Below are 117584 nucleotides of genomic sequence, written 5' to 3'. Positions count from 1 at the left end.
CCCCACCACAAACAAACCAACCAAACAAGGAAAAAAAAAAAAAAAAAAACCTCAAGCAAACAAAAACCACACAAGAGAAAGACCCAAACACTTTCCTGTTTTGATTTGGGGTTATTTGTTTGTTGGGTTTGTGTTGGTTTTTTTTTTTTTTTTTTTTTTTAAACCAGATACCAAAAAGTGCCACACTACAGCTTGTTCTATGTGGCTAAGGGAGGAAGAAGTATTTAGACTAATTAATTGCAGCAGTAAGATATTAGAAATGCTGCTGTCATGTCTAAACCTGACATACTGCTGTACTGGTTGCTTTCACAAGAGCAGAGGCTCTCAGCCCAAACATCCATTGCTTCTGTAAAATGTTTGGATTTGAGACAAAGCCTTAAATGGGAACTGCTGAGACAAGTTAACTCCTGCAGCTTCCCCACAGGGCAAGCTGTCCCCAGATCCCATGCTGGAGTCACTGGTGGGAACTCAGCTGTGACCTGCTTGGTTCCTGCTGGGGATCACAGTACATCAGAGGTTGGAAGGGACCTCAAAGAGGTCATCAGGTCCAAGCCCCCTGCCAGAGCAGCATCACTTAGGGTAGTTTGCACAGGAATGCATCCAGGTGGGGTTGGTAAGGCTCCAGAGAAGGAGACTTCACAACCCCCCTGGGCAGCCTGCTCCAGGGCTCTGTCACCCTCACTGGAAAGAAGTTTCTCCTCCTGTTGAGCTGAAATCTTCTCTGTTCAAGTTTGAACCCATTGCTCCTTGGCTTATCACTGTGCACCACCCAAAAGAGCCTGGCCCCCTCCCCTTGACACCCACCCCTCAGATATTTATACACATTTGAGATCCCCTCTCAGTCTCCTCAAGATTAAACAGCCCCAGGGATCTCAGTCTCTCTTCACAGGAGAAATGTTCAAGTCCCCAAATCATCACAGGACCTTGTAGTCAATGGGAAAGGCAAAAACTCAGCCGAGGAGCCACCCTGCTCCCCAAAGGGACTTCATTTCCCCTTTGCACTCCAAGTTGCTGCTGGAAGCAGATCCAACACTACCCTCCAAAAGCAGAAGCAGGTCCTGCACCACACCATGATGCCAGGCAAGTTGTCCTCCAGCTCTTCATCAGCAGGGAGCAGGTGATGGACATTTATGCAACTGCAGCCCCCAGAGCAGGGGGGCAACTACAGAGTCCCACCGAGCAGCTCTGCAGAGGCTGATGGCTACCTGGGTACATCTCCAAGAGCCACTGCTGGGCAGAGCTCACTGTGGGCTCCTGCCTGGTGCTGCTCCCAAGGAAATCACACTCCTCACCCCACTACAGATGCAATACCAGCCTGAAAACAGAAAGACCTATTCATCTCCACAGTGGAAACCCCTCAGGATGTACCCTGGGGTGCAGAGGAGACTCTCCTGTACGTTGGCTGCACTTCCCCCTTTGGGAGCATTTTTGAGCAGCACAGACATGCACACATGGATGACAACAACATGCCCAGCACAGACACCCAGGGATACGGGCACATCCTGGGATGCAGCTGCTGGTAAAGCCACTTGGGCTGCTGCACACCAGCCACACTGATGCCCTAACTGGACTGGGGCAAATTTGCTCCAAGCAGCAAGCCCTGCTAACATATTCCAGCCTCTTCTGAGCATCTCCTGCATCAGAAGGAATGCTTGAACTGAGCTATGAGGAAATCCAGCTGCTTTAGGGCCCACAGGACATGGGTGTAACACAACTTAAAAGGTGAGACAGCAAAGAATGGGTGGAGAAGCAGTGCCAGTGCTTTGGGCTGTGGAAGAGAACCATAGTCTGGCAGTATTTCAGATCTAGAAATGCCCCTGAGGCCCACCCTGGAAGCTGTGGGTTAGCCAAGGATAAATGCCACCTGCTCTCTCCTAGCTCTTCAGATCACAGGGTGCAGATGGACCTGGTGCCTACAGGTGAGAGGAGCACACAGTCCTCAGAGCATGAGGCAGTTTGCTGGGTGCATCACCTTTCCTGCTGCCCTACCTGCTTTGTCAACCTGTTTCACAACATTAAAAATCAAGCAAGTGTGAGACCAAGGTGATAGCAACGCAAATGGAAGCAAGGCTCACCTTGCTCCTCTCCTCCTGAGCCCTTGGCTTCTGGCTGCCCTTCGGTTTCTCCTGTGGGCAAAGAAGAGCTGAGTCCATCCTGTGGAAAGATGTGTCCCTGCCCCTCTTCTGCCAGCACTGCCAAGAGGACCTGAGAGAAACCTGAACCAGCCACAGCAGCTAGGACAGAAACCTCACTGAGTTCTGACCTCTTGCCAGGTTAAGGCCAACATCATTATCAGCCAGGATCATCTTGAAGGAGGCCAGGAGATAAAGGAGTGGATAAAGGAGTGGCTTCCCTGGCCAAGTGCACTGGAAGAAGCTCACCACAATGGATGGTGAATAGGAGGAAGGTTTTCCTGCCCGGGAATTACTGAATCTGATGCTAACTTGCACAATGGGAGCCATCTTCCCACCAGAAGCTGGTTGGGATGGTGAGAGGTACCCTCAGCTGCCCAGAAACCTCCACCATCTGAGATGGGAGGCCCTCTCAACGCCTGCATGCCAGGGGAGGCACACACCAGTCCTTTCCTGCCCTGGCCCTGATTTTCACAGAGGAAACCCAGAGACAAGAGCAGGATGGGAGCCAGGCATGCCTCAGCAGGTCCCAGTGGGTCCCCACACCACACTGTGGCAGGTTCCAGCTCCAGTTTCCAGCAGTAAGGAGGTGGGGACACTTTCCTCTGTTGTATTTGTTCCTTAAATAAACCCATCCCCTAATCAAGGCACTGGGTGGAACAGGGCTGGGGCTCAGCACTGATGCTCTGACACCCAAGCAAAGCCTCTCAGCAATCTCAGAGGAGCCAAGGGGTAAGGTAGGGCAGAGCCACACACACTGTTCTGCAGGAGAAGGAACCACCCTGGGAGAGCAGAGGGGACTGGGTCCTTGCTTTGCTGCTGTCACTGCCCTCCCTGTAGACAGCAGGCACTGACAGAGACCAAGCTTTGCACCGACAGAAGAGACCAAGCTTTGCACCCAGCTTCAGCCCAGCAGAGTTCAATGTGCTTCTCTTCTAGCACCATCTCCAAAGGCACAGCTCATCTGCACATCCAAACATGCACAGAGACAGCAGCACAGGGTCCAGGATGGGGCTGGAACACGACCTCAGTGACCCCCTCAGACCTATGTGACTTCTCCTGCAGAGCAGGACTAGCTCTGGGCCTGGCTCAAAGCATCCAGACCCAGCAGTGCAGCTCATGGTGCTGGGACTTGACAGGGAGGAGCAGAGGGAAGTGTTCCAAGCCTCTCCAGAGCGACAGCCCACACAGCCCTTCCTGCAGCTCTTCTCTTAAGGAAATTCCACATGGGTCAGGCTGCCCTGTTCCAGGCAGAAGGGTCAAAGAGCAGGGCAGATGCAGCTCCTGAGGCTCAGCATGAGCCCAGGTGTGGCTGGTAAATGTGTCTCTATTCAAACCCACTCCTCGAAGAGGCTGACACCTCTGGGTTTCTGTCTGCAAAGCAGGGCCTGGGGAGCCAAGGCTGGTGCAGTTTCACATGTATGCAAAGCTCTGCAGCCTCAAACCTCGGCTGCTTCCCCAGCTCTTCCTCCTTTTACCCAGGGCTGTCAGGAGCAGATTTCCACCCTCACAGGCCACTGAAGCAGCTGGATCAGGTTTCACACTCTGTCCCCATGGCCAAGTGCTGTCTAAAAATTGCAGAGTCACTGAGCTGGGACAGAGTAAGGAAGACCCCAGACGAATCCTCTGGTCAGAGTGCTGTATGCACACCTGGCAGCTGGGACCAGCAGGAACAAGTTTCTCCAGCCCCAGAGGAGACTCTGCTTGCCTGGGCTTTAGCTGCACGTGTTGCAGTGGGGGCTGAGCTGCCTTCCAGCCCCCAGCATAAGTAGGTAATTAGATTACAAGTGCTTGGACAGACACTGCTGCCCGGGACACTAAAGGACAGGGAGGAACTGAGGACAACCTTTCTCACAAGGGCCGTGATACTGGAGGTCATCTACCTCATCTTCAATAGCAAAAAGAGAGAGAAAGGGAGAAAGCTTCTGCCAAACCTGACCTTGGAGCGGCTCTGCCTGGGTCTGTGCAGCAGCAAACAGCAGGAGAACATTGCCCCCGTCAGACTCTTTCCAGTATCACAGCCTTGGCTCACAGCAGGACAGCCCCAACCTCCCACCACAACGTCTGGGATCTGGTGCTGGGTTGTTCCACTTGTACAGGCTCTGACCAAGTCATCTTGCTCAGGCTGTAGTGCAGCAGTGCCAGAGTTGAAGGTCTCAGCAGCACTGGTGGACCAGAGCTAAAGAGTCTGTTCTTGTCCCATACCTTCATCTCCATTCCAGTCCAGGCCAAATATCTGGATCTGAGCCCAAACCCCAGTGTTGGGCCAGCAAGAGGAGCAGCACAGACCCAGAGGTGGCAGCCAAGACCACAGCTCATAGCGCAGCAGCAAAGCGATGAGGCAGGTCTCAGGTGGAGCCAGGAAGTCAGTCTGCTCATCAGGGCTAGGATCAGGTCCAGGAGCACCAGGCAGGTCCACAAGGATGAGGCAGGGCTGATGCATCATCAGCCAAAAAGATGATTAGCAGGTGATTAGGACCAAAGTCCCCAGGGTCAGGCACTGCCATGAACACACCAGAGCTCAGCACTCCTCCAAGCACAGCTCATGAAGAGCCTGAAGCCCTGGGCTGAGTTTAAATAAAGCACCTGGACCCATGGGGCCAGATGAACTAATCAGGACCAATAAAGGCCATTAGTGCTCTCAGGGCTCTGACATTTCTAGTGTCACATCCTGCAAAGCAAAGCTAGGGGATTGTCTCCATTCCTCTGCCACCTTGATGCAAGACCTGTGGAGCCCTCAGGCCTGGCAGACAGTGGAGTTGTTCCTGGCACTGCTCCATCCCTGCTGCTGCTCGGCTCTGCCTGTAGGTGGGTTTGGGTGACACAGGAGCAATTCTGAAGTGCAGATTTAGGATCTGGAGAGCAGAGCAGTAATATAGGTTGTCTTCCTAGTCCCAGATCAAGGTTGCCATCCCAGGATACCCAGATTGCCCACTCTGCAGTGCCAGCTAGGGTCTGTCTGATCCCAAACTGAGGGTCACAGCACTCACATGTGGTTCTTGTCCCCAGAAATGTTCCCTCAAACTCAGCTTGCAGACCAACAAGAGCAGTATCAAGGTGAGGAGCTACTGCACTCGATGCTATTAAAAGGAGAAATAGCAGGGAGGGAGAGAAAGGCAGGTGAAGGGGGGGAGAAGCAGAGCAGCCAGGTTCTCCTACCCATCTCCCCAGTGCCAGCTCCCAGTAGGGATGGTGCTGCTGGGACATACTGGGGGGCTGTCTGTCTGAAGAGAAAAGTGGTTGCATGCCCCTGGGCAGACTAGACACAGCCTCCTGCTCTGGCAAAAAATGTTTGAAGAGAAACCAATCTTCACTGTGGTGAGCTGGAAATTTTTTGGAGACACTTTAATTGATCTAATCCAGGGCTTGGACCCAATGAATATTCTATAGGATTTCCTGGAGCTCTTGTTTTGTTCAGTTCTTGGCTTTAAGGGCTGCAGAAGAAATTGAAAACAGACTCCTGGGAAGAAAACCGCCTCAGCTTTTAGACAGCTGTCTCTGGTGAGGTTGGCTTTGGTTCCAATCATTCCCCAGGCATGATGCAAGTCTGGCTATAAAAAGTTTCTCCCCAGTGGCAGCTGCTTAGCAGCAAAAGGTGAATATCCAGGAACGGTGCTGAGCAGAGAACGAACAGGCTCTGCCTGCAGCCAGCTGGGCTTGTCCACAGCTCCAGCGCCCGCGGGCGCAGCGTTACGGCAAACCATGCGGGCACCCAGCCAAGAGGCTTTGGGGTGGCACCACGGGGAGCAGGGCGGAAATGCTGGGGTGCAGGACAAGGGGTGCTGGGGTACAGTGCGGGAGCCGCTGGAGGGCAGTCGAGGAGTCCGGGACAAGGATGCTAAGGAAGATACGGGGGCCGGTGTGCAGCCCAGAGCCCGAGGAGCGCGGCCACGAGAGGGAGGCAGAGCCCGTGTGCTGCGGGGCCGGGGGCTGCTGCGGGGCCGGGGGCTGCTGCGGGACCACCACCGCCTGCCCCACCCAGACCGCAGCTCCAGCCCCACTGGAGCAGGAGCCTTGCGAGGCTATGGGCCCCGATTCAGCAGAACAGAACATGCGCTGTGGGATGTCAGCCAGCTCCGGTGGTCCCCAAGTGAGATCGCTGCCCACCACCCCGGGACCTTCGGTTCGTCTGCTGGCCGGGCTGGGGAAAAGAGGATGAGCATCTGCTCATGGCTCAAGCTATTTTTCTCTTCTGGTGCCAGCCCACATGCCAAGGCTGTGTCCCATTCCCCGTTCACACCAAAGACATCAGTTGTGAATGGTTTATCCTGCAGGTCAGCAGCAGGACTGAGCGGAGGGGAAAGCCTTGGGAAGTCCCCTGCAGTTCAGCTGCCATCTGTAAATCAGGGATAGTCCTCTCACTGTGCCTTCCAGAGGGCAGGGGAGGAGCTTGCAGGGATGAGCTGTCAGTCCCTATGGCTTATGTCCACCCTATGCTTCCAGTGCTTCCAGTTTGGTCCCGGTTAACACCATGATAGCTGATTAGCACCAGGTGGGGTCAGGAGCCTGTTCCCATCATGGGGCCCCAAAGGCATGGTTAGTGAGCCCCTGAGGATGAAACCCCATCAGCAGCAATGGCTTGTTGGCAGCTGGCATGATCCACCAGCCTGGGACATCGTCACCCCCTGGAAACACACCTGGCAGGGAAGAGGCAGCTGAAAAGCTGCAGCAGAGGTGTGTTGGCTACCAGGGGCCAGGGCCTGGGAAGCAGCTAGAGGAGAGAGAAGACTTAGGGGAGCTCCTCGTGGAGATGCTTTCAGAATCCCATCATGCTAGACTGAAGTGTGGGTTTCACAGTGACACACAGAAGAATTAGCTCTGTGGTGCAAATGTGGCCCAGACAGTGATTTGTGACAGCTCAGTGACATTTTAAACAGCAATTTTCCACCTAACCTAAGACTTTTGAAAGAAAACCTGAAGTCACCTCAGTAAACTACCACCCTAAGGAGAGGCACTCCTCACAAAAATCAGCCTTTGGGAGGATGCTGCACAGAGGGTGGCACCTGTGACACAGCAGAGCCGGTTCCTGGCACTGCCAGCGTGTCCTGCACGCTCCACCAGGTCATTGCCGGGCCAGAACTTGTCTGCCTCGTGGCTTTCCGAGAAGAAAACTGAGAGCCCAGGGCTGCCTGCCCTATTTACCGACTTGAGAAGGGAACGGGGAGGACAGAGGAATGCAAATGGGGCCGGACGACTCATTCATCCTCCCCGCGCCTGCTTTCGGCGCGATCCAGGCAGCCTTGCTACAGAGCAGTGCTCTGTGCGCTGCGCTCCACATGCCTGCCTCTCATCCTCTGCCAGCGCTCCCTCTCCCGAGGCACCTAGGGCTGAGCCTCTCATCAATCAGGCAGCAGCCTCCATCCAAGGCAGGCGCACCCCACCGTGCTCTGCTGAGGGAGGAGTTCTGAACCTTTCATCCTGCGCTGCCCCGGGCTGCAGTGCTGTCTCCTGAAGGAAAAGCAAGCTGCTGGTCAGACACTGTCTCCCTGGCCGGTTTCCTGCACCCCAGCATTTTCTTTTCCCCATACAGGGCAGGCAGTTGGCTACTGCAGCCTCATTCCTCAAGCTCTGGGTGCCCTGGTCTGGCTTAATGCCAACAAAGTGAGTTGAACCCATCAGAGGCTTCAGTGATGCCGTGACTGAGCGTGGCCATTGCTCTCTAATGATCTGGTAAGAAATGGGCAACAAAATGCTCCCAGTGCATTGGATGGAGGCTGGAAGGAGCCCTGGGAACAGGCACATGCAGGGAGTCATGGAGGGATGAGCTTCTGCCCAGCCACAGGCCTCTGGAGAAACATCTCCAGTGGGAGAAGTGGGCATGGGGGCATTTCCCCTGGGGTGCCTTTGATAGCACACAGACAGATCCAGCCCAGGTGGAAGCATAGCTCTGCCAGCCACAAGAGAAAGAGTTTTGTAACAAGCAGCAACGCTGCTTGGAGCTGACTTGCTGCACTGAGGCACTTAGGAAAGTCTGGAGAGTGACCAGAGCCAGGACATGGGGTGCAGAAGAGATGGCCACACTCCCAGAGACACTCAGAAAGTGGCCAGGGCTGCAGCAGCAGGATCAGCAGATGGCCCTACCGCAGCATAGAGCCTGGGGAGACAGCTGCCTAAGGTGGGGAGCTCACAGCCCCAAGTTCCCTGCACTGCACGAGAGGGCTTGATCAAACCCATCTGGCTTTGCTTTGCATGCTGCTGAGATCTCTTTTTGGTGGGTTTATTTTCACACAGATTCCCAGAACGCAGAGACAGGCAGAAAAGTGAGAGCTGAACGCAAACAGGAAAAAGGCAGGTTCCCTAGACTGCTATTTTTAACACTGCAAACAACATTACTGTCATTATATTTAGGGAAAAAAAAATTCAGAGCGTTTCCTGCCTCCCCTTTCAATACCTTCAGCTATTTCCTTGCAGATGTTTTCAGGGGCTGGGGCTCAGAGGCAGGAGAAGTAAGGTTGGGCTCTCACCCCACAGAGCAGCCCAGGGAGGGGAAGGTCCTGGGAGAGGAAAGCTGGCTTGAAGTAGGTGCTTATGGCCCTGTGTGGGGACAGAGAAGACAACCAGGCTGTGGAGGATGTGCCCAGGTCCAGGCAGAGGGTGCACATCACTGCAGAGCCTTCAAGCTGCCTGTCTATGAGTTGTAACTCCTTTGGTGCCATCAAAGGTGACATAAAGGTGAGTGTAATGTCACAGCACAGGTTTAGGGAGAGGAGGTGCAGCAGCCAAGGCTGGAGGCACAGCTCTGCCCTGCTGCAGAGACCTTGGGCTGAGCAAAGCATCCCTGGGCCACGCCGCTGGACAAGGGGCTGGTCTGCCACAGAGACTGTACCACTGGTCTCCTCTCTTGTCCAGCACCACCTCTGTGATGGGCATCATCCATGAGGCTGGTGAACAGCAGTAGAAGCAAGGTGAGATCCCAAAGCCAGGGTGGTTGATGTCCTTTGGAGTCACAGCCTCTGCACAGTCACTCCTCTGACAGGCAGGAGGGAATGTTCTGAGGTAGTTCTGGCTGCCATGCATGCTCTCTGTGCCACGTTTCTGACATTACCTCTGTCTGCCTTTGCTTTGCTCTGACCTTCCCCTTTGCTCTGACAGCTCTCGGGGACTGCGGTTTGCAAAGCGATTGTGTGGAGTTCTCACAGAAGCCACCCAGAGCATGTTTTCTGGGTGGCAGGCCAGCAGAATGGCTTCTTCTGCACAGGAGGCAGACCACATCTCAGCAGGACTGGGGGGATATAAAGAAATCAGGGGTGTGAATGTGGGCAGCTTCTGGTGGTGGAGAACACAGCCAACCACTGGGCAAACAGAGCTTGTGGCCCTAACCATGCTGTGCTAGATGTGGTTTCCAGCAAAATCACAGCACAGGGAGACCAGAATTTCTCCATATAGCCTGGGGAGCTCCTTACTCCAGGAAGGAGATGGAGATAATGTCAGAATAGTGGCATGAAAAGCATGCACAGCAGCCAAAAGCACCTCAAAACATCCCCTCCAGCCTGGACCATTACCAAGGGCTGAAGAGTATCCTGGCTGCTGCCCATGTGCCCACAGCTCTCCACACTCTAAGCTGCTGCTCTGGCAGTACCTGTGGGAGATGTTGTCCTTCACAGGGCTCAGCCAGAGCAGGGAGAGCAGAAGTCTGCCCTAGCCTCAGTGCCAGGGCTTCTGAGCTGCATTTCCCTTCCCGGAGTCGGGTCCCTGCTGCTTTGGGAGCTGCAAGCTCTGGCTGACTGCAAACCAGAGAAGGAAGTTTTGCCAGGACAGGCTGAGCTGCCATCCCTGGGCAACCAGGTGCAAACGGTCCCATTGGTCAGGCACTCCCCCTCTGCATTTCCCAATCCAAAGCCCTGCAGCAAGTAGAAATCCAACCACAAAGGATTTTGATTTGAAGGCTACCTGAGGATACCCTGCAATTCCCAGTACAGCCCAGCTTGTCCTGTCTGAGGGCAGGAAGCAATCCTGCTGCAGCTCTGCCATGAGCTGCTGGGCTTTGTCTCAGGGTGGAGGCAATGGCAGTGGGTGGGAGCCTTGCTCTGCTGACCCTGGGCAGGAGCGGTTGCTAATCTTTCCCTGGGGCTGCAGGGATCTGGGCTGAGCTCAAGGCACTTACGGCTCTCACAACACTGCCCTGCCCTGCCCGCCTCGCCGAGGTGTCTGCAGATGGCCCCAGGGGTCTTCAGCCATCTCAGCAGGGCAGGAATGCTCCCGGATGCTCGGCAAGATCGTCCGAACCCTCAAAGGGAGCTCACCAGCAGCTCCTTGGAGGAGCCATTCACAGTGGCGTGGTTGGAGCCAGGGAGGTGTCAGTCTCTGTGCCAGAAACAGAACTGGCCCAGTTATGCAAGTGGAAAAGGCTCCATGGTGAAAGGGACCAGCCCAGGAGGAGCAGAGGCTAATCCAGAGCCTGACACAGCCAAGTGAGTCACGAGTCATGGGCTGCCTATTTTATTTCTTTTTTCCTTTTTTTTTTTTTTTCCCCCATTTTTAAAGAATGTAATCATAAAACTTCAGTCAGAAAAGGAGAAACTTCTAGAAAAGTCTCCTTTCCCATGGCCAGGAGGACTGCAGGTGCACAGCCCCCTTGCAGTCAGGAAGCCAATGGACACCCATTAAAATAAGAGGCCAGGAGTTTCCCTGCAACTGCTACTCAAACATCTCTTGGGAGTGAGGTGGCTGCAACCCACAGCCTCCCTCTGCCAGGTAAAGACAGAGCTGCCACCACAGGACATGGAGACATCACCTTCTTTGGGGAGGGGGGGTGGGGGGGCTAGCTGCAGTTCAGAGCCTGCAGAGCAGCTCAGGTGAGAAAGTGAAGTACTTCCCACTCCATCTCCTCCTGCCCTGCCATGCCAGGGCACAGGGAGCTCCCAGCCAGGGGCTCTGCTCATCTTCTCCTCTCTGCCATTGTGTTTCTGGGGATGCACTCCTGAGAAGTCTGAGTGGTGGGAGACTTTCATGGAGAGGTTTTCCAGTCTCTCTGGGGAGCAGTGGAACAAAAATGAGACTGTCACAGTCCTTCTCCTGCCCATTCCTCATCATATCAGGGAAATTATCACTTTATGGGAGACCCTCATGGCCCAGGACACCATGCCCCAGCCTCTGCTCACTTTCTCAGGAGGAAATTCCTGCAGTCTCCAGATGGCACCAACTTTGCAGGGACCTGCTGCAGGGAATCCCCCAGGCTGTGTTTCCTCCTCTCTGCTTTTGTGGGTGCAGTTCTTCAAGACCTTCCTATGCTCTTGAGGAGAAAACGTCTCTCCCATGTAGACTGACACCAGGTTTGACACAGCTTGGGCTCAACCAGCATGAAGTCTGAGGACAACATCCCCTCCAGCTCTGTCCCTGTGGTACTTCAGGTGTCCAGCCCCCTTCCAGTGCCCATGCAGGAACCCTCTTGTCCAGGCTGTGCTGGGTGCCAGCCCCAAAATCCTCCCCACACCGTGGGCAGCAGCACAAGCCAGCAGGGCTGTAAAGGGCTGCTGTGAGACTGGAGCACGAAGGAAGCCCAGCCAAGCAGCCCTGTTGCTTTTCATTAGCCCCAGGACATGCCTGAGGCAGCCAGCTCCAGCTCCTTCCTGGGGGGAACTCTGGTTTCATGGCCACCAGTTTGCAATTAGCAAGCCCCAGCTGCCCCACCTCCCCCAGCAGCAGGTCAGCCTGCCCGAGGGCAGCCTGGCAGCAGGGCAAGCACGCAGCCAGCCAAGCACCTTGTACAAATCATCCTGCATAGCTCACATTCTCGGGCAGTTTATGAGTGTTTCAGCTCCTCTTATTGATCAGGGCTGGAGCCACAGTAATTACATTCATCAGAAATCATTTCCCCTGATTTGGAGTCATATTTAGAGCTGGTGCCCAGCTCCTCTGCTCACCCCTTGCCCCCAGAAGCTCTCTCTGCTGCCTGGCACATCCTTCCCAGGCAGCATGGCTGCTTGCAGAACCACAGTGAGACCCAGAGGTTTGTTGTTCTCCACTGGATCCCACACACCCCCCGAAAGTTTCAGCCCTGTCTTTATTGACTTGGCTGGGGCTGTGGACAAGAGAAGGTGGTTTATGTGAAGTGCATGCTTGGGAGATGTCTCTGGCATCGGGAAGGGGAAGAGGGGAGGGCTGAGGGTCTGGGACCCCTCTGCCCATAGAGGCATCGCTGGCCTCAGCCTTTCTAGTCTTGTTCAGGAGCTGGAGAGCAAGCCCAGCCCTCACCTTATTCCTTGGGCTGGAGGGAGGAAGTGGCATTCACTTTAAGCCTTTGGCTGGGGAGTAGCAGTAGGTCCCCTTCCCAACTGCTTTTGTGTAGTGACCAGTCACTGGGGTTGTGAACAAAGTGCTGGTGCAAGACAGCTGAACTGGCAGCCCCTCTGCCCTCCCCAGAGCAGCCAACCACACTGAGCCCTGCTAACGTGCCCCACGTCTACCCTGAAAGCCCCTTCCCTGCAGGAGACAGACTTCTAATCACCAAGGATGCTAACAAGTGCCTGCTGCACATGGTCTTTGGGAAGGTCCCAGCAACAACCAGGAGTTTGTAAGGAAGCTGTGAAGAGCATCCAGTTGGGAGATGCCAGCTGAGGAGGGTTAGGTTTGCCCTAGGTCACTGTCCCTTCCCAGCACTGTCCTGTCCCCACACTGTCACCCTCCCTTCCCTGCACACAGTTGCAGCATCTTGAACCCACCAGAGCCCTGAGCTGATCCTGCTGATGGGAAGCCAAGGCCAGCCCTGGGTGGGTGAAGAGCTGTGGCATTTGATCTGTGTCACCCAAACCTCTTCCAGCTACAGGCACACCACCAGTGGCTGCATGGGTGCAGCATTTCCATCATCAAAGCACTTCCCAGAGTCACAGGGCTGGAAGGAAACACAGACATCACCTAAGCTCTTCTCTAAAGCAGGGCTGGCTGCACACAAGGTGAGTTTGACCAGACCTAAAAAGCCTCACAGGCTGTCCCTTAGTGAATGCCCCAGTTTGCAGCCTATGTGATGCTGCGAGGGACATGGCAGCTGCTTGAGAACACACAGCACCCCTGAGCAAGACAGGAACTGGAGGAAAAACGCTGGTTTAGCCTGAAACCACAAGAAAAACAGAGATAGTAAAAAAAGAATGAGCAACATGATCAGGAGACCTCAGTTTGCCGTGCAGCTCCATGGAAAATACCAGGGGCCTGTCAGTAACCACAAAAGGCCAGGATCTGGGGTTTGTATCTTGTCTGAAAGACATAACTCCTAGTGAGATTTTCTTTTTCCCCCCAAAGAAGTTCATGTTTGGTGATGTACAATACCAAAAACAAACTCCCAGGGGGTCCCAATGTTTGATACGAGATGGTTTCTGACACTGTTTTCCAAATCTGAATGGCAAGCCTCAGCTGGCTGGAGTTTCCAGGCTCTGCTTGACAAAAGCCTTATTCATTGGCTTATCAGAATGTTTAATTCAGGGGGACAATTATGGATTGCTCTTGTCTGGACTGCAGGGGAAAATAAAAATAATCCCACAGAGTTGCTGCCCAGGGTTTGATGTCTGTTAAGAGAAAGTGTGGCCCTTTCACAACAGCTGATGCAGGGCTGTGCTGTGCTAATGAGAAGCCCTTCAGCCTGAGTGATGAGATCTTGGGCTAAGCAAGGCCTTTCTTGGTTGTGATAGTCCATCTGTTCCCCATGTAATCACTCAGCTCCTTCCTCTTGGCAGTGTCAGACTTTGAGACCAGGACCAGCACCGAGGCCCATTTGTCAGTGCTTCTTTCCAATGTCCTACTTAAAAATGCCTGGAAAATGGTGAAGGATCAGCTTCCCTATCCAAAAGTCCCTTTGTCCTTTGGAGAGAGCAATGCCTGGCCGATGCTCACCCCCTTGCTGGCCTTGCCATGGTGGCTGGGAGCTTGGAGGGGTCAGGTGGTCCCAGATGCAGCCCAAGTTTTCTGATGTAGTTGCCTGACCATCAGAATCTGGATGGCAGCCCTGAATTCTTTTCTGGCAAGTCACTTGGACAGGCACCAATGGTGAATACTTTCAGTCTTTCCTAGCCTGGGTCTGGGGTGGAAGCAGTGACCTCAAGATAAAAGATTGTTTGGCCCATCCCTCAGGGTGGTCAGTCCTCCCAGCCTGGCTCCACTCCCCAGTTAAGGTGTGAGAACCAGAGGGAATAAAAATGACCAGACAGGCATGGCAATGCCCATCACCACCTCCTCAGCTCTTGCTGTTTGAAACCAGAGCCAGATTCATTCTGGTAGGAAACAACTTTCCCATCCTGCCAAAAAATGAAGGTATTTCAAAGTTTCCCAAAGCTGGGGTGTTTCCAGGAGTCTCATGAAAAACAGCCAGCAGCCACCCCAAAGTGTCCAACATCTGAGGGAGACCTGAGACATCTCCTTTTTGGTCCAGGGCTCTTGGCTTTTCCAAGCTGTGTGCCATCTGTCCAGCTTTCCCACCAGTACTGTCCACCCTCCATGGACAGCTCTGCTCCCCTACAGCAGGGATGTGAGCCAGAAGTACCTAGAAGCAAAAGGAACATCCTCCCCACCAAGGTCTGGAGCTGGGCTCACCCTAAACCCATGAATTCACTGCTGATATGAACAGGAACAGGCCCAGCAAGGACACAGCACAGCTCAGGTTGTGCCCTGGCAGAAATGGACTTCCAGACCCTGGTCTGATTTCAGTCAGCTCTAGGGCCAGTGCTCAACACAGCACAAAGAACAGAAAAGTCTCAAGCAAAGGGAAGGGACAGAGGGAGATTGTGGTCAACAGCCACCACAGACAGATGAGATTTCAGCTGAGCAGGGTGCACAAGTGAGAGCTTTGCAGTGGTATTCAGCGTGGCACAGAGATTAAAACACCCAGCTGTCTGCAATGGGAACTGACAGGGAGAATTCCTGCATTCCTATAGAAACAGCAGAGCCTGCCAGCAGCTAACTCAAAGGAGATGTCTTCAGATCACTGTATCAACTATTTTCTTGCACAACTGACCACAAAAAAAAAAAAAAAAAAAAAAAAATTACCCCCCACCCCCCCCGAAAAAACCCTGACAGTAGCACCATGGAAACTGCAGAGCACAACACAGACTGAATCACCAGCTCTGAAACCCCACATGTGGTGCAGAGCACAGTTGGGGTGCATGCTCCAGAGGGGAAGGGCTGTAACTGAGTACTTCTAAAGGGAGCTGCTAATATGCTGCTCTGCTGTGGCCTCACAACCCCAAACCTGTGCAGGGGCTGTGGGGCTTTGCTGTGCTCTGCCTGCAGCCTCTGCACTGCCAGCACCTGGGGCCTGGAGATCCAGGAGAGGGGAGGCTCAAGCCTGTGTCACCCATGGAAAAGGCTCCTCAGGAAGGTGGAATCTAGGTGGAATTTATGGGGACTCCTTCATCTAGCTCCTTTGGGTACCCCCAAGCCCAGCAAGGTAGCAGCAGAGATTGTCAATGCCATCTGAAGTCTGGGCAGCTGGTTGGGTGTGCAATGATGGGTTTGGCCCCTGTCTGGCTGACTGAGCTCTTCTGGCTTCCTGGAGTTGTTATACCATCCTGGTGATGTCAAACCATCCTGGTGATGTCAGGCCATTGTGGTGACAGCACCTTACTGCACTGAAATCTCAGTGACATCAGGTATGGGGCAGGAGGGAAGCAACGTTGCTTTTGGTCCCAAGCTGAGGGAGAAGGCAAAGACACAAAGCTCTTGACACAAAGAGCTGAATCTGTACCCAGGAGAGGGCAGCTGTCAGGAGGACAATCACCAGTGGGCAGTCCTGAGCCCCAGTACCCTCAGGGGCACCCCACTGCCCCTGCAAGGCCTCATCCCTGGGGCTGTTGGCTGCTCCCCAGGCTGCTCCCAGAGGGCAATGAGAGGGTTTTACTTTCCTTACCAGCACTGTCACCTGATTTCCAACTGGGAAATGAAGCCATGCCCATTGGTAATGAGTCCCTAATAAACACAAGCCTGAAATGTTTACCTGAACTCCCCATCCCCCATGGCAAGGCAGGCTTGGTGCTTTGGTTTATCTAGAGCTGTCACTGACAGAGGCACCACAGTCATCTCCAGAACATCTGGGTGAGCTGCAGCACCCAAACTGGGGGGGCTGGTGGGAGGACACTGGCTCTGGGGAGCAGAGGAGAGAGAAGCAGCACAAGATGTGCCTCCAGCCTTCAATATAAAACCTTCTGGTTTGTGAGCACTGGTGGTAGGACCTGAACCCCTCTACCAGCAAGAATGGAGGAAAGCATGGTCCTCACACCTCCCCTGCCATGGGGAGGGCTGCCAGTGCAGACCTCTGGACCTACAAGCATGGCCTGGGTGATGCAGGGAGCTGGGGCTCCAACACAAGAAGTGGGAGCTCCAACACGAGAAGTGGGGGCTCCAACATGAGAAGTGGGGACTCCAACATGAGAAGTGGGGACTCCAACATGAGAAGTGGGGACTCCAGCACTGCCACAAGCTGCCATGTCCTCATTAGCAGATTGATTGCAGCTAACAAAGAAAAACTAAAGTGGAGAACTGGGGCAGTAATGGGAGAGTTCTGACTGCACTCTTCTCCCTGATGAGTTCTGCTTTCCCTGCTCCATGCCATGGCTTCCAGGCTGTGGCAAGCAGTGGAGATGAGGTTGGGAGTGAGTGAGGACCTGTTTTCCAAAGGCAAAAGCACCAGGAAGAAGAAGCCTGGAGGGAGGGATGGAGCATCACTCTTTGATGCATAATTTTGTTGCACACAATCCATGCTGTGCAACACAGGTCTCACCATACTGCCAGACACGGAGAGCTGGTGCACAGCTGCCAGGACCCATCCCTTGGGCCAGGGCAGGAACAGAAGGCCCAGCCAGAAGACCATGTCCTGTAGGCAAGGGAGGTACAGGAAAGGAATGGGGAGATCTGCAGGGCACCCCACATCCCTGTGTGAGACTCAAGGCCTTTCCTTGGAGCTCTGAACTCACAAATTCCTCTTCTTACATCTTTTGATAAGATCTAGGGGTGGGAACGTGGAGAAGGGATTCTGTTTCCTGAAGGTCTTGAGAGGTTTAGTTTTCTCTTTCCAAAGAGCCAGCCTAGAATGCCCAGCCCCAGGGGCTGTGAGGAAGGCTTGCAAAGGGCAGTAAAAAGCAGCAAAACATTGGAAGGCAAATCCTGAGCATCCACTTCTCTTCCCCCAAACTGGCTTTTAAATTCTTGTGATTGCTTAAGATGGTCATAATTTTTAAGGAGCTGACTTGGGGTTTATAGAGCCTGAAATCAGCACTGCTTCTGCAAGAGCCAGACTGCAGTCCTCTCTACATCATGTACCTGGGGCAATGCAACACAAAGTGCATCCAACCCCTGGCCTCAGCAGCCTCCCTGGGCAGCCATGGCCCTATGTAGGACGGGAATGTAGCATCATCACCACAGCAAATCCCTTTCCTGCTCTTATTGTGACAGGGGATACGAGAGGGAAGCACACCTGGGCTGTCTGGAGAGCTTGTCTGGCAAACTGCTGCATCTTGAGTTGCTTGCAATCAAAAGCAAGTCACACACTGTCCCCAGCAATGGATGGACAGGATCTTGCCCTTGACATCAGGGCTCTGTACAGCATGGACAGCTGGCCCCTCTTCTACAGCCTGCCATGCAACATGCTCAGCTTAAAATGCAGGGATGGGTCCCCTGCTCCTGCTCAATGTCCCAGAGCAGATGGTGTCAGGGCCAGCCCTGCCAAACCCAGAAGGAAACTGGCTTGTGTCTGGGCAGACCTTCATCAGTAGGAAGAGGCATAGACCTTCCTTCTGAGCTGCAGCTGGCAGCAAGGAGCAGGTTCAGCCCACCAGCCTGGCTCCCAGGAGGGAATCCCTTCCCTTCCCTTCCCTTCCCTTCCCTTCCCTTCCCTTCCCTTCCCTTCCCTTCCCTTCCCTTGCCTTCCCTTCCCTTCCCTTCCCTTCCCTTCCCTTCCCTTCCCTTCCCTTCCCTTCCCTTCCCTTCCCTTCCCTTCCCTTCCCTTCCCTTCCCTTCCCTTCCCTTCCCTTCCCTTCCCTTCCCTTCCCTGTCTCAGTGGACAGCACGTTCTCACCTTGAGCAGAGTGGGAATGGCAGCTGGAATGTGGGCTGGCAAAGAAAAGAAAAGAGAGGAAAGAAAACAAAAAAGAAAATCTTGAGGCTTGTCCAAACCTACTCATGTTTATATTGGAGCCTGTGAGTGACATCAGAGCAGGGAGAGTATAAACACCAGCCGGACCTGCTCGGGGTTTTAAAACCTGCGCACACGCCGCTGCCTGCGAACTGCCCGGGGGGAGATGTGCTGAACCGACAAGGGGAGAGCAGCATGAGGCTCCAGCTGGAGAAGCAGCTCCTCTTCCTCTCCCTTCTCTGTGTTTTCTGCAAGGTAAGAGGAATGCGGCCCTGGGGTGGCCTTAGCCTTGCTCAGGGAAGGTCCCGGCTCTTGTGAAGTTCGGTGCAGGGAGGACTGGGCTGTTCGGAGCCCGGGGGCTATCGCTGGCTTGGCACGGGGGCAGAGCTATGCCTGGGAGAGAGACACTTGCAACTAAGCAGCAAGGACTTCATCTCCATGAGCCGTGGCACGACTCCACGGAGCAGGCAGGCAGGAGTGACAGTGACACGCTCTGCTTGCTCTCCCTGTCCCTGCCGCTCTCCCGGCGCTGTGTCCCTGTGAGCGAGCAGCAGCCCGGCGGTAGCGGCTCCTGCACACTCTTTGGTCCCTGCCCAGGCTCCCGAGGCAGGCGTCCAAGCAGCGAGCACCAGCCCCGGCATTACTCAGCTCTCCCTCTCGCCGGGATGCTCGTACAAAGCCAACACTTCCAGCAGGGTTTGGGGGTTTGTATTGCCTTTTTTTCTTTTTTTCTTTTTTTTTTTTTTCCCCTCCTGAACCGTGTGTGAAAACAGTTGCCTGTGAAGAGAACAGGGAAGATGAAAAGTTTGGCCTATCTCAGCTCCAAGTTCTTGCGATTGCTACTTGAATCCCAAGGCAGATCTTCTGCATACAGGGACATGGTGGCAGTCTCATGCCTCTTTGAGTCCTTTCCCAGAGAGCTAGGACCAGAGAAGAGGCACACTGTCATCTAAAGACAAGTTAATTACAAGGAGCAGGGGGAAATGGATTAATGGAGTTGGTTTGGCTAAAACATTGATTTGTAATAGCAGCCTCCTGAAAGATGAAAAATGCCCTTGGCTGCCTGACTAAGCTGTAGCAGGGAAATTCCTCCTACCCCAAGCACTCATGAGTGCCTGGAGAATCACCAAGGGCCCTTGTGCCTCCAGCCCAAACCTGGCCACCGTGGCCAGTCCTTCAGTCCCTGCCTGCATCTCTCTCTGGTTTCTGTCCCACTTGCAATTCTGCTCATTGATAAAACCAGAACAAGGTCCAGATTGTCCAGCCCATTTTGGATTAATTTTATCTGCTGGCACTGCCATTTCTACAGGCTCATAAAGACCACCCAAACTGCTGTAAATGGGGAACAGATAGGACACCAGTACCTACCTTCTCTGACTGGTCCCATCAGCTCTGAAGTTACTGGAAGAAACTAAGAGAAAGAAAAGTGGTATCTGAAATGCACATGGTCCAGCTGAACCCACTGATCTCTCAGTAGCCTCAGCAGAGACACCAGAGTGTGGGACCAGCACAGGGCTGAATGTTTTGGTTGCACATTTGGTGAAGTGTTGCCTGTGCTGCACATGCTGGCCATGCAGCTGAGCTGCTGGAGAGCTGCTCAGAGCTGCTGTGTGAGGCTCACACATGAGCACGCACTGCCAGGCCACTACAGGCAAGGAATTCACTTCCAAACCACAGGGCCCAATCTCTTGGCTTCAGGGCCTCTGTGCAGCAGCCCTGTCAGGTACAACATGGCAGGAGCACAAGTGTGCAAGCAGAAGGAGCTGTGGGTACAACACCTCCCTGCCTGGGCCATCTATAGTGCACAGCCCTGCCACAGTGATTGCATGGTCTAACTGGGAGGGGAAATGTAGCTCCCAGTCCTCAAAAACATGTCCATATCAGGGCTCCTCACCCAGTGTCCCAGGCCAGGCAGAGGATGCTACACCAGGGACAGGCAAAGGCAGCTGGACCAGGGAGAATCAGAGAATCATAGAATTGTTTCAGCTGGAAAAGACCTCTAAGATCATGGAGTCCAACCTTGAACCTAACACCACCATGGTCACTAAACCACATCCCCAGTGCCATGTATGCACATCTTTTGAACACCTCCAGGGGTGGTGACTCCACCACCTCCCTGGGCATCCTGTTGATGGAGCACAGCAGTGAGGTTTGCCGGGCTTCAGCTCCCCCACTGCCCATGTGATGCCCTGTTTCTTGTCAGCAATGAGAGCTGTTTGTTCAGAGCAAGCTGCTGTGCCCTCACCATGTGCATTCAGCCCCTGCAAAGCCACATCTCCAGCTGGACACAACCTGCTGCCTTGGTGGCAGGCATGGGGCAGGCTGCTTTCTCTCTCTCCTTCCCATCTGCTTAGAGCAGTGTATGGCTGCCTTCAGGGCTGCCAGCCCTGTTGACTGACCAAAACTGCATGTGATGTTCACCTTGCAGATCCATCCTCCTCCTATGTAGTCAGAACAGTGATGTGTTTTAGTTCCCATCCTACAGAGTGCTGAGCATCCTTGACCCTCCCTGGCTTTCCACAGGCACCCATCACACTGTGCCCTAAGGTGATGGTAGCTTTCCAGGCTGCTTCACTGTATCCTCATGGATCTGCAGAGCCTCCCTCCCCCAGAAATCTGCCCCCATGACTGAGAGGAAGTTGCCTGGCTGTCCCAGTAGAATAACAGCCATTAGCCAAACCACAGCCTGTCTGGACTCAGTGATGGCTTTGCCTCCACAGGTGTGCGCCCAGCTGTGCCGCAGGCCATGCTACTGCCCCTGGGTGCCACCCCGCTGCCCCCGTGGGTCTCCCCTGGTCCTGGATGGTTGTGGCTGCTGTAAGATCTGTGCCCGGCGCCTGGGAGAACCCTGTGACTTCCTCAACGTCTGTGACCAGAGCCAGGGCCTCATCTGTGACTACAGCATGGCATCTGCAGGGACAGGAGCCACCTGCAACTGTGAGCATGGGGCTGCCCCTGGGATGCACCCTGTCCCCGAGCAGCTCCAGCCAGGGCCCTGGGCAGTGCCAGGCACCCTGCAGTGATTTCAGGGAAGTGGTTAAGGTTCAGAAGGAGTTGGGGTTTTTTTGAGGCTGGTGCACACAGTTTGGCAGTGGAGCTTTGCTGCAGCTCCAGCCAGCTCTCATCCCATTTACCAGCTGGGAGTTCAGGGTGGAGATGGATATGGAGGTGCCAGAGATGCCACAGTCACCCTGATGGGGCTGGCACCTCGGGGTCCTGCAGAGAAATTTCAGAGAAATGTTTTCTAGCCCAAACATCTGACCAGGCAGGGTCAGGACTAAGGGACAGTGGGTTTCTCACCAGCTGGTGAGCTGCTGCTTCAAAAAATATAGAAGGACTGGGAGAAGAGACAGGAAGAGAGGGAGGTTGGGTGAGGCATGTGCTACTGCAAACCCTTGTCTGCCCCACACACCTCTCAGTCACTTCTCTTGCTCCCTTGTTAATGAACCCCACCACACCAACCCCTTCACACCAGCCCCCTGGCTTTCCCCCACAGCCCCCTCTGCCATCCACATCTTTCTGTCACTTTGTCCCTAACGGGGTTCCTGCCGTTTGCAGTCGAAGACAGCGAGGAGGGCTGTGAGGTGAACGGCCGGGTCTATAGAGACGGGGAGGTTTTCCAGCCCAGCTGCAAACTGCAGTGCCGCTGCCTGGACGGGGGCTTCACCTGCGTCCCGCTCTGCCAGGAGGACGTCCGGCTGCCCACTCCCGACTGCCCCTACCCACGGCGCGTGGAGATCCCAGGCAAGTGCTGCCCCGAGTGGATCTGTGAAGCCCGGGACCAGCATCTCCGCCGGAATGCTGTGGCAGGTAAGATGCAGGACGTGCCTACACTGGTCTCTGGGGATGGTCCCTTCACCCCAGCTCATGAACATCACCAGGAGAAACCTCACTGCCCGTTTCTCTGCCGTGCAGGGCGCGCTGTGCAGCGCCTGCCTCCAAATACTGCTTTTCCCCTTATCTCTTTTCATCCAGCCCCCGGGGCAGCATCCTCGCTGCTGCCGTACCCCTGCCAGGACTGGAGCACAGAGTGGAGCGCCTGCTCCGTCACCTGTGGCATGGGCTTCTCCACCCGCGTCTCCAACCAGAACCGGTACTGCAGGCTGGAGACTCAGAGGCGGCTCTGCATGGCCAGACCCTGCCCGGCTCTGCCAGCAGCATTCCCAGCGGTAAGTGAGGTGAAGCTTGTGCTCCTGGGCAACTCGTGTGCCCATGAAAGGGAAATGCCAGCCAACACAAGTCCCGGTTACCTATGGGCACCCTATCACCCCTCCCCAGCCATGAGGTGACCACCTCTCAGGGACACAGAAACCATCTCCTGAAACTCATTCTCCACTCTGCCTTTCCAGAGAGGAAGAGAAGATCGTTTGTAGCCATGCCCACCTCAGCCACATCCCACTGCCAATGCCTCATCCTAGCAAAGAGTCTGGCACAAGTCCATGGCACTGTGGTTTCAGTGTGATGGAGGATGTGTTCCTTGGGAAACTGAGGAAGAACTGATGGACTTCAGCTGCAGAGGAGAGTGGAAATAGAGAACAGGATCCCTGTGTCACCCAGCACCTGCCTGCTCTGTGCACTCCGCTGCCTTGGGGTGGGGTTACTGGACAGCATCCCAGAATTTCTTAGGCTGAATGAAATGGAAAATGGAGAAATTCTGCCCCAAATGTGAGCCCAACCAGCCCCATTCAACCAGGAATCGGTCCTTCCCTGGATCGATGGGGCTTTAGGACAGGTGATGCTGCTCCTGCACCACATCACACAGGCAGTGTGGGGGGGCTGTGAGAGAAACCATCTGGAAAACCGATCCCCAGAGCGAACCCCCCAGCCCCGGTCCCTGGGGAAGGAGCAGGCACATCAGGCTGCACACCACAGGGCACCACCGTGCCAGGCTGAGCAGATCGACCGTGCACAGCCATCCCACGACACCCACCCTGCAATCCAGCAGCGACCTTGCTGGGCATGGGTAGAAGCATCCTCCTCGATGGCAGCTCTAATTCACCTTCTCTGCATGTCTCCAGAACAAACACGAACCCTGCCGCTCCTCATCCCAGGCAAGGCGCTGGCGGTTTGGCCGGGCTGGGGTGCGCAGCGGTGCCGACATTCCGCCCGCCGGCCAAGCAACGCCCGCCGGGGAGCCGGGAAACGGAGGAAAGGAAGCGCAAAGACGAGCCGGGCCGGCTCCCGACGGGCTGGAGCTGCTCCAGCGCTGTCGGCTCGGCAGAGCTGTTCCAGCTCCGTCTTTGCTTTCTCGCAGCGATGAGAAAAAAATCCTTCTGGTGACAGAAAAATGAGAGCCGAATGCCCTCTAACGGCCTGGCACACGGAACGCAGAGGGCTTACACAGCGTGCACAGGGACACGCATCCCGCGGCGGGACAAGGACCACGGGCAAGGAGCAGCGGTTTGAATTATGCGTGCAGGTGAGAGACAGTTCAGGTGTGCATTTGTGGAACAGCAAATAAAGATGTGCTCATCGAGGTGCGGGGCTTGCCTGGGTCCGTGGTAGCCCTGGGGAGAGCCCTGATGCTCAAGCGCAGTTTGGCTGCTGCAGGAAGGACCTGACCCAGGACCGGGTGCTTCGATTCGATCTGCTTAGAGTCATAAAAGGGAAAAAGAAAGGCATTGAAAACCATGATTACAGCATGTTATACATTAGAGAATGTTATATCCTGGATTAAGTGCTGCCCCTTCACTTTCACCCAGCTTTAAGCTCCATCTGCTCTGCTGATGGGACTGCCTCGGCCATAGAGGTGCCCAGGCTGTGCAGGACAGCATGCCATGGCACTAGCTGTAATACCACTGAGTCTACAGCCCCACAGACCAGGCTATACCTCTTCTTAGCCTCCCAAAAACTTCCCCTGTAACTCATCCCTCCTCCCACCACTCCCCCACTCTCTCCACCCAACCCAGATCAGGATTTCCCCAGCATCATTTCACCACCATCACCAGCTGACCGTCCTCCTGACCCAGGACAACACAATACTGGGTCAGATTTAGGGGTGCAGGAGTACCTTGCCAGGTGCATTTGGAGGGGCACTCCCCTCTCTTGCCCTGGGCAAAGCCTCCCCACAAGCAACAGAGAAGGCAGCAGGACCTGCTCCCCCAGCCCCTGTGAGTACTGATGAGGAAATGAAAGCCAAGGATGCTTTTCAGCTACCCGTTGGGAAAAGAATAATAAATTTCACTTAGGTTCTCCTGCTCCTCTAACTCTGCCTTAGTGAGGCCACATCTGGAGTACTGGGTCCAGTTCTGGGCTCCCCAGTTCAAGGTAGACAGGGAACTGCTGAAGAGAGCCCAGTGAAGGCTGCAAAGATGCTGAAGGGCCTGGAGCATCTCTGTGAGGAGGAAAGACTGAGCTCTGGGGCTGCTGAGCCTGGAGAAGAGCAGCCTGAGAGGGGATCTGAGCAATGCTCAACAAGAGCTAAAGAGTGGGAGGGCAAGAGGATGGGGCCAGACTTTTCTCAGTGGTACCCAGTGACAGGACAAGGGGCAATGAGCACAAACTGGAACCCAGGGGGTTCCATCTGAGCAGGAAGAGAAAATTCTTTGGTGTGAAGGTGCTGGAGCCCTGGAGCAGGTTGCCCAGAGAGGTTGTGGAGTCTCTTTCTCTGGAGAGATTCCAAACTTGCTTGGACATTGTGATCCTGGGCAACCTGTTGTGGTTGACCCTGCCCTAGCAGGTGAGTTGGACTGGATAACCCCCAGAGCTCCCTTCCAATCTCCACCACTCTGGGGTTCTGTGATTCACTGCTCATGCAGTAAAACATTGCTTACAAAGAGAATTATTTAGTGTGATCATCTGGTGCTCTGCCTGTGCACAAATCATTAATGCAGTTTGATTTGGGAGATGTGGTGAACCTCTGACAGGCAGCACAGCATGGAATGAACGTGGCCCCATCTGCAACTCTTGTTGGCTTTTTTTTTTTTTTAAACTCTGTGATGGCCATGCTGAAAAAGGGGTGACACAAGGTTCATGCAGACTTTCAAAGCACTATGTTCTTTGACTGACATGGGTAAGACACTCTCCAAGTACTGAAAATCCTGCTTTCAAGTTCCTTGTTTGAGCTCCTTAGGTGAGCTGTTGTCAAGGAGTGGTGCTGTGGTTCTTATCCTTCCCAAACCCTGCCCAGCCACCTCTGGGTAATGGATAAAAAAAAATAAAAAAAAAAATTAAAAGGCCACTTTTAAAACAACAACCTGCAATTCTCACCTCAAACAAGAAATGACTCAACACACCTCTGGTATAATTTCCTCTTTCCCCCCACCCTGTGAAATGTCATCGCTCCCTGATTCACTAAGCAGAAAACATCTAAATAATAAATGAATGAATCCAAATAAATCAAAGTTGTTTCTCCCGAAGAATAAAGGGAAATCAGCTCTTGCCATTTGATTGCCAGCCTCACAATATTTGCTGTTCTCCCTAAAGCTCTGCTACCCTGGAAACGTGGGGTTATTGAGGAACGTGTTTATTACAGCCTCTGGCGCTGGGCTTTGCCTTCTCTTGTGGGGCAGCAGGCAAAGAGTCTGCTCTCCACAGAGGATTATGGGCACCTGTAAAGAGCAAAACACCCCCAGCCCAGAAGACAACTCACCCCTGTCCTTGAGGCATACTGACACATCTGCACACACACGTGGCACGTGGTTTGACAACCCTTTTGCCAAACCAGTGGTGGGCAACAGATCACAGCTCGTTGCAGTGTGACCACACACAGCAGCTGATGGAGGAATTGTGGTAATCCAGGAGTACACAATAGGCACCAATTTTTTTTTTTTCCCAAGCCATTCCCATGATTGATGATTTTAAAAAGCATGGAGTTGCCTGAGAAAGGGCTGGATGAGCCTCTCCTCAGGGCTAAATGTCTTCAAATACAGCCTTGAGCATAAGAGCAATGCTCAGTAAAAATGTAGATCAAGGCCCTTTTATTTTTTTCTTTTAGAGAAGAGCCTTGAATTGGCTGCCTGAAAGCCCATCACAGAGGTTATGTGTCTGTTACCTGCAGGAGCTCTCCCAGCCCTGTGTCTTTGCGCTGCCCTGGATGTGCTGGCAGCAGCATTGCTGCCATGTGGCAGAGATGGGCACCACGGGGGAGCACCCCAACATGGGCTGCTTGGGTGGTAGCACCTCTATTGCAAGGGAAATCATGGGCCAGGGGAACAGCTTAAACACACAAAAGAGCAGCTGTGCTGCTGTGTTGTGTCTCCAACTGCTCCAGGGAGGAAGCGGTGTGGAAGGCACCAGCCAGCACCTGGGCATAGACAGTGCTCCCCATCCTGGCTCTGCTCCTCTCTTCCCATGGCATTCTCTTCATTTTGGGAATGGAGGAAGTTTTGCCTACACTGCTGAGAGCAGCTTGTGACCCTTCCCATGACTACAGCAGTCATGGGAACTTCTGGCCAGCTGTGGCCTCTGCCTGGGCTTCCCCAATGGCTGCTGCTGTAGGACATCTCATATTCCACTCATGTCACTGCATTTCTGCACCTCCATAAAGCTGCTCTGCAAGTGCCACCTCAACACCCAGCTGCAGGAGCAGGTGGAAAGCACAGAGGTGAAGGAGGCAGCAGCAGGGCAGCACGGAAGACTGCTTTCCTGAGGGGTGAACACCCACAGACCCCTTTCTCCAGAACCACAAACTCACCAGAGCAAGCCACAGAAAAGCCTTATCCTTAGCCCATGGACACAGCTTTTAAGCTTCACCTCTCTGAGCACAACTGTAGGAGCCAGATGTTATCATGTAGGCAGGAAATGACACATAGCCCTTGGTGCTATTTATCTGCTCCAGCAGGCACTTTCTGGGGTCAGTACACCGATGCTCACAACAAGCAGCCACCACCACCCCACGTCTCAGGCTTCCCTGTGCTGGCACTGCCCTGCCATGCTTGAGCACAAGCCAGCAGAGACATCCAGCTGCTTCTGAGGAGGGAAGGGCTATCAGGAGGGAGCTGGGGGTGTTTAGCCTGGAGAAGAGGAGGCTCAGGGGAGACCTTATTGCTGCCTACAGCTACCTGAGGGGTGGTTGTAGCCAGGTGGGGGTTGGTCTCTTCTCCCAGGCAACCAGCAACAGAACAAAAGGACACAGTCTCAAGCTGTGCAGGGGGAAGTTTAGGCTTGATCTTAGAAGTAAGTTCTTCCCAGAAAGAGAGAGTTACCATTGGAATGGGCTGCCCAGGGAGGTGGTGGGGCTAACGTCCCTGGAGGTGTTTAAGGGGAGCCTGGGTGAGGCGCTTAGTGCCATGGTCTGGTTGATTAGTTAGGGTTGGGTGGTTGGTTGGACTTGATGATCCTGGAGGTCTCTTCTAACCTGGTTGGTTCTGTGATTCTGAGTTAAAACATTTGAAAGGATGGCCTGGCAGGACTCACTCCCTCCTTCCCTGCTGGCAGATATCAGCAACTTCCCACCTGTTGCCCTAGATTAAGTTCCGGGAGTGCAGGTGGCCCTCATCCTTCCTGGACCCAGCCCTGCACCTGAAGCTCTTTTGCCAAGGTCATTTCCCTGAGGCTTTCCAGGGCAAACTTTCCTTCTGATTGCTTCTCTGTCTGCTCCTGGGTCAGAGATGAAGCTGCTCAGCACTGCACACAGGGGTTGGCTTCCCTTAGGGGTCTTCTCTGGGGCTGCTAGGTTTAGCTCTTGCCCCAGGCTCTCAATATCTGGGTGACATCCTCTGCAACAGGGATGGTAGGAGAGGGAGATCACAGCTTCATCTTGCCTCACACTGCCTCCCTTCATGGGTCAAAACTGCTCAGAGTGGGGCTGGGGGAGGACTTTTGTACATAAGGTTGGGTGTAGCAGTAGGCAGCAAGAGGGGGTTTGGTGCCATGTGCTGTAGGCAAGGTGAAGTGGACCAGCAGGGACTGGGGCTTGCTTCTGCCTGCACTGGGGACAAGCACTGGCCCAGTTCTGCCTGCTGGCACTGCCCATGCCACAGGGAAAGCTGCCATCTTACCCCTGCTCCTGGCATTTCTGGATGGACAGTGTGGTCTGAGCAGCAGGGCCAGCAGAAAGGCCATCAAGAGTGGAAGTGAAGGGGGCTCATGGAGTGGAGGCTTCCAGCTCCTGGTCTGGAGGGATGGGGGGGCTCACCCTGAATGAGGCAGAACAGAGGCTGAAAACTTTGGCCCTCATCATCAGACATCTCCCACCTGCACTGAGGCAGAACCCCTTTCCCACATTCCTGCTCTCCCCAGGCACACACAAAGCAGCCAAGGGCCTCCAGGTCGCTAGTGCCCGCCTCAAAATATCTCAAGCGGGCTGGAGCAGACGCTGAGGGAGCGGCGGAAGCCACCAGACACTGAGGCTCTGCTGAGGCAGCCTCACCACATCCTCCCATTGCTCCGGAAGAAAGCTCTGCACCCTAAACCCCATCCAGAAGAGGGGAGGTGAAGGCAGCTGCAGCCTGTGCCAGCGAACGCAGTAGAGCCAGCTCTGGGTGTGGCGCTGCCACCCCACCCCTGGCACCACTTCGCCAGCTACCAGCACCTTCTAGCACTGCCACGACCAGCACCAGCCCGGAAAGAGCCACCCAGCTGCAGGCAGGGCTGCCACGGTGCCCCATGGCCACGGAGACTCTGGCCCCGCAGCCTGGCAATGGCAGCGGGCCCCCGTGCCCTGTGGACGCCGCCTTCACCCAGCGCTTCTTGCCCACTGTCTACCTGGTGGTGATCCCCGTGGGGCTGGTGGGGAACGGGCTGGGGCTGTGGCACCTCTGCCTGGGGGCTCGGCGCGGCACCCGCCACCCCCTGGGGTTGCTGGTGGGCAACCTGGGCCTGGCCGACCTGCTGTACGTCAGCACGTTGCCCTTCCTCGTCAGCTACTACCTGCAGGGCAGAGTGTGGCTCTTCGGGCACGGCTGGTGCCAGGTCACCCGGGGGCTCTTCCACCTCAACCTCTACGCCAGCATCGTCTTCCTCACCGGCATCAGCGTCCACCGCTACCTGGGCATCGTGCACCCGCTGAAGGCGCGGGGCAGGTGCCAGGCGGTCACCTCCTCGGCGTGGCTCAGCGGTGTGCTCTGGCTGTGGGTGCTGGCGCAGGTGGCTCCAGACTTTGCCTTCAGCAAGATGGATGCCAAGGGGACACAGTGCCACGACACGACGGGAGATGAGGGCCTGGGCCTTTACCTGCCGTATGCCACCACTGTCACCGTGACCGGATTCATCATCCCCTTCCTCCTCATCCTCGGGTGCTACTGCCACGTGGTGCTGGTGCTCTGCAGGAACGACACCGTGGACCTCGGCCTCAGGAGGAGAAGCATCAGACTGGTGATTCTCGTCATGGTCCTCTTCTCCGTCTGCTTCCTCCCCTACCACATCTTCAGAAACCTCAACTTGTTGTCTCGGGGCTGGCAGCTGCAGGGGTCCTGCACGCAGGCTTCCAAGAACATCTACATCTCCTACCAGGTGACCCGGGGCCTGGCCAGCTTCAACAGTGCCCTTAACCCTCTGCTCTACCTGACGACCAGCCAGGACTGTGTGTCATGTGTGAGGACCATCCGTGAAACAGCCAGCCAGTCCCTTGGGCCTTCCTTCAGGAGGAAAACCTCTCACCAAGGGAATGAGAAGAAGATGAACATCATTATTCGTGAGGAAGAGGCTTCTGATGAGCTCTGAGGTACCCAAAGCCTCCTCCAAAGGCTGCATCACCTCAGTTTGTGCTTGGCCCCTTCTCAGGAGCAGCTCCCTCCACCTTGATTCCTGGTTTGCAGAGGAATGGTGACTGCAGCACCACTGGCTCCAATCCCACACAATGGATAGAGAAAACCATCAGAGAGCAAAGTTTTAGAGCAAAGCTACTCAACCCAAGCCTTTTGCCTACAGAATGCCTGGATGTGGAAAGAGATGAACACTGCATTTATTCCAGTCCTGAAGTGTTTCCTGGTCCAGCCTCCAGGGCAGTAGCCTGAGCTGGTTAACACCCCCCAAGCTCCCTGGCTGCTTGTGGAGCTCCTCAGGGAGTGAGGGATGGGGATGAAGGATGCCTTGTCCCCACCACTGCATCTCCTCTGCCCCACTGGACATATGTTCGAGACAGGATTCCCTCTTTCTGCTAAGGAGGGAGCACCAATAATGAAGCACCTGTCCCACAGGACAGCTGAAATGGTGAAATGCAGGGGGGAGGAAGTGCTGTGGAAATGGAAACGGCCCCCCCAAAAAATACCGGGTTTAAATAGGTGACTAAGCTGTGCCAGTTCCTGGGTTAGCTGTTCCCAGGTGCCTGGGCTGCTGCAGGATGTGTGCCCACCTCCTCTGCAGAAGGAAAAAAGGATATCAGCATTACTCACTCTCTTTGGGAAAAGCATGCAGCAGACACCACCAGACTGGCATTGCAGAGCTCCTGGAGGCTGGTGGTTGTTGGGTTTCTTTGCCAGGCATTCGAATGACTGCAGTAGCCCTGAACCGCTGCTGTCAGCAGGCAAATCCCAGGAGGGTTCTGAGATCTTCAGGTGGGTGGTTGCTTCTTACTCTTGCATCCAGCCTTGTGAGGGGATTAGTCTTGCCTGTTAAAAGTCAGACATGCAAAAGAAGAGAAGCAGTGCTGGTCTGAAGGCTGTGAAGGCAAGATGTGATGCTGAGGGCAGTCCATCTGTGGTCTTTGGTGGGGGCTGTGGGGATCTCTGCTTCGGGGTGGGGGGAGGGGGAGAAAGCGAGAGGGGTAGCAGAAGCTCCCATGCAGCATTTTGGGTTTTGCTCTTGGTGTTCCCCACTATGAGCAGCTTGAATGTTTCAGTCTTTGTGGAAGGAGTGACGTGATTTGTTATCAGCAGACCTCGCAGCTCTGCTGAAGGAAGAACCCTGAGTTAAAATCAGCTCGTTCTGGGAAAGTGCTGACCCACAGCCGTTGTGCTCTTTGGACCAGAGCCCAGTCCTTATCACAGTCATTTGTTCTTGCATGGACCCACCTCTGCCGCTGCTCAGAGGGAACCACGACTGCCTTCAGATGGAGTTAATATGTTTAAAGTGCGAATAAACACCAAATGCTTTCAGTCGGGAGCTCTCTGGCTTCTTTGATAGCTTCACAGGAGCACAGGGGCCAGCTGGCCCGCGGGGCTGTAGCAGGGGCCCGCCGCTGCCGGCCGCCGGGACAAGTTTCCCAGGGCTCTGCAATGGGGAACTGCCAGGAGAGCCTGGGTGGCGAGACTGCAGGCACCCAGCCAAGAGCAGTGCTGCGCCAGGCAGGCTCTGGGGTAGGTCCCCAGAGTCTGCTCAGCTCCCGGCAGGGGTCCAGAGAAGCCCCGAAACTTTCAGCTCCCACCTCACCCAGAGGAAGCCAGAAGGCAAAGCTTAAACTCCCAGATGAGCTGTTGGTCTATCTCTGCAGCAGGTGAGATCTTTGGGACGTTAGGAGCAGGTCTGGTCTCAGTTGCTCACACACACTCCTCAGATTTGGGCTTCTCCAGAGCTCTGAGCCCTCCTCCTCCTCCTTTCCTGAAAAATATCCGTGCCTCCACAAGCTGCCCAGATCTCTGTGTTCACACATGGATCCCATCCAAGATGCTGCAGCTCCCCACAGAACCACCCTCGACTCCCCACAGCCCTCGGGGTCTGCAGCACCCCATCACTCACACCTGCTTGGTGAGTGATGGATTGAAGTGAAGCATTCCTGCCCCCCGTGGAGGCAGCACTGTGTGGGAAGTGCCAGCAACCTCTGTTCTCACCCCTGCATCACTGTGCCCACCTCTGTCTTCTCCGGTGCCCCCTCATGTCATCGTTAATGATGATTTAAAGATCTGTATCCTGAGAAGCATCTTGCAGCCCCAGGGATGGCTGCAGCCATAAATCTGCTCATTTTTCTCTGTCCTGCAGCTGTCAAATCAGCAAAAGCCATTAAGGATCTGTGCACTGGTCTGATGCCCCTGAGATATTGGGGTGGGGTTTTGTAGCTCTTGCTTTGTAGGCCTTTTGCTTCTCAGATAATGCTGTGAATGGAAGGGCTGAGCTCCTTCCCTTTATTAGCTGGGTGAGTAATTAAGGGCCAGCTGCTGGCACATGAGCCATCAGTGGTGGAGCAGTAAAGCAGCTCTCCTTCCTCCAGCCCTCAACATGAAGGCAAAGAGCAGTCACTGACTCTGTGGGACATTGTTGGTGCACGGCCACTGCTGAGGACCTGCCCAAAAGATGTGGGCACTGCTGACTTCTCCAAGCCTCCCCAGTGCTCTTTATATCCTGGGACAGGAGAGGTGGGATTGTCCCTGAAGTAATCAGCATGGGAATACTCATGGCATGGGGAGAGGAGGATGTAAGGCATCTTTTGGCAGTGGGTGAGGGGATAGAGAAGGTGGGAGCTGCCGTATTCCCCATTTCCAGCTGTCAGCAGGACCATGCACAAGTATTTGCTGCTGGAAGAGGGAGAACAGTGCTGATGCTACATCCCAAACCAGGCGTCAGCCTTGATTCCTGCCTGGCACAGGCACAGGGAGAAGACCTGAGCAGAAGAGCTTCAGTAGTGCCTAAGTCAGCATCCACCTACCCAGGGGATAGTTTTGAGTGAGCTCCTTTCCCCTCTACTGCAGGGACTTTCAGCACTAGCAGGTTCCTTTACACAAGCTGCACATCCCATGGGCTGAGGTGGCTCTGCAGGAAGGAAGGAATAAATTCATTTCACTTCATTTGGGCTCCTGGCTTACAATGATCTGAATGTTCCTCTTCCCCTCCCTTGGCTATCTGTGCAGGAATTGAAGATGCCTAAAACCAGGCGAGAGGGATCCCACCTGTCCTGTCTGCTTTTCCCCCAGACTCTCTGGCACAGCACAGTGGAGCAAGGAACTTGTCTGCAATCTGACCTCAGTGCAGACTTTTAACTCCCTTACTCATGTTAGACCCAGCCAACAAACCAAACATGGTGGGAACTCTCCTGCTGACATTAATGGGATTGGGATGAAGCCTGGAAATCTGGCAGCTTTTCTTGCTTCATTAAATAAACCCCTCATGGTAGAGGATTTGTAGCAAACACAGTCAAGATCTGTTACGATAAAGAGAACTTCTGAGCTGACAGCTCTGGGAAGCCACTCAGGCAGCAACAGGCACAGGGACAGATGCACAGATGCACAGCCACCTTCTTTCCCTAAAATGCAAAACTGTTTTTCTTGGCATGGAAAATGCTCTGCGAGAAGAAAATACCACTGCAAGCAGCAGCAAAACGCAGAGGGCTCGAGTGCTTCATTCTTTGTTTCACTTTGCACAGGTTTCTGGAAGGAGGTTGTGTTGCCAGGGTCTTTGTGCTTCCAGAGGCCCCCAGCAAAGCAGCAGGGAGCAGGAGCGAGCTGGGAGTGCTGCAGGAGCTGCAGAGACTCCCTGAGTTCAGCAAAGTCATTGCCAGGCCCTGTTTATCAGCTGCTGGCTGCAGTGGTACAAGAAGTTAACCCACTGGAGCAGCAGGATTTGCCCCCACAGGTGCACACAGAGCTCAGGGTGGGTGATACACAGCCTGTGGCTGAAACAAGGCTCTGACCGAGCTGCCCACCTCACTTTGGGGGGTTGGTACAGCCAATACAGCCCAGCTGGCTAAGCAAGAGTGGGTTAAAAACGTGGATTTAGGCATTTGTCACCTTGACAGAGATTCACACAGCCTGGGAGAGTGGGAGCTGCTGCTTGCACAGGGGCTGGGGGTGCTGGGGACATCACTGTGGGACTGAGACAGTGCAAAGGATCAAAAGCCCAATCCAGCCCTGGGACACTGCACCATGGGGTCCCCATCATGCAGAAGTGGCATCTCCATAGCTCTAGAGCCCAGGCTGTGAAGAGCATGCAGTGGAACTGGAGGAGAAGCAGCATTAGCAGGAGGCTGTCACAGGTCTTGGCTCCTGATTCCTCCGGGCAGCAGGCAGAGGGACTTCGTGGTGCAGCTTTGGCAGTGCCAGGACAGGGGGGTGGGGGAAGGCTGCAGTGTGCACACCAAAGGGATGAGTCACTCGGGTCACAAACAAAAGGTCACAGCATCCTCACCTTCAGCAAGAGGCATTTATTTCTTCAGCAAAGCAATTCCATTGCTAAAGCACCCTCGGCTACAGGGCCAGCAGACCTGACAGGTTATCTTATTAACCAAGGACAAGCAAACAGGCTGGCACAAGAAGGGTAGGTGCAATTACTTCAGGTGACCCAGGGGAAAAAAAAATGGCAAATACTCCTGGGACTGGGTGCCACTGGTGAAGATGTTTCTAAAAGAGAAAAATGGGAGACTTTGCCTATGCTGTGCAGAGTGTGTTGGCATCTGGGAGACTAACAGCTTGTGAGGAAGAGCAAATCATGGAAATAGAATAACATTTAGCACGACTGTGTGAGGCCATCAGTCTAATATTATTCCTGCAGTGCATGCAGTTATAAATAGGAGCTACTGTGCAGCATGAGGCCCAGGCAGAGCCAGAGCTGGGGAATGCACTTGCAGCTCAGCCCTGAGCAGACTGCAGCTGTGAGCCGCATTTGTATGTGCCTCAAAGCAACTGCGGCTGCAGCCCGCGGACAGGAATCTGGCCTGGAGGGCTTGGTGAGCCCAGCCTTGTGCCATTCTTCAGACCATCCCTCTGAATATTCCCCAGCAGCAAGCCCTCTGTGCCCTTTGCTACCAGTCAGTGCTGCTCAAGGCAGGTGTCAGCACAGAGAGCGGGACAGTGAGAAACCCCCAGGAGCTGCTCCCTGCACCACGACCTGCACTGCCTTCTCAGCAGCCTGGGAGCAGATTATAGTTTGAATTCCACCAGACATCTCCACTCTGCCCTGACCAGGAGATGCTCAGGTCAGATCTGACTCCCTGAAGAGCCCTTCGTGCCAGGGCACAGCCCAGGCAGCATGAAATTCTTCTGCTTCTTTGGGCTGATGGGTACAAAGTTTACCCTAAGGAGCATCAGAAAGCTCCCAGGCTTCTCATTAGCACCACAGCTCCTCCTCAGAGAGGCTGCTTCCAGCCATGCAGAGGACACACAAGGACAGGAAACAAATTAACACTGTCCTGGTTGCCTTTGCTCTGATGCAGAAATGCTGCTGAGCAGAGGTGTGGGAAAACTGTCAGTCCCATTACCAGAGCCACTATCCCACTGTGCTGGGAGGTGGGGAAGAGCTCTGGCAGGTTGGCCCCAGGACCAGCTGCAGAACAGATACACCAACAGCACAAGGTGCACAGTGAAGGAGAGGGGCTCCAGGAGCTGTAAGGGAGAAGTCTGGGGTTTAACTCACCTGCCCACAGGGATGAGCAGGAGCCATCTCGCCATGGCTGGATTTTGTGACCACAGCTGGTGGAACCAGTCTCTGAGTGGGTGAGTGCCCCTTCTCCTCCCTGCCAGCTCTCAATTTTGCAGCTCCTCATCCCTAGATTCACTGCCAGTAGCTCTACCTAGCTCCATGGATGCAAACCCATCAGCATAGAAGGCGAGAGGGAGGTTTATTTTCCTTCCCTAGTGCCACATGGGTGAGGAACAGGGGGTGGCTTATGGATGAACCTGAGCAGCATCCTCTACCAGAGGCCTGGTGCATGAAGGAGTGATGGACTGCAGCACCTCAGATCCCAGACTGGGGGACAGCTCATAGCTCTTCCTACATAAAGGGGACCCTTGGTAAGAAATTCCCAAGCCAGAAGCCCCAAAATGGCCATGCCCTGAGTCTGTGGGCTGACCCTGTGTGGAGGTAGCTAGATGATCATCATCTCCTGTCACTGCTCAGCACCTCAGCTCCTACACCAAGAGAGAACTAAAAGGTAGGGAGTCATTTGAGCCCCCAGAGAAGCCTCCAGTTTGTTTCCTCATGTAGCTCAGGTGGTTTGCCTGCGTGCAGCTGAGCCTGGTGTTAATCTGATTCCCTGCAACTGACTGATTCGGTGTCCTGATGCCCAGAACAGCTGTGATTCCTGTGATGCCCTTTGCAGTGCCCCAGAGCAGGGCTGGAAAGGAGGTGCCAGGGCTGGGCAAACAGCTGGGCTGGGCACACACAGCTTTGCATTTGCAATTCGAGAGGATGTATCTCATGTCCCAGATTAATCCATGCAGAGAAAAGCCTGGAGAGAAGCAGCTGGAGAATCTTTGCATATAAACGAGACTTAGTAAAATCTGCAGTTTTGAGGTGGAGGAAGAAATATGTCCCCAGCAGGGTGTATTCACTGTGAGAGAAAACAAATATTTTCATTGTGTTATCTTCATTTCCCATCAGGAATCTGCTGTGCTCCAGGAATGGCACAGCTGGGAGAGCTTTTGCAGGGTAATTCACAGCTCCCTTGGCTGGGAAACCGCTTCTGGCCCCAAAGCTGGAGTCACGTCTGGGCACTGGAGTCTGGGGACTGGGACCAGCCCGTGGAGCACTACTAGCAGGGAAAGGAAATTACATCTTAGTGGAATCAAACACTGCATCAAAATGAGCTGGAGCCTGACTGGGAAGCTCAGTCAGCATCTCAGTGCCGGTTCCCTGAGTTTCAGAGACAGGACAGGAAAGGACATCTTAAGTTTTCCTGATAAATGCACTTTTCACCAGCTGAAGTGCTGGGGCCAATTTATTTCCTACTGAGGTATTTTTAGCATCAAAACAAACCATTTGCTGTAAACTGTCTGGCTGGGAAACAAAGCCCTGGGGTGGCAGACAAGGCTGTCACAGCTCCCACACCACCCTGGGTGCTGGCATGTCCGAATCTCACCCCTCTGGCCATGGTGCCTCAGCTCAGCAGTGGGAGGGACTTTTTAGGATATCAGGTAGTGACAGGACTAGGGGGAATGGAATAAAGCTGGAAGTGGGGAGATTCAGACTGGATGTGAGGAAGAAGTTCTTCACCGTGGTGAGAGCCTGGAATGGGTTGTCCAGGGAGGTGGTTGAGGCCCCATCCCTGGAGGTGTTTGCAGCCAGGCTGGATGAGGCTCTTGCCAGCCTGATCTAGTGTGAGGTGTCCCTGCCCATGGCAGGGGGCTTGGAACTGGATGAGCCTTGTGGTCCCTTCCAACCCTGACTGATTCTATGATTCTATGATTGGAGTCACCACCATTTCTCCATCAAGCAGCCCCAGGTAGACAGGTACACATGGCGCCAGAGCTGGGATCCAGAAGCTGGCCACAGCTGCCTCCTGCCCCAGCTGGCCTGGGGTGCCCTGCGGTGGGACCTGCTGTCCTGCAGGGCCCTGGGGACACAGTTAATGAAGGCAGATGCCTTTGCCACTGAAGCTACTTACAGAGCTCTCAGAAGTGCTGCAGAGCTCTCTGGGTGCTACATGGGTTACGATGTGCCACCCAGCATGCCAGAGCCCAGGGCTCACCATGGGCTGACTGACAAGAGCACTACAGTGCTTCAGGACCATTCCTGCACCTGCAGCAAGGGACTGCCTTGCAGGACAGGGGTGAAGCTGTCATCAGGGCGCCCTCTGAAAAAGCCTCACATATTTGTAATTCATTCCCAGACCCGTTCCCTGCTCCTGCCCTTGACCTTCCTGGCAGCCCTGTGGGCTGTGATGCAGGAAAGTCATTTATAGCACCACAGCATTGCTGCGGTGGGGGCAGAGGCATGCTCAGGATCAAGCCCTCCTCTCCACTTAGCCAAGGGTTTGATGTGGCTGTGTTTCCATGGTGAGTCTGAGGCTGTGGCAGCTCATCTCCAGATTAACCATCCCAGAGAGTGGGACCCTTCTCCAGACACATTCCCAAAGCATCTCTCCTTGGGGTCCAGTGAATCCTCACAGGGACAGCCCACCCAGCACCACCACAGAGCCTCCCACCTCTGAGCCCCAATCCTAACTGGTTGCCAGTTCTGGTTTAACAGGCTCTTAGTAAATATTTCCACAAATTATTAAGCAGGGGCATTATTAGCTTATCTTATTATTTTATTCATAAAGCCAAGATCCTCAAATCAAATAAATGAACCAACCAAAGCGGCTGAGATCAAGAACTTGCTAAAGCAGAGCGGCACTTTTCCCGTTTGGTTGTGGTCCAGGCACTTTATGGCAGGTACTTTGTGCCTGGCTGATGTTCAACTGACAACTTTCCAAGCAAATAAAAAACTTATTAGGCTGAAAATAGAGTTTGTGACCATAAGCTGTCGAGAGCACTGTCAGCATTCCCAGCCCAGGTCTGCTTCGTGTACGAGCACCAGCAGATTGGGCTGCTGGGGAGGATGTGGCTGTGCAGCCCCTTGAAGGATCTGCTTGGGGTAGGAAGGGCAATTGGGGAAGGCCAACAAGTGGGCTGTGGGGTATCAGGAGGAGGCACAGCTGAGGTTTAGCATGGCTGGTACTAGGCAAGATGGTTGAAGACAGTCATACATGGAGCTGTGTTCACCTGCCCTGGGGTTTGAAACCTCCAAGCCACATCCATGGTGACCATGTGGAGGGAAGCTGTATTTGCAACCAGTTTATACCCAACACTTTATTAACTCCCTTGCTGAGCTTCCAGACTACAACACAGCAAAGTGCCTGCAGCCGTCTGAGCTACAGAGAGTCAGTGAGGGAGGCAGCAGGGAAATCCCAGAGCTGAAAGCCATGAGGTTCCTGAGCCTCCAGCAGCCCCAAGCATGGCCTGCAGAACAGAGACAAGGTAGCCCTGGCTAGCAGAAGGGCATTTTACAGGAAGATTAATGGAGGAGATTCTGCTAAGTCCAGCCTGGATGTGATCAGGGACTCTGTCATCATCAGAAGAAGTCACCTTTATCCCTGGCATGGAAAGATGGGATGGGTCCTGATGCCTAGCTCCCAGTGCCACCTGCCCTGGGAGAGCCAAGCAGTGCCTGGAATCCCACTGTCATCTGGGCAGCTGCAGCTGGTATCTCAGCATCTAATCCTTTTCAGAAATGAACTAATCCATTGCTTTAAAAATACCCTGTGGCCCTGGGAGGCTGTAATCTGGGGTTTAAATGGCATTACAGCCACAGCAGGTGACGCTTCTGCTAAGGCAGGAGAAAAACATCAATTTGGTCTTAAAAAAACCACAGAGCAGCAGAGCACCCCAGGGATGGTCCTCAAGCCCCTGGAGAACTGGAGCACCTCAGAACTAAAACCCAGGGAGGGGGCTGATGCCTGTAAGAGCCCATCCTTGGTCATCAGCCACCCCTGGGTGGGCAGTGTGGTTGGTGCTGTGACTGCAGCTGGTACTGCACATCCTGCTGACACTGACCAGGGGACCAGGAGCTGTCTGTGCAACCCAAGGCAGCACCAATGCCTGAAGCAGCTTGAGCAAAGCTGGTGGGATGCTCCCATCACTCCCCTCTTCTACTGGGCTGTGGGATCACCCCACACAGACCCAGACTGCTGGGGAACCCACCCCTTGCTTAGCATCTTTCACCTGAGAGGGTTAAGCAGCTTTGCTTATTTCAATCCGTTAAAACTAGAAAAGCATTTTAATAAATTCCTTGCCAGCATGGAATTAGTAGATGTGAGCCAATTAAACAGATTAATTAGGCCCTGGTTTAAACACAGATGAGGCTTGACTTTGTTTATCACCCTGGGAAGGAAGCAGCTTTTCAAAGTTCACCTCCAAAGGACCAAACAAACAAGGCACATTGGCTCCCGGTCACAGGAACCTTACACAGAAAGACATCATCACCTCGACTTCTGTTTTATTTTTGCTCTCTCTCTGCCTCCCCATGCAATAAAAATGAGACATTTAATCTCATAACGCAGCTCCTCACTGGAAATCAATGATAAAGCACATTACCTGCTGGCCTGATCCTGCGGCTCCAGCCTGACCTTTCTCCAGTTGAGGGGGGGAGAAGGCAAAGGTTGAACTGAGGGAGCTTCCCAATGGAACGTGTGAGACTTCCCTCCTCCTGCTCTGGAGGGGCTGCCCTGCACCACAGTGATGTGACACAGTTGGTCTCACTCACGCCCCTGAGCCCCCTGCATGCAGGAAGCAGCAGTGTGTGAGCAGTAGGGACACAGAGCTAATGCCAGCACCATCTGAACTCAGGAGCCCTGTTCAGAACAGGCCTTTGTGTGTCACTGCTACATGCTCCTGGTTCCATCACTGCTGGATTTGTTACTGGGGGTGTTCCATTAGGAAAAGAATCCTGCTACCCTCATTCCTCTGGAGCAGCATTTATTCCACAGGAGCCTGTGAACTGCCAAAGCAAACCCCAAAAGGAGAAACTAGAGATGTCCCAAGCCCTGAGAGCGACCGGCAGCTGTTGCATTGTGCCTGTGCTGAATGAGAGCCTCTTCCAATGCTGCTCTACAAACAGCATCTCTTTTTCCAGAAAAAAGACTTGCCTGAGTCTCTGACACTCTCTGAATAGCAGAGAAAGTCTGTGCTGAGCAGAGACCTCTGACACAAGACACTGTCAGGTGAAGATTTCTTCTGGGGCCAGAAGAAGACCTTGGGGTCAAACAAGGTCAAGCCATCACAAGACCCAAAGAGAACAGAGCTAGCAGGATCCACTTCAAGGAAGCACTGAGAGCTTTTCATGCTGCAGGGCTGAAAGTGGCTCCCACTGCTCCAAACACCCCCAGGCATAGGCAGGGTGAGATCCTATGCATATATCTCCCATATCTCCTGCCTGTGCAAGCAGTGTTTTGAGAAGGCTGTGCTCTGTCACTTCTGCCCAAGCACTGCTGGCTGTCACTGCAGAGATGCTTTTGGAAACAAACTGAGGAGGATGTAGGAAGCCTGTGACCATCTAAGATGTTGCTGCTAAAGGGAACTGTGCAAGTACCTTGGGCCTATATTCACCTATGGCTAGAGAGTATCTCTCAGGGATTTGCATGTTTGAACCTGCACTGGCATGTTGGCCCAGCATCTGCACAGACCATCTGGCTTTGGGTAGTATGATAATGCTCCAAATATTACCTGGGGACCCCAAAATTTCACCTGTGGGACACTGGAATCCCCAAATCTCTCCTAAAAGATGCGACAGGCACATGGTGATGTGATCACCATAAGATCTCCTTCCTCTGTAATGGAACCAGCAGAAGCTCAGTTAGTAGCACTGTGTCCTGTCTCCAAGGGGGGATGTCATTGCTGAGCAGTGGAAAAAATTGTCAGCAGCTGCTTGGCAGCAGGTGAAGTCTATCTCCTCTAGCAGACAGCCCATACCTTGTTCTGGGTCTGGAGGTCTGACAGCATCCCAGGGCTGAAGTGACACCACAGAGAACATAAAGCAGACATTTTCCTCCAGCAAAGGCTTTGCAGAGTTATTTAGGAGGCTGCAAGTGCTACGGTGCTGAGCAGAAGCCCACTGACAGCTTGTGCTGCTGCTGCTGCTGGATGCTGGAGCCTCTGGTTTTTCTTCAATAACAACTCTCACTAATGGTGCTTGGAACAGAGGCTCAGCAGGGAGGAGGGAAGTGGCAAGTGTCCAGGGTGAAAAAGAGTTCACGCTTACAGCGAGCAAGGGCACTGTGTCCCCTGTGCTGGCCATGGAAGGGCAGAGGACAGGGTTGAAGGGGCTCCAGAGGGCATCAAGCCATCTCCTGCTCCACGAGAGTATTGGCTGTACCCAGAGCACTGCCAGCAGACATCTGGACATCTGCTCATCTTGTTTGTAAACTCCTCCAGGGATGGGGTTGCCACAATCTTCCCAAACCATTCTGGTGTTTTGCTTTCTTTAAGGTTAGGAAATTCTCCCTATGTCCAACTCAAGGCTCCATTGCTGCACTTAGAGCCCTGAACATCTTGTCTTGTGCAGAGAGAGATGAGCTGGGAGCAGAAGGATGCCAGCCTGCTTGCTGCCTTGTTTTCTTTTTCTGTTTCATTCCAAGTCAAAAGGAGAGCTTGTTTCTTGGAGACACCACCTCCTGCAGCACACAACTCCAAGAAGTATCTTTCTATATTTGAAAGTGAAATATGAGGGTTACAGAAAAGCTCAGGAAACCAGCAATGAGGAACAGTCTTGGTGGGCTCTGCCTCCTCCAAGGCTTCATTTTCCTGCTCATCTGAGCCCACCTGGGCTGTCCACAGCACATCAGTGTAGGGAGGTCCCATTCAATGCCCCCATGTGAGCACCAGGCTGGTGGCCTCATGTCCTCCCATGCCTGCAGCATCATGCCACAGAAGTCAGCAGAAACACAGAGCCTGGTGATTTTGTCCCTTTCTACTCTGCCAGAGCAGCACTGGACACAACAGGCCAGGCCACCTGCTCTGCTGACTGGCTAGATAAAGAACACCACACCACAGTGTGTTCCTCACTGCCCTGGGGCTGATGTGGCACTTCTGTGCCCAGAGCCCAGGGGAAGAGTGGGGTGAGGGCTGCCCACACAGGGATGGCACCATAGCGCTGGGGGAGCAGTGGCAGCACACACTCCCTGAAAGTCCCTGTTTTTGAGCAGGGCAGGCAGAGAGGGCACTGGCACACAAAGCTCCTCCAGCCAGGGAAGATGCAGCTGGTTGTACCTTTGAGGAGATGGATAGGGATCATTACTAATGTCACCAGCATGGGATGGAGCACAGCCTGGTGAGGGCTCACCTGCAGCCTGGGGCTGCCCGCTCCAGCCCGGGGCTGCCCAGCAGGGTGGGTGCAGGGTGTGCAGGTACTGATGCGAATGGGAGATGACACCGGTACCTATGGAAGCTGGTGTCCGGGGAGCCAGTGCCCGGTGCCCACAGGAGCCTGTCCCTAAAGAAAGCAGTATGCAGTGCCCGGGGATTCAGTGCCCGGAGCAGTCGGTGTCCCTGGACTCGGTGTGCGGTGCCGGCGGTGCGCGTAGGGGGCGGTGCGCGGTGCCCGGGACCCACTGCGCGCAGGGGGCGGTGCGCGGTGCCCGGGACTCGCTGCGCGTAGGGGGCGGTCCGCGGTGCCCGGGACCCGCTGCGCGTAGGGGGCGGTGCGCGGTGCCCGGGACTCGCTGCGCGCAGGGGGCGGTGCGCGGGGGCTGCGCGGCGGGGGGCGGTGGCGGGCGCGGGGCCATGCGGAGCCCAGGCTGAGGCGCCGGCGGCCGCCCCTCGCCATGAAGCGGCAGAACCTGCGCACGGCCGCGCTCATCCTCTGCATCTTCTCCTACCTGCTGGTGGGAGCCGCCGTCTTCGATGCGCTGGAGTCGGAGGCGGAGAGCGGCCGCAAGCGGCTGCTGGAGCAGAAGCGCGGGGAGCTGCGCAGGAAGTATCGCTTCTCCGCCGACGACTACCGGGAGCTGGAGCGCCTGGTGCTGCAGGCCGAACCGCACCGCGCCGGGCGCCAGTGGAAGTTCGCCGGCTCCTTCTACTTCGCCATCACGGTCATCACCACCATCGGTGAGTGCGGGCATCCGGGCTGCGTCCTGTGCCCCTCGGCTCCCACATTCCTCCGACCTCATAACCCGGCACCTCTCCACCCTCACGTTCATTACCACACCGTCTCCACATGCCTGTGACCCCCATATTCCGGCACCTCTCCCTCCCTGTATCCCTGTACCACCTCATGTCCCCATCCCTCCATCCTTCTATCCAGCACTTCTCCATCTCCACACCTCTTCATCTCAACTTCCCGCCATCCCCATACCTCTGCACCTCCAAACCCTTCCACACCTCCACCACCTCTGGGTGCTCTAACACAGCCCTGGGGAGAGGGTGGAGGGGGTGCTGCCTGCATAAGGAGAGGCAGATTTCACCCTTGCAAGGCTGGGATTTCCCTTCAGGCCGTTCCCCGGAGCTGACTCTGTGGGACCCCCAGTGCCCAGCAGTCGAGAGGTAATCCCTGGGCAGGCTGGGGAACACCAGGGGTGCTGTGATGGCCCATGCACATTGTCCCAGAGACGGCAGGACATGGAGCTTCTTGCAGGCATCTTTGTGGCAGAAGTTGATGGGAGTGCAGGAGGACAGAGGTGGGAGCCCTGCCTGCTCTCTGTGCAGTGATGTAGCCAGCAAGCCATGCTGATGAGCTGGGCAAGAACTGTTGGCTTCTTTGCCAGCTCAGAACTCTTGCTTGTTTGGCTGCTCGAGACCTGGCATTAGGGAGCCAGGACAGCCACCAGGCACTGAATCTGGCCCAACCTGGCCCAGCCTGCAGGGGAACCTGCAGAGACATGGGGGTCAGCTGGCCTGGCGGAAATGAGTGGCATTAAACCCCCATGTAGACACAGTTACCCAAACCAGAGCCCTGTGCCTTGGTCTGCCCACTTCAGTTCTGCAAGAGAATGAAAGCAAATCAAGTGAGGATTGCTTTAGTGCTAGGTGAGCTTGGCCACATGGGAGTTGAGCATTGTTTAATTAATGCACTTCTATTAATCCATGCACCCTGAGCATCCTGTGGGAGCAGACAGGCAAGGATCCTGGGCTCAGATCGTTGCTGGTGCTGGGATTTCAGTCTGCAGACATGGTTTGGAGGCAGGAACCCTAAGGCTGAACTTGCCCTTCCCCAGCCAACAGCTCCCCCCTCATCCATGGAACAGGGCTCAGCCTTACCAAGGGCCTTGGGATGGATGAGACACAGCTGGTAGCTGAAAGCATTATCCCTCAGGAGAAGGGCTGGTGGGATCAGCTGTGCTGCACTCCCAGGGGTTGAGAGGTGGCAGAGGGAGAGTTACCCCACAGGCCCTGCCCTGGGGGGCTCTGTGTGTCCCCACAAGATTTGAGGTTGGGTTTGTGCAGCTGGCAAGATCACATGGCCAGCAAACAGCGAAGGGCTCAGCACAAGGTTAGTGATGGGCCCCAGGAGGAGGGTAGGATGGATGGTTTCAGGGAGAATCTCAATCATCTCCTGACAATCTGCAGCTTCATTTCCATCATTGTTCTGGTGACAGGGACAAACAATTGCTGCTCTTATCACAGCCCCTGCTATAAAGAATTTCAGCCCAGGGGCCATATTTCCCAAAAGCTGGCACCTCAGGTCTCTTTCTGTCAGGCCCTGCTCCAGATCTGTTCTAAGGTTAATGTGGCTGCGTTTACTCTTTCTAATTCCCTTTGTCATTTCCAAAGCATCACTCAAAGGCTCTTTCAGCAGTCTCTCCGGGTACAACTACTGTTTTTCAGCTTACTGCTCTTGTGGATCATTGTATTTACCTCCTCACTGCTATCACTGGATTATCTGGCAGCCCAGCACTTGATAATTGCACTGGGTTGTTAAGCTTGGACCTGAATGGGGGTTTTTATGGCCACTGCACACCTGCTGTGTTCTGTGAAATGTGTCATTGTAGGCTTGAAGTTTAGCAGCTTTTGATTGTGTGGCTTTAGAAACAGAGCAATTAGAAACTGGTCCCTTCCTGCCCGATTGCACTTTGGAGCACGGCATGGTTGAGTGCAGCACTGTCCTCAGCCTCCCAGCCATGTCCCATTGCAGGAGTTTCCTGGAGCAGGAGCCTGTGACAACGTGGTTATCATCCTCTGGGCTTCCCGCTGCTGGGTACTAACAGCTTCCCTACAAAGTCCTGCAAATCCACTGGCAGCAGAGACAGATGGAAGCCAAGTCACAGCTGTGTACAAGACTGGGAAATAAATTAAAAAGAAAAATAATTAAAAAGGGGGTTTCACCCCATTTCTTTGTGAAAAATCCACAGGGTTACCTGGAAAAAGGGAACAGACAAATAGGTGTTTGCCACAGGCCACGCAAGGGCACAATTCTGCAGCCAGCTTCAGACAGGAAGTTTCTCACAGACATTGAAAAGCAAGGCCTGGATGCCCTTGGATGCTGTTACTCCCCATGCTGCCTGCCTCCCTGGCACCCAGTTCCTTACTCATCCACTTGGGTCAGAGGCCACCAGTGTCTGTTCGGTATCTGTAATGAAGTGAGGTGGGCGCAGAGTCACTGCGGAAGCCTGGCAGGTCCTGGAGAACACCTCATCCCCACTCATGGAGTAATTGTGTATGTCCCTGAGTCACAGCTCTGAAATGTGGGGCAAGGTGGGGAAATTAAATCACAGAAGGCATTCAAGAAGAACCATGTCCTCCCTGAGCTCCTTGTCCCTGGGACGAGGGCTGACAGGGCTGTACTGCTGTAAGTAATTCCCTGCATCTAAAACAGCACAGACCTTTTTCCCCAGTGGTCCAGCACTGCTTCATGGTCTGAGTAACACTGGAGCAAAGCTGAATTTGCTCTGCAGAAGTCCTCCCAGGCTTAGCTGCTCCTGTAGGAACTCGCCCTATAGCACAGGGGCCCTATAGCTCCTGCCCAACAGTCCAGGCAACAAGTGATCATACAGCCCAAAGGTGCATGTAGCGCCGGAGGGCTTGGGCTGGAGGGACCAGAATGGGTGCCAGGGGGAGGTGATGCAAAGGCAGTTTTGGTTAGGAGTAGCTGGGTGCATCACTTCCCACGGGGTGGCTTGTCACTGCTGGTTTGGGTGTGCCGTGGACCCCCTATCCTCCCTTGCTGTGGGGATCACTCAGTCCAGCCCTAGGGCTGTCAGGAGGGGACCTCCTCTCTTTAAAGACCAAATGAGGTTCTGCCCATGTGCAATGTGCCATCATCCCAAAGGATGTGTTACCCTGTGCCCTGTTATCATTGCCTGCAGATCTGTAACCAATTCATTCCCCATTTTCCCCTTATTCCACTGCTCCTCTTGATCCCAGGTCAGCCCAGTGAGACCCTGACACCTGCCTGTCCTCTTCCCTTGGCAGGCTATGGACACGCTGCTCCAGGCACAGATGCCGGCAAAGTTTTCTGCATGTTCTATGCCATCCTGGGCATCCCCCTGACGCTGGTCATGTTCCAGAGCCTGGGGGAGCGCATGAACACCGTTGTGAGGCTGCTGCTCCAGAAGATCAAGAAGTGTCTGGGCATGAGGACAACCAATGTCTCCATGGAAAACATGGTGCTGGTCGGCTTTCTGTCCTGCATGGGGACCTTGTGCATCGGCGCCGCAGCCTTCTCTTATTTTGAGGGCTGGACTTTCTTCCACGCCTATTACTACTGCTTCATCACCTTGACCACCATCGGCTTCGGAGACTTCGTGGCTCTGCAGAAGAACGAGGCGCTGCAGAAGAAGCCCCCGTACGTGGCCTTCAGCTTCATGTACATCCTGGTGGGGCTGACGGTCATCGGCGCCTTCCTCAACCTGGTGGTGCTGCGGTTCCTGACGATGAACTCGGAGGACGAGCGGCGGGACGCCGAGGAGCGAGCGTCGCTGAGGAGAGCCCGCGGCAACCTCCACCCCCGGCCCGCCGGGGACGGCCGGACCGCCAACGCCATTTTCCTGCCCACCGAGGACAGGACCAGCCAGATGAACCTCATCCCTCTGATCCTGGAGGAGCGGCAGCGGCGCCAGTCGGCCCATGCGGCGGCCACGGTGCCCTCCTTCTGCACGTGCCTGTGCTACAGACCGCAGCTCTGCGGCAGCCCCGTGCCCTCCCACCCCGAGACCCTCAGCTGCCACACCAACCCCGTGTACTACAACTCCATTTCCTACAAAATCGACGAGGTGTCCCTGAGCACACGGGGGCCGACCGGCTCCTCCCCGGGGAGCACTTTGTCCTCCAGCAGCCCCCGCTGCCGGCACCACGCCCGGCTGCGCAGGAAATCCATCTAGGAGGATGCTCAAATCTTAACCAAGATGAGAAATGAACAGCATAATGTCAGCTCCTTCTTACTGCTCCCATTTTTTCCCCTGTCCTTCTCCCCCTCTCAGCTGGCAGCCAGCCCCATGCAGGGTCCAGCAGGAGCATTTAAACCCTGCTGAGAGACCGAGAGACCTTCACTCCTTTCTGCCGCACCGAATGGCATCTTCAGTTTCTGTTTGCTTTTTCCTCCCATGCAGGTTCAAGCATTTGGGTCTGGCAAGAGGTTCCCCAGTGTGAAGTCCAGCAGCCTCTAGGTTTGCTTTCTCACCTTCCTTTTCCCCAAATGAAGACATTGCTGTCCTCCCACTCTGCCCAGCCTTGGTTGTGTTTGCTCCTTGAAGCACAGGCTGTACTGCACTTGCTGAGAGGGCATCAGAAGCAAAGCCCATGTTAGCGAGCCCAGCAGGGTTGTTGGGGAGCTTTAAGTTGTCCCCTGACACTGTGTGCAAGTAAGTCAGTGCCACACAGCAGGTTTGCAGCTGGTGGGTGGGCAGGAGGGGAGAGGCTGAGGCCCTCGATATGGGGACAGCTTCATGCCACTGCACCTCCCATGGCCAGCTCTCCAGGTCTAAGCTCAGGTTTGTGGCTGGTGCAGTAGTTCTGGAAGCTGGAGGTGCTCACCCCCTTACCCACCTGCACACCTTACCTCACTACTGGTAGCTTCTCCAGGCTGAGCTGGCTGGTGGGATGCTGTCCTATTCACAGGGAAAGCTGAACTCCTCCAGCTCCACCACAACCCTGCTCTTTGCTGAGCCTAGACTGTGCCAAGAGCACAGCTCCAGGGAGAGCCACCTGAAGAAGCTTGGCCCTGATGGTCATTACCTAAAACCACCCTTTCCGTCACCACCTTTCCTCCTTCTGGCCACCCAGCAAGCATGCCTGCTCCTCACCTCTTTCCAGTCCCCAGGAACCCATGGGCTTGTGCTCCTGGCTGCTGGAGTGATAAGAGGCAGGTGATCCCATCTTGGTGTGCATTCCTGGCTGGGATGTGGGACCCAGACAGCCCCACCTGGGAGACTCTTTCACCTGTGCTCCCCAGCATGACCCATGTCCATCCTGCATTGTCTCCAAGAACACAGAACATCAGTAGGATGTTCTGACATCATTAGGAACTCCACTTCACTTCCCCTCCCCACCCCCAATAACAGACATTTTCACTCTTGGTTCCATCCCAAATACCCTATAAGGGGCTTTTCCCCTTTTCCTGGTGGGGAAGGCATGTGGAGCACCAGCATTGGGAAGGCCCCAGGGCAGGCTTTGCTCTCTCCTCTGTTCGTTCTTGGCAGTTTAATAAAAGGTGAATCCAGTGCTGCTGGTTGGTTCTTTGCCATGAGGGGGAGCAGAGGGATGTGCCCCAGCCCTGCCCACTGCAGGGGTATGCCAGGGCTGGTTCCCTTCCACAGGGTGTGGGCAGTGTTTATGCCCAGGGCTATTATTCCTGTGGATGTTTGCTGGGCTGTCTGGGCATTAGAAGGAGGAGGGGGGGTGGAGTGGCTGTCCCAGTGCTGGGAAGCAGCTGGGTCTTGGTGCACACTGTGGGCTTTGCCCATCCAGCATGGGGATGCCCTGGGCTCCTTCACCCTCCCTGGCCAATGACCTTCACAACCTTTCTTGGTGCTCAGGCTTGGCTGGAGGCAGCTTTGGGTTTTGATGTCACCCCACATCTGCACAGGCTTGTTCTGACTGAGGCTGTCTTGTTCCAGTCTTAAAGTGTCAGGGATCTGGGCTTTGAGACAGGTGATGGCCAAGCAGGCAAGGCCAGGGCTGAGCAGCAGCCTCGCTGCTGGGGCTGGCTGGCAGCAGAGCAGTGCTGGGCAAGGCAGGGCTGCTGGGTGGGTGAGAGGGTTCCTCACCTGGTGCCTCTGTTTGGGGCATTCTCTCTGGCATGGCAGCCAGCTCCCTGCCAAGTTCTACACCACACTGGAGGCAGAGATAGGACTTCACATCCATTCTTGGGTCACAGCAGCTCCATCCTTCCTGCTCATGGACAGCAGGACCCTCATGCAAGATTCTCAGCCCCTTCTGGCCTCAGCCTGTCCCTTTGTCCCATGTGTGGGCAGGGAAGGGACAGTGATGGAGCCAGGAGCACGGCCCTGGGCTGCACAGCCTGGAGCACACAGGCAGGGAGGGTGGTGCAGGCACTGCTGGGCTGGCATGAGGGCTGGTTTGAAAGACGTTCACCTGCATGCTCCCACAGGCCCCTTGAGGTGTGTGGCAGCTCACAGGCACGAGGGCAGGGGGTGCAGAGCCTCCCACCCCCAAAATGCCCTGGATGCAGTTCCCCACCCTGCTCAGCAGCTGCATCACTTTGCACCCATGTCCCCAAATCAGGACCAGTGAGCTCAGATCTGGAGCAGCTGTGTGAGCCCTGGTTGAAATAGCACAGGGGGAGGAAGCGGGGGAGAAAGCAAGCTGTGAGCTTCACAATCTGCCTGTCAGTGCTGCCTCAGCTCCTCCCTCGTGATTTCATGCTGATCCCACCAGCTCAGCCCCTTGGCTGCCATGTCGCATCTCCCCCTGCCCAGCCTCACCAGGGCTGTCAGCCCTTGCCACCAGACCTGTGCAACAGATGGAGATCCCCTTCCCTTTCCATGATGCACCTGGAACACCCTCTGAGGAGCCAGGATGGAGCCAGCACCTCTCACCCTCCATCTGCAGCTCTTCAGTTCCTGCACAAGTCAGAGCCCACATGCCATGGCCCTGCTGTAAACCACCTCTTCTGGAGCTGGGAGCAGGAGAAGCAGCCCAATCTGGAGGCTTAGCCATCCTTGCACCATCCACCTGGATTCAGCCCTGCCAGTGCTCAGTGGCTTTCTGCCCATGCCACAGACCTGCTATGCCAGGATGCAAAGCTGGCAGAGGCACCAGGGCTGGTGGTGAGACATCTGCACCACAGGGCCTGCTGGGGCAGAGGAACCTGCCTGGGTCTATTGCTGCTTTTGTGCAGCAATAGACAAGTGGACAGCCACTGCTGCTGGGGAGCTCAGGCTTAGCGTCTGTCTGAGGCCTGTCCTGCTTTTGGAAGCTGGTGATGGTCCAGGGTGGCAGACGCTGTTCTTCTCCAGCTGCCATGCTGGGCTGCCCTGACCTCCCAGACACTTGTACTGGTGGAGAAATCTTCCTTCTCCTCCTTCCTCTGCCACTGCTTCCCCAGGGGTTGTAGCAGGCACAGGTGGTGGCAGGGTGGGGAGCTGCCCCGATGACCTGCAGAGGGACTTGAAGGCATGAGAAAAATTGAAGGAATTCTCAGTGAACTGGGACTTTGCAATCCTTCACAATTCCCATGGGAAAAGGAGCAGGTCCCTGGGGAACACTGCCTGTCCTCACCATCTCGTCCCCACAGCAGGAGCCACACTAGAGCCCCCAGACACTTCCCACTCAGCAGCTTGCAGGTCAAGGCCATGGAGGGCTAGGCAGCAGCTGCACACCCAGGGACACCCTCAGGTCTCCTTCCCAAGGATTCCCCAGATGCCTCTGCACCCAACACTGCCTCTCGGTATTCCCAACAGCCTGGGCAGGGGTAGGATTTTCTGCCAGCAGTATTTTCACCCCCAAGGTCTCAAAGTCAACCTTGAATAGCCAGTGCAGAGCACAAAGGGTCTTGGGAAGAGAACAGAGGGAACAGAAGGCTTCTGGTTGAGGCAGCAAGCAGAGTACAGGCTGGGAGCCAGCTTAGCTCTATACCTGGAGATGCCCATGGCCAAATTACATCTGGGAATGGCCCAGGGAAATGCAGGTGTAAAGCTGGGGCTGATTCAGAGAGGGCCCTTCCATGGGCCGCACTGGGATATGCCAAACTGAGCTGCTCTCATTGCCTACAGCCACAAGGAGAAGGGACAGGCCAGCTGAAATCTCAGGCTGAAGATAATGGTGACAACAGAGAGGGCAGAGACATTCCCACAAAGAACACCTCCAACACACCGTAGGAAAAAAAAAGGTTTTATTATCACCATTATCAACGTTGTCATTAGATTAACACTGAATTGTAAATCACTCAATCAATACATATTGTCTGAATAAAACCTACAGACAGGAAAAAAAGTCTAGCAGAGTCCTCTCCTGACTCCAGGCCAGCTGCTGGGACCGTGTCCCACCTTCCACCCAAGGCAGCCCGAGACCTCGCAAGCCGCTCCCCAGCAGGCTGCCTGGCTCCATTGCCTGTGCTCCCACTGGCTCCAAGGAGACTGCATCTCACCAGCTGATGTTAAAAACCTCCAGACAGCTTTGGAGAGGGTTAGAGAGGCCAAAAAGAGCAGATTGGCTGCCCCAGCTCCTACAGAAAGGCAAGAGGAGGGGCAGCAGCTGTGTGGTGCCCCTGCAAAGCTTTTGGTCTTCGTGGAGCAGTTAATGAAGCGGAAAGGTTGCAGGTTTCCCTACCGTGATCAGGCCCCTGGCAGTGGGGAACAAGGCAGAGCACCGGGCACTGGGGAGGGACAGCATGGATGGTGGGGTGGTGGCTCCATCCCTGAGCAGAGACCAGCTCTGCAGCACTGCCCTGGGGCTCCCCGGGCAGCGTGGGATGGATGCTTCAGTGCAAAGAGATGCTGTGGGCAGCCTCAGTCCCCTCGGGCTGGAATAAGGCCTCGTGTGGAGAGGGAAGGGAGAACCCATGCAGGAGCAGCAGGCAAAGGGGACAGCAAAGGGAACCAGGAGGGAAGCTCACTGGGAGCTCCCCTTCTCCCCGGCCAGCACAGAGGCAGTTCCTTCCCTGTCCTGCCTTCTCCTGGCTGTCAGCAGGGCCCATCACACCTCCGGAGCCTCTGCAGAAAACCTCTAGCTCCTACCAAGGACAGGAAAGGAAGGACCCCCTGTGGTCTGAACTCAGGACTGCCACAAAAGATGGGCAGCACACTGGCACCCCAGGCGGGTGGCAGGCCATGGCAGTGCTGTGTGGGGGTCTCAGGTGAGGCACTGCGGCCCCGGGATGCCCTTTCCACCTAGCACAGGGAGCAGTCTGCAGCTCACTGGAGGGAAGGCAAGCCCAGCATGGTGAGGCTGGGGGAATGTGCCTTTGGACTTGCTCTCCAAGCCTCACTCTTCCTTGCTCCAAAGAAAGCCAAAACCAGCTCCAGGTCGAGAAGATGGAATCACTGGAGGCCAATGAGCAGCACTGACTAAAGAGGAACAGCCCCGAAACAAAAACTGCTGCAGGATTTAAAGTTCCAGGCTGGTGTTTAGGGGGATCTGGAGCCCCAGTGGGCAGCTATCCCAATCCATGGTGCCCAAGCAAGTACAAAAACCTAGCTCCTGGAAATCTTGTGGGCATGGCTTCAGCAGGAGCTGTGCCTCAATTCTTCCTCAGGTTGCTTCTGCTCCATCCCCACATAGCACACATTGCTCACTGTGCCCAGGTGCTGCCTGTGCCCACAAGACCTCTCTGCTGGCATCTCCAGCCCACACGAGGTGCCCAGTTGTGCAGTGTAAATGCAAAGGCTGCCTACTGACCTGGCAGAGCAGGGTTCAACCACACAGCTTTGGTTACCATTTCAGCTACTGGAAGTCTCGAAGGGAGCATGGCTGGGCAGCAGCCTCTGCTGGTGCTCTGCAAGGGCTGCTGCTGGCTCTCTCTTGGTTTCAGCCACTAAAGTGTAAAGAAGCAAATGCTACAAGAAACTCTCCCCAGTTCCTCTCCTGCACCGAGATGAGAGCAGCTACCACAGGGAAGGGTGGGCAGAAGGGTGTCTACACCACGGGAGGAGCTTGAGGGTCCCCAGGGGAAGTCTGCTGTGGTGGGTGAGCAGCTGGGACTAGGGCTGCATGGCCATTGGGACACTGGCCAACGAGCAGAGAGGAGCCTGGCAGTGTGGGTTTAAGACTCAGCCACATTTTGGCAACACCTAATCACTTGCAAAGTGCCCAGGCAACTGCCACCTTCACAGACATGCTGGAGCCAGGTGGGCTGTCAGACACAGCAGGAGCCTGGGGCTCTGCCATGCTGAATTTCCTCAGTGTCCCAGGGACTCAGATGCTGAGTCTGGTGTGGGCAAAGGGTTCACACAGGTGAATGAGACACTGACTGCACAACCAGCCAGCCCCTGCCAAGGGATTCAGCCTCCCTAAGGGAACCTGACACTTTCCAAGGTGGTGCTCTGCTCTGTGCCTGTATACATTCACACAGACACATCCCTCTGGACAGCCAGGCCTTGGCAGGGTGTGCTGGGGTGGATGTGGAAAGGCTTTCACTGATCAGCCTCTTCTCTAGGTGTTTGGCTCACATCTGGTAGCTGCAATTTCATTTTAGATGCTCACTCCAGGTTTCAATATGCCCTGGACTTCTCTGCTGACAACACTTTGCATTTACACAGCTCTTGTCCCTCTCAGAGCATTTCACAAAACCCCAAGAGTTATTTTTCTGTTCATGGGGCTCCCATCATCACCAGGTACTGGCCACAGCACCGTCCATCCTGAGAACAAGGTTTTTCCTATGGGAAATGGTGCCAGAAATCCACAGGCAATGGGCTGGATGCTGTTTGGAAGCCGGTTTGGTTTATGCACTGCATCAACAATAGAGAGGACTTAAAATCCAATATCCTGATCCTGCCACTTTGGAAAAATCTTTAGCTGGGCCCAGCGTTAGAGCTGACTTCTGAGGAACAGCCCAGAAGAGCCTGGTGCTGTTTGACAGGGCAGTCCCCATGAGCTCTGCAAAGGTCCAGTCTGCCTTGGGTGGAATTCTCTAATGAAATGGACAAATACCACCAGTGAAATGGACAGAATAACCCACAAAGCCTTTACAGAGGAGCAGCTCAATCTGCTGCTCTGAAAAAAAACAAACCCTTCTCCCTTTGGCTTGCCTCTGGTATCTGGAGGAAAACAGGCAGCTGTCAGGCAGAGCTCGTGTGGCCCCAGGGTGCAAAGGGTTTTTTTGCTTTCATCAGGGCTACAGTGGCAGTGGGAACCATTCTCATTGAGTTACAAATACTAGAGAGCCTAAGAAAAACAGTCATAAAGCTTATACTGAAACTACTGTTTACTACCTCTGTAGTATGAAGTCACTTAGAGCTGTTTCGTTCTTCGCCTAGGGGTTTCACCTGGATGGGCACACACACAGAGAAGTCTGTAGCATGACTGCAGCACACAGGGCAGCAGCAACAGCCCTGCCCTTCCTTTCTGTTACAGTCAAAGTTAATGTGGACTTTTTTTCTTTTTTTTTTTTTTCCCCCCAAAAGTGATGTCACTGAGATTGAAGACAATTAGGAACTGTATCAACAATATGCACTCCAGCCTGCCAGTCACCACCTGTGCACACCAAAGGGAGTAGATTATTGCTTGTTAGCCTATTAGACTTTCTTTATAAAAAGAGCTTTATACAGAGAACAGGATTATGACAAAACTAGCTAAGGAGTTCTCATCTTGAAAATACAACATTGATTCTTTCAGCAAAGGCTTGAAGAGCAGCTGAAGAGTTAATCAACTACAACAAAGATTTATCAATCATTTTATGGCCCATTTGAACAGAGTCCCTGACAGGATTCTTTTCTGGTGTATATTTACATTATGCCTCTTCTTTTGGAGGAAAGCTGATAAAAGTACATAACAAAGGGACACAGAAACCAAAAGGATGAATAAACCTCATAGCAAGAACGGTAAAAGGCTTTGGAAAACACTGAACCATGTTCTCTGTTAAAAAACATACATCCTTTTGTCTTTAAAGAAAAATATTATTTTTTTTCTCCCTGTTTTAAAATATTACCAACAGCATGTTAATAAACTAACTTAAAATGAGCTTCATAAAAAAGTTGTCTTGCTGTCTAACTGTTCCTAAACATGCTTAGGTTGAGATTCTGTTAACTGCCTCAACACCTTAAAAACAGCTCCTTTGCAGGAACGTGTGACATTCCCACTCCAGAAGACCTGCCAATTTAGGACAGTACATTGATGAAGGATCTGGTAGCTAGAAACAATAAATATCTCTTCTTCATTCAAAGCAAACAGTTCTGCAATGTCCTTTGAAACAATCCATGGCCAAGAAGTGGGGGATGCACTTGGCTAAACAAATAAAGTCATCTGGCCCTTAACCTGCCTGGGGGCAAAGGATGCTCCAGCCTGGCTGTGGCTGCAGGGTTGAGGACCCCTGGACCGAAGTGAAGAGTGAGGACCTTGTGTTGGCTCTATAGCATCCCAGTTGTGCTGGGGCAAAGGGAAAGCAACACCAGGAGACTGGGAAAATACCACAATTGTTGCCTGAACAAACCAGGACTAAGTGTGGCCAAGGCCCCTTTTAGCTCAGAGCCACGTGCAAGGCTGCTCCCCTGTGCGAGGTGATGCCCCCTGGGGAGAGACCACTCTGCTCTCAGGGATGCTCTTAGCACCAAGATCCCTGGTTTCCATGGTAATAGCAATGCAGGGACCATTTTGGGACTGGATCTCCATTTTTTAATCCTCCCATTACTATTAAAATGTTGTGTTTCATGCACAAAGAACAGGGAATCAGCCCTGAGCTGGACAGGAACTGACCTCTCCTCAGCCTGGCCCCTCAGTGCTGCTCACAGACAAAAATACTACAATGTTGTTTTGTAAGGCTTCTGCTCTTCCTCTCTCTTCCCTCCCTGACTAGAACTAACAGCCAGACTCAGGCACAGGAAAAACTCAGTCAGGACTTGCAAAAGGGACCAAAGTTTAGTTTTGAGCCACTCATCACTCCAGCAAACTGCTGCTTTTCACACGATCACACTGGGAACCCCAACTGTCACATCACATTACCTCAGACAGAAACTGGCAAGTCAAATTTGGAGGGTAAAAAAGGTTAGGCTTTATAAAAATAAGCTCTTCCAAGCCTGAGACTTGCCTTGGATGCTACACTGGGAGTCTTTAAATTGATGGACAACTAGAGGACTTCTTTTTAGCTATAATACACCATGGGCAGGAATCCTGGGCATGAGTGCAGGCAGGATTTAGACTAGGGCACTGTGCAACCCTCCTGGCCTCACTTGGCCCACCTTGGGCACTCTCAAAGGGGCTCCTGTGAGTCTGCTTTACGAAGGAAGATGACCTGCACCTGCCAGACTGTGTGACTTTGCTGCCCATGGCAGCCAGGGCTTGCAACGTTCGCTTCCCAGGGAGAAACAGGACTTGGAAGGGAGCAGAAACAAAAGCGAGAGCCACTGGACAAGGATCAACCACGAGGGAAAGGCAGAGGACAACAGGAGGGAGCAGACTGAAAACTGCCTCCAAATGTCAGAATCAGAGATGTTACAGAAATAACACCTGACAGTGACCTTTTAGCATGATTAAAAACATATGGAAGATAGTCCTCAGTGTTCACAGTCCCATGGTAAATCAGACTGATCATCACCGAGCCTGCAGAGCTTTCCGAGGGGTGGGCTTATAAGAGACAGGACTACAGGAACTGAGCTGTGCAAGAGACAGCCATCAGACAAAGTTTTCTGGGGGAATATTTTTGGTGTGTACAGACTCCTACTCCCCCTAAAGACTGCACAAACGTTGCATTCATCTCGTTGGACACAGGAAACCCACGATTAACTAGCTATTACTGTAGACAATGTCCAAACCAGGTACCCATGTAAAGCCTTCAGCATTACCTACAGGAGAAGCCCTGTCGCTCACAGCTGCCTGGCGGGCACCCAGAGCTCCCCACAGTCCATTTAAAGACAGAGTTATTTAAAGATCCAGTGCTACAAACCACTAAATTTACCTAATCTAGTCTAGTTCATACACGTATTGTACAATATTGCCTAGTGCTCACTACATACCAAGAGGAAAAGATGCTGACTGGAATTACAGTAAATGTGCTTTTCTCAAAAACAAAAACTGAAGAGAGCCACAACAGAGTTTGACCAGCATGCAACAAACTTTCCTCAGCTAGTATAGAGAAATTGTCTAATACGATCAGAAAAAAATCATCAGTGAGAGGCCAGAGACATTTGATCAAGGAGAGTAAGAGATTGATCTGAAATGTTGAAGCTTTTGCCCCTGAAGACTGACAAAACTTGTTCGTTCTGTGTCCCTTATCCTCCTTCCCTCTCCTTTACACTGTTTGGACACAGATTAGTGTAAGGCCCATTTTATATCCTGTAATTTACCTCCATGTCATTTCAAATGCCATAGACAAGCTAGGACCAAAAGCTTTCACCACCCACTCAACACTCATGCTTTTACTCTAACAAAGCTGTGGTCCACATGCAGAAATAAATGTTCAGGCAGGTCAGGAACCTGCTCCTTCCTAAAAGTGACATGGGACCTTTGCTTTTAAATCACAGAGTAAAACATCTCCAAAAGCTGATCTGAGACAACAGGCACCAAATCCTCCTTAGAAACTAAGAGAGAGCCTAGCCAAAACAGGTCTATCCATAGGAAATCTTTGGAGATTCTCTGTGATTTTGGATACTAAGTTGGTAATTGTCTGAAGGACCTAGCACAGACTCCAGCAGGTGACTCTGCTGCCAGCAGCTGCTGTGCTTCTCTGGCTTCATCTACACTAAGTGTTGCGCTTTAATTAATGAAACACACCAGGCTGGGACCACTGTGTCTTCAGGTTCCTCAGTCCACAACCTCTCCATGCTTTGGGGTTTGCATCTCCTCTTGCAGGACCACTTGACAAGGCGTGTACTACCGAGACTGCCTAAAGCACTCCTCTCTGCACAGGGAAGCTTACACTCTCTCCAGAACCTTCTTACCAGGTGACAAACTGAGGTTTCTTTCTTCTGCACCCCCAGAAACCTCACTCTCCTCTCCCGTGGCAGAACAAACCAGTCCTGTTTCAGGTCAGTCCACAGCACAACAGGAAGGGCAGCATCTCCAGCAGATATGTACCAGTACAAAGGAGACGGAAGAAAAGCAGGAGATAGAAGACAGGGAGACTGCAGGACGCACAGCAACAGTAAGGGAGTCAGCAAACTGCAGAACGTTGTGTAGCTGACAATACAAAACATATCTCAAGCTGCAAGTCTGATGTTCAGCTCCCACTTCTAGGGTTGGTTGGTTGGTTTTTTGTTGTTTTTTTTTTTTTTTTTTGAGCAAAATTGCAGTTAATTAGCCTGCTCAAGTCAAACTCTGTTGGAACTGCCTGGTCTAAGCAGGTGCTGTTTGCTCCAGCAGCAGGGTCAGACAAGACACTTGCTGGTAATTTGGCACAGTCTGGAAACAGCGACGCCAGCAGTACAGGGAACGTGACTCAGTGGCAGGGAACTGACTCTAAAGAAAGAGTTGCAGGTCTCTTTCTTTGTCTTCCTTTCAAGAAGAAACATCTCATTAAAAAAACATTAAAACCCAGAAAAACAACACCCTCTTAACCTTTCTGCTCCTGCTCACTTCAGGTCAGACAATCGGCCTCTGAATTTTTCAGGTACCTTCTCCTGACAGAATCTGTATTAGAAATTTCTAAAGACAGGCAGTTAAGGAAAACTCCTTCCCCCAAATTCTTCCAAAGGCTGCAACTTTCCAGGGTTAATACTGGTCTGAAACAAGAGTCCAAGAATGACAGTGAGAGAAGTGAAACAAGAGGTGTATGTCTAACGTGACAACTAGGACTCATGCCCCACGGCACCTCCTCCTCGGGTGGAGAGGGCACAGCGCCCTCCCCCTCATCTTCTGTCTAAGGTCACTGGTTTATCCTCCTCTTCCAGCTCCACAAGAACTGACTGAACATGCATTGCACTTGAGGTCAGAGTTCCAGCAAACAAAACCTTGACAGCATGTTTAAAAAACAAAAGCAGTTCCCCCTTCCTTACTCACTAAGACCTGTCACAGCAGGGTCCCACTGTGCTCTCCAGGGAAAGCTGTGAGGACTGGCGCAGGAGCGGGCCCGTAGTGGGATCTACCATAGAGGAGGTTGGGAAGAGCTTGTACCAGCCAATTGCTAAAGTTGACAGATCCAGTTCTTCCAGGAGGACCCTGGCGACTCCCATGAAGTGCTTGCGCTCCATGCGTCCGTAGTTGCCCCAGACTATCACCTTAGGGACAAGAGGAGGGAGCACATTAATCCCACACCTTCCACACTCGCTTGGGAAGCACCAGGCTGACCAATCCCTCTTCCTACTTAGCCAGCTTCCCAGAAAGGTTCACACCAGCAGCAGGTGATGGGAAGCTCTGGCTGACCATTTCACTTCTTTTCTTTCAAGCACAGGTTTGCAAATCCTAATGTTATCAGACTGCTTTTTCCCCTGTGGAAGAAGAGGTGAACGTGACACCATTCTGCTGCTCTACCTGCTGAGCAGGGACCACACATGCACAGAATACCCCCAGAGCTGCAGCTCCAACACCTGCAGCTAAACCTGGTCCTGGCACAGTAACAGGTCTTGGAGACAACAAAAAGGGGACCCAGGGGAAATGGGCAGGAATTGCTCCCAACCTGGTGAAATAAACCAACATAAAAAGCTGAGCAGTAGCTTGAGAGGAAGTTTAGGCTCAAGGAGAGGAGCAAGTTCTTTACAGAAAGAGTAATTGGCCAGCGAAATATGCTGCCCAGGGAGGTGGTAGAGTCACCATCCCTGGAGGTGTTAAAAAAAAATATTGGATGTGGCACTTGGAGCCATGGTTTAGTTGTCAGGTGTTAGATATTGGGTAATAGGTTGGACTTGATGGTCTCTGAGGTCTTTTCCAACCTGGTTGATTCTGTGAGTCAGAAGCCAAAGAGTCTGAGGAAAAGAGCATGTCTCAACTTGGGACACAGGGCAGATGGAGACCAGGCACAGCTGCCCACCTGGAGAAAGGACAGGAACCCAGCACTGGCGAGCGGGGCTGGTGATGCAAGGGGCACGCAGGGGGTGGCACAGAGGGGAAGGAGAACAGGCTGCTGAGAAAGGCTTGTGGGCACAGAGCGAGGGCTGATGGAGGAGGGCTGGCAGGCAAGCAGGGAAGGCTGAATCACACTTACGACATGATGGAGAACAACAGGTGCAGTGAGGGGTCATGGGCTTTGGCATGCTGGTGACCAAGTGACCCTGTGTGGCTCAAGACAAGGTGATGACTGACTCCAGAGCGAGTCCGTGTTCTGGAGAGAGGATGAGGATGATGGGTGAGGATGATGGTGACCTCTGGCTAATCCTGACAGCCTCTTTCCCTAGGCTCCAACAACCACAACGTTACAATCGTCTGTAAAATTAGGTAGGAGAGACAATGAACATCAATTAGAAGGCAAAAGTTAATGCTCTAGGTCAGTATGAGATGGAGCAGGCCACTGTAGAAAGGTGGCTTGGTGGCATGGCTGCTGGCAGAGAGCCAAGCTGCTCACTTTGTGGTCCTGGAGTAAGAGCCCTTCCTTACAGCAAGGCAAGGGAAGTCCTACAAGGCAAGTGCAGAGCCAGCCAGGTCCCACCCCATTTCAGTCAAAAATGTGCAATCTCCTTGGCAAGAGGGGAAAACTTTCCCAGTCAAGGTAGATGAGGAAGAGCTCCCTCATCTCATTCCAATCCAGCAGGTCAGCTGGCAATCCATATGGCAGTGGAAGGGAACAACAGAAACTCAGGGATTAATGACATCAGTGTTGGAGTGGATTTTAGCCAGGCCTTACTGATGGAGATGCTTTTGGTAGGAATTAACAATGCACATCGCTCCTTGCTCTGGAAACACAGGTGCAGAGTGGAAAACAGAGAATGTGTGGCAGTAAAGAGGCAGACAAAGGTAGGATCTGTGACCAGGTGATGGCCAAAGCAGAGTGCTCTGAACACACACACAAACACAGAAGACAACTATGCTGTGAGATTGCTTAGCACCTCTAGATGCTATCTGGCTCATGACTGGGTGGGAAGAAATGAACTTAAAAAAAAAAAAAACAACAAAAAATCAACCTTTTCAACCTTTTCCTGGCAGGCACTCGTGTTACCTGAGGGTGCCAAACAGTCATCAGTATGAGTATGACACAGAGGTTTTCCTTTCCATGTGTTGCACTCAGATTGAGTGCATTGGGGTCAATGAAAACATTGCCTTGTTCTCATCTGTGTTGATTATCCAGACCCTTGGCCAGACTCAAGGGCTTCCAGCAGAGATGGAAAAGAGAGATGGGCAGGCTTGGGACTTCCTCTCTTACCTGTAATACTTTGCCCTGGGGGCTCTCAGCAAACAGCAACACCTGATTGTACAAAGGGTCCAGGGACTTGCGAGCCACTTTTGTCTTCTTCTTGGCAATGCAGACACCGTTCTCCAGCAGGTAAGCTTTGATGTAAGCAGCTGGAAAAGAAGAAATATGGAGCAAAGGTACAGAAAAGTCTCCATGCTTGTCTCAGGAAAGGCAGAGTGCCATGTCTTGGGTATTTCTGAAGAAAGCATCTACAGCACTGCAAAGATTTGCTCAGCCAGGCTTATTTTCAGCACCACATGCAGGCTGCTTGCTCCTGCAGAAGCCAAGCAGAATTAATTCTTTTCCTAGTTAATTCTTTCCCTAATTAATTCTCTGACAAGCATTACTGGGGCTCACCACATCACTTCAGGAGGTCAAAGCTTATTACCTGGCAGTGTTTTGGAGCCGGGTTTCGGTGTCAGTCCTCGAGCCTGAATGATGTCCACTTCTAGCTGCCCATTTCGCTCTTGCAAGCCAATTTCCACATCCCCTAAACCAAAATGTCACAACAGACAAGACTTGAAAAAAAAAAATGCACCTGTGGGTTACTAAAATGTGTAAACCCCAACAATCTTCACGTCCCACCTGCTACGAGCTGTAGGAGCAGTAGGCCCTGAGTGCAGGTCTCGCTCAAGGTCTCCTCCTGCAGCAGCTCTGGAGTGACTCAAGCTCACATTTCCCAAAGCCACCTGTCAGCCTCTACCCTGCCTTTGGTGACTCAGCCTCACCCTGCTCAGGGCAGGCAGCCAGCCCTCCCAAACTGGGGTGCCTGGAGCTGCAGGCTGCTTTGGAAAACACAATTATGGTGGACCATAAGAAAAATCTTTACAGAGCTTGCTCAGACAGCAAGAAAAGATGAAGATGCACAGGATGCATTTTCAGGACTTCAGCTACGTTTTATGTCCCTGTGCCTTTCAGATTTGAGGGAGGAAGGCACAAAGCTGGGGCTCTGCTGCTTAATTCCTCATTTGCAGCAAATCAGCAAAACCTTTCAGCTAAGCTTACTCGATTTAACAGAGCAGGAGAGTGGTAAATCAGCAGCTGCTGGACACATTATTAGGTGGCTTGCAGGGGCAGTCTGTTCAAGATTAAATTAAAGCTGCCTAACATCTTTGTGTTCCTTACCCATCGAGGTGGTGGCCAAGGTCTGACGCCCAACAAATTGTGCAGGGCCCATGCTCCCCAGGAAGTCACTGAACTGCCCAGCAGATGCCAGATGGACTCCACTGAAATTCAAGCTGAAAAAGAAATGGGTTTTGTCAAGTGGTTAATTTGCATTTTAAAGCAATCCAGTAACTGAAGGAGCAGATTTAATATGTCTGTGAAAGGAATGACAGCCACAGGAGCACAGAGGTGGTGCTGAGGGATGTGGCTTAGCACCAGGCTACAGCAGTTAGAGAACAGTTGGACTCGATGAGCTTAAAGCTCTTTTGCAACCAAAACAATTCTCTGATTCCAAGCCTTTTTCCCCTGTAAAACTCCCTGATTTCCAGACAACTTAGTCACATGGAATCCATTTAAAAACCCTTTCCTTGTACAAACCCCAGTAATGGCTGCAGTCCCCAGTTGGTTAATGCCTGGTTAGCCCTAACTCTCTGTAAGGCAAATTCCTGTCACCTCAGGCTCATGTGCAGCCTGTTACCTCTTCCAGGCAGCACTAGGATCTACGTGGCTTCCTAGCACTGCTCATAGGATCTCTTGGTAGCTGTCCCTCACTAGTCCTCATTTCTGGGTCAGAAATAAAACATCTAGAGCAGTAGTTAGAAGTGGGATGAGGGTGCTGGCATGAATCCCATTGGGACTCAGTTCCATGTTTATTTATCACTCACAGCACAATGCATCTCCTTGACCAGAGGACCCATTTCCTGCTGCTCCACACCAGAATCAACCATCACATTCACTGTGTGGTTTTCAAACATGCTTCTGTGACCAGGCCTGAAATGATTGCAAGGAGAACCTGCAAGGTGGTGCAAGGTTAAGGGGCCAACACCCTCAAACACCAGCAATGCTTCCAAAGCAAAACAACTTCTACCTCTCTACTCTGCCCTGGTGAGACCACACCTGGAATACCGTGCCCAGTTTTGGGCTCCCCAATTCAAGAGAGACAGAGAACTGCTGGAGAGAATCCGAGAGCCACGAGGATGATTAGGGGACTTGAGCATCTCCCCTGTGAAGAGAGACTGAGAGCCCTGGGGCTGTTTAGTCTGGAGAAGAGAAGACTGAGAGGGGATCTGATCAATGTCTATCAATATCTCAGGGGTGGGTGTCAAGTGGAGGGGGCCAGGCTCTTTTGGATGGTTCACAGTGATAAGGAACAACTTGAACATAGAAGATTTCAGCTCAACATGAGGAGAAACTTCTTTACAGTGAGGCTGAAGGAGCACTGGAACAGGCTGCCCAGGGGGGTTGTGGAGTCTCCTTCTCTGGAGACTTTCCAAACCCACCTGGATGCATTCCTGAGCAGACTACCCTATGTGATCCTGCTCTGGCAGGGGGGTTGGACCCAAAGATCTCTTGAGGTCCCTTCCAGCCTCTGATATACTGTGATACTGTGAAAACAGCTAGGGGGGACAGAGCCTCCAAACCCAGGCACCAGGCACCTGAGGCTGGTCTACAGTATAGTTACAGGTGCTGGTCACTGCACTGGACATGGGTGAAGCAAGGCAGAAGGGGTCAAACCCTGTGGTACAAATACCCAGCTGCACCCCGATTTAGGCAGCTGCCTCAGAGGCTGTGAGACAACTTGCTGTGAATGGTAAGGAGGAGGCTGAGGGCCAGCATTTGACACCTACATTTGTCCTGCAGGCATCTGCCAAACCATGACACAGCTGTGTCAGGAGCTTTGTGCCAGGGCTCCCACGCCGGGATCCGCGCTCTGCCTCCAGGAAAGCTGATGCACACCCAAGCCAGGCACAACTATGACCCTCCTGCACTTTGCCAAAAGTCCTTGGTGGGGGACAATTACCAACCTCATGACACAGCTCTCTGCCTCCCCAAATTCATTTCTGAGGAAGGATGCCATGGGGAGGCTGCATGTTCAGTACACATGAAGAAGGAGAGGAACCCTGCCTGCAGGGTGGGCTGGGGACTTCCTACTGGCTCTGCTGGAGCCTGACTCAGCCACAAAGATTCATCAGCTCCCCCCTGCAAGCCAGTTACATTTAAAAGAGATTTCAAAAAAGGATATTTTTTCTAAACTCCATTCAGCCAGAAGAGTTTAATTTCAGATTGGGATTTCAGCTTTTCTTAGCCTATTTGCAGGCCTGGTGTCAGACCACAGAAACATTTATTCATTCAGAGGAGGAAGCCAGCACACACAGCTCAGCATCTCACACACACAGGCCTCAAAGAGGACATATCACCAGCATGTAGCCTCATGACAGGTTCAGCTCACTGTGATGAGGGCACTGAATTGAACAGGCAGGCCTTTCCAGGGAGCACTGCACCTCCCCTCCTGGCTGACCTGGCTCTTTGAGAAAGCTGCTTATCACTGCTAGCAGGGAGCTGCTGAGCCATCAGAACACAAGAACCTGCCCTTGAGCTCTTCACAGATGTCACCTTTGTGAAAAGGGAGGAGGGTGCCCTGACACCTTGGAAGACAGGCTTGGGAGGGGCTCTGCACGGGGTGGGTTTCCCCTGGTCTGGTGTTTTTTTCACCTGTGTTGAGATACAGCAGAAGCAGCAGGACCGATAATTGCCGTCTGTTGAGGAGAAGTTTTCAGATTCTTCTCATTTTTCAGTGTCACCAGCTCCTCAGAGGCTCAAGGCACATTCCCAGGGCTATCATCCTTCCCAGGGGTAGAGGTGACATGGGCCTGTGCTCAGCTCCCTGTGGGTACACAACTCCTGCCCCAACACCCAGCCAGCCTCTGCCAGCCCCACTGGGGCTGCCCCCTCCAGAGAGCAGTGTCCTGAGCACAGGACCAGGGCAGAGATGCTGGATTTGCAGCCAGGCTCCTGAGGACAGACTGTGCACAGAGCCATCCCCAGGGTCAGTAAATCTGCAGGGATAGGGACATGTGATGGGGAAAGGGGAAAAGGAAGCCTGGAGCCAGCAGGCTTTATCAGGCTCAAGATTTGCCCATACAAGGAGGAAGAAGCGAGTCCTGGTGCACATGGGGTCCAGTGAGACTCCTTGAGCTTGCTGGCTCAGGCTTTCTGAGCTGCACACAGAGAGTCAAAAAAGGATGAAAACTAGTGCTTAGAGAACCCAAAATAGTGCAAGAAAAAGGAGGCCTGACAAAGGAAGACATAAGGCTCAGCAGGAGATGAATGGACCATTAGCCAGAAAGTAAATGTTTTCTTTATTCTCCTCAACTTATGGAAGATGAATGAGCCAAGCCTGGGTCTCACTCCTACCCTGGGAGTACGTGACCCAAACCAGCATGTAAATCACAAGCTGGCAAGACAAATCATAGTCCTTCAGGAAAATGTGCAGTGCAAGCTCAGAGCAGATGCTTGGACTCATTAACAAGATGCTGAGGACCAGGGCAGCAAAGGGAAAGCCCAGGGCTGACCAAAGCCCAGTGCTGTGACTGAGCTTGAGAGAGATCCCTCTCGTAGGTAAAGGCTGGCCATGTTACTGCAGTGGGGGACAGAAACCTAGGAACAGACAATCCCTAGAAACACCACTCACTGGGTGACAGCAAAGAGAGGAGACCCTTCTGGCTCTTGAATGCTCAACATGAGTCAGGAAAGCTGCCACAGAAGACCACTTCCCTTTACCTGCTGGGAGGAGAAGCATGTTGAAGGCTGATATCAGACCTTTTCTGGCTTGATGTGTGTCTGGAGGGAAACCACTTGTGCTCTCTCACCCAGCTCACTCCTCCTTTGGGCAGCACTGGTCCTCCTGAAGGCTCTGCCCAGCAGCTGGGGCAGCTCAGGAGCAAATGCAAACACCTGCTAACTGAGCAGCCAGTGCTGCAGCCTGAATCAATGACATTCCATATGTCAAAACCAGCTGGAGAGCAGGAAGAACAGTGTTAAAAAGCACAAGAAGAAGAGCTGTTGGGCTAAAGGTGAACCAACAGCACCTGGAAGTGTTTACAACAAAGCAAATGTTGCTGTTATTTGCACACAGATTAGGAAGTCAGAAGACTCAGGGCGACCTCCAAACAATGAATGCTCCTCTGTGCAAGTCACAGTGGGAGGACAGGACAGTGCTACAGGGACAGCAGGGCTGTGCCATAGGTAAGGACCCTCACAAGGAGAGCAGGCAAGCTGCTGCTTTATAGCACTGAGGCTGATCTCCAGAGGAATGGCAAAAGCCCACTTAAAAGCACAAGGCAAGGTCAAGACAGTTTGGGTAAGAGCCTCAGTCAAGGTTTACTAGCCCAGTGTGAGACTCACTGTTAGGTCAGGCAGTGATGTTCCCTGTTGTTTTATCTGACTGGGAAGGGACGATGTAGGGAATTCATTCTTTAACAGGTTAAGCTGCTACTTTGCACAGAGGCTGACCTTTTGCTTTATTGGACATTAGAAGCAGAAGCTTTAAAAGCAGGCTGCTTGGCTTCCACTGGTTCCTGGACATGTATTTGGGTATTGCCAATAACACTGGAATGGAACACAATTTCCATCTGGAAAAATCATAAGCTACCTCCAAGAAAGTCACTGCTTCTCCCTTGAGAGGAGCTGCCTTGGCTACAATGAGGATGCTCAAATGCAGCTCAGTGAGCTCTGTCAAGTGCTCAGAACAGCTGGGATGGAGAGGGGAGGGGGGCTGCATACAGTGTGACTGTGAGGTCAGCAGGACAGACCCTCCCCATTCACTCACTTGCTTTTCCTGCAGGAGAAGAGCTCCAGGGTCCACCACGACAGCCCTGCTGCTCCCAAGAAGCTTTGCCCTGCCATTCTGCTGCTTGACTTCTGAAGAAACCAAACTGTGTCTCACCTGCCCTCAATTCAGCAGCCAGCTCTCCAGCTGAGCAATCACACCCTGGATGTGCTCCCGAGGGGACCTGCTGCAGGTGACAGCCGTGGCTCTGCCTTGGGTGGCAGCCAGCAGATGAGTTTCACAGGCATGGGAGCAAACCTGGAAAGCTCTTCCCACCCCATCACCAAACATGCTTCTCCCTTAAGGGGACAAATCACTACCACCTGCTGCTAACTAAGGAGAGATGTCTTGGTTTTATTTCCCTCTGAAAAGAAGAGCTAAAAATAGCTGGAGGAATAAAGAGGGGAGGAGGGTGTTCTGCAGCTGACTTGCAAATAGCAACTGTCATAACCAGGAGGTCCCTGGGGACCAGGGCTGTGGTAGGACCACCCAGTGCTGACAAAGAGCCACACACAGAGAAGATTAACAGGTGACACTTGTCACCCTTTAAAGCCTACCAGGCACAAATCCTCCACTGAGTGAGGGCAGCCCAGCCCTCTGAGTGGGGAAGAGAAATTAATTCCCTCTCCTCTGGCCTCTGATTTCACTGATCATGATTCACAGGCTCTGCTTTGCCACAGCTGAAATGTGAAGGGTTTTAATGAAGCTAAAGATTACTACTTGCTGTGGAATTGCTTGTAAACGGGAGGTGATTCTGTAACTGACCTGAATGCACAGGGAGGGCACAGGGAGGTCAACAACACCTCCAGGTGCCAAGGACAAATAAAGGACATTCTGCTGGAGCACCCACAGAACATGGCTCCCAGCTGCAGGTAAGGAGGCAGAGCAGGGGCAGCAGCAGGAAGGTAGTCTGGAGGCTACTGAGCCTGGGGTCTCTGAGCCCACCAAGATGAAGCAACAGCAGCAGCCTACATGAACATTCCTTTTCCTTGCACAAGCAGCAGCTCCACGCCGAGGCTCAGTGCCGGCTGCAAACCTGCTCCGGACCCTTTCAGATGCAAGAGTCCCTTCTGAGCAGAAGCTGCACAGTGCCTCCAAGCCAGGCTGAGGGCACGGCAGCGTGGCCACACCTCGGGGACAGCAGGGGACGGCTGCTGTCCATGCAGTCGTGTGGACACCCACGAGAGGGAGACAAGCCCACACAGACAGGGGCTGGTGAGGCTGCGGTGGCAGGCAGAGCCCAGAGCCCAGCTCCAGGCAATGCCCACACACATCCCCCATGCACAACCCCATTGCTGTTCTTGACTCTATGAGAAGGGTGACTGCACAAACTATTGCTGCATCCTGTGACACCTTTCTGTGCAGAACAGAACTCAGTCCTGGCCACCATGTGCTCAAACTGGGGCTGAGATTGCCTGCATGCTCCAGTTTTAAACACAGGGTTCATAATCCTGATTATTTAGGAAATCTCTGCAGCAGTCTCTGAAGACTGGGCTCCTGGGCTGCCTCTGGAGTAGACTTTAAGAGTGGCTTAAAGGCTCTTTGCCAGCTGCCTGCTTCTCTGCTCTCTCAAGGCAGCAGCATTTCCTGCCCTACCCACTGTAAAGATCTGTGTCCTTCCTCCCCACATGCAGTTGGTTCCCTCATGTCAAGGCTGCTGCTCTTCACAGGTATTTGGATGCAGAACTGGTTTTTCAAAGCCAGCTTGCAAACTGACCAGGATTTAAATGCCTAGCTGGTCAATATTGATTTCAGTATGATCCCTCCCAGAGCACTTCTGTGGCTCTGCTCAGCCTCCTCCACACCCTCAGCCCTTGTTCCCTGCACATTAGCATGCAGAGTGTGCAACAGCACAGACACAGTTAGGGACAATGTATCAGTAATTTCTTTTCCTGTCCATGCAGAGTTTGTCTGACCTCTTTTCTAAATCTCTTTTTAAATTGCCTTTGGGACTCTGTATGCCAGGTGTACCATTATGCTGCTGCAAGCATCTGCAGAATCAGCTTGTCAAAACCTTGCAAAACTCAACAGGAAATCTGGTGAGGAGGCATCTCCACAGGTCACCCAATCCACACCCAGCTCCCAAGGTCAAAGCAGTCTTACACATCATTGCTGACAGCTGCTTGTCTAACCTCTTCTCAAAATCTCTCCTGAGAGAATTTATTGCTTTACTTTGCTTTTCCTTCCAAATCTTTTCTCAGTCCATCCTTTTGCACATCAGTCATAGAATTGTTAGGGTTTGGAAGGGACCTCAGGGATCATCCAGTTCCAACCCCCCTGCCATGGGCAGGGACACCTCACATTAGATTAGGTTGCTCAGAGCCACATCCCGCCTGGCCTTAAGAACTTCCAGGGATGAGGCTTCCACCACCTCCCTGGGCAACCTGTTCCAGTGTCTCACTGACCTCCAGTATCTTAAGGGGCTCACCAGGATGAGCAGAGGGCTGGAGCACCTCTCCTATGGACAGACTGAGAGAGTTGGGGCTGTTCAGTCTGGAGAAGAGAAGGCTCTGAGGAGACCTTCTTGTGGCCTTCCAGTATCTGAAGGGGGCTACAAGAAAGCTGGGGAGGGACTTTTTAGGGTGTGGAGTAATGATAGGACCAGGGAGAATGGATCCAAGCTAGAAGAGGGGAGATTTAGATTAGACATTAGGAAGAAGTTGTTCCCCATGAGGGTGGTGAGAGACTGGAACAGGTTCCCTGAGGAAGTGGTAGTAGCCTCATCCCTGGAAGTTTTTAAGGCCAGGCTGGATGTGGCTGTGAGCAACCTGCTCTAGTGTGAGGTGTCCCTGCCCATGGCAGGGGGTTTTGGAAGCGGATGATCATTGAGGTCCCTTCCAACACTGACAATTCTGTGATTCTTTAGAAAGGACACACTCTTAGAGAGATGCTCCTCTGTGTCCAGCATGTGCATGGAGGTGTGTTTGGGCCCAGGGTTCAGAAAATATTATTCTGCTCTCATAAATACTTCTGAAAACACCTGGGTTTTTTTGGTCTTCATAGAGCACAAAGTTGCCATTAATTAGCAAGCTACCTAAACACAGCCATGCTGCTTTGCACAGCTGAACTGACAAACCTGCTGCATGGGGACACAGAGGACCACCACGATGATGAAGGGACTGGAGCAGTCTTATGAAGAAAGGCTGAGAGACCTGGGGCTGTTTAGTCTGGAGAAGACTGAGAGGGAATCTAATCAATGCCTATAAATATCTGAGGGCTGGGGGGGCCAAGAAGGAAGGGACAGCTTCTACTCACTTGTGCCCCATGACAGGACAAGGGGCAATGGATGGAAACTCCAGTACAGGAGGTTCCACCTCAACATGAGGAAGAACTTCTTTACTGTAAGGGTCACAGAGCCCTGGAACAGGCTCCCCAGAGAGGTTGTGGAGTCTCCTTCTCTGGAGACCTTCAAGACCTATCTGGATGTGTTCCTGTGTGACCTGTGCTGGATTCTATGGTCCTGCTCTGGCAGGGGGGTTGGACTTGATGATCTCCAGAGGCCCCTTCCATCCCCATACCTCCTGAGATCCTGTGACCTGAGGCATAGCTCAGTTCTCCAGCTCTGCTTTAAAAACCAGAGAGAGCAACACATACTTCCTCCATCTGAAAGAACAGAGGAGGGGGAAGTCTCCTTTGAGTCTGATAAGATGTTTGATGGTTATTTCATTTGAGCATTAAAAAAAAAACCATCAGAACTCCAATTTCAGGAAGCAGTAACATACTGTGTAACAATCACACTCATCCATATTGCATGTTAAGGTCTTTTAAATCACATCTTACAGGCAGAAGCCAAGTAGATATCCATCAGCTAAGGAGGAAGGCAGAACTTGCTAATTTAATGTCCACTGCTCCATCTTTCAAATATTTATGGTGTACATGAAGAATCATTAATGCAATAAACATCTGCCTGCATTGCCAGGACATTGGGGACAGCCCCTGACACTGAAAAAGCTGATGTGGATGCTGCAGGAGCCTTCACTTTGGATGGAGAGGCCTTCTAAGAGCATCCAACCCTGCAGGACCCAAACCCAACCCCACCTCTGCCAGGAGCTATCCCCATCCCTGCCTCTCAACAAGCTCTGCTTCTCTCCTGGCCAGTGCCCCCTCTGGACCATTTTCAGCCCTGTGACATGCTGCTGATGTGCTGCAGCACACTGTGCTCTGCTCATGCCTCACTGCCTTCTGCTGTACCACTTCTGCCACCCAAACACTGCTACCAGCCTGGGCAGTGAATTATGTGCAAAGACCTCTCCCATTCCCCTCCCCACCTTCCTCCATCTTTAGCCATCTCAGACACATCCAATGAAAGCCTCTGCAGAGCAATTCCACCTGCTCCCAAGTGAGGGTGGGATTCTCTGTGTTTACAGCCCTCAAGCTGGCATCCTTTTGAGCTGTGCTTGGTCACACTTAACAGGACAAAAGGATGTGCTGTGGCTGAACAGGCTGACTCATTTCTTGGTGCATGACAGAAACAATCATAGAGTGGTAGGAGGTGGAAGGGATCTCTGGAGATCCAAGCTCCTTGACAAAGCAGGATCACAATCTCCATGCCTTTCCCACTTTCCTTCTTGAAAGGCTTGCATTTCTTCCAGCTTGAACTGAGTAACAACATACCTCACTGTGTTTTGTTAATGGACTTGGATGAGAGGAGAGCCCCTGGCTTTGGACACTGAACCAAAGACATTCAGTGCATGGCTGTGACCCAAGCTCCTGAAGGGTGTGTTTAGCAATCAAGTCTTTTGGCAGTTCTCAGATGATGATGAATAATTCTTGGTGAAGGGAAGTGAATTTGCCCAGGCCAGGTCAGTATTTCCTCCAGCCACTCTTTAGCTCTTGCTCCATAAGGAAGCAGAGAAGGGCAGGCAGCTCTCCCATCCTAAGTCCCAGTATGGGTTCACATCAGCCCTAGACACACAGATAAGAAAACTGGTACAGACTGGAGCTTGCAGAAACAGCATGAGAGAGAACAGAGGTGAGAGGTGCAGGATGCCCTGCCAGCAGCACACGAGCCAGTCTGCATCCTGCCCTCATCGCAACAGTGGCTTCAGGCAGAGCTCAAGCTGCTGCTCCCTTAATGATGAGAAAAGAAATTGTGTGGCTAACAAGATGTTTCCTTGATGGAGGGGCAGACTCATCTCAGACAACACAAGAACAATCCTCTAAGTCTTTGCTAGTTATCACCCCCTATGCTTTTCTAAGGTAAAAATCATCTTCAGCTCTCCAGAAATTGATCCTCTTGGCAGTAGCCAGGCAAGAACAAAAAAAATAAAACATTAAGCAGCACTTCCTAGGGACTATGGCAGCCAGCAGTCCTTTGTTCAAGGTCCATTTCTGTCTTTCTGCTCCATTTTGAGAAAGAAAAGTGGTTGGCAGGAATAAATCACACTCAAGTCCAGAATCTATTGCTTTCTGCATGTTGTACATGGTCTCATGCAGCCAAACCCCAGCCAAAACAAGATGTAGGTTGTGGAAGAGCCAGGATGGAGCTGCAGGTCTCTGTTGAATTGCAGGGCTTTCTTTGAGAGTTATTTCCATATTTAGAATTTTATCCTTGCAGTAATGTTGGTGTCCTGAGACTACCTGGAAGGCACTTACTACAGTGGACAACTGTCCTCTCCTGCAGGTGTTTCAGTACACAGAAGAAAATACTCAGTGCTGCAGAGATCTGTAACCCATGCTAAGGCTGGTCTGAATGAATTATGAATGGAAATGACTGAAAAAGCACAACCAACCTGTCAGCAGCAGACCTCTCCTCTGGTGACGTGAGGGCAACAAGGTTAGAGAACATCTCACTTCCATAGCCTGCCTGGAGGCAGACTGTAGCCATAAATATTCCCCAGGCAAACAAAATAAATATTCCCCAGACAACAAAAAAGTAGCAGCACAGCTTAAAGACTTAGGGAGGTTGAAGGGAACAAGCCCGAAACGTGGAAGATCACTCCACAATTACAGGCAAGTCCTAGAAAGTGTAAGAAGCAGTCCAAGAAACAGTCTGTAGTGAAGAACAACTCAGAAGACATAGCCAGGGCCTGACAGATGGTGTCCTTGGTCCCCCCTGCAGCACACAACCAGGCCTGGCTACTGCACCTGCTTGCAGGAGGCTTGGCGCCTGCACGGGGCAGTGAGAGCAGGAGTGAAACCTCCAAGTGTGAACGAGTGAAAATGGGTCTGTCAGAACAAATATCACCTTCCCCTTCTAGAAAGCCTCACAGGGAGTTTTGTTGTATTAATTTCCTACCCTGGTGCACAAACAGCTGGGTAATGTGGCTGTAGGACCTTCCCTATGGCACAAAGCGAGCTGCCGCTGTCGGCGCCTACTGGCAGGCTGTGTGGGCTGGAATTCCAGGAGATGCACCTTTCAGAGCAGCTCATCTTCACTGCACTTCATCTCCAGGTAAAGCCCTAAATATTCTGCTGAAGGAAGGTCTGACACATACCTGAGGGACAGTGTGGCCCTACATACTTGGGGGTGCTGATGGATGAGAAGCTGCACATGAGCAGGCAGTGTGAGCTTGAAGCCCGGGAGGCAAATAGCCTCCCGGGCTTCAAGCTCACACTGCCTGCTCATGCTGGCCTGGATCTGCTGGCCACACATCTTTTGAGGCAAAGCCTCCTGGGCTGCATCAAAAGATGTGTGGCCAACAGATCCAGAGAGGTGATTCTGCCACTTTGCTCTGCTCTGCTGAGACCTCACCTGGAGTACTGCATCCAAGTCTAGAGCCCTCAGTACAGAAAGGACATGGACCTGGTAGAGGGGATCCAGAGGAGGGCCACAAAAATAATCAGGGGGTTGGAGCACCTCTGCTATGAGGACAGGCTGAGGGAGCTGGGGGTGTTCAGCATGGAGAAGAGAAAGCTCTGGGGAGACCTAATAGCAGCCTGCCAGTACTTGAAGGGGGCTACAAGAAGGATGGAGAGAGACTGCAAAGGCCTGCAGGGACAGGGCAGGGAACAATGGCTTCAAACTAGAGAAGGGCAGATTTAGATTGGATGTGAGGAACAAGTTATGCACCACAAGTGTAGTGGAACACTGGAACAGGTTGCCCAGGGAGGTGGTTGAGGCTCCATCCCTGGAGATATTCAAGGTGAGGCTGGACAGGGCTCTGGGCAACCTGATCTAGTTGAGGATGTTCCTGCTGACTCAGAGGGGGTTGGACTGGATGACCTTTGGAGGTCCCTTCCAACCCAGACCATTCTATGACCTCTCCCACTGAAAACCCAACTGGCTTCCATGCACACTCTGGTGCTCACACGAAGAGCAACACTGCTCAAAAAAAAAAAAAAATCACAGACTATAGAAAGTTCTTTGACTGTGATACTCTGCACTGGCACAGAGTAGCTGTAGCCAGGAGCCACCAGGTCACCAGCAGAAACAGGAAAGCAGCCCAACAGCACCACTTTGGGAAGGTTTGGATGACTGGGAAGAGCTGTCTAGGCCTTCTGCAGAGCTGTCACCAAATCTGTGACCAGTTCCGAGTCCCACCTTTGGAGGCTGTCTTTTCAGTTCTTAAACTGAAAAGATTATAAAAACACCTGGCAGCTGAGAAACAGCCCCTCTTGGAAGCTGAGGCTTGGAATCCATTTTCCGCTGTGCAAAGACACCAAAGAGAAGCACAGGCAGGAAGAACTGGGGCAGCCTGGTCCTGCTGCAAACTGGGTTTTTGAGAGTCACTGTTGAACACTGTCTCTGGCCCAGGAGCGTCTGCATCAGACAGAAGCCCAGCATTAAACAGAAAATGAACTTGCTACAGCTAACACAGTCTTAGGAATCTTCCATTCTGCCTCCACGGGAACACAGCCACAAGAAATGTGGATGGTCAGGAGAAAACTGGTTTAGGAGAATACATTCCTGCCCCTCAAAGCTATTGCCCAAACATTTCCTTTCTTTGCTACAGGAAAAGAAAGCAGAGGAACTCCCCTTCCACCATGTTTCAAGAGAATAGAGCCCTTTCAGCTCTTTGTGCTCTCAGCCCTGTTTGCTTATCACTCAGACAGATAGCTGCAATTCCCACTGGCTTTCCAGAGGACATCAATTATCCCATCTAGGAACAAAGCATCCAGGAACCACTTGCATCACCCTGTTCAGAGGAGAAACCATCCAGACCCTGGCAGAGGGGCTAGTGAGGATGTTCTGGCAGGGTTTGAGGTTGGAGCACTGAATGTCAGGCATGTTCTAATAAAGGCAGCTGGCTGGCAGGATGGTTTGGGTTTGCTGCCTGCCTGCAGGGCAAAGCAGCACTGCTGTGGGTGCAAGATTTTGTTGGCAGAAACATTCTCTCTCCAGGAAAGCCAAATCAAAGCAGTCAGTGCGTGGAACGATAGGACACAGACCCTTCAGAGGATTGTACCCCCACCCAGGAGGGTAAGCTATGCAAATACAAAAAAAAGAAAGAATTCTGCTCTGCATGAAAGCAGAGTCCTGCCCCACACTGCCAAGGGACTGCACTTAATCGCTAATCCCCTGCATGTCGCGGCAGAGGCAGAACTCCAAGCCACAGGACTGTGCTCATGTAGCAGGAATATTTCCCTGGAGACAGCAGCTCAGAGAAGAGAGAAAGTACATCACAGCTTTGGAGTGACAAGATTGCTATCACAGCCTGTGCCTCATTACTATTTCCAACCCTCAGCACAGATCTATGATGCCTTTCCAGGATTAGCCTACTTCTAAAGCTAAAGAAAGCCTCCCTTAATTTACAGCCTGTTACTTATTTAACACCAGAACCACATTAATTGAGTGTGCCTTTGGACCATCCCAGCATTTTAGCAGTACAGTGCACTTGGAATATCACGTAGGACTGGAGAGAGTGCACAGTGGTGCCAAGTCTGGTACTTGGCTTAAACAGAGCACATTTTAGGTATACAAACGTTCTGGCCTCACACCTCGAAGCACGAAATCTGATGGCACATATTGCCTCCTTCTGTAAAGACTGGAGGGGTTTTGCCTTCAAAGATTCCCATGAATGGTCACCTTAAGAAATTATAATCATCTCCATATATGGCTTCAAATAATGGAAATACAAAACCCCAGAACTGGAGACAAGTCAGCACCCAAAGATGTGGCCTAAGGATCTCCTGCTTTGCATTCCAGCATAAAACCAGAACTGCCCATGAGGTCCAAACCCTTTCTAAAACACACTCTTTTACAAGACTGTAACTGAGATGAAAGAAATCCAAAATGGTTTTGTACCAAAAATATACACACTTGTCAAGATGTGGTTTTGGTATCAGAATGATTATTTTGCTTCCTGCATCCTTTTCACCACCCTGGCCCTTTGCCACACACCCTCCAAACCAAAAGGCTATTTGGAACAGGGGGGATAAACAACTATTGTGCAACATGAAAAACTAACAGCTTCTGATTTATGACCAGTAAGGACTCTCAGCAATTAATCTTCTGAGGATAAAGTGGTTAAAAGTAAGGGGTATCTGCTTCAGGCAGAGTAACGAGGGCACTAAACAAAGCCAATCAGCAGCTCCAGTGGGTGCCAGCTACACAGGCACAGAGATCTGCTCTGCTCTGATGGAACAGGCAGGACACCTGCAGCACAGGCAAGTCAGAAAAACACAGCATCTGCCATGCTGGAGAGAAATGAATAGGTCTGAGGACAGTGCATGCCCCAGGTGAGTGCCTAGCTCCCCCTGAGTGACTTACTTGCCCTCCGATCCGTAGCTGTTCATGCTGTCCTCAATGGACTCGTGGCTGGCCTGCCGGACAGTCCTGCTGGGCATCTCCACAGCCAGCCCGGTTTCTGTGCTCCTCTGGATGGCTCCTTTCAGTCTCCGACCGTCCCCATCTAGGAACAGAAGGGGTGACAGGCAGTCAGCCTCTGTTTCCAGAGCCTTCCCCAATGACAGAGGTGAGGAGAAGCAGAGGTGGCCTTTCAGAAGATCTGCCTGGTATCTGGCAGCCAGGCAGTACTTTGGTCTCAGACAGCATTTCAATACTCAGCCTACTTCAGCAGCAGCTCCTAATCATCTGGAATGAGCCCAGTGCTCCAGCAAGCCAGGGTCCAGAACCATACCCAGCACCCTCCCTGCTCCAGCCATTTGCACCCATTAGTCATGCTCCCAGCATGGGCTGGCACAGGCTGGCTATACGTGGGGCTGCCCTCTTTGGGAGCACAGCAGCAGCAGCCACAGGCAGAGCTGAGCTGTACAGCCTGACCCTGCCTCCAAGCATCTCCTAAATCCCATGCTGCTGCCTCAGCTTGAGTGCAGCAGCAAAGAGACACAGCTCCTGGTGAGCATCAAGGGAGAAGACAGGAAGAAAAGGCCAAGCAGTAGCAGAGGTGCTGTGAAGTTAGGAGCTCTCCCAGACCAGCCACAGGAATAGTTGGGCACAGCCAAAATTTTCCCTGGTGGCACCTGGAATGGCACCAGCAGTGGAAAACCCTGGAGAGGACTATTCCCCTTCGTACACGCCCTCGGCCACAGCACAATGGGAATTAAGTAGGTTCTGGATCCTCCTGGGTGCAGTCTTCAGAGGCTCAGCCCTCTGAAATTAACAGCTGCTATTTTCATCCTCCATCTCCAGCAGTCTGCTTCTCAGAACAAACCACATTATGTAATGAATATGTAATGAACACCATTACTATTAATTGCTTTAGCTGGTGTTAGGGAGCTCCAGATTCCATACCACATACAGCACTCATTCTGAAACACATCTGCTGCAAGTCTTCTGAACAAAGCAGAATTAACTACATCCTATAAAGATGCCCACCTGTAAACCTCGACCAGGTAACAAATCCCTGAGCCATGGGGCTCTCAGAAACCCATCAGCTGTTTGTGAGTACCACCCTGCAGAAGGAATGACCTAGTTATCAGGTCTACAGAACTCATGATTCCCAAATATTAAAGAAAATAAACCTTTCCTAGCTGCCTTAGAAACTTGAGGATATCTGCAAGAACGCATCTGAAACACCCAGAAGGTGGTTATTTGTGCAGCAAGCTGCTTGACCTAAAACACTTTTCTTTAGATCTTGGTGTGAACAAGTATGTTTAAAATAGAAGCACCAGCAAGGTATCAGGAATCCTCCCTATACTACTTCTTATGTTATAGCTATGCTGAAATGCAAAGACAAAAATTCTCCTATAAATATAGCTACAAAGTCCCTTTTCACAGGATCTCAGGATGTTAGGGGTTGGAAGGGACCTCTGGAGATCTTAGAGACCAACAGCCCTGCCAAAGCAGGACCATATCATCTAGCACAGGATCGCACATCCAGATGGGTCTCGAACGTCTCCAGAGAAGGAGACTCCACAACCTCTCTGGGCAGCCTGCTCCAGTGCTCTGTGACCCTTACAGTAAAGAATTTCTTCCTCATGTTGAGGTGGAAGTTTCCATCCATTGCCCTTTGTCCTATCACAGGGCACAAGTGAGCAGAGGCAGTCCCTTCCTTCCCAGCCCTCAGATACTTATAAACATTTATTAAATCCCCTCTCAGTCTTCTCCCCTCCAGACCGAAAAGCCCCAGGGCTCTCAGCCTTTCCTCATCAGGCAGTGCTCTAGTCCCTTTTCCTCTGGTATCATGAAGTTTTCCAAGTGGGTAATTGTGTTAGCCCCAGGGCTCTGCACCAGCTGCTGTGCCCACATATGGTGCAGCATGTGCATGTGTGTCCCTGTGGGCTGAGGGAATGGAATATGCATGTTCTGGGTTACCATTAGCTGCAGTCTGTATTGTTTGTGTGCCTAGAGCAATGTGTGAAGCACGCTGAAAAAATCAGGAAGTTAGACAAACATAAAACATATTTTTAATGTGCTTTCAAAATCCAAACCTTCAGGCAAGAATAACAATAGAGGCAGCAACAAAAGCAAAGCCTCATGAAACAGCCTTGCCTAACTTCCCTGACCACTGCACAACAGTTCCCTTTGATGCACCTTCCTCCAGCCTTGTACAGCTGGCTGGATCTTCTGATGGGGTTTTAGGTTCCTTTCATCCCACAGCCTTGTGGGCAGACTTGATGGTCCATTTAATTTGTCTCTCTCTCACTTCCATGACCTTTTCACCCTCTACATCCATCCATGCCCATCCCTCCCTCACCAGTTCACTCTCCAAACTCATCCTTCAACATCTTTTAGGTCAGAAACAGGATACAGGACCCTAAGCTACCCACACAGCCTTTCAGACAAGCTTTACCTGCAGTCAGCATGTAACAAAAATGTGGTGTTTTAACCCTGTCTGTTGAGAAGAGAAGGGCAGGTCAGGAGCAGCACTCCTGGAAAGAGTCAGTGCAGAAAGGAAACAGAGATGCACAAAGCTCCTCCAAGAGCCAAAACCATTCCAAAGCAATACCTAGCAGCCCAGCGTGGAGCCCTGCAGAGGGGCTGTGCCTCTTCCCTTACCTGAAGGTGCTTCACCACCTTTGCAAGCCAAGGCAAAAGCTCCATGTCTGTGTGGGTGCTGCCTGGCAAACCATTTATCCTCACCTAACCGTTAGCAGTCTCTGGCTCAAGTCAGAGCGGTATCGATGTTCTCTGCAGCACCACCAGATTTATTCTGTGCACCGTTTCCAATTAAGCAGCAAACAACAAAGGTTAAGCAGCCAGTCAAAGCTGCAGCACTACATGCAGCTGAGGAGCAGAATCTGCTTCAGAATGACCTTGGGAAGAGGAACTTTTTTCCTCCGATATGCAGGATGCAGACACACGGCACCTCGCTGCGCCAAGAGCCAGAAGGGACCAGCAGGCACTTTGCCAAGTTCTGTGCTGACAGGCCCTCAGATTTTGCTCTGCTCAGCCAAACAATTTATGTTTGGCTAAAGATTATCTTCTGAAAAGCTGTCCACTCTGGATTGGAAGATACTGAGATGAGGAATCTGCCGTTTGTCCGTGCAGTTTAGTTTACTACCTGACATTCTGAGCCCTGACTTCAGTTTGCCTGCTTTCAGCCTTCACCCATCAGGGTTTTTATGCCCTCCTCTGCTGTGAGGGCTGCTTTGTGTCCTTGCTATAAAGATTTTTCTGCAGTGTAATCAAGTCATCTCTCCATCTTTACTGACAAGTTCAACAGACCGAGCTCTTTGTGTTTCTCATGCTCTGGCATTTTTAGGTTTTTTTCCCCTGCCCTTGATTCTTTTTCCTGACCTCCCCAGGTTTTTTCCTACCCTTTTGAGAACACACACAGCAAAACTGCAGCTCATCTTCTAGTTGCAGAAATGTCTACAAAGGCAAAAAGCAGCTTGTACTCCCATCTCCACTGCTTCTTGCTTGCATCTCCCAAGATCACAGGAAGCTCTTTGTATAGCATCACACCCCACCTGGATGCTGCCAGCACGACCTTGTAGAACATTATATTAAGAAATATGTAAGAAAACACATTTTATTTGAAGAAAGGAGAGGGCAAGAAGTGAAGCCAGCTCCCAGGTTCAGTATTATTTACTGTCCTTCTATTGTGCACATCACCTGTGAATTTAGTGAGGGTTAAACTCAGACTTGCTCCAAACCAAATGAAAACACTGAAGAGCACCAGGCCTTCAAAAGAGCCTCTTGCCTTTGAGGCTTTTCTTTGACCACTGGCTTTTGAAATGTGATGTAAGATGCTAATCTATTTATCACATTTTTAGGGTCATGTTGTTCTAGGACAAAACCCTCATCACACTTACCCAGATAATTTCTTCTACTAAAGCTCAGAGGGGGAAAAAAAGAAGTCTTAACAAGACCCATTTTCCCTAAATCCTTCTTGACTAGTATTAATTATATTCCATCATTTTGTTCTTTGTTAATTGCCTCTCTTTATCACGTCTCACTTAATTCTGCCTGTGATTGACATGAGACCAACTAACCAAAAATTCCATCCAGACACTCCAGTAATGCATGGAGAGGAGTAGAGTAACTGTGCAGGTGCCCTGCAGAGCATCCTTTGGTAGGTTCCCTTCCCTGAATCTGTTTTCAGCTGTCAGTCACATCCAGAGGCAGCTCTCTTCCAGGATGAGGTCACTCCTGTGGCAGAGCTGGCTGCCACCAAGAACTGTATTTGCCTTAAACCCTAGGGCTGGGAATAATAAGAGTGGTATTGTTCCCTTCAATCCTTCAAGGAAGGAATCACCATTTCTCATGTCCTCTTCTACGTCAGTCTAGTGCAAGACTCTTCAAAGCCCTTCCTCTCTGCTGCTGCTAGGTTCCTCCATGCTCAGAGGCCATCAAGTCTTGAAAAGTCTCTGTGAGTTTTGCAATAGATCATCTCAAGGTCACAGAATTACTCTACAACAGATGGGACACAGCATGTCCCTTCCACAGTTACCCTTAAACTACCTCCTCTCCTGTTGCTTCCTTTTCCTCCACCCAGGTACCTGGTACCTTCCTTTCTCTTTTTGTTTTCAATTTTCTCCTCCGTGATTGCTCAGTTTACTGAGTGATCCCAACATAGAAAGAAGCCAGCATAACGCATGTGCTATGGACCCTCCCACGCTTTAGAATTAATTGATATTGATTTAAACTTGGGATTAGGAATTGATTGAATTTCAACTCAATCAGCTCTGCTCCTAAATGAACCAACTGCTTCCAAACACAGACCACAATGGTAGCCAAAGCACATAGCCAGGCATCACCAACACAGGCCACCCAATATGCACCAAAGGTCCAGCAAAACTATCTGCCTAGCTTCCTTCTTTTCCAGACTTTACCTTGGACTGCAGGCTGGAAAGGAAGGGCCAGAAGGTTGTGCTGCCATTCAGGGATAAAGGCTGGAGAGTTGAGCAAAGAGAAACTGAACGAAATTCAACGAGGGCAAGTGCAGAGTCTTGCACATGGGAAAGAACAACCCCATGGAGCAGGGTAGGTTGGGGACTGACCTGATGGAGAAAAGGACCTGGGGGTCCCAGTGGATGGAAGGTTGACCATAAGCCAGCAATGTGCTCTTGTGGCCAAGAAAGCTAACAGCATTCCAGGGTGGATTAGGAGGGATGTGGTTAGTAGGATGAGAGAGGTTCTCCTCCCCCTCTACTCTGTCCTGGTGAGGCTGCATCTGGACTATTGTGTCCAGTTCTGGGACCCTCAGTTCAAGAAGGACCTCAGAGTCCAGCACAGAGCCACAAAAATGATGGAGTGGAATATCTTCCTTACAAGGAGAGCCCGAGGGAGCTGCGGGCTCTGTCACTTGGAGCAGAGGAGACTAAGGGTGACCTCATTCATGTTTATGAAGATGTCAAGGGTGAGTGCCCAGAGGCTGGAGCCAGGCTCTGCTCAGTGATGCACAATGAAGAGCACAAGGGGCAACGGTGGAAGCTGAGGCAGAGGAAGTTCCATGGAAACAGGAGGAAATGTTTTTTCACTGTGAGGGTGACAGAACACTGGAACAGGCTGCCCAGGGGAGCTGTGGAGTCTTCCTCTTTGGAGATATTCAAGACCTGCCTGGATGTGTTCCTGTGTGATCTGCTCTAGGTGACCCTGCTCTGGCAGGGGGGTTGGACTGGATGAGCTTTTGAGGTCCCTTCCAGCCCTTAACATTCTGTGATCAGTTGAATGGCTGCTTTCAGGGCTTGTTTGTTCTTGCTGCAGAGCTTTGGACAAAATAACATTCTGTATTTTCCAGGCAAAATAAGTCCAAGCCTGAGCAGAAAGGCTGCATTTCCACTGCTGTTCTCATCCAAGCCAAGCAGCAAGCATCAATTTGCACCCAGCCATCCACGCTGCAGGGTATCGACCTGAGGATGCACTGCTCTCTGGCTTCACACCTGGCTTCCTCAGCAACTGAATTATCTGCTTTGCTTCAAAATGAGCCCCAGGTACAAACCCACACTTAGGAAGCATAGAGAGCTGACAACCCCAGCAGGGAAACAGAGAGAAAGCCATCTGACAGAGTCAAAGTTCCATTTGGAGCACACTGCAGACCACATGTAAGCAGAGACGAGGGTGACGAATGGCTGTGACAGCAGAGTGCACCTGCAGACAGTATGCAGGGGGAGCAGGGTTTGTGGATGGATGGGACAGGACCTGAGTGTCTGCAAAGGAGATGTGCCCTGAGCCTTGCAGCAGCTGATGCCAAATCTGCCTGCTCTGTCCTTGGCTCAGACATAGTCTTGCAAGCCCTTTCATTTCCCACAGCCAAACACTCCACTCTCAAGGTCAAAACCAGAGAGGATTCTTTCTTTCTTCTCCATGAAGATCTGCCCCAGAGAAAAGATGATAAACATCAGTTTAGGGCTCAAAATGAAAAAGGGAAAACCATCAAGCACTCATCTGGACATTCTCATCTGCTGAGACGAAGAAGAAGGTCCCCAAGTCCAACAACTAAGTGATCTTCAGTTGGGCAAAAAGCAGTAGTGGAAGGTCTCAGCTCAACACCCTGCCAGACCATTTTACCTACTTCTTATTTTCAGCTATTCTGAGAAAAGGGCCAAGGCATCAGCTCCTCTGCTCCCAGCTCTGTCATTGTGGTGCTGTTCCTAATGGGTTTTAAAAATAAAAGATTGTTTTCTGTTTAGTCAGATGCTGAATCCTTGCAGACATGCACTAACACTTCTATGCCACGAATCAATCCTGCATCTCATTGTTTGGCTTCAAAGGGGAAGAAAAAAAAGCAAAGTCTGCCCACAGCCCTGCATGAATATCCAGCACCTGTGCCAGCCTGGCACTTGCTGTGTGAAGTGGTTGCTGGGGTGGGCATCGAGGGCCCTTCTGCATCCCTATCTGTGTTGGGAACAAGCCATGCTGCTGTCCTAAGGGGATGCTACTGCTGAGGAAATAAATAAATGTATAAACAACTCCTGGCTTGTCACTTCAGCTGTTTAACAAGATGAACTCAGTCTCCTCATGCCTGGCAAGCCCTGACATCCTGCCAAGTATTCCCTACATCGACATCCTAATGGAGTGTGAATTATGAGCACCTCAGGAGAGGCCCTTTGTGCCGTGCTCCAGAACGTGCCAGGCTCCCAGCACAGCCTGAGAATCCACCAGAAATGACAGGAGATGGCTGGGTGTAAGCAGGGGCACTAATCAGGCTGTTTGCTTTGCTCCCCTCGTCCTAGCTTCAGACACTAATAAAATTGCACCATTCTTTGCCAAATGAAGCAGCAAATAGTGTGTGGGATGAACCAAAAAAAAAAAAAATTAAAAAATTCTATTTCAAAATGTTAATTCTGTGCAGATGAAGTACATCCACAGGGTTGGAAAAAGTCAGCCAACTCTTCTTGTGTGAGCCAGAAAACAGTAAAATTGGCAACCACTTGTATTGCTGTGACAGCCACAGAGCCCAGCTCAGAGCAGCCTCTGGAGACACCTCCTTTGAACTCCCACCCAGAGCATAGTTATCAACACGTCCCACTGCTCCTGGGCCACAAAAAAAAGCTTTCCCTCACATTCAGCCCTGCCTTTCCTCACCACACCTGTGCCCAGATCCATACAGCACATCAAACCAACTCCTCCTGAACTTCTTCTTGATCCTCACCATTTAAAGAGGCCACCCAAGCTTTTCTGAGGAGCTGATACCTTTCCATCCAGGGCATTTCTAATGCTCAGCTCCAGTGTTTTGCTTTCACTCAGGATGTTCCTTGTAAACTGAGGTGACACAGCAGACCTTTTCTTCTGGGGGCACTAGTTGGGATCTTTCTCTCTACCCAGAGCCACTTTCTCACAGTAGTTGTAGACTTGGCAGATCTTCCACTTCTCTATCAAATTTGGCTAAAACTGCTACACTGGAGCGAGGGAGAGCGGGAAGAGGGGTGAGGACAGGGCTCTGGATTAAGTACTGAAGAAATCATTACCTCTCTCAAATCCACAGCTAGGGCAGGCAAAGTTGAGTTTTGGTGCAGGTAAAATTCAGAGGGAAAGAGCTGACAGGGCCAGATTTGGTAACAGGATTTTTCCCCTCTTCTTCAGCCCCACTGATGCTCTTTTAGGAGCGAGTGGCTTTGGCAAGACCGCGTGTGTGCGACCACAGAGCGAGCCACCCTCGGCACAGGGAATGACTCATGCAACCTTTTGTTCATTTGTTATAAACACAATTAAGAACACAGCCACAGTTCTTTAACAGCCATGAAGCCACAGCACCCTGGAGTCATTCATAAACCAGAATCACGGTGCAGAGTCACGCTTAGAATGGAGTTTGATTTGTGTTTAGCTTGGGTTGTAATTACTTCATCATATTTTCCTTAAGGAAATGAATGATCAAATTCACAAGGAGTTGACTTTAATTATACACACTGCTTAATAATTTGTGTCCATTTGGAAGCAATTATTTGGTCCACTGTGGAAGCAGAGAAGGAGAGACGATAGTCTGGTTTCAGACAAGACAAACAAGTCCAGGTATCTGGCTTCTAATTCCAGGCAGCTTCCCCAGAGGACACAACTGTCCATGTCAGGCTGCACCAGAGGTGCTTACAGGCAACACCTGCTGCAAGTGCTGAAGGAAGCACCCAAGCCACTACATTTCCCCCCCAATTCTACACACTGCTTCAACTCACACAGAGACATCCTGTGACAGACCCAAGGCCGTGCAGTGCTGGGCCACCACCACGTCCCACCAGAGGTGCACTGACTGGAGCCTCCCAGGCAGTGCAGAGAACACTGCAATGCCCTCCACTTGCAGCATCCATGGCATGCTTTCAAAGAATAGAATCACAGAATCAACAGGTTGGAAGAGACCTCCAAGATCATCCAGTCCAACTGATCACCCAGCCCTAAGCAGTCAACTAGACAATGGTACTAGGTGCCTCATCCAGTCTTCTCCTGAATGTCATTGCAGAAGCAATGAGCACAGAGGGTACCTGAGGAAGAGCCCAGAGCTTCCTGGCAGGTGGAGAGAGGTTTGAGCACAGCAGCAGCCCAAATTGCTCACCAGCTCCTCCAACCCAAGACAGACTGAAAGAGTTGGGGCTGTTCAGTCTGGAGAAGAGAAGGCTCTGAGGAGACCTTCTTGTGGCTTTCCAGTATCTGAAGGGGGCTACAAGAAAGCTGGGGAGGGACTTCTTAGGGTGTCAGGTAGTGATAGGACTAGGGAGAAAGGAGCAAAACTAGATGTGGGTAGATTCAGATTGGATGTCAGGAAGAAGTTCTTCCCCATGAAGGTGGTGAGACACTGGAACAGGTTGCCCAGGGAGGTGGTGAAAGCCTCATCCATGGAGGTGTTTAAGGCCAGGCTGGATGTGGCTCTGAGCAACCTGACCTAGTATGAGGTGTCCCTGCCCATGGCAGGGGGTTTGGAACTGGATGATCCTTGAGGTCCCTTTCCAACCCTGACAATTCTGTGATTCTGTGAACTGCTCTGCTCTTGCAAATGGATCTGCTGCACTCACACTGGTTCCCTCACACAGGTCCCTTTGCAGGGTCCAGGATCACTTTCATACAGTCCAAGCATCTGGTTCTGCATGAATAGAGAGAAAGGAAAGCACCCTGCCTTTTGTGGTCCTGGTAATTTGGCTGCAGACATCTCTGATCAGCTGGAAGACAGGGTCAGGTTGTGATACCCTGAAGCAGGACAGGAGCAGCAGTGAAGTGATTCATGGTGACTAAGAAACGTAAGTGTTCTAACCACTGGGTTTCATCTCAAAGCAAGCAGCTCTGCCAATCACATATCATAAGCACCTTCAACCAGTGACAAGTCAAGCTCTTGAACATGGAAACCACCACTCAATACCACAACCAGAGGCACTGAAATTCAACTTGCAGTCTCCTAAGAAAGAAACATTCAGGCAAACTGCCCCCAGCCCAAGCCCTGAAGAGCTGCATGCAGACTCACATCCGAGTGACAGACTCCCACAGACCACCATGGCAGACACAGAACTGCCTCCCACACTTGTTTTCTGCATGCATAAAAGCAGTGCTCAAGTATAAATCCACTCTAAATTAATCCAAGTCCATTGGCAAATTCAGTGTAACAGTTTGTCTGAGCAGAATCTCGAGCTACCAGTAGTGGGGAAAAAAAATCTTTTGGCCAGAGCTGGGAAATAGCCATCATGTCTTCATTGCTGCTGAGAGAAACTGGAGAATGTGGGAAACTAACCCAAACCTTATGGCTGCCTGATGATCAGAGGAAAAAGCCACCAGTGCAGCAGATGATTGTGTTTTAGGGATGATACCAAGCTCCAATCTTCTCAATTCCCAGCAGGAAGTACCAGTCCTTTGTGAGGAAGAGACACACAGTGATGTCTAGAGCCCTCAATGTAGGAAGGACATGGACCTGATGGAAAGGGTCCAGAGGAGGGCCATGAAAATGATCAGGGGGTTGGAGCAGCTCTGCTATGAGGACAGGCTGAGGGAGCTGGGGGTGTTCAGCCTGGAGAAGAGAAGGCTCCAGGGAGACCTAATAGCAGCCTGCCAGTACCTGAAGGGGGCTACAAGAAGGATGGAGAGAGACTGTTTGCAAAGGCCTGCAGGGACAGGACAAGGGACAATGGCTTCAAACTAGAGAAAGTCAGATTTAGATTGGATATCAGGAAGAAGTTCTTCACTATGAGGATGGTGGAACACTGGAACAGGTTGCCCAGGAAGGTGGTTGAGGTTCCTTCCCTGCAGATATTCAAGGTGAGGCTCAACGAGGCTCTGGGCAGCCTGATCTAGTTGGGGCTGTCCCTGCTGACTGCAGGGAGGTTGACTGGATGAGCTTTGGAAGTCCCTTTTGGCCTGGACCATTCTCTGATTCTAAATACTGCTCTGAAGGAAATGTGTGTTAATCACAGTGCAAGGCACCAGCAGTTGCACAGGACGTGAGTGGCCATTTGTAGCACAGCAGCAAGTTCACCAAAATCCCATGATTTGTGCCCAAATACATTTTGTAGAAGGAACAAGGGAGACTTCATTGCTGTCTACAACTACCTGAAAGAAGGTTGTAGAGAGGCTGGTGCTGATCTCTTCTCACAGGTAATTAGAGGGAATGGCCCCAAGCTGCCACTGGGGAGGTTTAGACTGGACATTAGGAAACATTTTTTTACTGAAAGAGTGGTCAGGCACTGGAATGTGCTGCCCAGGGAGGTGGTGGAGTCACCAACCCTGGATGTGTTTAAAGGTGGTTTGGATGTGGTGCTTGGGGACAGGGTTTAGGGGTGAACCTTGTAGAGTAGGGTTCTGGGTTGGACTTGGTGATCCTGAGGCTCTTTTCCAACCTGAATGTTTCTGTGATTCTGTGAAAAGGCTTTAGAGCACCTTGCTGATTTCTCTCTACTATGGGAGCAGAAAAGAGAACAGATGAAGGATGAAAAGAAGGGACTGCTGATGCAGCCTATGTCAGGCCTGCAGACAACACTGCCCATGCAGGAGGATCAAATGTGCACCGCAGAGCAGCATGCATCTTTACTGAGGAGTGAAAAAATATTTTTAACAGCACTGACACAAAAAGTCTGGGATGGGAACTTCTTTACAAGGTGTGCAAGCCATGACTGATCAGCAGTGATGGAACAAGGTCAGCAGAGGACACCATGCACTAAGTTTGGTTTTGAAGTGTTTGCTGAACTTGCTTCCTTCTCACACCTGCACTTAACTTGTGCAGTTCTGACCTCAGACTTACCCTGGGGCTGACAGGAGGCCTTAGGGTTTCTGAAGGTGGCACTGGCAAGGCTGGAGCAGTGGAATCCCCTCCCTGAGTGCTCTGTTTCACTCCACTGGGTACAGTACCTGTGGTAGTGACCTCTACAGCCACCAGCCTCACCTCAGCAGTCCCAGGGTGGAGCTGTGCTACCGAGCTGCAGCCTTCACATTTGCTTGGACTAACACAGAAACAAAGCTAAGGAGGCAGGACATACAATCCTGAAAGTCAACTTCAGAGACAGACCCTCAAGTCCCGACCCACTCACCATTCCCAGTCATGAGTCAGAACTAGAAAGTGAGCTCAGGAGTGAAGCACCATCCTTCCTTTCCTCCTCCTCCTGCCCAGGGCGCTGTTTCCTTGGCAACAAAAGAGAGCATCACAACAGCCTCCTTCCTAGCAAATGGCATGCAAAAATGTGTCACTTTTTTTTTTCCTCTTTGGTGTCTTTATCACTAGGGAATAAGCCTGAACTCAGAACTCACCACTCAGCAAAGATGGAAATAGATACCCATTACTGCTATTTAAAATGTAAGTATCTTTGGAGCCTTGAAGCTTGCCCAGAGACAGGTACTGAGTAAGGGATTTGAATTTATTAAGTCCAAACAAACAAACACAAAGAAACCACCAACCAAAAAAAAAAGGCACCTTGCTGAAGTTCACCTTTAAATTACAAAACTTGAGGAATCTGAGGGGGGTGGGAAAAACCAATTGAAGCTCATAAATTTAAGATCTGTATTTTAGATTCTGTTAATAATCACTTTTGAGAAGCATTAAAAAATGAAGATTACAAATTTAATAATGTAACACATGGGAGGAATTATCCTCCTTCTCATGTAAAAAGGCAATTTGTTCTTGGCTATAAATTGACTTTCTATTACAGTCATTAAACCAGCGTAATGTGCTAAAATTAGGGTCTGCCCCATCACAGCTCTCTGGCAACCCACAGCCAAAACCTCATCATGCCAGCAATTTAGAAGGGACCTTAATGAGGTGAGAGGAGCAGGGGCCACTGCTGCCTGCCAAGGAGCAAGTATCTCCTCACTGAAGGACTCTCTGGTGCTGCTGGACATTGACAAGGGTTCAAAAAGCAACTGGACGAAAAAACTAATGATGAAAAACAAAGTCAGGAGCATGGAAAGCCCCTAAGCCACGAGTCAGTGGAGGCTGGGCCAGAATCCTGAAGAAGCATTGCAATAAATGTAGGCAGCAGCCACTGGCTGGGTTATGAGGAAGGCACCAATGAAAGAGGCCAGACTGCCAGTGGTGGAAGTGGGGCTCTCTGGGAAGCAGCCATGCTCCTGCTTGCAGCTTCCACCATCTCCCGTTCAGCTGTCTCAGAACACAGCCATGGTGGCAAATGCACACTGCTGGAGACTAGGAGGTCAGCCTGATGCCTTGCCCCAGCACTCACCTCCCTCATGGGTTTCCTCCATGGTGCCAAATCTTTCACCATCTCCCTGACCTTCTCTAGATGTCTAGCAGAGATGAAAACCTCTCACTCCTCCCATGACACAGAGAAGTGAGGTCACAGCCCTCAGACTGCAGTAGCCTTCCTTCACTTCCTTCCATTCACTTCCTAAGCTGCTTCCAAATTTCCACCCTCCATAGCTTGTGCAATATGTTTAATGGATGTCCCACAGGGATGGATGTCCCTGCTTCCCATGTGCCAAGACCATCACAGCAGTCCCTTTCCCACCCATAGAGCATCCACTCCTCTCCTCTTGCTCAACATGCTCCTACCTCCACACATGCCTGGGCCATTAGAGATGATGCTGCAATGCCTATACCAGAGCTTACCTAGCAGCAGCAGCATTAAAACCAATACAAAGCAGAAAGAGCAACCAACAGTTGCTCCATGGGAAGAACACTAAAACTGTACTGTCAGGGCTTTACTGTCTCATGTCCCACAGTTCTTCCATCTCCATAATATGCTTGAATAATAAAAGAGACCTCTTTGCCACTTCAGGCATCATTTTCCCCTTTTGCTAGGAACATGCCCAGGCAGCTGTACACAAATTCCATCATTTGCTTTTCTCTTTTTAACCTGCTTCTCCCACACTTTCTGCAGCAGGCAGCAGGAAGTCTTGCTCACACCTTAGTTACTTCTAGAAGAAACCTAAGCAACTAGCACCAGGAAATGAGTTTATAGTATCTGCTGATAGTTCTTGTTCTTCCTTTGCTCATGCATTGTCCCAGGTTTTGGAAGAAAAGAAGCTGGTCCCTGCTCAGGATGACCAAGGACTAATACTGCCCAGCACACCCAGAAGGTGCCCTGGCCCTGAGCCAGCAGGTTGGTACTTAGGCACTGCTGCACAGCTTTGACAAGATGTGCCCTTCACTCCATGACATGCCAGTCCCCACACCACCACAGAATTCCATGTGCAGTCACCAGCATTTGCTTCAAAATTCCCCATTTACCCAAATCCTTATTCAGGGAAACCTCATGGTTGGAAAGGAAGAGGAAGGGGACTTGTGACAATCAAAGTGAATCCATTTCCGAGCCTGACACCCACACAGATAAAGCACTCAGCAATCCCACCACACCTGGCTATAGTCCCTCTGCTGGAGCAGTTTCCAAGTCACATCTGCAGATGTTTGGAGGTCTGTGCCTTGTCCTTGGCCTAATTTAGAGAAAGATGAGATGGCATCTTTTGCTTCTGCTAGGACTGCCCATCTCAATCAGAGTGAACCATAGGGCCACACTTGATCTGGAAGTCACTGCTAAACTTTTGTCCCCTGGATCCACAAATGATTAGTCCCTCATTCTGCTCTCCTGTAAGCCACACTACCTCTTAAGTGTCCTCCTGCTGCATCTCTTCTCCTCAGAAATGTCACTTTACCAAGCTAGACTTGGGCCTTCTCAACATTACACCACAGTTGTCTCTGTGTATTTTCTGTGACAGCTAAGTGACTTTTCCTCCTGTATTTTTTGCTGCATAACACAGCTTTCCCTCTCAGCAGCACCCCCTCCTTTGCACAGACACTTAATGAATTCAAAGTGTGACAATTTGTTTTCCACAGTGAGGTATAACAGAAGCTGTAAACTATCACTGTGAGATGAACTAGAAAGGGCAGCAAGCCCTTCCCACCAGCCAGCCACAGTTCTCAACAGCAGCCACCACACCCTGCAAGACTCTGCTTGTACTCAACTCAAACTTCACTAAACAGATCTAAAAGACAACTTTAGGAAGTATTATAAAAGCTTCTGGAAATGAAACTCCAATACTGGAGGTGTTCAAAGCCAGGCTGGATGTGGCATTGAGCAGCCTGGTCTAGCGTGAGGTGTCCTTACCCACAGCAGGGGGTTGGAACTGGATGACCTTTGAGGTCCCTTCCAACCCAAACCACCCTAGGATTACACAAGCCCCAAAGAAATTCTCCCCACATTTTTGATGCTATCCCTACCTGGTAACTTGCATGCTTTACTCACACAACAGTTCCAGGCTCCAAGTGGATTTAAAGCCTGGAAAGACTTTCCAGAGTGCTGCACAAACTCCTCTGATATCACCCACACAGGAGGCTACAAATTGGCACCAATAGCTGTCAACATTTTGTTTTGATCTTTCAGCAAACAAATCCACCCTCTGAAATGTTTGCAGGATGCAGAGATAAAAAGCAATAATGAATAAGGACCAAAGAAGCTGGAAGGGTTTATTTTCACCAAGTAATCAATACCTTCTGGTAGTCTTCCTCCAGCTCTAATAATACCAGTGAGGACAGTAACCCTTGGCATGCTGTTCTGCAAACATTATCTAATTCATATAACCATAGAATTGTTAGTGTTGGAAGGAAACTCAGGGATCATCCAGTTCCAACCCCACTGCCATGGGCAGGGACACCTCACACCACAGCAGGTTGCTCACAGCCACATCCAGCCTCGCTGCAAAAACCTCCAGGGATGAGGCTTCCATCACCTCCCTGGACAACCTCTGCCAGTGCCTCACCACCCTCAGGGGGAAGAACTTCTTCCTAACATCCAATTTGAATCCAGCCATTTCTACTTCTGTCCCATTCCCCCCTTTCTTATCATTACCTGAAACCCTAAAAATTCCCTCCCCAGCTTTCTTGTAGCCCCCTTCAGATACTGGAAGGCCACAATAAGGTCTCCTTGGAGCTTTCTCTTCTGCAGACTGAATAGCCCCAACTCTCTCAGTCTACATAGCAGAGGAGCTCCTCTGATCATCCTTGTGGCCCTTCTCTGGACATGTTCTAGCACCTCCAGATCCCTCTTGTAATAGAGGCTCCAGAACTGGATGCAGTACTCCAGGTGGGGTCTCACCAGAGCTGAGCAGAGGGGGAGAATCCCCTCCCTTGACCTGCTGGCCACACTTCTCTTGCTGCAGCCCAGGATCTGGCTGGCTTTCTGGGCTGCAAGCGCACACTGTTGGCTCCTGTTGAGTTTCTCATCCACCAGCACCCTCAAGGCCTTTTCTTCAGGGCTGCTCTCAAGGCATTCACTGCCCAGCCTGTATCAGTGCTTGGGATTGCCCCGACCCAGATGCAGGACCATCACAGCCCACTTCTGACAGGAAGAAACCATCATTTGAAGTTCTTCTCCAGCAAGAGAGACACAAGATGAGTGTTTGAAAGGGATAGTGACATCCAGACCAAGGCTGGAGTTCAGGAGCTGCAGTTCTGGCACACCCCATCTGCTCAGCACGCTGTCCCCCCGGGCCAGCCACAGGGACACCACTCACACCGTGTGCCAGCCTGTGCAGGTTGTGCTCACACCAGCCCTGCAGTCTCTTTGCTGTGGTGCAGCATCAGGACAGCTGTCCAAGCCAATTCATTAACAAATCAAATGACAATAAAGCAGTTGGAGGGAGATGAATTATTGAACTCAAAGCAATTGAGTGCTCAGAGAAACTAAATTCTGTAAGCCAGGAGCTACCGAACACGGAGCCCAATTCCCCTCGTGGCACTTTCACTGTCAGGCCAGTGGAAGCCTGGAAGAGGAAGCACCACCTCATCTCCTCATCAAAACACACAAGCAGTGGCAGCAATCTTCTCAATGAAGTGCTGTCCTTCTGCAATCATTTTGATAGTTCTGTACAATCAATTCCTCATCTCCACCCACTGGAGTTACTAAGCAGCTGCCCACACTGGGCTAGAGTTAGGGGGCTGCAGAGCTGCATCACCCTGTCCTTGCCAAGGTAGTGCTGCCACTGACCCAGCACCCAGCCCCAGCAGGGCAGTTGGGGCATTTCTCTACTTAACACCCAACTTCAGCCCAGGATGTTGGAGCTCCTCCTCCTGAGGATGGTAGATTGTGGTCCTATCTGCTCATCTCTGCTTTATGCTGTCCTTTTCCTAGAACATCCCAGATCAGCAGTAAATGTTCTCAAAATGGGGATTAAAAACCTATTAACACTGTGTCACCCCCTCTGTAGGCAACTAGCAATAATTCACAAGTCCCACTGGAGAACTCTCACTGGTCTTCTGGAGATCACTTGCTGATCAACTCCTGATGCCCAGTGAATGACAGTAACCCACTCACTGATCTCTTTTCCATCCAGACTCAATTTATGTGACAAGCCCTGCATATGAGTCAACTGAAATGTCCTGCACATGAGCTAGTCCTTGGGACCTATTGTTCTCCTTTCACAGCTGGCTGTTCCCATTAACACCCATTTCAGTTCAGCCTGGGCAAATCTATCCAGGGGAGAATTGAATTCTTCCAAATCCAACCTGCTGAAAACCCAATGCATCCTGCCCAGACTGTTATTCTACAGGGGAAAGATTTTCATATTGAATGTATTACAAATAAAACAGCACCTGCATTAAAGTCTTTTTTTCTTTCTACATCTGAGGCCAGCAAACACAGAACTACATGCAAATATCCCAGTAATAAAGCAGTGTACAACATAAATCCACTTCTCAGGGCCACGAGGATGATCAGAGGGCTGGAGCTCCTCTCCTATGGAGACAGGCTGAGAGAGCTGGGGTTGTTCAGTCTGGAGAAGAGAAGGCTTCCAGGAGACCTTATTGTGGCCTTCCAGTATCTGAAGGGGGCTACAAGAAAGTTGGGGAGGGAATTTTTAGGGTAGTGATAGGACTGGGGGAAATGGAACAAAACTAGAAATGGGTAGATTCAGATTGGATGTTAGGAAGAAATTCTTCCCCATGAGGGTGGTGAGACACTGGAACAGGTTGCCCAGGGAGGTGGTGGAAGCCTCATCCCTGGAGGTTAAGGCCAGGCTGGATGTGGCTGTGAGCAACCTGCTGTGGTGTGAGGTGTCCCTGCCCATGGCAGTGGGGTTGGAACTGGATGATCCCTGAGATCCCTTCCAACCCTGACAATTCTATGATTCTATGATTTGCCCCACAGTGACAGAATGTTTCATACTGATGACATTTTTAAACCTTGAACTTTAAAACACAACATACCATTTTGTTTCCTCCAAGACACAGGAAAGCAGGTCTGAGAATGGCTGTAGACCCAGACCAAAGGCAAAGCATGGCTTGGAATGATGCAAACACTGATCCTAAGGCAGAGACACAGATACTACAGACACAGAAAACTCAGCATTTGCTCCAAGCCCTCAACAGCAGATATGCTAAACACAAGGAGGAATTCAGGACCTTTTTGAAAATTAGGATTTTAAGATGCAATGACAAAAGAAAAACAAAACAAAGAAAGGGAGGGGAAAAAAATACATCCCAGATTAAATGAAATACAGGACAAAGTTGGTATTAAGCCAGAGTGACAGAGAACAATTTGCTGTTACCAAGAGCAGCTCCTACTTGCTCCTCTAAGCACTGTGGAAGGTGCAGCTTCTTCAGACTCTTTTTGCATACACCAGCCACTTTCAGAGCAGTAAGAGAAACAGTGCTTGTACAGATACCATTTCCTTCAGCACCAAAGAGCCATGAACTGCCAGTGTAACTTCAGACAGCTGTGACACTCCCATCTGCACCAAGGTTCAGAAGAGGAACACATCCTCTCACAGCTTTTCAGTGGGGTGACCAATATTTTGATGCTGATCACTAATATTAAAGATGGAGGAAGATCAATCTCAGGTCATCAAATCAACCAGGAATGCAACTCTGGGGATGCTCACCTTGCTCTAAGCCAAGCCTAAGGAAGACACCCAAACCTGCCAGCGGCAGTGCTGATGTCAGGCCCCTTCTGGAGCCTCCTGGCAGACCTTTTCTAGTACTGCTGGGCAGCCAGCACAGTCAGGACATTTAGTCAACCTTTTCCTCCTGCACTCATTAATCATGCACCATTTAACTACCACTTCATAATTTCCTCTCCTAATCCTTTTCAAATCCTTCCACTTACCTTCACATCTTTTTTCAACCCCACTCTCCTGCTCCTTGCACTCCTCCACTGCCAGGGGCTGTCCCACCACAGGGGTCCTGAGCCAGGGGTGTGTGATGTGCCCAATGAGTCCTTTGCTATTGCAACAATTAAAGTACAAACACTGTTCCTGGAAGATGATCAACTGCACTTCAATATCTGGGCAGCTACTTATAACCTTAGGGGAGGAAGGGTGAAAACCATTTCATAGTGTACCTCAAAACAATGTCTGCCCTTCTAAAAGAGAGCAATGAGAATGGGGAAACTGCCTGGGATTGCCACCTTCTCAGAAGCAGGAATCCTGCTGCCCTGCTGGGCAGGGCTGTTTACAAAGGACTGTTATTTGCAGGGTTGGTGCATCCTGAGCCAGCCACTCCTGCTGGACCCAGGAGACTTTCTGTCTCCAGAAGTCAGCACATGAGGCCAGCCTAAGAGTCACAGGTTAGCATAAGCAACATCACATCCAAATGGCAGGCACCAAAAATGGGTGATAAATGAGTAAGGCAGGGCAGACACCACCTGAAAACTTAAACACAGTTACATTATTCATGGCCCAAAGGCAGAGAAGAGGCACTGATGCATATGAGAGAAAGAAGGGAAAACAGGACCTGAGGGAAGTGGATGACTGGCTGCTGTAAGCAGAGATGGATGAACACCCAGAAGTACCTAGAGCATTAGAAACCTCAACCCAAATGTACACATCCACAGATTTAACCCCAGCCACAAGTCCAACTACACAACTCACTTCCACCTCATCCACGCCAACCTCCTTGGCACTGACTACCAGCCCACCCTGAGGAAAGAGTGCAAGGCTCAAAGGGGAGCTGACCTTCATGCACTTAGTGCAGGTCAGAAAGTACCATCCCAGCATGGCTTGTCACAACAAGCCTGAGAAGCCAAAATGTTCAACTAAAACAAAAGCCCAAAGACCTCCTCGAACAGCATCAGCACTAGGCAGGAATTGGTTGGGCAGCTTCTCCTTACCAAGAAAACTGCTGTGGCCACAGTGACTCCCAAACACACTTGTGTCATGCAATCCCATGTTATGGGTTAGGATTGGACCCCTCCCTCACCTCCCCCAACAATTTGGAAACTTACCCCAAGGAGCAAATTTACCACACTCAGAATTTGGGAAGTAAAATGAAATTCTGTTTACAAAAGTAGACTAAATATGAAAGTAGTAAAAGGCAATAAACACATACAAAAATACAGTCACACAAATTTACAGTGTAGCACCAACCCCTTGTAAAATAAATCAGCTCTCTCACCCCACTCTGGACACAAAGGGTCCAGAGGACTGTGTTTAGCCAGCCAGCTATCTCTACCCTGCTGTACCTTAGCCCAAACAAGAAGATTAGTCAGGCAGCATGCAAGGTCAGATGCAGAACAGGAAAGCAAGAAGCCAAGCAGCAGCCCCAGAGAGAGTGCAAAGCAGCTTGTGCTGCAAAATATAAGATAGTCAGCAGCCCAATGGGATGAGAGAAATTTATCTTGTTTTATTCTGCATCCAGCCCCTAAGGCTGTCCATCTCTAGACTTGAATCCTTTGGAAAACTGTATTTACAATTAAGATGTCAGTCTTAAAACTGTAACACCCCATTAGAACTGTAGCTCATAATTAACTTGGAGTGTGGATCAATGCTATCAGCAAGACATAGTGAAAGCAATGAGCAGGTATCTGCTCTTGTGGCCAAGAAGGCCAATGGCATCCTGGAGTGGACTAAAAGGGCTGTGGTTAGTAGGTTAAGAGAGGTTCTTCTCCCCCTCTACTGTGCCCTGGTGAGGCCACATCTGGAATATTGTGTCTGGTTCTGGGACCCTCAGGAAACTGCTTGAAAGAGTCCAGCACAGAGCCACAAAAATGATTAGGGGAGTGGAACATCTTCCTTATGAGGAGAGCCTGAGGGAGCTGAGGGCTCTGTAGCTTGGAGAAGAGGAGCCTGAGGGGGTGACCTCATTTATGTTGATAAAGATGTAAAGGGTGAGTGCTGAGAGGATGGAGGCAGGCTCTGCTGGGTGATGCCCAATGACAGCACAAGGAGCAGTAGTGGAAGTTGAGGCATAGAAAATTCCACAGAACCTGGAAGAAAATTTTGTCCCTGTGAGGCTGACAGAACACTGGAACAGGCTGCCTGGGGCAGGCTGTGGAGTCTCCTCTGGAGATATTCAAAACCCACCTGGGTGTGTTCCTGTGTGACCTGCTCTAGCTGCTCCTGCTCTGGCAGGGGGGTTGGACTGGATGAGTTTTCAAGATCCCTTCCAGCCCCTCACATTCTGTGAATCTTTATACATTGCACCCACGAGGACTGGCTGCAAACACATTTGGCAGCAGGGGGAGGTTCCTCCACACACAACCCCATTGTTATACACACACCTCAGCTTTTCAGGTTTCCAAGCACTTGGCAGTGTGTCTGTAGAGGCTGCTAATGAACCCCCCCCTGCTAAAATCAGCTACAATCCTGCAGCTATTAATACCCTGTGACATCAGCCATGCGAGCTTCCGAGTGAATCACAGTTGCAAACTTGTAGGTGTTCGATAGCTTGCTTGTCAAGTCAAAATAGAATGTAGTTAAATATAAGCCAAGTCTGCCCTAGTTTTGCCAGCTCTTTCCCCCTTTCTGCACTGCAGCCTTAGTGGACTGAACACCTGCAGGTCTGGAGAAATACCTTCAGACAAGGACATCCTGGGGAGAACCGGCTGGCTATCAGACCACTTAGACTGGTCAGCTCGAAAAGGTTCGCTTCGGACTGCAATTTCCTCTCCAATCTGACGACTGCAAGAGCTTAAAAGAGCAGGTGTGGCAGTTTCAGGCTGATGCCTAGGAAATTTTCCACAGATCTTGAGTTAAAGTGGTAGAATGTAAATAAATTACCATTGGATGGAAAGGGAAGATAATGATAAGGTCTAACTAATCCCATTGGTCTGATAACTAACACAAAGTTACTTGTATGAACTAACTTTTCTTTCTCACTTCCTCACTCTAGCTGATACTACCTGGTAGCTTTTGCTTGGCTGTTGCTGACCTTGGCTGCATTCTTGTTGTGGCTTACTAACACAAAGGTAGTTGTATAAACTAACTTCTCTTTCTCACTTCCTTACTCTAGCTTATACTACCTAATAGCTTTTGCTTGGCTGTTGCTGACCTTGGCTGCATTCCTGTTGTGGCTAAGTACTAAGAAGCTACTCTCTGCTTTTCTCCTTCTCTTTTCCCTTGTACAGGGGGGGCAGAGAGGGGGAAGCTATCGGTAGCCCCTCTGGATTTGTCCAGGAGGGGTTCTTGTGCTGTTTATAAATTCTAAATGTATGTAAATATTGTATATTTTGTACATATCCATTGCATTTCATATTTCTAGATTGCAGTTTGGCTTGTAAATAGAGTTTCATTTGTTTCCATCCAACTGAGCTGGTCTGGTAATTTTATTTTGGGGGTATTTTTTTTTTCTCCAAAATAGCTGGGGGGTAATTTCAACCCATCACAGCAGGTCACTAAATCTTTTACAACCTCTAAATCTTGTAAGATGTGCTCATATTGAGATGTGGAGCTTTTTTCCGCCTCCTTTATAAACTGAAATAAAACTGGACATTAGGGAAAAAAATTTCATGGCAAGAGTGGTCAGGCATTGGAACGTGCTGCTCAGGGAGGTGGTTGAGTCACCAGCCCTGGATGTGTTTCAGGGTGGTTTGGATGTGGTGCTTGGGGATAGGCTTTAGGACTGAACCTTGTAGAGTTGGGTTCTGGGTTGGACTTGTGATCCTGAGGGTCTTTTCCAACCCGAATGATTCTGTGAAAAGGCTGAGAAGCTTTCCTGACTGAACAGTTTAGCATCAGAGCAGGAGGAACTCCATTTCCAACCCATTTACTAAGTATCAGAGGCCAAATGTTGCTTTAATCTGTGTTACTGACACCTGCAGAGCACTTTTGTATTGGGCAGCTCCTACATAAAAGCACATTCTTTATAAAACTGCCAGAAGCCTGGGGAAAGATCAGTGAATGTTTTCAGCATTATTAATGAGTATTTTGAACATGTCTGGTGTCACTGTTTCACAATTCACTTCCCCCACCCAAAACATATCTCATGTGACTACTCCCCTTTACAGGTGATCTTTGAAAAGCCAGACTTCAGGCTCTAGGAGGAAAGGTGGGTTAGGAAATAAACAGTTTACTGGATTTCAGGAAATGAAACAAAATGTATGGGCCTGAAATAAGACTTCCTGATGTTCACAGTCAATCCGTCCTACGAGCTCGCTGTCGCTCTGCAGCAGATGGCTGCAGTGAACAGACTGTACAAGCAGAGTCAAATTCACCAACTAGAATGGACTGTGGAGAATTTGCCTGGTATTATTCCTGGAGCAGCAAGCCAAATTTTGCCTCAGCTGACCATTCCTTAGAGCTCTCTAGCAGGAATCCAGGCAGTGCTGAGACAGGAACAGAAAAACATTGACACAGGGCTGACACAACGCCAGGTTTAGAGGCACTTGGCTTGGGTTGAGTCTGGGGAAAAACTGAGTTTAGGATGAAGTAGCTGCCTCCTGTCCAGGAGCAGTAAAAGTGTTTCTGCAGAGACAGGGTAGACAGGTCAGAGGAACAGACCTGCTTCTGTTACTAGGCATAAGTCAGGAATTCAGCAGAAACAGATGAAATCCAGGTTTATTGAAAGATAACTCTGCCATGATTCAAAGCAGAGCCCTGGGCAAAACAGGAGAAAGCTGAAAATTACTGTTGTGAAACAGTCCAGAAGTAGATCCTGAGGAGCAGATACAACCAAAAGTCAAGCTCTACTCCTTCCCCTAGCCTCAGTCTGCATTTTCTCAAGACTCACATTTAGCCTCTCAGTCCCTTCAAGGGGAATGCTTTAGGCCAGATGTTGAAAAGCACAAGCACCAAGGTTTATCACCATGATCCCCTTCCACTACAGCACTGCTGCACACACATACCTGGACTGCACACCCATAGCTTGTGCACATTGGGTAGGCAAACCCCTAGTTAAGTGGCTGTCCCTCTACCATGCAGTTCTCAGAACCTACTCACATATGATAACTAAACCAGGATCTCTCTGCTGCTCTTACAAAGCACCAAGCAGAAGTGAAAAATGTGCACTGGTGGAAGGGCCGTGGGCTGCTGTACTGAAAACATCTTCATTATTTCCTGTCAAAGCTCTAGTTTACCAATAAAATATTGAGAACAGCTTTTTCATGCCAAGGGAAAGGAGTCAATAAACATGTGTTGGCTGTACACACTGGGGAAAAAAAAACCCTGATGCTAATTTTGGAGTATGTCACCTGGTAGAAATACAGAAATAAAGAAAGAGAAGGGGGAAAAAAAACCCCACACATCACAGGGAGAATACTGAAAATCCTAGTGAGACTTTGTTACTGCAGAGATGACAGCAGAAGCTGAAATATTTACAGGCAGGCCAAAACCATTGATGGAGACAAAAATTAAACCAGGAGTTAGCTGTGGGTGAAACTCTACCCAAAGACCTCAGACTGCTGTCCCAAACCAGCCCCAAGCTCAGCAGTATCCGGAGCAGCCAATGACTCCTGCAGAGGACAGGGAGGAGGAAGCAGATCACTGCCAAGCTGCAGGTAGACATCAGCAATGAGCTTTCTTCAGGCTGAAAGGATGGGACCCAAAACAAGACTGGAGTGTCTCCATGAGCTGAGCCATCAGAGAGACACCTGGCAAAGAACTGTGTGGTGAAGTGCAGGTGGCTCTGCCAGGCAGCACGGAGCAGCCATGGCAGTGAGCTGACCCAGCTCGGAGGGAAAGCTGCCTCTGCAGCGCAGCACAAAGCAAACCCAGGTGCTCTGGGGCTGGACTGTGAGAGCTGCTGTGCTAAGAGAAGGAACACTTGGCCTTATTTAAGGCATCCAAAAAAGCCCAGAGCATCCCTCCCACCCTCAGCCTTGCATCTAGGTGCTGTCAGGGAAGAGATCCATACGGATCAGCACCACGGCATTCCAAGGCCCAGATGGAGGAAGCACACTGCTGACAGCACGCAGTGACACCGCAGCTCAAGAAGGGTGCCATGGGATGCTGACGTTGCCATGGCGATGTCCTCACACCCCCCAACACTCTGACACCGTTCTCTGAGCGGCAGCGAGCCTTTGGCCATGGCTCCTGCTGCAGCCATGGCCAGTTCAGGCTGCCTGGGTACTAGATCCTGCCCAGCCTGCCAGCTCCCCTTGCTGAAGTGCATGAGGTTCAGACAGGGTTCCACAAATCACCCTGACTGAGCACGTGCTGTCTGCCAGGCTGAGCGCTGGCCTGCCTGCCTGCTTTCAGCACTGCTTGCTCTGCTTTCCAGAGCACAGTTTGCAATGCTCATTCACAGAATCAGCCAGGTTGGAAGAGACCTCCAAGATCATCAAGTCCAACTGATCACCCAACCCTAACTAATCAACCAGACCATGGCACCAAGTGCCTCACCCAGGCTCTTCTTAAACACCTCCAGGGACGGTGACCCTGGGCAGCCCATTCCAATGGTCACTCTCTCTTTCTGCGAAGAACTTCTTTCTAAGATCAAGCCTAAGCTTCCCCCTACACAGCTTGAGGCTGTGTCCTCTTGTTCTGTTGCTGGTTGCCTGGGAGAAGAGACCAATCCTCCCCTGGCTACAACCTCCCTTCAGGTAGTTGTAGACAGCAATAAGGTCTCCCCTGAGCCTCCTCCAGGCTAAACAACCCCAGCCTGGGTTACCTGAACTACAGAACCCAAGGGCCAGTCTGCTCCTCTGCTCCAGCTGGCTCTGCCTGACCTGCACAGCAGAGTCTCAGCACCACATCTGCAGTGCAATGTTCTGAACTGCTGAAGGCAGGTATGGCCCCCAATCCCAGTCACTTTCAAACAAAAGAGACTAAAACTCACAAGCATTTAAAAAATGCCCAACTTTGCATATCTAATACTCAGAACATGCACAGACTCCCGTCAAAACCATGTTCCTTGCAGAAAGCTTGTTTTTACCTCAAGGCACATCAAGGATTACCATCTAACCTGTTCCCATTTTCTCACACTGAAACAAAAGTCCCAAATCTGGAGGGGATCTGACTATGGACCACATGATCCACAAAGGCAGATGTACAGGGACCAAGCCACACTAAGGGGTGTGAGGTTTGGACAGATGGACCAAAATCACCACTGAAATGTGCATGGACTGAACATTAGGAAAAACTATTTCACAGCATGAGTGGTCAGGCATTGGAATGTGCTGCCCAGGGAGGTGGTTGAGTCACCAGCCCTGGATGTGTTTAAAGGTCTTTAGGATGTGGTACATGGGGATATGGTTTAGGGGTGAACCTTGTAGAGTAAGGCTATGGGTTGGATTTGGTGATCCTGAGGGTCTTTTCCAACCTGAATGTTTCTGTGGCTCTGAGTTGTGACAGCCATTCCTGCCATTCCTCCTGGTTTGGGGGAAAATGGGGCAAGAGGAGGACTGAAAAGTCTCGGAAGTTGTCTGAACCACCATTTACCTTTACCATAAATTTAAACTACTAGAAAGGGCTCTGCAGAACTACTGCAGAGCAACTGCTCCAATGCCATAGGCCACCAGTGAGGTTCCACAGCAGGTAGCACGGCTTCAGCCAGAGGGGTGGCACCAGGAACTGAACCTACGAGACAAAGGAAGCTGCTGGGTCTGATCTACCATGACGACACCACCACCCAAAAACGACCCGACTACAACAGCTGAAGTCTAACAGGCATCAGAAAGAGGAAAATCCTTCTTGTTTGTTTTTTCCTGACAATCTGATTAAACTCCAAATACAGACAGAAAGTAGCAAACTTAAAATCTTGAATGGAGTTTTGCTAACTCCACTAGGGCTGTGATGTCACACAGCCAATACAAGAAAGGAAAGGTAAATAGTGAGAAAGAAACGAAAAAACCACCCACCCACACAATCTTTCCAGGATGCTGAGAAGTGCTAAATGAGGAGCTGGATTTCCACAAAAAAAAAAAAAAAAAAAAAGAAATCTTCTTAGACATCTTGGCTGCAGCACAGTTAACATGTTTTCCATCCCTGTGGCAGGATACATTCCTTGCTAAATGTAAATATACAGAGTGCTGGTGGGCAGCTGGCACGAGTCCCACACCACTGGGAAACGTCAGCCTCGTCTAAGGTGCTTCTGGCGCCGTGCGAGGTGCAGGCTGTGCCCACACGCTCCTGGCTGCTGGTGACACTGCTGCTTCCTTGCCCAGGCAGGCCTGACCCCACCATGAGCTCAGCTGTTGGACCCAAGAGGATGGTCAGCTCCAGAGAGGGCCATAATCATGTGTTCCTTGGGGAGGGAGACTGAAGCCTGCTAAACTTGGTCTGTCACCTATGCGCAGTATCATTAACCACAATTATCTTTATTCTGGCTACTAACTGTGACTGACACCTCAACAGTCCCTTGAATTGAGCATTGCAAAATGAGGCAATGAGAAGCTGCCTGGAGAAAAAAAAAAAAAAAAAAAAAAAAAAAACAGGTCACTGCAGTTGCACTGGAAGCAAAGATTTTCAAGGACACTGCACTTCACCCTTGCACCCTTGGTTACAGAGGACCTCCTGCTGCCAAATTCATCCCCAAAACACTGCAGTATTCCTGGAGGCCAAAGGACGAAGCACCTCACCACAGTCATTCAGCCCAAATTCCCAGTCCCACAAACATCCCAGCAGCACAGGTCTTGCTAAACAGCAGAACTGAGACTGATAGCAATGGGATAAAATAGCTCCTCCCTGCAGATCAATACGGGGAAATTCAATAAAGGCACGTGTGAAAAACGGGAACTGCAGAGTGCTGAATACATTCCATGCACAAATGCCAGAAAGAGAATGAGTAGCCAGGCAGTAAAGAACGATCTGGAAGGTGGCACAGATCATACCCTGAACGCCAGCCAGGAGTGGGGACACTCTTGCAAGGAGCTGTCCTTAGGTACAGCAATACAGCAGACAGCAGCCACAGCACCGTTCACACCACTCCTCCTGCAAGATCCTCAGGCCAGAAACTAGGCCATCATGGTGTCTGGAAAACTGCTCTATGCAAAACATGCAGTCAGGCTTCTTAGGTCCAGAAAAGAAAAGGAGAGAGAGGGATGTTGTGATTCCAGCTGTTTCCTGGATTGGGATTATCAGCATAGGGAAGAGCAGTTCTGTGATGGGAAGAGCTGCCTTGAAGAGAGCAGCCATCACTTGTTTCCCCACATTGCTTGGAGCAAGACAATAGTAATCTGCTTAATTTCTATGCAGATTTAAACTAAATTTTATGGTAAACTCTCCTTCTAACCAGGAACAGGTTCATTACTTAGAGACCAGGCACAAGTGATTCCCCAGGACCACTTCTCCCTCTGCATTCGTCAGAATATGGACTCACAGACACCAGCATGACTTTCTCTGGGACACAGAACAGTTTGGAGAAGATCATGACAGTTACCTCTGTCCATGCTGTACTGTCCAAACTGCTGAGCACTCAAACATCTCAGCCTGGCTTCTGCAACACTGTATGAGTTCTGTGGATTGGACAGAGGTGAGGAACACTAATGGCACAAGGCTGAAATACAGGGATTTAACTGCAGCTGGATGAGCCTAAAGGACTGGGCTGCTGAGCTTTGCTGTGTTCCTGAATGAAGTTTGCTTGTATCATAGAGAATTGTCAGGGCTGGAAGAGACCTCAATGATCATCCACTTCCAACCCCTGTACCATGGGCAGGGACACCCCACACTACATCAGGTTGCCCAGAGCCACATCCAGCCTGGCCTTAAAAACTTCCATGGATGAGGCTTCTACCACCTCCCTGGGCAACCTGTTCCAGTGTCTTACCACCCTCACAGTGGTGTCAGAGCTTCCCAGCCTTTACATCTATGATGTTTTGGACAAGTGAAATCAAAGACATAAGTGAAATGCAGCTTCCAAGGCCAGCAGCCTTCGACAGCGAAAGCCAAGCGTGCCCACGCCCTGCACGGCAGCAGCAGCTGATTCAAGCAATGGCACCTACTGAGGCATCTTGTGCCCTGCAGGTTCCCTGCCATGCCACACATTCCCATGCAAGGCAGCATCATTTTCACATCCTCTCCCAGAAAATAAAAATCAAATCTCCCAGGAATATCATTTGGTCCAGTTCTGGGCCCCTCCATTTAAGAAAGATGCTGAGATGCTGGAATGTGTCCAGAGAAGGGCAACAAGGCTGGGGAGGGGTCTGGAGCACAGCCCTGTGAGGAGAGGCTGAGGGAGCTGGGGGTGTTTAGCCTGGAGAAGAGGAGGCTCAGGGGAGACCTCATTGCTCTCTACAACTACCTGAAGGGAGATTGTAGCCAGGTGGGGGTTGGGCTCTTCTCCCAGGCAACCAGTGACAGAACAAGAGGACACAGTCTCAAGCTGTGTCAGGGGAGGTTTTGGTTGGATGCTAGGAAGAAATTCTTCCCAGAAAGAGAGATTGGCCATTGGAATGGGCTGCCCAGGGAGGTGGTGGAGTCACCATTCCTGGAAGTGTTTAAAAAACATACTGGATGAGGAACTTAGTGCCATGGGTTAGTTGATTAGATGGTGTTGGGTGATAGGTTGGACTTGATGATCTCAAAGGTCTTTTCCAACCTGATTAATTCTGTGATTGACAATTTGAAAGAACAAAGAGTACAGGTAATATTATGGACTGTAATATTATGGACTATAATTCTTACACTGCTTACTGTGCATGGAAATTAAACCCAAAGCAATATTTCTAAGCATAAGGTCTCTAGCTCTACCACAGCTTTAATATTCAAGTAGGGTTGAGCCAAATGCTCAAAAGGTTGGACTTGATGATCTCAAAGGTGTTTTCCAACCTGGTTAATTTTGTGATTCTGTGATATTCAAATAGTGTTGAGCAGTTCTGCAGAAGTCCAGAAACCTTTATTCAAAGATATTAACAGCACTTCACGACAGCTGTCTGTGGGGAAGAGGAGATGGCAGAGCTGAGAAGCCTGCATGAGCCAGGCTTTGCTGCCCCATGAAAGCACATCAGCAATGTGCAGACCACTTCCTAAATTGAAACACATTTCTCATCTAACCAGAGGCACTCAGATGCGGGCAGAGAGTGCTGCAGAAGATAATGGCACAGATAAATTATTCTTCAAAAACACTACTCCAATCAAAGTTAATTCTTCCCTCCACAAAGCAGATACACATGTTCTGTCAAACAGAAATGCTAAAGCAAAGTAGTTACAGCACTTCACAACTTCTCCTGATGCAGGAATCTGACAGAGTAAAGATTATTTATTTATTTATTTTTTAGCCTGGAGAGCAGAGTACTTTTGAATTAATAAATCTTGCATTAGAATTAACTTCACATGAAATAGATGCAGCCTCTCCTCAACAGAAAGCTTTCCAGGGACAGACTCTTTTATGTGAAGTCAGTTGACAGCAAAAGAAGAGAATCCCTGCCCTGTGGCTGGCAGGGGTCACATCTAGCCAGCCCTCTGCAACTCCTGCACGCATGGCTGGCACAAAACATCATCCTCTGAACACCTACAACCAGGCCAGATGCAGTCACCTTTGAGGGAAGGAGCCAATATTGTGCTTTGCCATAACTCTGAGCATGTGCTGCAATAAGCAGTGCTGGGGGCACAGCACTGTGCCATGGGGACACCCATGACCTCTCCCCTGTAAATCCACACCCAGATGATCACCAAGGAAATGTCTACACAGCACATCCATAGCACAGCACTTGAGACCCCAGGGCTGGCTGCTACCTCTGTTCTACCCCATCCTATACCATTTAAATCAATTCCTCAGCCTACAGCCAGCACCAGCACAAGGCACAGGTGGATGCTCCAGGCTGGGACGTGCTGGATGATTGCCAGGGTGCCCCATGGGAGACAGGAGTGGCAGCTGGTGCCCCAGGAAGGCTGAGCGCCATGCTGAGCGCTGACCGATACCACGTCAGCCTTCCCTGCACTCTCCCACCTGTCCAACCCTACCCATCTGCCAGCTTTTGCCACGGACTGCAAGCTCCTTGGGACAGAGACTGCCATTCCCCTTTGCATTTCCACAGGCACAGCAGGAACCTGGCCAAGGACCACAGCTCTCACATGCGGCTGCAACACCAAAAGCAGCACGAGGGAGGATGAGGTTTGAAATCCCTTGTTCCTGGTGCTGACTCATTCAGAGGGCTCCTGCTCTGCTCTGCTCTCACACAGCCACAGGAGAAGGCAAAATCTGTCCTCTGTAACTGCAAGTCTGTTTATCCCATATGCAGGCAACAGATCCAGAGAGCAGAAAGCTGCCTTCAGTGCACAGGGGATGCAAGGAACAGCACAGCTTGTTCAGCTCTGCCCTGCATCCACTGTGTTAAAGTCAGACCTTTATGGTCTGGATTAACTCCTGACTGGGAGATCACCAGCCTCCGCAGGTCTCACCCAAGGCACCTTGGTCTAGCTATTGGTCTGTTTCATACACTTCCCTCTGATGAAACACTGTGCTGAGAGCAGCCCTTCCAAAACTGTTCTCATTGGTTATGTCATTTTAATCCCTTCATGAACCAAACGCTGACTTACCTGGAACTAGAACATGCCCAGCAGGAAAGAGAAAGATTTCTTACAATCACTAGGATTACCTACAGCCAAGGATGCACCTCTTCCTGTGCAAGGAGGCACCAAAGCCATGGCTGTCACTGCCTCCTGCAGCAGCCAAGAGAGCTGGCAGGGAGCTCAGCAGGGATCAGGCCATAGGCAAACTCTCTATGTGCATGTACATGCCAAGCCAGATTCAGATTTGTCCTGCAGCATCCCTAGGGTAACACATTGCCAGATGAGCCCTAGAGTGTCTCTCCCTCTCTGCAGGGTTACAGGGATGCACTATCATTTCATTTGAAAAAGACTAATAACAAAAATAATTCACCTTCTAGATGCACAAATCATTTCCCTTGTCCTCTGTGTGCCCCCTGAGCACAGTTACCTACCCAAGAAACAGCTAACAGAGCTGGCCAAAGCCTTTAAAAAAACCTTCCAAGGGAACACTGGATGAAGCAAAACCAGACTAGACACCAAAGGATTTAACATGCTTGATACATATACATTTAAAAACGATACAGAAGGACAAGTTAAAAGATTTGAATCATTGTTTTCTTCAAAATTCCTTTGCACCCCAACCCAGTACAGAGCTGCAACTGAGAAATATCCACAGAAGCATGAACACAAACAGAGGGGCTGCCTAATTTGGTGATGCCTTAATGGTTAAAATGACAGAGAAGTTTAATGTTTAAAATTAGAGAAGTAGAAAAAAGATAAAGCCCAGACAAGAGTTTTCCAAACTAAACCCCTTGTCCACAGCACGTTCTTCCACCCCAGGTTTTAATGCAGTGATAGAAACATTTAAATTTATATTTCACTCAGCTTCTCTAAGCAACTGACCATCATCACACAGTGCATCTGCCAGCACTCAGTGAGTGGGAAAGCAGCAGCCCAGGCTGGATTTTATCTCTAACTCAACTCTTTTTCTGAATGAGCTGCTGACACGAGGAAGGCTGACTGTCAGTATCCAGGAGACATTTTGACTTTGGAAACCATTTTCTCTCTGCCAGACACTTGCTTCCAGCTGGCTGAGACACGATTTGATTCTGCTGTCTTGTAGCCAGGGCAGAGGTCTGTCAAGCTGGACAGCACCTGTGCTGGTTTTCTGACCCACTGGGCCCTTGCATGTCCCTCAACTACTCTGTACCTTCTCCTGCTTCCTGATCAAAGCATCCCTGCTCTCCACACTTGCATGGGTATGGGATTCCTGAGAGACACATGCTCAAGATGTACCTGGACTTCAGGGCAGCTGCCTTTGCAATATGACTGCGGTAGTTTTAGGCTATGCTTTTAAAATTTCTCACAGATCTTGAACAGAAAAGCAGTAAAATGTAAATAAATCACTACTGGGTGTAAAAAGGAAAACAATAATTCTAAACAATCCCATTGGAGAGACATCTACCATAAGATTTAGTTCCCCAAACAATCTCTCTCTCTTACTTCCTCACTCTGGGAGATACTAACTTGCTTCTGCTTGACCTTGGCTGCATTGTTTTAGCTAAGTCTAACAAAATGTCTCTCTGCTCTTTCTCTTGCCCCTTTTGTACAGGTGGGTAAGGGGGAGGCAGGGAGGGAGAAGCCATTAGCTTCCCCTGGTCTTTGACCAGGAGGGGTCCTTGTGCTGTTTATTAATTGTAAATAAGTGTAAATATTGTAAATACTGCATCTTTTGTACATATTGATTGCATCCCATTGTAGATTGTAGTTTTGCCTGTAAATATAGATTCATCTGCTTCCAACTGAGCCGGTGTAGCAAATTTAATGGGGGGGGGGGGGGAGGAAATTTTTCAACCCACCACAATGACCCATGGCTATCATCTCCCAGGCATTCAAATCTGCATCCTGGCCAGATGCCCTCTGCCAGTGCAAATGTTCTGCCCAAGAAAAGCAGGATGCAGGATGAACAGAAAGGAGCTGGTGCATCACTGCATCACACCCACTGAAGCCACAAGACAGCTGGAGCACACACTCAGGCCTGAGAAGTGCTCCAGGATTCCACCATTTAGGCACAGGGGGCTTAAGGAAATCCCACTCCCTTCAGCAATTTTTGGCATTTCCTTGCCTGTGTTTCTTTAAGGGCAAGCCCTTCTCCTCGGTAGTACCCAGGGGCCCCATCTGGAAACTCTTACCTCTTCAGAGCTGAGGACTGCTTCTGGTGTCCTGGCTTCTGGTGCTGGCCTGACCCCAAGCAGGCCCACCACCATTAACTGACTGTCCCTGCTACTAAAACTACCTCTTCTCTCTTGCCCAAAGCTTGCTGGGTTTTGCACACAAAGCTCCAATTCATTTGCTGTTCTCTCTTACCAAAGCCTCACCTCCTGGTCTGTTTTAGCCAGTTCTCCAAACCCCAGGCTTCACATGTGGAAGGAGCTGGTGCTCCTCCATGCCAACAAACATGTCCACTTTAACCTTATGAATGTCCCTCATCCTGGACTCGGCAAAGCTGTGCCAAGGCTGCTTGTTACTCCAAGGTGGATTTCAGGTACCCCCAATCCCACAGTTCTAGTTGGGGACTGCACCCAGGACTCACAAGCTGCCTGCAAGGCACATCCCCACAGCCACCATGGATGCTCAACACCCTATGATTAACCCATGTGCTCTTGTCCTTGGCAAACACAAGTACATCAAAGGGCTGACTGGAGCCAAGATGAGCACATAGCAGAGCCTTGGGACAGCAAAGATTTGTGCTCTCACTGCTCAAAAGAGGCACTGACTGAAGGCTCACATTGCTAGAAACATGCATGACTGGCTTCCACCTCTTTGTAGTCTGCTTCTCAATAACTGAAATATTATCAGAGCTCAGGACAGACATTTGCATAAGCTAAACTACCAGTTAGGATGATAATAACCACAGCTTAAAACTCCTTCACTTTACTGACAGGGCTGGGGACCTCGGTGGAGCAAAAACAGAAGCACTGAGCCACATTATCATGCCCAGATCAAGAATGCTCACACCATAGAGGGCAGACAGCAATTTCAAAGCCCCACTACAGCTTACTGGGGAGCAGAGCTTGGGGTTTGCTCAGAGTATCCTCTCTGCACACACAGCTGGGGGATGAGAAGGGCACTGCAACAGAGGAGGGAGTGCAAGTCCACGGCCACCTTTTTGGAGACAGGCATGTGGGTTTATTTGCCAGAGAACACATCTGAAGCTCAGTCAACCTCATTATGGGATCACTAATTCTAGAAACATTCAACAGAGAGCCAGTTTCTTGCTCCAAGTCCTATCGCTGTCCTGCCCACGCTAGCCTCCTGCCTCTGCACACCAAGATACAAGCCAGCATCAGCTGCATCCACTTCACAGCCAAGAACCCAGCTCAAACATGCTTGGTGTGGTAGGTAGCAGAGCTGTGGAAGGTAAGAGCCTTCTCACTTAACATCCAGAAGGTGGATGGCAAAAACCAAAAGAGTCATAGCAAGAAAGGAAGTATAAAGGAAGTATTCTGTAAGTAAGAGCATTTTGCAAAAGCGTTTCTCAAGACTAAAAATGGGAAATCCTGGAAGCCAGAGGTCAGCACTGGCCAAACATGGCTAGCTGGGTGTCCACATCACCACAGCTCTTAGCACAGGCACTTCTGCAAATTTCCTTTACCACTCCTCTGCAGTAAGCTAAATGAAAAACCTCAAGACCCTTTCCTGTCTGTAGATTTGAGTTCTCATGAGACTCTTTTTTTCTTTTCAGATGAAGCCATTGTTTCCTTCAAGCTTGGCCATGTCTCAGCTCCTCTCTTTTCTCCAGAGGATGACTATTCTCTTAAAGACGTGGCTCTCCGCTTCAGACAAAATGGATGATGTGTCTGTTTGAAACAGGATTGTTTACTTTGTCAGTGCTCCTGGGATCAATTTTGGGTTTCTTTCTGCAATCTCCTGTGGAGAACATTTGGCCAAGTGCAGCATTCATCTCCCTGAATGAGCTATCAAGATCTATTTTTTTCAACAGGAATCACGCTGCAACCCAAACGGGTCGGAGCCTCTCTCCATTTCAGGAGCATGCATGGGTATGAACAACGCAGAGTCTTGCCCAGCACACTTTCTGCCTTTCCTTTATTACTTCTTTTTCATGACAAGAATTTTCTTGAGAAAATTACACACTTGTAGTTTCAACACAAAAATGCAAAGCAGTACACATTTGTTCTTGCTGTTTTCTCATACGTGTCTGAGCACACTCTTAGGCACAGAATAAGCAGCAATACTGCAACATCCCCAAGCTACTGAGTGCCACTCCAGGCAGCTTTACTAAGGAGAGTAAGTCAGGCAGGCAAGATCCACTAATAAGCTGCTGGAGAAGGAGGTCTTAATTATAGATTTAATTCAGAGACAAATGCTTGCACCGTATTAAGAGCAGCCTATTAACATTCATGCCTGAGCATTCAGAAGTGCAAATAAATCCAGTTCAGTGCAGAAGCACTTTTCAAACGGCTGCAAGAGGAAGCATTCACTTAAAATCACCCTGCTCAGAGAATGGGGGTCGGGCAGCAGGCGAGGAAACACTGCTCAGGGCATTGTGTCGGGTTCTCTACTCGGCGTGTCTCACCATCAATCATCCCTGAAGCAACAGCGCCGAGACTTCCCAAAGCTCCCGTCGCTGCCCTGCACGCTTCCCAGTGTTCCAGCCAAACACCAAGTGCAAATAAATCATCAGCGAACATTTGAGAACCAAGCATCACTGAGATAAAAATGCATATGGTGGAGGACACAAGCTTCAGCCTGACACCCGTGCACAAGGCTGATGACAATCCCCGGTTAATCATACAGATGATGAATTTATTCTTACGTCAACGCCTTTAAAAACAACAACATCACAGGTGTAGCAGCAGCAGCAGGCTGATTTGCCCATGGATTCCTGCTGGCAGCTCCACAGCTTGGGAAGAGCTGCCAGACAAAGGAGCATGCCGGCATTTTGAAGGATGCAACCATGACAGCCGGTGCTGAAACGCACCCTAGGTACCAGCTCCCCTTCTCTGCCGCTCAGGCGGTTCACTACAGGTTCAGCCTCTGGCACAGAGTGCACTGTGAACCAACATTTCCCATCTATGAGTGAGCTGCTGGGAACAAAGTGCCTGTCCCCTGCTGACCATCCACTCCTCCACCCATCCTCCCTACCCAAGCAGCTGCTGTGCTGCCCTCTAATCCCAGCACCTTCTCCAGCACTCAGCATCTTTCCTTTCTCATTCAACTCCATTTCTTTCCTACTTTTCCCTGCCAGTAGCCCTCTCCTTGAACACTCATCTTATTTTATAACCACTCTGAGTTCTTTATGCAGTGGACAAAAACCGCTGCACTCATTCTGAGAAGCTTTTGTGTGTATTTTGTGCCATACTTCACCTTCCTCTCAATGGAACCTCTTTTATTCCCCTGTCTGAAAGCAACATGGTGCTAACAACCCCACGGAACAATCAGCCTGAGAGCTCACCGTAGATAAGCCAGCGGCAGACAGGACACAACGCTCAGCAGACCAGCGCCTTCTCCGAGTGCTGCCCTTCACCACCCCGCTCAGCTCGTTAGCAGCGCAGGATGGGAGCGTGAGCCACAGCAAAGAGCCCGGGTCTGCCACCGACGAGGAGCGGGGCTCGTTGTCAGGGATAAATTCTCCCCTTCCATCTCCGCAGACGCTCGCTTCCCTGCTTCCTTGAGCACGCAGCACGCTGCCCCACACAAACCCAACACTGGAAACCCAGCGGGCAGCAGAGTGGGATCCCCGACACCCCAGACCCACCGTCTGCTGCCCACACCCACCACGCCACCCAAGCCTGGACCCCTGACTGCTGCCACAGCACCCGTGGGTAGACTCGCACCCACCGGGAAGCAGTCCCACACCCTGCCCCCAGCCCCACTGACACCCCTGGGTCTCCCCCTTGCTCTGAGGCTTCCTCCGCACCTCAAGAACCCCCCGCCTTCCCCTTCCACACCCCCAAACGCCACCCGTGACCGAGACCCGCCGCCCCCCATACCTGCGTCCTCCTCGTCGAAGCTGTTCATGCAGGGGAAGTAGATGGCCAGGGCCTCGAAGGAGGCGGAGAGGCTTAGGCGGCTTTGCGAGCGCTCCATGAAGAGCCCGGATCCGGGGGCGCCGCCGGGGGCCTCGCCCGCCGCCGCCGCCGCCGGCTTGGCCAGCTTCGCCGCCCCATTCTTCACTCGGAGCACGGCCCGCGGCGTTTTGGCTGCAGCGGGGGCCGCGGTGAGGCGGCGGGACGAGAGAGGACGAGGCGAGGCAAGGCAAGGAGAAGAGAGCGCGCAGCACGGTACCAAGCGGTGCGGAGCGCAGCCACCTGCTGCCGCCCGGCGCTCTGGGCGCCGCCACGCCCCGCCCCGCCCCACGCCCGGCGCCGCCGCCGCCGCCAATCGCCGCCCGCAGCCGAGGACCAAACGGGACGGGCCCCGCCGGGCGGTGGGAAGGGAACCTCACCCCCGCTGGTGGGAGCCGAGGAAGTGGAACGGGTTTTCCACGGCGGTGGGAGCCTTGTACCACCCGGGCCTGTGTGCACCCCAAAAATGACCTTGAGACTTGCGGGGGGTTTATTCCAAAAGGCGGCGCCGGGGAGAAGGTAACCGGCACTGAGGTCATATAAGCAGCCTTCTGGCTCCCCAGCCCCACAAACGCACGCCTCGGGGGCAGCCGCTGCCCTGAGACGGACACGGGGTCAGAGGGGCTCAGACACGTGTGGTGCCAGCAGCAATGGGCACGTCCAGCCCTCCCGCTCCTGAGGGATGCTTCAGCTACTCCCCATCAAAAGGCCTTCTGTCGACAGCCCAGCCATGACAGCAGTCAGTTCCGTGCTTACAACTTCCTGCCCTTTCCTTCACCTCCATCCCCAGGGGCATTGCCATCACCACCCCGCAGAAGGGCAATCTTCTTGCCCCTGAATCACAATCAACCTGCCTGTTCTGGTTCTGCGTTTAAACCAGTTCAGCAGCACACCCTTGGATAGGTGCTGGTAGGAACCTGGGGTGCTCTGTGAAGAGAGTGAACTGTAGATCCTTCCCAAAGGCTAGCTTCTTGTATTCCCTTTCTGACAAGCCTGAAGAATGACTGGCTCAAAAGTACCAACTGTCCACCACTGCTGTCTGTGGCATAGACACAGTTCCACCTCTTCCTGCTGTGAGGAAGGAAAACCAGCATCTCCTCATTTATTCAGTGTAAAATGAGACAGTGCAGGTTTGCTGACAGCAACTTGGCCTCCCTAACAAGAATGCCATCTCCTTAGGTTACCAAGGAAGATATGCCTCATGTTCTTCATCTGTCCACCTGTCCTGATAACCAAACACCATCTCACTGGGCACATGAAGTGACAGGCTTTGTGCTACTCCAAAGAACACGGCTTGGAGCCCACCATCTCCACAAGGAAGAGCGTGGCAAAAACTACTCTAAGCCGAGTGCTGCAGAACAGCAGCCTGAAGTGAAAAGTGCTTTCCCCCTCCTGTGCTGGAGCCCAGCTGCAGAGAACCAAATGGGGGCATCCTGGGGGCGGTCATTCCCAGCATTTCGCTCAACCCTGCTTGAGTATTAAAGCTAGAGACCTCATGCTTAGAAATATTGCTTTGGGTTTAATTTCCAGGCACAGTAAGCAATGTAAGAATTATAATCCAGAACATTACAGTCCATAATATTACCTGTACTCTTTGTTCTCTCAAACTGTTAATCACAGAATTAACCAGGATGGAAAAGACCTTTGAGATCAAGTCCAACCTATCACCCAACACCATCTAGTCAACTAAACCATGGCACTAAGTTCCTCATCCAGTCTGTTTTAAACACTTCCAGGAATGGTGACTCCACCCCCTCCCTGGGCAGCCCATTCCAATGGCCAATCTCTCTTTCTGGGAAGAATTTCTTCCTAACATCCAGCCTTAACCTCCCCTGGTGCAGCTTGAGACTGTGTCCTCTCCTTCTGTCACTGGTTGCCTGGGAGAAGAGCCTAACCCCCTCCTGGCTACAACCTCCCTTCAGGTAGTTGTAGAGAGCAATGAGGTCTCCCCTGAGCCTCCTCTTCTCCAGGCTAAACACCCCCAGCTCCCTCAGCCTCTCCTCACAGGGCTGTGCTCCAGACCCCTCCCCAGCCTTGTTGCCCTTCTCTGGACACATTCCAGCATCTCAGCATCTTTCTTAAATGGAGGGGCTGAGAACTGGACACAGTCCTCAAGGTGTGGCCTAACTAGTGCTGAGTACAGGGGCAGAATGACTTCCCTGCTCCTGCTGGCCACACTATTGCTGATATAAGCCAGGATGCCATTGGCTTTCTTGGCCACCTGGGCACACTGTTGCCTCAAATTAATAAATAAATCAATCAGTCAACTAAGAATTTTCCACCTAGCAGAAACACTTCCAGAGCTGTGGTGTGTTCTTGTCTGCCAGTGTCAGGAAGCAGCAAGAGCAGGGCTACTCCCAGGGAAGGAGAGCCAGGAGCAGCCCCACCATCAGGCACAGTCCCATACCATGGGAGGCAGAGCAGACTGGTGATGGCAAATGGGTCCTATCAACACACAAGCTCCAAGGTCAACTGAGGAACACCAAACAGCAGATTAGGAACAGGTCTGAGACACCCTCACCTACAACATGGCCCAGACAAGAACTGAAAGCCCTGAGAACTGGAGGTTAAATAGAGCTCCTGGCAGAGAGGGTGAATGTGAGTCCCAGATGAGGCTCCTCAGGGCAATTAAGGCCAATTAGTGCACTCCTGGTCCTGACACACAGAATCTTCCTTACTGGTGATGCATCCAAATTAGCAGAGGTCATTTGAATGTCAGATGCCAAGCTGAGCTTGCAGAGTTTCTCAATAGAAAATACGTTTTTTAATTCCAAACCTAATCAAAATCAGCTCTGGAGTTAGTGAGTTACATGAATTCTTTCATCAAAGCCAGGCTGGGCAGGCAGTAAAGCAGAAGGAACAGAATGAACTTATTATAGACAATGATGACTCCAGGTCTGAGCTTTGCAAGGCAGGGACCTCAGCGAGGAATGTATTACCATATGTTTAAGAAGAGATT

General features: G+C 51.4%; 4 protein-coding genes across 4 annotated transcripts; 3 read left to right on the top strand and 1 right to left on the bottom strand.

Annotated features, from left to right (window-relative positions):
- The first annotated feature begins 18378 nt into the window (after window positions 1-18378).
- CCN5 (cellular communication network factor 5) lies at window positions 18379-23474 on the top strand. Its single transcript, XM_054392151.1, has 5 exons — window positions 18379-18438; window positions 20904-21120; window positions 21742-21993; window positions 22159-22352; window positions 23202-23474. The coding sequence occupies exons 1-5, from the start codon at window positions 18379-18381 to the stop codon at window positions 23472-23474; spliced, it is 996 nt and encodes a 331-aa protein (XP_054248126.1).
- Window positions 23475-28731: 5257 nt separating this feature from the next.
- Window positions 28732-29787, top strand: LOC128975284 (P2Y purinoceptor 1-like). The gene has a single exon (XM_054392096.1). The coding sequence runs from the start codon at window positions 28732-28734 to the stop codon at window positions 29785-29787; it is 1056 nt and encodes a 351-aa protein (XP_054248071.1).
- Window positions 29788-42997: 13210 nt separating this feature from the next.
- KCNK15 (potassium two pore domain channel subfamily K member 15) lies at window positions 42998-47497 on the top strand. The gene is made up of 2 exons (XM_054392035.1): window positions 42998-43289; window positions 46590-47497. The coding sequence occupies exons 1-2, from the start codon at window positions 43007-43009 to the stop codon at window positions 47495-47497; spliced, it is 1191 nt and encodes a 396-aa protein (XP_054248010.1). The 5' UTR covers window positions 42998-43006.
- An 11724-nt stretch (window positions 47498-59221) lies between these two features.
- On the bottom strand, window positions 59222-114647 carry RIMS4 (regulating synaptic membrane exocytosis 4). The gene is made up of 6 exons (XM_054391970.1): window positions 114551-114647; window positions 76971-77112; window positions 62671-62783; window positions 61934-62035; window positions 61516-61655; window positions 59222-59440 (listed from the first exon to the last, which is right to left on the bottom strand). The coding sequence occupies exons 1-6, from the start codon at window positions 114645-114647 to the stop codon at window positions 59222-59224; spliced, it is 813 nt and encodes a 270-aa protein (XP_054247945.1).
- Window positions 114648-117584: the final 2937 nt, after the last annotated feature.

Source organism: Indicator indicator, chromosome 24 (assembly GCF_027791375.1).
Source record: "Indicator indicator isolate 239-I01 chromosome 24, UM_Iind_1.1, whole genome shotgun sequence".
NCBI lineage: Eukaryota > Metazoa > Chordata > Aves > Piciformes > Indicatoridae > Indicator > Indicator indicator.
The sequence above is the reverse complement of the archived record's forward strand: the minus strand, read 5'-3'. Positions and strand labels throughout refer to the sequence as shown.

Coding starts and splice junctions, on each gene's coding strand:
- KCNK15 (XM_054392035.1), top strand. CDS start 43,007: ATGAAGCGGCAGAACCTGCGCACGGCCGCGCTCATCCTCTGCATCTTC. Junction 43,290..46,589: donor CACGGTCATCACCACCATCG/GTGAGTGCGGGC, acceptor TTCCCTTGGCAG/GCTATGGACACGCTGCTCCA.
- CCN5 (XM_054392151.1), top strand. CDS start 18,379: ATGAGGCTCCAGCTGGAGAAGCAGCTCCTCTTCCTCTCCCTTCTCTGT. Junction 18,439..20,903: donor TTCTCTGTGTTTTCTGCAAG/GTAAGAGGAATG, acceptor TTGCCTCCACAG/GTGTGCGCCCAGCTGTGCCG. Junction 21,121..21,741: donor GACAGGAGCCACCTGCAACT/GTGAGCATGGGG, acceptor TGCCGTTTGCAG/TCGAAGACAGCGAGGAGGGC.
- RIMS4 (XM_054391970.1), bottom strand. CDS start 114,647: ATGGAGCGCTCGCAAAGCCGCCTAAGCCTCTCCGCCTCCTTCGAGGCC. Junction 77,113..114,550: donor CTTCGACGAGGAGGACGCAG/GTATGGGGGGCG, acceptor TTCTGTTCCTAG/ATGGGGACGGTCGGAGACTG. Junction 62,036..62,670: donor CTTGGCCACCACCTCGATGG/GTAAGGAACACA, acceptor ATTTTGGTTTAG/GGGATGTGGAAATTGGCTTG.
- LOC128975284 (XM_054392096.1), top strand. CDS start 28,732: ATGGCCACGGAGACTCTGGCCCCGCAGCCTGGCAATGGCAGCGGGCCC.